Raw genomic sequence first — 144,179 nt, forward strand, 5'->3', positions numbered from 1 at the left:
AAATGGCCACTCCTTCCTCCCCGGAGTCAGTGCCCGCTCCATACTCCCCTCTAGTCAGCCCTCACACAGGGTAATGGCAGCGTTAATGGACCGCGTTATGCCGCGGTGTAACGCACTCCATTAACGCAGCTATTAACCCTGTGTGACCAACTTTTTACTATTGATGCTGTGTATGCAGCATCAATAGTAAAAAAGATCTAATGTTACAAATAATAATAATTAAAAAAGGTTATTCTCACCCTCTGATGTGGCGCCCTGTCCTCGGCAGTACAAGCGGCAGGTTCCGGTGCCAAGGATGCTATGCGAGAAGGACCTTCCATGATGTCACGGTCATGTGACCACGACATCATCACAGGTCCTGCGCTCATACCAACCCTGGGACCGGAAGCTGCCGCGTGCACTGCACAAGGCGCCAGGACTTCAAGGGGCCTACGGAAGGTGAGTATATGTTTATTTTTTATTTTAAGTTTTTTTTAACCACGCATATAGTGCCCACATTGCTATATACTACGTGGGCTATGTTACATACTGCGGATTTATATTGTATCTAACTGTTGTTTAACAGAGCCCATCCACATGGATTTTAAAGCCAAAGAGAGTTCTTGGCAGGCGAAAGCATCTAATATTTTTTTAAAAAGGTGCAGGTCCTGGTTCTACTTCCAGTAACAGTAATGAAATGGTCAAAAAATACAAAAACATACTACATAAAAATACAAAAGTTTGGTGGACTAAAGTCACTCTGGAAAATTATATAGCACAGAAGATCATTCCGAGAGGACTGAGAATTAGTTTGCTTCCCACATTTGATTTGGACGATGAAAATCTGATAAAAAAATGGATCAAGGCAGCTAACACATGCTCCTTTGAATTCATTAACATCATCATAGAAAAAAATGCTTTAACTCTTAGAACCATTGAGACAGAGATTGAATCCATACAGAAATCCTTACAACAGGACCTTAAGGTAGAGACATTTCAAGAGATAATTGCCAGTCTGGACAAGGATATTGAGAAATGGGAAGGAACTATCTGCCAAAATAAACAAAAGAAATATGAAAGGGATATGGCGGATTTCGAAACAAATAAAATCTTCAAATGGCAGACAAGAAATACATCTACACAAAGGAATATGTCCAGAAGTTTCTCAACTGTATCGCTTTCCTTCATGAGTGAAGGAGGGGATTCCAACTATCGGGGCCCTCGAACTAGACAATTCTCGAAAAATAAATCCTTCCAAAGCGATAGAAATTATAGGGGAGATGCTGTAAAGGTAATCAGTTTATCTAAACATACTTTGACAGAGTCCCAAATTAATGTTTTACAAAAAGGGTTAACTTTTTCCCCTCCATCTGCTTTGGACTCATTTGTAGCAGTAAAAGACCTACATTTATTTTCTAGGAAACTAGTGCTGAAAAAACTACATCACAAAGAGGATATGGGAGAAAGCTTAACTGGTAGAGAGGAACAAGAGGCTTTGGAAGCATTAGAGTCTCTTTTGGATGAAAACGATTCTGAAGTACTGTAAGTAAATTCCCAATGCAGCTAATAAATCACGCAAGTTTCCTTCATTGACTTTAGTACCGGTGGTCAGGGCCGTATTAAGAGTTTCTGCTGCCCTAGGCACTTTTCGTTCAGCCTCCCCCATTGGTGAGTATGACTAATGCAGACACTGTCGGCAGTGACTTAGGCTACTTTCACATCAGCAATTTTTGACATTTGCTGCAGATCCGGCAGTTTTTCCGTATCCGTAACGGATCACTTATGGCAACACTGTGTTCGGCCTCATTCATTCCCTATGGGACTTGCGGCACTTGCGGTTTTGCTGCGATCCGGCAAATGCGGTACTTGCAGCAACAAGAAAAAAATGCTGCTAGCAGTGTTTTTTTTGTCTCACCTCAAGTGCTGCACATGTCCGCAAGTCCCATAGGGAATGAATGAGGCCGAACGCAGAGTTGCCGGCCTGTAAGTGATATGTTACACGACAGAGGCGGAAAAACTGCAGTATCTGCCGCGAACGGATTTGAAAGTAGCCTTAGCAAATCTTTCCATTAGTTGTCATGTGATAATCTGGTGGATCTCATACACAGTACATGGTCAGTTGATTCTGCCACGGTTGCAAGGTTTGGCTGACAGGTTTTTAAGGGGAACCTGTCAGTCGATTCATACTACCAAAACCACGGGCAGCATCACTCAGACTGCAAACAGGGAAGTTTATCTCTGCAATGCTGGGACGTTTCAGAGAGAGTAGTTTGAGGAGCTGGATGGGTAATTTGGTGAGAGAACGGACTAATCTGTGGGCTTTTCACTCCATGTCTGTGGGCTTCTCACTCCATGTCTCTAGATCAGGGGTGGGCAATTTATTTTCCCGAGGAGCCAGATGAAAGACCATGACTGTTGTGGAGGCCGAACCAATAGCATGAAAATAATTCTACTCAACATTAATTAATATTAATTGTATCACTTAATATTTAGCAGAATTAAGTATGCTGACACCCCCTATATATCTTTAAACCCCCCCACAGCCCCTTAAATACATCATGAGCCCCACACAGCCTCCCCATATACAGCATGAGACCAGCCTCTCATCTCCTCTCCTTTCCAGCCTCACCTCTCCTTTCTAGCCTCTCCTCTCCTTTCCAGCCTCTCATCTCCTTTCCAGCCTCTCATCTCCTCTCCAGCCTCTCCTCTCCTTTCCAGCCTCTCCTCTCCTTTCCAGCCTCTCCTCTCCTTTCCAGCCTCTCATCTCCTTTCCAACCTCTCCTCTCCAGCCTCTCCTCTCCTTTCCAGCCTCTCCTCTCCTTTCCAGCCTCTCCTCTCCTTTCCAGCCTCTCCTCTCCTTTACAGCCTCTCATCTCCTTTACAGCCTCTCATCTCCTCTCCTTACCAGCCTCTCATCTCCTTTCCAGCCTCTCCTCTCCTGCCTCTCAGCTCCTTACCAGCCTCTCATCTCCTTACCAGCCTCTCCTTTACAGCCTCTCATCTCCTTACCAGCATCTCCTCTCCAGCCTCTCCTCTCCTGCCTCAGCTCCTTTCCAGCCTCTCCTCTCCTGCCTCTCAGCTCCTTTCCAGCCTCTCCTCTCCTGCCTCTCAGCTCCTTTCCAGCCTCTCCTCTCCTGCCTCTCAGCTCCTTACCAGCCTCTCATCTCCTTACCAGCCTTTCCTTTCCAGCCTTTCCTCTCCTTACCAGCCTCTCATCTCCTTACCAGCCTCTCCTCTCCTGCCTTTCAGCTCCTTTCCAGCCTCTCCTCTCCTGCCTCTCATCTCCTTACCAGCCTCTCCTTTCCAGCCTCTCCTCTCCTGCCTTTCAGCTCCTTTCCAGCCTCTCCTCTCCTGCCTCTCATCTCCTTACCAGCCTCTCCTTTCCAGCCTCTCCTCTCCTGCCTCTCAGCTCCTTTCCAGCCTCTCCTCTCCTGCCTCTCATCTCCTTACCAGCCTCTCCTTTCCAGCGCCTCCTCTCCTGCCTCTCAGCTCCTTACCAGCCTCTCCTTTCCAGCCTCTCCTCTCCTGCCTCTCAGCTCCTTTCCAGCCTCTCCTCTCCTGCCTCTCAGCTCCTTTCCAGCCTCTCCTCTCCTGCCTCTCAGCTCCTTTCCAGCCTCTCCTCTCCTGCCTCTCAGCTCCTTTCCAGCCTCTCCTCTCCTGCCTCTCAGCTCCTTTCCAGCCTCTCCTCTCCTGCCTCTCAGCTCCTTTCCAGCCTCTCCTCTCCTGCCTCTCAGCTCCTTTCCAGCCTCTCATCTCCTTACCAGCCTCTCCTTTCCAGCCTCTCATCTCCTTACCAGCCTCTCCTTTCCAGCCTCTCATCTCCTTACCAGCCTCTCCTTTCCAGCCTCTCATCTCCTTACCAGCCTCTCCTTTCCAGCCTCTCATCTCCTTACCAGCCTCTCATCTCCTTACCAGCCTCTCCTTTCCAGCCTCTCCTCTCCTTACCAGCCTCTCCTTTCCAGCCTCTCCTCTCCTGCCTCTCAGCTCCTTTCCAGCCTCTCCTCTCCTGCCTCTCAGCTCCTTTCCAGCCTCTCCTCTCCTGCCTCTCAGCTCCTTTCCAGCCTCTCCTCTCCTGCCTCTCAGCTCCTTTCCAGCCTCTCCTTTCCTGCCTCTCAGCTCCTTTCCAGCCTCTCCTCTCCTGCCTCTCAGCTCCTTTCCAGCCTCTCCTCTCCTGCCTCTCAGCTCCTTTCCAGCCTCTCCTCTCCTTACCAGCCTCTCATCCCCTCCCCTCACTCACTCACTCACATCAGCAGACTCCCGTCTCCTCTCTGCACCTTCCTCTGAGTCCTCACACACTGCCCGCCTCCTCCTCTCCCTGCTCACCGCCGACTTCAGTATCTTCTCCCACAGACATTACCTGCTTCTCTGCAGTCTGCTCCAGTGCTCTTACAAAGAGCGCGCAGCGTGTGACATGACCGGCGTCAGGAGGACCATGATGCACTTGGGCTGCTACTGCTTAAAGGTACAGAACCCATTTCTGCCCCATACAGTAGTCAGGGCAGCAATGCCCTGATGGTGGCCTTATGCTTGAGACCCCCTCTCCCCGCAGCAGCTGGGACTGAGGTAGGTGGGCGGGGAACCCCCGGACTTAAAAAAAAAAAAAAATTTAAACTTGCTCAGGTGCCGCCCCCCTGCATTGTCCCCGCCCTAGGCACGTGCCCTCAAGTGCCTAGTGGCAAATACGGCCCTGCCGGTGGTAGAAACATTCACTAAGATGGTTGCAGCAGACATAGAGAAAATCGGACAGACCAAGAGGCGTTCCAGAAATAATTTAACTATGCAGGAAAGAAAGGCGCTTGAAGAGCTTAAACAGTGGGATGATGTCGCTTTCAAAATGGCCGACAAAGGTGGCAATATAGTAATTTGGCCCAATAATTTATATGAGACCCAGGCCTACAAATTGCTACATAACACTCAGGAATATAAGCCACTAACATATAACCCAACCACAAAATTTAAAATAGAACTAGTGGATATACTAACCTCAGCCTATGAAAACGGCATTATCCCTAAAAAATTCTTGGAGCTGCACCAGAAGATGAACCCTAGGCTGGCTACCTTCTATCTGGTCCCGAAGATTCATAAGAATCAGATAGACCTGCCAGGCAGACCTATTATAGCAGCCAATGAGGGTCTCTGTGAAACTATCAGTAATGTTAATGAATTTTTTCTCAAGCCCCTGGTTACACAACTACCATCTTATATCAAAGATACCACTGCGGCCTTGGGACATCTGGAAAACATGCAGTTAACGGAAAACATGGTCTTAGTGACCGCTGATGTGGAGGCTCTCTATTCATCAATAAGGCATGTTGATGGACTAAGGGCAATTAGGAGATACTTCACATATAGCAACATTACTGGAGTTTGTTCTCACACACAATGCCTTTACCTTCAATGGTAACGATTTTTTTTGCAATTACAGGGCACGTCAATGGGGGCTTCATGTTTCCCCTCCTATGCCAATCTGTTTATGGGGGCCTGGGAATGGTCCATTTTTCAGGGTGAAGATATCCAGGGCTTCGAGCGAATCCATCATTGGGTTCGCTATATCGACGATATTATGTTCATTTGGGAGGGCCCGTCCAGTGATTTGGAACTCTTCATGGCCAAATTGAATAATAACAACCAGAACATCAAATTGTCATATAAATTTGGACATAAAATAGAATTTCTGGATTTATTTATTACAGTTTAACCCAATGGCCGCCTGTCCACAACCATTTTTCTAAAACCCACTGTGACAAATTAATTATTACATGCTTCCTCTTCACATTTAAAATCAACTATTAATGGAATACCGATAGGACAGTTCCTTCGGGTGAAGAGAATATGTTCTGAAGATCATGAGTTTGAGATTCAATCATGAGCTTTGAGAAGACGCTTTCAGGACCGGGGCTACAACAGAAAGATAATAGACAAAGGATATAGTAGAGCCAGGGATACTCCCTAGAGAACAACTACTACATAAAAACCAACCTAGTTTCACTTGTGACATGGGTGACCATGAGGTAAGGTTTATTACAAACTACAGTAATGGATGGTATGATCTAAAAAACATCATTCTAAAACATTGGCAGATCCTACACACAGACATAACTCTCAAAAAGATTTTACCAGAGCGCCCCACTTTTGTGGCAAGAAGGGACCTAAACTTGCGTGATATTCTCACGCACAGTTCCTACGATCCTAAAAGAAAGGAAATTACTAAGAAATATACGGAACGTAGGGGCTTTTTTCCTTGTGGATTGTGCAAAGGATGCGCTAATATGCAAAAAGGCTTTACCTTCTGCAACTTTGACAATACTAGGAAATTTGAGATAAGGGCTCACATTACATGCGCCACGAAGGGAGTAATATACAATGCACAATGCCCGTGTAAGAAAATTTACATTGGCATAACTAGTCGGGAACTTAAAATCAGAGCACGGGAGCATTGCCTTGACATTGAGATAGCTAGAACAATCACTGATGATGGCATATCTTAAAACTCTCCCCAGACACTTTAAAAGATTTCACCAATGTAACTCTACACTGCTTTAGATTAAGGGCATTGACCTTATTGACTTGGGACCTAGAGGAGGGGATCGAAGCAAGAGACTAGTGCTAAGTGCTAATTACCGTATATGAAACATAGGTGAACAGCAATTGTCCTTAAATAAAAATACATATAGGTACAAAAATTAATATACCATGTTTAAACTCAAAAAGAATGCTGTAATAAATGTTATAGAAACCCCAAGGAATCCTAAAAACACAGAGAAAAAAAACTGAAAACGGGGGGTGGGCGGGGGGGGGGGGGGGGAAGAGCCACTAGTCACCAACAAATCGCTTAAAGTTCAACTGGGTGTTATCCTAAAAATAATAGTCCGAAGGGCCATAGACTTCAATATTTCTCAGTTTCGTCCGTTGGTGATTTTTACTGAAGAGATCCTCCTCCTCCAAGTGCCGACAGCCATTGTAACCGTATTCTGCATCAGCCACTGTTTCAGCATGTATAATAAACTTAAATAGAACTTACTAAAATATCAAGAAATAGAAAAAAATAATTGCTAAAAACAGTAAATTATTAGTTATTATGTATCGCAGATTGCACCTTAGTTATGTTTTACAAAGCCTCACTTCAGCGTTTTTACTAATTATTGAGTGACACTTGATATTTATTGTCAATTATCATTATTTCATTTTTTATCTACATACTTATCCCCTTTTTATTCAGTTCACTTCACACACTCACATTAACATTCTTATTTAGTTCAGTCCAGGTAAGTCACCTTCACACATATAGACCCGCTACATCATCTCACTCTTATCGTATAGCTTCTTCTTTGGAGTGGTGCGCATGTGTGGTTTGCGGACACGGCTGGGAGATGGGAGGCGGACTCCAGTGCTGCCACTTACCTATGTCATCATCACTGATGACGGGCATGTTGGGATCACATGACCGCGACCCATCCCCACTTACATCTTCGGTCTACCACCCGCGCATGCGCCGTTACACTCCTTTATTACACACATAGAGATTATCAGCGCATGCGCCACTATATTCCCTCAATATATGTACAGAAGGCGCCCGCACACACGCCGCTATATATAGAGATTTTTTCACCATATACACAGTAAGCGCCATAAATATCTTCTCACTGCCCCTCGATTTGCTTAACATTTACCATTTTATTGCGGGTAACAATTTCTTCTTCATTCCGTATAACCGGAAGTAAAGATACCTAATATCCTCCCACTTTGTTATACATCCAATCAGTGCGGTACCTTGTTATATTTAAACCAGCCTTCCCCCTGCCTAGACACGCCTCCCGAAGAAGCATTTGCGAAACGCGCGTCGAGGCAGAGGGACACCGAGGAACTTCATACAGCTGACCTTAGGTAATGTCATACCACTTCATTGCGGCATAGTATCCACATGCGCTGTGCAGTATCTTAGGGGTTTTTCATGTTCATGCCTCCTTCCATCTATCACTATGGAGCACACTTGTGTTACTTTTCATTGAGTGTAATAACTAGGGGCACTATTGTTTACTTTTTTCCCCATGTGGTGCACTTAGAATCTCTGCATGTGGAGCATGGTCATATCTTGTTATAGGTATATATTTATGCATGACCAAATTGGTTGGAGTTTCCTATGGTAATTTAGTCCCTCTTTTGGATCCAGCACCTTTTTCTTACTGCATGTAATTTTAGCCAGTTGTTAATAAAAATCATTTTATATTAAATTACCACTCGTTTTTGGATTAGTTTCACTTTAATCACCAAAAAATGTGATATATGAACTTATTTAGTGGTATATTTTTCCCTGTCATAGGGATATATCTATCTAAGGGCACTTTTTGTGATTTATAATGCTGCTCCTGTGTACCGACTCCTTGGCTATCCCAGACTATGCTACCTGCCGGTGCTGCCCCTAGTGGTTGCAATATCACTACTCCAACTAGGTCAGTCCATAACAGATCCTGTATATACTAAACCATACAGGAGAGTTGACAGATCCTGTATATACTTTACCACAAAGGAGAACTAACAGAAAAATTAGGTGTAACAACTTAAATGGAATTTACTATATAATTGTCTAAGGGTCACTTCCGTCTGTCTCTCTGTCTTTCTGTCTGTCACGGATATTCATTGGTTGTGGCCTCTGTCTGTTATGGAATTACAAGTCGCTGATTGGTCGTGGCAAAACGCCCACGACCATTGCCACGACCAATCAGCGACGGGCACAGTACGGCGGCAAAATGGCCGCTCCTTCCTCCCCGCAGTCAGTGCCCGCTCCATACTCCCCTCCGGTCATCCCTCACACAGGGTTAATGGCAGCGTTAATGGACCGTGTTATGCCGCGGTGTAACGCACTCCATTAACGCAGCTATTAACCCTGTGTGACTAACTTTTTACTATTGATGCTGTGTATGCAGCTTCAATAGTAAAAAGATCTAATGTTACTAATAATAATAATAATAATAATAAAAAAAAGGTTATTGTCACCCTCCGACGTGGTGCGCTGTTCTCGGCATTGCAAGCGGCAGGTTCCGGTGCCAAGGATGCTATGCGAGAAGAACCTTCCATGACTTCACTGTCATGTGACCGCGACATCACCACAGGTCCTGCGCTTATACCAACCCTGGGACCGGAAGCTGCCGCGTGCACCGCCTATGGAAGGTGAGTATATGTTTAGTTTTTATTTTAAGTCTTTTTTAACCACGTATATAGTGCCCACATTGCTATATACTACGTGGGCTATGTTACATACTGCGTGGGCTGCGTTATATACTACATTGCTGCTATGTACTAAATGGGCAGTGTTATATACTATGTGGGCAATGTTATATACTGCGTGGGCTGCGTTATATACTGCATGGCTGCTATATACTATGTGGGCAGTGTTATATACTATGTGGGCAATATTATATACTGTGTGGGCTGCTTTATATACTACATGGCTTCTATATACTATGTGGGCAGTGTTGTATACTATGTGGGCAGTGTTGTATACTATGTGGGCAGTGTTATATACTGTGTAGGCTGCGTTATATACTGTGTGGGCTGTGTTATATACTGTTTGGGCTGTGTTATATACTGCGTGGCCACTGTTATATACTGCGTGGCCTGTATTAACGCATCGGGTATTCAAGAATATGTTGTGGCCTGTGCTATATACTATGTGGCTGCTATATACATACATATTCTAGAATACCCGATGCGTTCGAATCGGGCCACCATCTAGTTAAAGGAATATGTGTATAAAGATGTAATATATAGTACATAGTAGTGGCATGTACATCCTGAAGGGTTGAATGGCAGGCCATTCGAAATGTGAAAAACCAAAGAAACCACTAGGCATGGACCTAAGAAGAATGGTAATGGGATAAGGGTAGTAGAGTAAAACGCCTTTATTAAACAGTGGGTGTCAAAAATTGGCACTGTGTGCAAAAGAGTGCCCGCACAAGTACAATGACTGAATTAAAAAGCATATTAAGAGCAAGACATACACAGAATTAAAGGGAACCTGTCACCCCCAAAATTGAGGGTGAGGTAAGCCCACCGGCATCAGGGGCTTATCTACAGCATTCTGTAATGCTGTAGATAAGCCCCCGATGTATCCTGAAAGATGAGAAAAAGAGGTTAGATTATACTCACCCAGGGGTGGTCCCGCTGCTGGTCCGGCGCCTCCTATCTTCATCAAATGACGTCCTCTTCTGGTCTTCATGCTGCGGCTCCGGCGCAGGCGTATTTTGTCTGCCCTGTTGAGGGCAGAGCAAAGTACTGCAGTGTACAGGCAACACGAAAGGTCAGAGAGGCCCAGCACCTGTGCACTGCAGTACTTTGCTCTGCCCTCAACTGGGCAGACAAACTACGCCTGCGCCTGAGCCGCAGCCTGAAGACAAGAAGAGGACGTCATCTGATGAAGATAGGAGGTGCCTGACCTGCACCAGCAGCGGGAACGCCCCTGGGTGAGTACAATATAACCTCTTTTTCTCATCTTTTAGGATACATCGGGGGCTTATCTACAGCATTACAGAATGCTGTAGATAAGCCCCTGATGCCGGTGGGCTTACCTCACCCTCAATTTTGGGGGTGACAGGTTCCCTTTAAATTGATTCAGGAAAAAGGGGGAAACACAGGGAAAGTAAGATGGCGGATAGTTAATTAAAGTGCATTGCTAATTAAAGTGCATAGTCATAGTAATCCCTTAAGAATAAGCCTGTAGGTAAGAAGTGTGCAGATAACCGATTCATTTATATAATAATAAGTAGTTCATGCAGTATACCAACTCACCCCAAATATATATAGAAAAGTCACAGAAGGGATTTGAGGGGTTATAAACTGCACAGTATTATATGGGAAAAGGAATGTGGCTAGCAGCAAAGGCATTACCTGATGGTGGTCTGACAGTGGTCCCCGGATCAAGAGTGGCACACATGTAAGGGTGGGTCAGGGCGGTAGTCGTGGCTGAGGACTTCTGCTCCATCACACCCTGGCCTCCTCACATAAATACAGTGTCCATAAGTAAGTGTACCTGTGTCTCCAGGTCCAACTCCTTCAGAGTCTGCTGTCTTCAGCAGGGGACTCTCTCTAGAGGATGCCACACAAACTGAGACACAGTCCATTGCAACTTTTAAATGAACGACTTTACTAGTTGCTTTACACAGCACATCCTTGTACTCCACAGCTCTTATCACAGGTTGCACAATGCACTTTTCATCTTTCCATGTGCTTCTCTCATGGCTACACAGAACGTACCCGGGCCGGGCCGTCCCAGATAGTCTCTCGGCATCCTCCCTGTTTGCCTCTACCACGGTTAGACACTCCTCTGTCTGTTTCGCACCAGACATCAGATCATCTGTACCTGAAGTCAGTTGCTACATGGCGAGTGACCTGCCCTTCTGTACTGCCATAGCTTTTCCTGTGGTACTTCTTATGGCTTACAGTACATTACGGGGACATACCGCCTTTAACAGTAACGCAGCATCCTCTCTGAGTCTCCTGCATCCCTGTACTCTCCTGGCCTTTCCTGCAGCTCCTGCACCACACTGCTGTATCCCACTGTAGGTCTATCTTGCTGCTTTCCTGGTCTGTTGCTGTCCTGGCTGTGGTTATGGATGGCTGGGCTCCTGTCTTAAAGGAAACCTGTCACCCCCAAAATCGAGGGTGAGCTAAGCCCACCGGCATCAGGGGCTTATCTACAGCATTCTGTAATGCTGTAGATAAGCCCCCGATCTATCCTAAAAGATGAGAAAAAGAGGTTAGATTATACTCACCTCAATGATATTGAGGTCAGGAGACTGAGATGGCCACTCCAGAACCTTCACTTTGTTCTGCTGTAGCCAATGACACGTCGACTTGACCTTGTGTTTGCTGTGGTCGCTGGAGACAACTTTTCTTGCACATCCAGGAAATATTGTCCACTCTGGGAGTGGAACCAGCCTTTCATTCTCAGTACCATCCACAAAGCAGTGGTGGAAAGATTGAATGGACGGGACCCTGAAATGGAAAATCCAAAATACCATGCCTGTAATGGGCATATGATTGACAGAATGCTTGCACTCTTCTCAATTGGGTATAATTCCAACTAAAAGACAGGCCTCAGCCCATATGAGGTGTTATTTGGGTCAGCCCCTAGACTAGAGTTCTATTTTCCACAGCAGCTGCAGATGCATCATGATAGGTTGTCTTCTTATGTTATTGCACTCACAAAATGCTCATCTAACATACACTCATGATTTTATTTCTCTCTTCCAGATCGAGAAGGGAGCCACCCCCTTCAGCCCGAAGATCCCTTGAGCCTTGATTTGATGGGCCCTTCCAAGTTCTGCTGACAACTGAGATGGCTATAAAGCTTGAGGGAAAACCAAACTGGATCCACGCCTCACACTACAAGAGGATAGCTCAATCCAAGTAAACCATGGAATGATGTGGACACACACCCTTTGCCTTATCCTTTTTTCCTTAATAAATGAGGGCTCATCAAGAGCTATGTGAAGCTAGTCACCAGTTTTTAGTTTAATACCTCAGACCCTGGAATATAGTCTTCTATGCAAGAGTGGAGCAGCGGCGTGTAGACACCTATAGACTCAATCGAAAGTATACCTGTGTCACAGACGACAGCACTGGCCATTGGTCTGATTGTGAGTCCTGGAGTATGGTGCAGTGGAACACTCTGGAAGACTAGACCTAAAAACTTTCCATAACCTGAGAAAAGACAGACAGCACGGATAGGAGCCTCCTTACTAGAATTACTCTGTTACAACCAAAATGCATGCCCAAACGCTGTACAGTAGGGTCCTGTCTTACCTGTAAGTGGGGCAACTGTCTTCCCCTTTACTTGACTATAGAGAACCCCTCTGTTACAGACACTGGTCTATATGTGATAGGCATAAATATCCCAGGGGACACTCATGGCTTAGGACACTTTTACCTAAAAGATATCAGTGAGCGACCTATTATAAATAGAACTGAGACCCGGCAACCTAATACTTCCAAAAACTCATTCTTAGTGCTCATAACGTATGAGGATAAACTATCAGTGGAGATGAGATACTGAGATCAATTATTGGTTAGAATGGGCAAAATACTCTGCACTCGTCATGAATAAAAGTGACTATATAGTCTGCGCACTAGCTACACCTCATCACAGCGTCCTTCCATATAGGCAACCAGACAAACCTCATTGCTTTCTCCTGCTTAATTTGGCTATTTTATGACACAAAGGGAGAAAATATTTTGGAGTGTGACCTGTTCTGACAGTTGCACCCCTCCATAAACCCTAAACATGTAAAGGCCAATGCAGTTAGCCCTTATCCCAGGACTTAGGCTAAGTTTACATTTGCATTTGGGTGCTCTGCGTAGGGCTGCGTACTTCTTCCCTTCAGATCCGCGGAGATGCGCATGCGTCCTGCGTACCTATCTTTAACATTGGGTACGCATTGACATGCGTTGCATGCGGATGTGTCCGCATGTGTCGTTTTGACGTGCCCGCCGTCCACAAGTCATGTCAAAACGACGCATGCGGACACGTCTGCAACAACGCATGTCCCTGCGTACCCAATGTTAAAGATAGGTACGCAGGACGCACGCAGAAGTAGGCGGCGCGTAGGCAGAGCTTAAGGGAAGAAGTACGCAGCCATACGCAGACCAGCCAAACGCTAATGTGAACCCGGCCTTACACATGTTTGCAGAGTTTTAGGGTTTTCATTGACCTAAAGCATTTGGGTTCCTTACACTGCAGTCCCACCACCACCCCTAACTTGGTACGAGGCCATGACATCTTGAAACAAACGATAGCTAGGGCTGACTTGTGGTGGATGTGTGGAAATGGTGACTTTTATCCAGTACTGCTAGTGGGATGAAACGGTGCATTTGCTAATGTTAAATTCCTGACACAATTCCACATTGACTCCAAATACAGACAAGGTCCACGAATATGCAATGGAAAACTGTTAATTTTAGTAGGGATGCATTTCAGGAGATAGCTGAACAGTTGGGTGCCACCTTGACCTTTCAGAATAGACTCGTCCTTGACATTATCCTGACAGAGAGGGGTTGAGGTCTGTAAGATGATTGGGGAATCATGCTCTACCTTTATTCCCAACAACACTGCTCCAGATGGTAGCATAGGTAAAGTCCTGGGAGGAATCTATGCCCTGTCCAACGAATTAGCTGGAAACTCCGCTATTAGTAACCCCCTCAGTAAGTGGTTAGGAAACACATTTGGTAAATGAAGGTCTTCGGTGATAGTTCTGGTGACTAGGGTTGAGCGAAACGGATCGTTCATTTTTAAAAGTCGCCGACTTTTGGCAAAGTCGGGTTTCATGAAACCCGATCCGACCCTTGTGTGGGGTCGGCCATGCGGTACGCGACTTTCGCGCCAAAGTCGCGTTTCAATGACGTGAAAAGCGCCATTTCTCAGCCAATGAAGGTGGACGCAGAGTGTGGGCAGCGTGATGACATAGGTCCTGGTCCCCACCATCTTAGAGAAGGGCATTGCAGTGATTGGCTTGCTGTCTGCGGCATCACAGGGGCTATAAAGGGGCGTTCCCGCCGACCGCCATCTTACTGCTGCTGATCTGAGCCTAGGGAGAGGTTGCTGCCGCTTCGTCAGAAGCAGGGATACCGTTAGGCAGGGTCCATTAACCACCAAACTGCTTGTGCTGTAGCGATTTCCACTGTCCAACACCACCTTTTGTTTGCAGGGACAGTGGAAGCTACATTTTTTTTTCCTCAGCGCTGTAGCTCATTGGGCTGCCCTAGAAGGCTCCCTGATAGCTGCATTGCTGTGTGTGCCATCTCTCTCACATAGTGGGCCATAGAAAGCCTTTTCATTTTTCTGTTTTTTTTTTGTGGGGTTTATAAATTCTCCCTGATAAAAAAAAAATACAGTGGGAGATTAATATTGGCCTTTGGGCTTCTGTGCCAGTCCTGAGTGTGCCATCTCTCTCTCAAATAGTGGGCCATAGAAAGCCTATTAATTTTTTTTTATTGGGTTTCTAAATACTCCCAGAAAAAAAAAAAAAAAAAAATCAGTGGGAGATTAATATTGCCCTTTCTGCTTGTGTGCCACTCCTGACTCCTGGGTGTGCCATCTCTCTCTCAAATAGTGGGCCATAGAAAGCCTATTTTTTTTTTATTGGGTTTCTAAATTCTCCCTGAAAAAAAAAAAAAAAAAATCAGTGGGAGATTAATATTGCCCTTTCTGCTTGTGTGCCAGTCTTGACTCCTGGGTGTGCCATCTCTCTCTCTCAAATAGTGGGCACTGGGCCATAGAAAGGCTATTTTTTTTTAATTTGGTTTTTAAATTCTCCCTGAAAAAATCATTTTATTTTATTTGGTTTCTAAATACTTCCTGAAAAAATCATTTTATTTTATTTTGTTTCTAAAGTCTCCCTGAAAAAAAAAGAAAAAAAAAAATCAGTGGGAGATTAATATTGCCCTTTCTGCTTGTGTGCCACTCCTGACTCCTGGGTGTGCCATCTCTCTCTCAAATAGTGGGCCATAGAAAGCCTATTTTTTTTTTTATTTGGTTTCTAAATTCTCCCTGAACAATTAAAAAAAAAAAGTGGGAGAACAATATTGACATTTCTGCTTGAGTGACAGTCCTGCGTGTGTGGCATCTCTCTCATTTGGTGCCACCGAAAACAGAGTGTGTAACATTGTGCCTGATTTTCCTTGCGGTCTCACCCACCTGTAAAGGGATATCTAAATCATACTGAAGTTATAGCTCACCGTGTAAGTTGTTTGACAGCAACAAATACCGTTACTTTGGTTACGTTTTTAAAACAATGAGGAAGTCTGGTGGAAGAGGTCGTGGCCGTGGGCGTTCATTGTCAGCTGGTAATGATGGTAGTGGTAGTGGAGCATCAGGTGGTCGTGGGAAAAAAATATTGCACCTAAGCCTGGAGCTATGGAGCCAGGTTCATCGTCTGGCTACAGAAGGCCTCGAACGCTCCCTTTTCTGGGAGTAGGAAAACCGCTTTTAAAGCCGGAGCAGCAAGAGCAAGTTTTGGCTTACCTTGCTGACTCAGCCTCTAGCTCTTTTGCCTCATCTTTTGAAACTGGTAAATGTAAAAGCAGCGCGTCGTTAGTGGATGTTCACGGTCAGGGACAAGTCGCTTCCTTGTCCTCTTCAGCAAAAACAACAACAGAGAAGGATGCAGCAGGCGACACAACGGGTTACTCCATGGAGCTCTTTACACATACCGTCCCTGGCTTAGAAAGTGAAGCAGTTAACAGGCCATGCCCATTACAAGTCGAATCTGACATCGAGTGCACTGATGCACAGCCACAGCCAGACTACTATGCTGGTCCTTTGACTCAGACCACAACATTGCCCTCGCAGGGTACTGATCCAGAATCAGACCCTGATGAGACTATGTTGCCCCGTCACGAACGCTCTACCACCGACTTACACGGTGACACAGACGAAGTTGCGCACGAGCTAGAAGAGGAGGTTATAGATGACCCAGTTGTTGACCCCGATTGGCAGCCATTGGGGGAACAGGGTGCAGGCGGCAGTAGTTCTGAAGCGGAGGACGGGCCGCAGCAGGCATCAACATCGCAACAGGTTCCATCTGCCGGGCCCGTATCTGGCCCAAAACGCGTGGCAAAGCCAAAAACTGTTGGAGGACAGCGTGTCCATCCGGTTAAAGCTCAGTCTGCAATGCCTGAAAAGGTATCCGATGGTAGAAAGAGTGCAGTCTGGCATTTTTTTAAACAACATCCAATTGATCCGCACAAAGTCATCTGTCAAAAATGTTCAACTACCTTAAGCAGAGGTCAGAATCTGAAAAGTCTGAATACAAGTTGCATGCATAGACATTTAACCACCATGCATTTGCAAGCCTGGACTAACTACCAAACGTCCCTTAAGGTTGTAGCACCCTCGGCCAATGAAGCTACTCACTAATGCAACATCCCTGCCGTCACTGTAAGGCCACCATTTTCCGCACCACCTGCAGTATCTGTGCAGGTTTCTTTGCCAGGCCAAAGCAGTCAGGGTCAGGGAATCACCAGTTTCGTAGTAGGAAACACTGCATCTAGGGCACAGGCGGAAACAATACCGTCTCCAACCGTCTCTCAGTCTGCCATGTCCACCAGCACACCCGCTAGTTCCACGATCTCCAGCTCTCCAGTCCAGCTCACCCTACATGAGACTCTGGTTAGAAAAAGGAAGTACTTTTCCTCGCATCCGCGTACACAGGGTTTTAACGCCCACATAGCTAGACTAATCTCGTTAGAGATGATGCCCTACCGGTTAGTTGAAAGTGAAGCTTTCAAAGCCCTGATGGACTACGCTGTACCACGCTACGAGCTACCCAGTCGACACTTCTTTTCGAGAAAAGCCATCCCAGCCCTCCACCAGCATGTTAAAGAGCGCATTGTCCATGCACTCAGGCAATCTGTGAGTACAAAGGTGCACCTGACAACAGATGCATGGACCAGTAGGCATGGCCAGGGACGTTACGTGTCCATCACGGCACACTGGGTGAATGTGGTGGATGCAGGGTCCACAGGAGACAGCAATTTCGGGACAGTTCTGCCTAGCCCACGGTCTAAGAAACAGTTGGCTATAGGCATTCGCACCCCCTCCTCCTCCTCCTGCAGAAGCGAGAGCTCGTCCACAGATCGCAGTCGCCCAATCACGCCATCCGCAGCTGCCACTGTTGCACACCAGTTGTCCCATTATGGGGCAGCTACTGGCAAGCGTCAGCAGGCTGTATTGGCTATGAAGTGTTTGGGCGACAACAGACACACCGCGGAAGTTCTGTCCGAGTTCTTGCAGAAAGAAACCCAGTCGTGGCTGGGCACAGTAGATCTTGAGGCAGGCAAGGTAGTGAGTGATAACGGAAGGAATTTCATGGCTGCCATCTCCCTTTCCCAACTGAAACACATTCCTTGCCTGGCTCACACCTTAAACCTGGTGGTGCAGTGCTTCCTGAAAAGTTATCCGGGGTTATCCTGCTCCTCAAAGTGCGTGGACTTTGCTCACATATCCGCCGTTCGCCCGTACACTTCAGCCATATGCAGACCTATCAGCGGTCTTTGAACCTTCCCCAGCATCGCCTAATCATAGACGTTGCAACAAGGTGGAACTCAACACTGCACATGCTTCTGTGTGCGAACAGAGGCGGGCTGTAATGTTTTTGTGGGAGGATACGCATACACGGGCAGGCAGTAGGATGGCAGACATGGAGTTGTCAGGTGTGCAGTGGTCGAAGATACAAGACATGTGTCAAGTCCTTCAGTGTTTTGAGGAATGCACACGGCTGGTTAGTGCAGACAACGCCATAATAAGCATGAGCATCCCCCTAATGCGTCTGCTGATGCAAAGTTTGACGCACATAAAAAATCAGGCGTCTGCAGCAGAGGAAGAGGAAAGCCTTGATGACAGTAAGCCATTGTCTGGTCAGGGCTGTGTACAGGACGAGGTAGCGGGCGAAGAGGAGGAGGACGAGGAGGATGATGGGGATGAGTATATTTTTAATGAGGAAGCTTTTCCGGGGCCACTGGAAATTGGTGGCGTGGCAAGGCCGGGTTCTGGTTTTTTGAGGGACACAAGTGATGTAGATTTGCCTGAAACTGCCCCTCAACCAAGCACAACCGCTGATTTGACAACTGGAAGTTTGGCCCACATAGCGGATTATGCCTTACGTATCCTCAAAAGGGACACACGCATTACTAAAATGATGAACGATGACGATTACTGGTTGGCCTGCCTCCTTGATCCTCGCTATAAAGGCAAATTGCAAAATATTATGCCACATGAGAACTTGGAACTGATATTAGCAACCAAACAATCAACTCTTGTTGACCGTTTGCTTCAGGCATTCCCAGCACACAGCGCCCGTGATCGTTCTCACACGAGCAGCAGGGGGCAGCAGAACAGAAGTGTTAGAGGTGCAGAAATCCGAAGTGGCGTTGGACAGAGGGGTTTTCTGACCAGGTTGTGGAGTGATTTTGCTATGACCGCAGACAGGACAGGTACTGCTGCATCAATTCAAAGTGACAGGAGACAACATTTGTCCAGTATGGTTACTAACTATTTTTCATCACTTATCGATGTTCTACCTCAACCGTCATTCCCATTTGATTACTGGGCATCCAAATTAGACACCTGGCCAGAATTGGCAGAATATGCATTGCAGGAGCTTGCTTGCCCGGCAGCTAGTGTCCTATCAGAAAGAGTATTCAGTGCTGCAGGTTCAATATTAACCGAAAAAAGGACTCGTCTGGCCACCCAAAATGTTGATGATATAACCTTCATTAAAATGAACCACAACTGGATATCGAATTCTTTTGCCCCACCTTGCCCGGCCGACACCTAGCTTTCCTATGAAAAGGTATTGCCTGTGGACTACTCTGAATGACTTTACCAATCTCGTAATTTGCAGCAGCTGATTGTCCAGCATACGACATGTTTACACCTCCCTAAATGGCCAAACTCCCCACACGGGGCCGTGGTATCGCCACTTGGCGCAAGCACCCGTGAGAGTGCTGTTTGTCTGAAGAGGGGGGTGTGCCCGCTTTTGGTCTACGGCACTGCCACTGGGTCCCTCATAGTACAATAAAGTGTCTCTGGCGGTGGTGGTGCGCACCCAACGTCAGACACACTGTTGTAACATGAGGGGCCCTGGGCATGTACCGCCGGCCACAAGAGAGTTCACCCACCCCCAGCTCAAACATTGCTCTACCACTTGCACAATTATCTCTCACAGTTACACCTATGTTTAGTCTATGCGCTGACATCCGTAAATTACTGCCACTGACAATACCATTGTGTTGACATGTATGATGGTACTTAACATAGTCAGGGGCAGTGTCCTATATTTACCCAAGTAAATATTTTGTGCAAAATTACTAGGTCTGAAACTACGCAGAGGAGCCCAACCCGGTACCTAATGATTGCACCCTTTTGGTTTTTCTTTTTGTTGTAATGCGAGACATTAACATGTATTGATTTTTTGGGACTACTAACTGGCAGACACTCATTACAATCGGCCGCCGCTGACAACACCAATGGTGCCCACTGCCTGTGTACCCCTGCAAGAGAATTCAAAGTGCCTACAGCGCTAATTTAATATGTTAGGCCTTCAAAGCCTGTCTGCGGTCCCTCCTTCCACTAGGCCTCCACTGACCTGTCTACTGCTGCCCGTGTACCCCTGGAACCAATGTTAAAATGCCTACAGCCCTAATTTATTATGTTAGGCCTTCGAAGCCTGTCTGCGGTCCCTCCTTCCACTAGGCCTCCACTGACCTGTCTACTGCTGCCCGTGTTCCCCTGGAACCAATGTTAAAGTGCCTACAGCCCTAATTTATTATGTTAGGCCTTTGAAGCCTGTCTGCGGTCCCTCCTTCCACTAGGCCTCCACTGACCAGTCTACTGCTGCCCGTGTACCCCTGGAACCAATGTTAAAGTGCCTACAGCCCTAATTTATTATGTTAGGCCTTCGAAGCCTGTCTGCGGTCCCTCCTTCCACTAGGCCTCCACTGACCAGTCTACTGCTGCCCGTGTACCCCTGGAACCAATGTTAAAATGCCTACAGCCCTAATTTATTATGTTAGGCCTTCGAAGCCTGTCTGCGGTCCCTCCTTCCACTAGGCCTCCACTGACCTGTCTACTGCTGCCCGTGTACCCCTGGAACCAATGTTAAAATGCCTACAGCCCTAATTTATTATGTTAGGCCTTCAAAGCCTGTCTGCGGTCCCTCCTTCCACTAGGCCTCCACTGACCAGTCTACTGCTGCCCGTGTACCCCTGGAACCAATGTTAAAATGCCTACAGCCCAATTTTATAATGTTAGGCCTTCGAAGTCTGTCTGCGGTCCGTTCTTTCTACTACTCCTCCACTGACCAGACCACTGCTGCCCGTGTACCCCTGGAACCAATTATAAAGTGCCTACAGCCCAATTTTATTATGTTAGGCCTTCGAAGCTCGTCTGCGGTCCGTTCTTTCTACTACTCCTCCACTGACCAGACCACTGCTGCCCGTGTACCCCTGGAACCAATTATAAAGTGCCTACAGCCCAATTTTATTATGTTAGGCCTTTGAAGCCTGTCTGCGGTCCCTTCTTTCTACTACTCCTCCACTGACCAGACCACTGCTGCCCGTGTACCCCTGGAACCTATTTTAAAGTGCCTACAGCCCAATTTTTTTTATGTTAGGCCTTCGAAGCCTGTCTGCGGTCCCTCCTTCCACTAGGCCTCCACTGACCTGTCTACTGCTGCCCGTGTACCCCTGGAACCAATTATAAAGTGCCTACAGCCCAATTTTATTATGTTAGGCCTTCGAAGCCTGTCTGCGGTCCGTGCTTTCTACTACTCCTCCACTGACCAGACCACTGCTGCCCGTGTACCCCTGGAACCTGTTTAAAAGTGCCTACAGCCCAATTTTTTTATGTTAGGCCTTCGAAGCCTGTCTGCGGTCCCTTCTTTCTCTACTCCTCCACTGACCAGACCACTGCTGCCCGTGTACCCCTGGAACCAATTATAAAGTGCCTACAGCCCAATTTTATTATGTTAGGCCTTCGAAGCCTGTCTGCGGTCCGTTATTTCTACTACTCCTCCACTGACCAGACCACTGCTGCCCGTGTACCCCTGGAACCTATTTAAAAGTGCCTACAGATCAATTTTTTTATGTTAGGCCTTCGAAGCCTGTCTGCGGTCCGTTCTTTCTACTACTCCTCCACTGACCAGACCACTGCTGCCCGTGTACCCCTGGAACCAATTATAAAGGGCCTACAGCCCAATTTTATTATGTTAGGCCTTCGAAGCCTGTCTGCGGTTCCTCCTTCCACTAGGCCTCCACTGACCTGTCTACTGCTGCCCGTGTACCCCTGGAACAATTATATAGTGCCTACAGCCCAATTGTATTATGTTAGGCCTTCGAAGCCTGTCAGCGGTCCGTTCTTTCTACTACTCCTCCACTGACCAGACCACTGCTGCCCGTGTACCCCTGGAACCTATTTAAAAGTGCCTACAGCCCAATTTTTTTATGTTAGGCCTTCGAAGCCTGTCAGCAGTCCCTTCTTTCTACTACTCCTCCACTGACCAGACCACTGCTGCCCGTGTACCCCTGGAACCAATTATAAAGTGCCTACAGCCCAATTTTATTATGTTAGGCCTTCGAAGCCTGTCTGCGGTCCGTTCTTTCTACTACTCCTCCACTGACCAGACCACTGCTGCCCGTGTACCCCTGGAACCTATTTAAAAGTGCCTACAGCCCAATTTTTTTATGTTAGGCCTTCGAAGCCTGTCTGCGGTCTTTCCTTCCACTAGGCCTCCACTGACCTGTCTAATGCTGCCCGTGCACCCCTGGAACCAATTCTAAAGTGCCTACAGACATATTTTATTATGTTAGGCCTTCGAAGCCTGTCTGCGGTCCTTCCTTCCAATAGTTCTCCACTGACCAGACCAATGCTGGCCGTGTACCCCTGCAACCCAGCTGAAAGTGCATGGAGCCTCCTTTTTTTCTTTGTTTTATATTTAGAAAGCCCAGATGAACTACGCTGTACCACGGTTCAAGCTACCCAGTCGACATTTCTTTTGCGAGAAAAGCCATCCCAGCCCTCCACCGGCATGAAAAAGTCTGCATTGTCATAGCACTCAGGCAATCAAACAGTAGAAAGGTGCACCTGACAAGAGACGCATGGACCAGTAGGCATGTCCACAAAAAGTTACGTGTCCATTACGGCGCACTGGGTTAATGTGTTGGATGCATGGTCCACAGGGGACAGCCTACAAAGTCTGTCTGCAGTCCCTAATTCAAATTGTCCTCCGCTGACCACACCACTGCTGCACGTTTACCCCTGGAACCAATTTTAAAGTGCCTACAACCTAATTTTGTTATGTTAGGCCTACTATGCCTGTCTGCGGTTCCTCCTTCCAATACTCGTCCACTGACCACACCATTGCTGCCGTGGACCCGTGGAACCTATTTTTAATTGCATAGAGCATCCTTTTTTTAATAGTAGGCATACAAAGTCTGTCTGCGGTCCACTATTGAAATTGTCCTCCACTGCCCAGAGCAATGCTGCCTGTGTACCCCTGTAACCTTTTTTAAACTGCAGTGAGCCACATTTTTGGTTTAAGGCCTACTACCTGTGTCTGTCTGCGCCACTCAATACAGCTGTCCTCCTTTGAAAAAAGCAGAGCGTCAATAGTCTTGTTTTCAGCCTCTAGGAATTTTAAAACTGCATTGGGGCTACTACTTTGGTAGGGCCTGCTAACGGTGTCTGCCGCCCCAAGGTGTGCCCCAGGTTTCCTCTCCATTGCTTCGATCTTCCTACTCTCGTTTAATAGTTGTTGCAAACTACACTGCATTAGGCCTACAAATTGGGTATGGGGTGTAGAGAGACGGTGTGTTACACTCCAAGGTGTTCCCCAGGTTTCGTCCACATTGCTTCGATCTTCCTACTCTCGTTTAGTAGTTGTTGCAAACTACACTGCATTAGGCCTACAAATTGGGTATGGGGTGTAGAGAGACGGTGTGTTACACTCCAAGGTGTTCCCCAGGTTTCGTCCACATTGCTTCGATCTTCCTACTCTCGTTTAGTAGTTGTTGAAAACTACACTGCATTAGGCCTACAAATTAGGTATGGGGTGTAGAGAGAGGGTGTGTTGCACTCCAAGGTGTTCCCCAGGTTTCGTCCACATTGCTTTGATCGTTTTACTCTCGTTTAGTAGTTGTTGCAAACTACACTGCATTAGGCCTACAAATTGGGTATGGGGTGTAGAGAGACGGTGTGTTACACTCCAAGGTGTTCCCCAGGTTTCGTCCACATTGCTTCGATCTTCCTACTCTTGTTTAGTAGTTGTTGCAAACTACACTGCATTAGGCCTACAAATTGGGTATGGGGTGTAGAGAGACGGTGTGTTACACTCCAAGGTGTTCCCCAGGTTTCGTCCACATTGCTTCGATCTTCCTACTCTCGTTTAGTAGTTGTTGAAAACTACACTGCATTAGGCCTACAAGTTGGGTCTGGGTTGTAGAGACGGTGTCCTCCGCTCCAAGGTGTTCTCCAGGTTGCCTCTCCATAGCTTCGATCTTCTAGCTCTCGTTAAGTAGTTGTTGAAACAACACTGCATTAGGCCTACAAGTTGGGTCTGGGTTGTAGAGACTGTGTCTTCCGCTCCAAGGTGTTCTCCAGGTTGCCTTTCCTGAGCTTCTATCTTCAGGCTCTTGTTAAATAGTTGTTAAATGGAACAACTGCATTTGGCGCACTAGTTGGTTTGGGGCCTACTATCGGTGTCTGCCACTCCTTGCTGTTCTCCTGGTTTCCTGTCCTGAAATTCCATTTTCAGGCTCTCGTTAAGTAGTTGTTAATGTTAGACTGCATTTGGCCTACTAGTTGGGTTGGGGCCTACTATCGGTGTCTGCCACTCCTTGCTGTTCTCCTCCACTGAACAAAGCTGTGCCGCCTGTTTACTACTGTTGCCAATTTTGAACTGCATTTCGACTACTTACTGATTTGGGCCTACTCTCTGTGTCAGCCTCTCATTCCAGTTGTCCTCCACTGCAATGCCCCCTGGTTAGTCCTGTGTTACCAATTTTGAACTGCATTTAGCCCACTTTATTCTTTGGGCCTATATCTGTGTTTCCTCCTCATCCTGCCCATTGCCCAGCCAGTGATAGATGAGTCTGCTGGTACATTGACCCATAACGCAACATTCCCCGTGCACGCTACACAGCAAGATTGTGACTCTGCTGAAAGTCAGGTTCCTCTTCCCGCATACCATACCACCTTACACGGGGACAAAGAGGAAGGTGCAGATGAAAGTGCAGGTTCCTTCATCAGGTGGGTGGAGGAATACTAGTTGGCGACGTCACTGGCACAGGGCCTCTCATAGTACGCAAAAGTGTTGCTGCCGGTGGGAGGCGCCCCCGCCGTGCAAACACACCGCTGTACTTTGAGGGGCCCTGTGCCAGTGCCAATGCCAACGAGTGGGCCCCCCCTGCTTGCTCAGGATCACAGCACTTGCAAAGTTGAAATACTTACCTCTCCCTGCTCCACTGCCGTGATGTGGTCCAGATTTACTGGGCCCACTAATTACTTGAACCAGCCCTACCCCCCACAACTTTAGCCAAATGACCCCCAATTTCAAATGCCTTCCAATTATTATAAGCTAAATTACGATTGACAAGCTTCTGTAACAAGAATGGATGTTTTTGCCATTAAAATGGCCAGTGTAGGTGTTTTCCTGGCCTCCACTCACTGCCGACTATGCTCCCCCATTGACTTGCATTGGGTTTCGTGTTTCGGTCGATACCCGACTTTTCGCGATAATCGGCCGATTCCACTCGACTCGACTTTTAAGATAGTCGGGTTTCGCGAAACACGGCTCGACTCTAAAAAGGTCAAGGTCGCTCAACCCTACTGGTGACCTTTGCGATACTTCACTGCTGCCTCCTATCCTGTGATTTGGGTATTGTTTCAAAAGCTAAAGACAAGGCCACAGAGACCAGAATTGTTGCTGGACTGTACCCTGTGATAGTAAAAGATGGTGAGTGCTATGACCAACTGTTGGATGCTAACTCTGGTTAGCACATGAATGTGGCACCCGTATAGAGTGTGTGTGTCCGTCCAAAGGTGTGACAGACAGGCCGATCCGGAGAATATGGTAAAGTGGTGTAGAAAAGCCACTTCTTCTATTAGGCCGGCATCAAGCTGGCTTTTTAAACGGCCGAGTGCAATGCGATAAAAAATCGCATTGCACTCGGATCAATGTTAAGCCATGGGGCAGCTCCCACCAGCTGACTTTTTGTCGGCCGTTTTCCTCGGTCCGAGACAATCGCAGCATGCTGCGATTGTCTCGGACCGAGGAAAACTCTTGGCTCACTCGCACCCATATAAGCCTATGGGTGCGAGTGAGACAGCGCACACCACTCGGATATCATCCGAGTGATGTGCGTTATAAGCGGACCCCAGCAATGGAGGAGATGGAGAAATTAATTTCTCTGCCTCCTCCACAGCTGTGCTCCGATCCTCCCTGTGCGAGAGAATCAGAGCACAAACGCATGACACTCGGCTCCTGCTCTGCTGCGAGCACGAGCTGAGTGTCATTAGCATATCGCATGCGATGCAAAACGTCAGTGTGATGCCGGCCTTAGGGGAGAATGTATTTGGGGGAGTCTGTAGGTGTGCACTTCGGCTGGAACAGCAACCCATTGCCACAAGACATAGGCCGGCGTCACACTTGCGAGTTTTACGGACGTAAGAGCGCAGAAATTACGTCCGTAAAACTTGCAAAACATACGGCACAATTATTCTCTATGCCCCTGCTCCCATCTGCCGTATTAAACTGATTAGTATTATACGGCTTTCTACGGCCGTAGAAAATCGCAGCATGCTGCGTTTGTCACCGTATTACGCAAATAAAACGTCAATGAAAGTCTATGGAAGCCCCAAAAATACGGATTACACACGGACCAGCAGTGTGACTTGCGAGGAATACGCAGCGCTGTTAGAGAGAAAAGCCGGCAATTCAGTGCGGTGTACAGTAAAATCACACTGACAGCTTACAATAGAATAGGTAGAATAAATGTGTACACATAGAATAGGTATATGTATGTGTATATATATATATATATATATATGTCAGTGAGACACATATATGTATATATATTATTATTTCATCCAGCGCGATATAGCAGAAAGCCGGTAATTCAATTACCGACTTTTGCTTTCTCCTTCCTAAACCCGACATGATATGAGACCTGGTTTACATACAGTAAACCATCTCATATCACCATTTTTTTTTTTGCATATTCCACACTACTAATGTCAGTAGTGTGTCTATGCAAAATTTGGTCGTTCTAGCTAGTAAATTAAAGGGTTAAATGGCGGAAAAAATTGGCGTGGGCTTCCGCACAATTTTCTCCGCCAGAGTAGTAAAGCCAGTGACTGAGGGCAGATATTAATAGCCTGGAGAGGGTCCACGGTTATTGGCCCCCCCCCGGCTAAAAACATCTGCCCCCAGCCACCCCAGAAAAGGCACATCTGGAAGATGCGCCTATTCTGGCACTTGGCCACACTCTTCCCATTCCCGTGTAGCGGTGGGATATGGGGTAATGAAGGGTTAATGCCACCTTGCTATTGTAAGGTGACATTAAGCCAGATTAATAATGGAGAGGCGTCAATTATGACACCTATCCATTATTAATCCAATACTAGTAAAGGGTTAAAAAAAACACACACAATTAAAAATTAATTTAATGAAAAAATCACAAAGGTTGTTGCATTAATTTATTCTACTCTCAATCCACTCACTGAAGACCCTCGATCTGTAAATAAAAAAAAATAATAAACCAACAATATACATACCTTCCGAGGATCTGTCACGTCCAACGATGTAAATCCATCTGAAGGGGTTAAAATATTTTGCAGCCACGAGCTTTGCTAATGCAACGTTGCTCATGTCTGCAAAACCCCGGAGAATGTAGGTAAGGTAGGTCATTGACCTATATTTACCTGCATTTGCGGTGAGGCGCCCTCTGCTGGCTGTTCCTAGATCGTGGGAACTTTCCTAGAAAGCTCCCTGGCTCGAGTTCATATGAGGACAACCAGAAGAGGGCGTCTCACCGCAAATGCAGGTAAATATAGGTCATTGATGATGGGTTTAGGAAGTAGAAAGCAAAAGCCGGTAATTGAATTACCGGCTTTCTGCTATATCGCGCTGGATGAAATATTAATATATATACATATGTGTCTACTGACATATATATATATATATATATATATATATATATATACTAGCTATTGAACCCGTTCTACGCCCGGGTGGCGAGCATTTATATTGGTATATTGTCTCCATCATGGTATGTGCTGCTCCATCCTGCGTCCCCATCCTGTCATGTGCTGCTCCATCCTGCGTCCCCATCCTGTCATGCGCTGCTCCATCCTGCGTCCCCATCCTGTCATGTGCTGCTCCATCCTGCGTCCCCATCCTGTCATGCGCTGCTCCATCCTGCGTTCCCTTTCCTGTCATGCGCTGCTCCCATCCTGCGTCCCCATCCTGTCATGCGCTGCTCCCATCCTGCGTCCCCATCCTGTGAGGCGCTGCTCCCATCCTGTGATGCGCTGCTCCCATCCTGCGTCCCCATCCTGTCATGTGCTGCTCCATCCTGCGTCCCCATCCTGTCATGCGCTGCTCCATCCTGCGTCCCCATCCTGTCATGTGCTGCTCCATCCTGCGTCCCCATCCTGTCATGCGCTGCTCCATCATGCGTCCCCATCCTGTCATGCGCTGCTGCATCCTGCGTCCCCATCCTTATGTGCTGCTGCATCCTGCGTCCCCATCCTGTCATGCGCTGCTGCATCCTGCGTCCCCATCCTTATGTGCTGCTGCATCCTGCATCCCCATCCTTATGTGCTGCTGCATCCTGCGTCCCCATCCTTATGTGCTGCTCCATCCTGCGTCCCCATCCTTATGTGCTGCTCCATCCTGCGTCCCCATCCTTATGTGCTGCTCCATCCTGCGTCCCCATCCTTATGTGCTGCTCCATCCTGCGTCCCCATCCTTATGTGCTGCTCCATCCTGCGTCCCCATCCTTATGTGCTGCTCCATCCTGCGTCCCCATACTGTTATGTGCTGCTCCATCCTGCGTCCCCATCCTTATGTGCTGCTCCATCCTGCGTCCCCATCCTTATGTGCTGCTCCATCCTGCGTCCCCATCCTTATGTGCTGCTCCATCCTGCGTCCCCATCCTTATGTGCTGCTCCATCCTGCGTCCCCATCCTTATGTCCTGCTCCATCCTGCGTCCCCATACTGTTATGTGCTGCTCCATCCTGCGTCCCCATCCTTATGTGCTGCTCCATCCTGCGTCCCCATCCTTATGTGCTGCTCCATCCTGCGTCCCCATCCTTATGTGCTGCTCCATCCTGCGTCCCCATCCTTATGTGCTGCTCCATCCTGCGTCCCCATCCTTATGTGCTGCTCCATCCTGCGTCCCCATCCTTATGTCCTGCTCCATCCTGCGTCCCCATCCTTATGTCCTGCTCCATCCTGCGTCCCCATACTGTTATGTGCTGCTCCATCCTGCGTCCCCATCCTTATGTGCTGCTCCATCCTGCGTCCCCATCCTTATGTGCTGCTCCATCCTGCGTCCCCATCCTTATGTCCTGCTCCATCCTGCGTCCCCATCCTTATGTCCTGCTCCATCCTGCGTCCCCATCCCTATGTCCTGCTCCATCCTGCGTCCCCATCCTTATGTCCTGCTCCATCCTGCGTCCCCATCCTTATGTCCTGCTCCATCCTGCGTCCCCATCCTTATGTCCTGCTCCATCCTGCGTCCCCATCCTTATGTCCTGTTCCATCCTGCGTCCCCATCCTTATGTCCTGCTCCATCCTGTGTCCCCATCCTTATGTCCTGCTCCATCCTGCGTCCCCATCCTTATGTCCTGCTCCATCCTGCGTCCCCATACTGTTATGTGCTGCTGCATCCTGCGTCCCCATCCTTATGTGCTGCTCCATCCTGCGTCCCCATCCTTATGTGCTGCTCCATCCTGCGTCCCCATCCTTATGTGCTGCTACATCCTGCGTCCCCATCCTTATGTACTGCTCCATCCTGCGTCCCCATCCTTATGTCCTGCTCCATCCTGCGTCCCCATCCTTATGTCCTGCTCCATCCTGCGTCCCCATCCTTATGTCCTGCTCCATCCTGCGTCCCCATCCTTATGTCCTGCTCCATCCTGCGTCCCCATCCTTATGCGCTGCTCCCATCCTGTGATGCGCTGCTCCCATCCTGCGTCCCCATCCTGTCATGTGCTGCTCCATCCTGCGTCCCCATCCTGTCATGCGCTGCTCCATCATGCGTCCCCATCCTGTCATGCGCTGCTGCATCCTGCGTCCCCATCCTTATGTGCTGCTGCATCCTGCGTCCCCATCCTGTCATGCGCTGCTGCATCCTGCGTCCCCATCCTTATGTGCTGCTGCATCCTGCGTCCCCATCCTTATGTGCTGCTGCATCCTGCATCCCCATCCTTATGTGCTGCTGCATCCTGCGTCCCCATCCTTATGTGCTGCTCCATCCTGCGTCCCCATCCTTATGTGCTGCTCCATCCTGCGTCCCCATCCTTATGTGCTGCTCCATCCTGCGTCCCCATACTGTTATGTGCTGCTCCATCCTGCGTCCCCATCCTTATGTCCTGCTCCATCCTGCGTCCCCATACTGTTATGTGCTGCTCCATCCTGCGTCCCCATCCTTATGTGCTGCTGCATCCTGCGTCTCCATCCTTATGTGCTGCTCCATCCTGCGTCCCCATCCTTATGTGCTGCTCCATCCTGCGTCCCCATCCTTATGTGCTGCTCCATCCTGCGTCCCCATCCTTATGTGCTGCTCCATCCTGCGTCCCCATCCTTATGTCCTGCTCCATCCTGCGTCCCCATCCTTATGTCATGCTCCATCCTGCGTCCCCATACTGTTATGTGCTGCTCCATCCTGCGTCCCCATTCTTATGTGCTGCTCCATCCTGCGTCCCCATCCTTATGTGCTGCTCCATCCTGCGTGCCCATCCTTATGTCCTGCTCCGTCCTGCTCCATCCTGCGTCCCCATCCTTATGTCCTGCTCCATCCTGCGTCCCCATCCTTATGTCCTGCTCCTTCCTGCGTCCCCATCCTTATGTCCTGCTCCATCCTGCGTCCCCATCCTTATGTCCTGCTCCATCCTGCGTCCCCATACTGTTATGTGCTGCTGCATCCTGCGTCCCCATCCTTATGTGCTGCTCCATCCTGCGTCACCATCCTTATGTGCTGCTCCATCCTGCGTCCCCATACTGTTATGTGCTGCTCCATCCTGCGTCCCCATCCTTATGTGCTGCTCTATCCTGCGTCCCCATCCTTATGTCCTGCTCCATCCTGCGTCCCCATCCTTATGTCCTGCTCCATCCTGCGTCCCCATCCTTATGTCCTGCTCCTTCCTGCGTCCCCATCCTTATGTCCTGCTCCATCCTGCGTCCCCATCCTTATGTCCTGCTCCATCCTGCGTCCCCATACTGTTATGTGCTGCTGCATCCTGCGTCCCCATCCTTATGTGCTGCTCCATCCTGCGTCACCATCCTTATGTGCTGCTCCATCCTGCGTCACCATCCTTATGTGCTGCTCCATCCTGCGTCCCCATCCTTATGTGCTGCTCCATCCTGCGTCCCCATCCTTATGTCCTGCTCCATCCTGCGTCCCCATACTGTTATGTGCTGCTCCATCCTGCGTCCCCATCCTTATGTGCTGCTCTATCCTGCGTCCCCATCCTTATGTCCTGCTCCATCCTGCGTCCCCATCCTTATGTCCTGCTCCATCCTGCGTCCCCATCCTTATGTGCTGCTCCATCCTGCGTCCCCATCCTTATGTGCTGCTCCATCCTGCGTCCCCATCCTTATGTGCTGCTCCATCCTGCGTCCCCATCCTTATGTGCTGCTCCATCCTGCATCCCCATACTGCCTCTGACCCGCTCGGCGCCGAGTGCTGGGGGGCCTGAGCAGGCGGGGACACCGGCGCGCTGTGGGGGTCAGGTGCCGGTATCACCGCCAGCTCAGGCCCCCCAGCACTTACTAATACTCACCTGTCCGGCGTTCCATCGCTGAGCGCCGCCATCTTCCCGGTCTCCTGGCTGTGACTGTTCAGTCAGAGGGCGGTGCCGGCGCGCATTAAGCGCGTCATCGCGCCCTCTGAACTGAAGGCCACAGACCGAAGACCGGGAAGATGGGCGGCGCTCAGCGATGGAACGGGGACAGGTGAATATAGGCCGATACTCGCCCTCCTGGCGGTCCCTGCTTCTGCGGTGGAGATCGCGGTGTGTGTTCAGTGTGAATGCACACCGCGATCTCCCGGGAGCGTCGCTCTGTGAGGCCCAGACTGCGCCGGCGCTTGCGCGGTCAATAGAGGCTTCGGACAGAGTGACGCTCCCAGCGTTATATTATAGATATATACAGTATATGTTTTGTTTTTTTTTACACATGGATCCCTTGTATAGCCGTATGTCGGTTTTGCAAGCCTGCGATAAAAACACGTAGTACGGATGCCATACGGATTACATACGGAGGATGCCATGCGCAAAAAATGCTGACACACCCTGCCTACGGAGGAGCTACGGACGACTATTTTCGGGACTTTTCAGCGTATTACGGCCGTAATATACGGACCGTATTTTCATACGCTGTTTGTGACGCCGGCCATAGGCTCTCTATGTGGGGGAAACAGGGCAGAAACTGAGAGCAAGGATTAGGTGTAGTGATGAGCGAATAGCATTGTTGCTCTGGTTTTCCAGCGCACGCTAGGATGATCTCCGAGTATTTGTTAGTGCTCAGAGATTTAGTTTTCATCTCCTCAGCTGCATGATTTACAGCTGCTAGACAGGCTGAATACATGTGAGGAATGCCTGTTTGTTAGGGAATTCCCACATGTATTCAGCCTGTCCAGCAGCTGTAAATCTGTAAATCATGCAGCTAAGGAGAAAAAAACTATATCTCCGAGCACTAACAAATACTCAGGGATCACTCGAGCTATTCGCACATCACTAATTAGGTCCCGTTGCCACACAATTACAGATAAAAAACATTTACCAGTGGCTAGACATTTCGCTGGTCCAGGACACAACATAAACAATATGAACGGTCATATTAAAAGGCAATTTTAAATCACAAAAAACTTTGCAGGGTTTGGGATTACAAACTTATTAGAGTCTTTGATTCCATCCACACAGGACTAGATCTGTCAGAAGGATTTATGATTCACTACAGAATCTGAGGAATCAGCTCCAAGGACTTTTGAGGGTACCAGGCCTCTGATCTTACTTGGATATTGGGACTATAAGGGTATGTGTCCACGTTCAGGATTTGGTCAGGATTTTTCATCAGTATTTGTAAGCCAAAACCAGGAGTGGAACAATTAGAGGAAAAGTATAATAGAAACATATGCACCACTTCTGTATTTATCACCCACTCCTGGTTTTGGCTTACAAATACTGATGAAAAATCCTGATGCAATCCTGAACGTGGACACATACCCTTAAACTTTCACACCACTAACTTAAAGGGAACCTGTCACCCCGAAAATCGCGGGTGAGGTAAGCCCACCGGCATCAGGGGCTTATCTACAGCATTCTGTAATGCTGTAGATAAGCCCCCGATGCTACCTGAAAAAGAAGAAAAAGACGTTATATTATACTCACCCAGGGGCGGTCCCGCTGCTGGTCAGGTCGGATGGGCGTCTCCGGTCCGCTGCGGCGCCTCCCATCTTCTTTCCATGACGTCCTCTTCTGATCTTCAGCCACGGCTCCGGCGCAGGCGTACTTTGCTCTGCCCTGTTGAGGGCAGACAAAGTACTGCAGTGCGCAGGCGCCGGGCCTCTGACCTTTCCGGCGCCTGCGCACTGCAGTACTATCCTCTGCCCTCAAGAGGGCAGAGCAAAGTACGCCTGCGCCGGAGCCGTGGCTGAAGATCAGAAGAGGACGTCATGGAAAGAAGATAGGAGGCGCCGCAGCGGACCGGAGACGCCCATCCGACCTGACCAGCAGCGGGACCGCCCCTGGGTGAGTATAATATAACGTCTTTTTCTCCTCCTTCAGGTAACATCGGGGGCTTATCTACAGCATTACAGAATGCTGTAGATAAGCCCCTGATGCCGGTGGGATTACCTCACCCGCGATTTTCGGGGTGACAGGTTCCCTTTAAATGCAATTAAGGATTCAGTCTCTGAGCTCAGTTTGTTTATTTAAATGTTCATTTATTATACCATGCCCCCCCTTTTTTGGTATGCTTGTGCATATATTTGTTTCTTCAGAAACTTTGTTGTACCTAGCCTGAGGAAGGAACCTAAGAAATAATTCCCGAAAGCTTGCTTTGTAACAGCATTTATTTTTGTTAGCCACTGAAAGGTATCATAACAAGATTATTTTTTTATCTGAGAGCATTATTCTTTGTGGAGAGTGACAAGCCAAGCTGGGCATGTCAGAGTGAGGAGATTTATAAGCCATGCATGCTCCTCTCGGAAATTAAAATCTGCTAATTTCCTCTTCAGAGAAGAAGAGGACTAGAACTCTGTGGCCACCTATTGGAAGTAGCAATCCTAAAAGTCAATATCGATTTATTACCGAGGATTGCAATGTGACTTAGGATAAAAGCCAAACCAGAATCTAGTTTTGCAGACACAGTGTTTCAGGGAATTCCCCACGTCAGTGCAAAGTATGAGATCTGATCTGGCATGGTGAATGCTGCTTCAGATAGGCGGTGCTAGAGTTCTAGTCTTTCTCCTCTATGAAGACACAATTTTCACAGTGTAAGTATAAGGCTGGGATTACACATGCGAGAAACATGTCCGTGTCTCGCATGAGAAATCCAAGCTCTGGCGCCGGCACTCCAGAGCGGAGCGGAGCGTGCAGCTCCATGTGTTGCTATGCGGCCGCACGCTCCGCTCCACAGTGCCGGCGCCAGAGCTTGAATTTCACATGCGAGACACGGACATGTTTCTCGCATGTGTGATCCAGGCCTAAAACGAAGGCTGACTATGGTCTGGCTCATCTCATAGAGGGAGCAGCTCTTCCTCAGAGGTTCACTCCTCCGTCTGGGCCTTATTTATATAATACACAGTCTCTTTTCTGATCACGCACATACAGAAGCAAAGGAGAGATTATGCTGGGAATCTTCCAGTGTCAGGATTAGCACGTGAATGAGACTTTAACCAACCAATTCCAGATACTGTAAAAATACAAAGTGCAATAGGATCTCATGTGGGTAATAAGGTTAACGATTTGTTGTAATCTGCTCCCCCGCAGGGGTTATATAATATCACACCATCACTATCATAGCCTAGTCAGCCGTGGCACCATCCAGATTGGATAAACTAGAGAAAGCCAGAGCGATGGGACTGCAAGTGCGCTGCTGATCCGAGAACGAATCAGAAAACAAATTAAAAGGTGGTTTATTGTCAATGTGTTTCTGAGGCAAATCTGACTGAGGCCACGGTTCACATTTGGTCGTCGTGAGGAAGGAGTCGGGTTTGACTCTGAAATGCATAGACAATAAACCAATTTGCCTTCGGATCGGCAGCGCACTGGCAGTCCACTCGCTCTGGCTAAATTCCCACTAGCCTACAGTGCAGCTTGATGAGGGTCCTATGAATAATGGGCACGGTCCTGTGACGGTGGGCACGGTCCTGTGACGGTGGGCACGGTCCTGTGACGGTGGGCACGGTCCTGTGACGGTGGGCACGGTCCTGTGACGGTGGGCACGGTCCTGTGACGGTGGGCACGGTCCTGTGACGGTGGGCACGGTCCTGTGACGGTGGGCACGGTCCTGTGACGGTGGGCACGGTCCTGTGACGGTGGGCACGGTCCTGTGACGGTGGGCACGGTCCTGTGACGGTGGGCACGGTCCTGTGACGGTGGGCACGGTCCTGTGACGGTGGGCACGGTCCTGTGACGGTGGGCACGGTCCTGTGACGGTGGGCACGGTCTGGCCTCCACCCTGGCAGGGAGTCTTTTCCAAACATGCACAAAAAGGCGGTAAACCGCAGTTTATGTGAAAAGGCTTCTTATTGCCAGGGAGTAGCTGATGCCCCCATTAGCTTCTATCTGCAGGGGTCCTGGATTTGGAAAGGTTACCACAACGCCCTGTATTATATGAACAGAGCCTACACTCCGTGGCTTCCTGGCTCGGCTCAATCCCGTCTCACAGTGAACATCCCCTCAGAGCATGGTCTAGTTGGCCATTTTCTGCTATTTCTCAGCCCTCTCACCATGTACTGACTCTGATGGTACTTGGCCGCACAGACATGCACACGGCACACTGCTGCTGCCGCTCCTCTAGTCACCCACATCCTCAGCCATAGCCGTGCCTCCCTGCTCAGCCCTAACCACTACGGTATGGCTGCTGAGGCGCCATTCTCCCGAGCTCCTGCTTGTCGTCTCCCAAGGCGCAGGCCGAGCCGCCATTATTTCCTAGTCGAGCGCCCTTTCACTTAACCAATGAGTTGGGGCGGCGACGGCGGGGCTTACACTAACTAGTGCGCATGCGCGGCCGATCTCCGCCATGTTGCTTTCCTCTCGTTTTCCTCTTTTTTTCACTGTGTGACGACGGAAGCTGTTGCATTTTCCGCGCTGGGAACGTGCTGGACCGGACACAGATCGTACGACTCATTCCTCTGTTTAGAGCGGAAAGCTCCCAAGGGTAAGCGCTATAGGAAGCGGGAAATAACGCCTAGTACACGTTGGGGAGAGCTGGCTGAGGCTGTAGCGGACACGGCTCCATGGCGGCCTTCCTGCGGCGCCTGCGTGAGGCTGCAGCGCGGCCTAGCCCTGTACTGCGCCGATGTGGAGCCGGCCAGTGTTCCGATCCCTGGCGGCAGGGCCAGGGCGGGAAAGCGTCCATGGCGGGGCTCCTCGGCCACTGACATGCTTTGTCACCCGCGGTCTCCATTGTGGTCCCCATGTCTGCAGTGACTGTGCTGCCGGCATAGTACCGTGATGCCAGGCTCTTAGTGTGGGCTCTTTGTGTCTAGTAGCGAGAACATTCTGGTGTGGGCAAAATAACATTCTAAGGCCCCTAATGGTATGTGCCCACGGTGAGTAACCGCTGCGGGCGTGTGCAATGTCCGACCCCCGTGTTACAGCATAGTGGATGGATTTCCAGAGCTCCCATGCCCGCTATTCATGCATCGTCACCCGTGGAGACAGACATGCGGTGCATCTCTCCAGACTGCAGCATGTCAATTTATCTTCTCCGCTGGGGAAATGTGACCATCCAATGTATTGGCCGCTGTGAATCCACACGGTTCAGTGATCACATGCCGATTCACCTGCGTTCAGTAGCCGGCAACAAACATGCCCCTCTAGTTCTGGCCTTTTGATTCTTTATGGCATTGCTGAAACGAAAACATCTGTCACCAGGCTTTGCTACCTCATCTGAAGTACAAAAAAAAAGACCCTAAATCCAATGATGTTTCACTTAATTACTGGGTGCAGCTGTTCTCAGATATAGCATGCAGCAGAGCGGTCTACAGACAGTGAGCTGCTTATCACAGGGGGTGGAGTCGCATTGCTTGGCAGCCAGTCAGAACACTGATCATGTCCTAGTGATGAAAACAGCACCCAGCCTGGTGAGCAGCACATGTTGGATTCAGTGTTTATCCCCTACAGCATGCTATCAGATTACGTAGCCAAACCTTTTTCCATTTGCTGTCCCTTTGTGTGACTGCATATTATGCGCACACTCACAATTCCCGTGTCCCCAGTACAAGTGTGTGGTCACGCGGCATCAGGTATGCAGTGACACTGTCAGTCACGTGCTGACTATTACCTGGCTTCTTTCAAAAGAAAAGTGTTAAGAGAAATGCAGAACTCTAGTTGGTCTGTGACCCCAAGTATGCAAATCATACTTATCATCACGTGAACATACATTTGCATGGAGGTCACAGTCGATTCGTGACAATGTGAAAGGAATCTGTTCAGTGGCTCTTATTTTACGTTTTCTTCTAATGACGTCTTCTTTGCATCTGTGCTGGAATGGGGGTAGGGTCTTCCGCTAGGACCCTTTTTTCTGCCTAAGTCCTGTGTTTGGACAGGTCACTGATTCTACAGTCACCTGCTTCCGTTTTGAAATTTCTGCTTATGAACCCCATGTCTGTCACTGAGATCCTTCTGTGAAAGCTAGCCTGTGGCTGGCGCTCATGGGAGATGGTGATTTTTGTTATAATATCAGTGCTGAGGATGGCAGCTTCAAGTCTACTGTATTTCAAGTGTCCTAAGGGGACTCGTACAGTAAAACGTGAGGAAAAATGTACAACTCATACTGCTATATGGACGGAAAAATAAGTTATAATAATAATCTCTTTATATAGCGCCAACATATTCCGCAGCGTTTTACGGTTTTACACACATTTTCATCGCTGGGCTGACAATTTAGATTAAGTATGTCTTTGAAATGTGGGAGGTAACCGGAGAACCCGGAGGAAGCCCACGCAAACACGGGGAGAACATACAAACTCCTTGCAGATGTTGCCTTGGTGGGATTTGAACTCGGGAATCCAGCCAGCGTACTGCAAAGCAACAGTGCTAACCACTGAGCCACCGTGCTGCCCAAAGAATTAAAGCTCTTAAAGGAAAGGTATCGCGTTAGTAGATTATTAATAAATCACTGTAATGTAGCATAACATGCTGTTATAACCAAGTTTTGAATGCATTTGAAACATATTTTGTGCGGTATAGGAGTTTAAAGGGACACTGTCACCTGGATTTGGAGGGAACAATCTTCAGCCATGGAGGCGGGGTTTTGGGGTTTTTGATTCACCCTTTCCTTACCCGCTGGCTGCATGCTGGCTGCAATATTGGATTGAAGTTCATTCTCTGTCCTCCATAGTACACGCCTGCGCTGTGCAAGATTGCCTTGTGCAGGCATGTACTACAGAGGAGAGAGAATGAACTTCAATCCAATATTGCAGCCAGCATGCAGCCAGCGGGTAAGGAAAGGGTGAATCAAAAACCCCAAAACCCCGCCTCCATGGCTGAAGATTGTTCCCTCCAAATCCAGGTGACAGTGTCCCTTTAAAGAAGGCACTGGGGGCTGACATCTTGCATTCACAGTAGCAGCACAAGACTAGCAGTGTAATAATACGGCACCCCATGGTCATAGGAGATAAAAGTACTGGACCCTATCTATTGCAATGGAACTGTCACTACTGTGAACTGGGCACGCCTCTGTGGGCTGCACAATTCACAGTAGTGGCAGTGTTCTGCTGCCATATTCATTGAGCCCTCAGATCTGCTAACATAAGCAGTATTGCTTCCAGCAGAACAGATCCTAGATTGACGGCTGAGGGGAGTAACATGCAGGAGAAAAGTACTGGCAGAATAGCAGAGACATCAAGGAGGAACAGTGTACCATTAGCATTTTTGGACCACAGGCTGTCAGTTGCTCAGGAGGAGCTGTGATTTATCCCTTTCTAAATGTACCGTCACATTAAGCGACGCTGCAGTGATATAGGCAATGATGCTGATCGCTGCAGCGTCGCTGTGTGGTCGCTGGAGAGCTGTCACACAGACAGCTCTCCAGCGACCAACGATGCCGAAGTCCCCAGGTAACCAGGGTAAACATCGGGTTACTAAGTGCAGGGCCGCGTTTAGTAACCCGATGTTTACCCTGGTTACCATTGTAAATGTAAAAATAAAAACAGTACATACTTACATTCCAGTGTCTGTCCCGCGCCGTCAGCTTCCCTGTACTGTGTCAGCGCCGGACGGCCGTAAAGCAGAGTGGTGATGTCACCGCTGTGCTTTACAGCTGGCCGGCACTCAGTCAGTGCAGGAAGCTGAGGCCGGGGGACAGACACCGGAATGTAAGTATGTACTGTTTGTTTTTTTTTTACATTTACAATGGTAACCAGGGTAAACATCGGGTTACTAAGCGCGGCCCTGCGCTTAGTAACCCAATGTTTACCCTGGTTACCAGTGAAGACATCGCTGAATCGGTGTCACACACGCCGATCCAGCGATGTCTGCGGGAGATCCAGCGATCAAATAAAGTTCTGGACTTTCCCCAGCGACCAACGATCTCCCAGCAGGGGCCTGATCGTTGGTCGCTGTCACGCATAACGATTTCGTTAACACGTCACAAAAAGCAACGATATCGTTAACGATATCGTTAAGTGTGACGGTACCTTAAGATAAGGAGCTGCAGGTCTGCAGTGAATGGCCAGGCATTGTGGAGGGGGGTGAGAGAGACTGATGGGAGAGAGACAGTAACTGCTTGTTATAGCAGATCACAGGGCAGTCACCCACAAAATGGCGCTGCCCTGTGATGCTACTCTTAATTCTGCCCCAGGGATGCCAGAACACCCAAAAGGGAGGGAAATGGTGATGTCAGCAGTTACTGCCCCTATTTTGCTGCTAACAGTATGGCTGCCGTCACACAGCAGTATTTGGTCAGTATTTTACATCAGCATTTGTAAGCCAAAACCAGGAGTGGGTGATAAATACAGAAGTGGTGCATATGTTTCTATTATACATTGCGAGCATCGGTAACACTGCGCGGGACGCCGGAAGGTAAGAATATAGCACTTTTAAAAAAATTATTTTTAACGTTATATCTTGTTACTATTGATGCTGCATAGGCAGCATCAATAGTAAAAATAGAGCGAGAGAGAATTTCCCTGATGGGAAATTCTTCCACGCATGCTCAGTTTGAAAAGATGGCATCCGTCGCTGGATTCCTGCTTTTCACAGTCAGCGATGGATCCTGTGTCCATAGGCTTCCATTGTAGCCAACGACTGGCATCGCAGGATCCGTCGCTGAGCGATTTTTCCGACATGCAGAGCAAACATTCCTCTTAACGTTTTCTCCGCCCGTCAGACAGCAATTTTCCGACGGATCCAGTGCATGACGGATGAAACGGAATGCCATCCGTCAAATCCGTCGCTAATAAAAGTCTATGGGAAAAAACAGGATCCAGCAGAAAAATTTGCTGGATCCTGTTTTTTAAAAAAAAAAAATCGACAGATTTCTACGGAAGCTCAAAGACGGAAGTGTGAAAGAGGCCTCACTATAGCTGCTTGAGGTCTAAAATGGAAAATGCTCCCCCTAGTAAATATATATTTGTAAGAAAATATATAATTTTCATATAGAAATGTTTGCAAACGTTGCATTAATACATTTTAATTACTATTTTAACCCCTTAGTGATGGAGCCAAATTTTTTAAATCTGATCAATGTCACTTTATGTGGTAATAACTCTGGAACGATTCCACATATTCCAGTGATTTTGAGATTGTTTTTTCATGACACATTATATTTTGTGATAATGGTAAATTTAGGTCAATATGTTTTGTTTATTTATAAAAAAAAATATCAGAAATTTGAGAAAAATGTAAAAAAATTAGCAATTTTCTAACTTTGAATGATTATCCCTTTAATCCAGATAGTCATACCATAGCAAAACATTAATAAATAACATTTCCCACATGTCGGCTTTACATGTGCACCATTTGTAAAGTGTTCTTTTATTTTGTTAGCATTTTAGGAGGTTTAAAAATGTAGCAGTAATTTTTCATTTTTTCAAGGAAATGTACAAAATTTATTTTTTTAGGGACCTATCCATGTTTGAAGTGACTTTAGGGGTCTCATATATTGGAAACACCCAATAGTTATACCATTTTAAAAACAGCACCCCCTGACATATTGAAAACTGGAGTCAGGTAGTTTATTAACCCTTCAGATGCTTTTCAGGAATTAATGCAAAGTGGCATGACAGAAATGAAAATGTGTATTTTTACCACCTAAATGCCTCTAACTTCTGAACAGATAACTACAGCAATCAGACTCTAAGGCCGCTATTTGGTCATGAATTGCCACCGCAAGCATCGGGACCACAAAATCATGATCTGAGGGCACCAATTGGGATAAATAGGAAGCCCCCACACTCTGTTAACCATATAGAATGATGTAGTCACTATTGACAGCAGCATCTAAGGGGTTAAACAGAGTTGGACGGTGCAAACACTGATCATGGCTGATGCAGCAAGTTATCAGCTATAGTGGACAGCCGACAGCTGCTGGATTGTTACCTGTATGGGGAGGCTATTCTCTTATATCTCAGGTCAGTTAAAAGACGTATTGGCTGTCATTAAGGGGTTAAGCTTTATTTCACAAAAAAACAAACTATGAAAACTGGTGGCACCTTCCCTTTAAAAGAAGGGAAGGCAAAAATGGAAAATCACTAGGCTGTGAAGTGGTTAAAGGGCTTTTTCACTACTGGACAGAATTTCAGGGCTCCAATTAAAATAATGGCAATTCAGCTATGCAGACACTACTGTTCGCGGTTCATGTGATGTTAGTCGCATCACCCTCTGGAAACTGGCGTTTACATTATTGGAACGAGGCTGCTACAGGAGGTAGCAATTTTATTGGGGCTTTGAAATTAAGTTTGGGTTGTGTAGTAGTGGACAAACACATTAGTTATTTATTTGGATGTGGCAATTCAAATCTTTTTATTTTTAACACCTTAACCGCTTTCAATACGCCTATTATTGGCAGTCATTAAGGGGCCTTATTCCTCAGCACTTCTTTTTAACAACGCTGAGGAATAAGTGAATAGTGCCACCCCTAGGCTGAAATTCCCCCTGGTGACAGCTGACACCCTGTGGTATCAACCCCGGCCGGTTTTGAAATCGATTGGGCTCATTAACCCCTTAAGTATTTCTGGCAATAGTGACGGCTAGGAGGTTAAAAAGACCCTCTATGGAAGGATAGACCACTCTCCTAACTGATTGTTGCTGAGGTCATGTGATGTTCCCAGGGTACGGTGGCCTGTTAGATCCAGCTATAAGCTGGGTCTTACAGGCTGTGTCCATCAGTCACTGACAGGTCTCGGGCACACTGTATGAGACCAGAGATCAAAGTGAAAAAAATACATGTCCCACAGTGAGACTAAGGATAAGTTCACACTAGGAGTTTTTTCATCGTTTTTTTAATCACAGAGCAAAGTACTGCAGTGCGCAGGCGCCGGGAAAGGTCAGAGAGGCCCAGCGCCTGCGCACTGCAGTACTTTGCTCTGCCCTCAACATGACAAAGTACGCCTGCGCCGGAGCCTGAAGACTAAAAGAGGACATCATCGCAAGAAGATGGGAGGCCCCGGACCGCGACGCCCATCGGATCAGATTGCCCGAGTATAATATAACCTCTTTTTCTCATCTTTCAGGTTACATCGGGGGCTTATCTACAGCATTCCAGAATGCTGTAGCTAAGCCCCTGATGCCGGTGGGCTTAGCTCAACTTCCATTTTGGGGGTGACAGGTTCCCTTTAAACCTGGGGTATATGAATCCTAAAATGATTGTTTTCTTTGGGGTTATGTGCCATAGAAATATGTAATCTGACTACCATTGTACGGATGACCCCTTGGAGTGCATGTATTAAAGCACTCCATATGTTACTGTTAACGCGGGATTTCAATACCTCACTGTGGAAATATGCTACTGGTCTCTTGTTTAATATGTTGTGTTATAGGAGAATGTGAATCCGAGATTTCTGTATCTTGGGATATTTGCAATGATAATATGCAATTTTTTTTTTACATTAACTGCATAAGAAAAACCCTTTGGATGTATACATTGTTAGCACCATTTATATTTTTCATTAATTAATCTGGGATCTCCATATACACTTTATTTGGGAATATGTACTATATCTGCCTATACCCTTGAATCTTTCACTTACAGTTGTGTGTCTGTTTTTTTGGGGGGCTTTATTAGCCTCCCTCTCTGTAGTACACATGCCATATGGTGTATCAGAAGCAGGATACTACATTGACCTGATTACTAACATATGGTACCTTATTATTATTAGACATTTTTATAGCGCCATTTTTTCGATGGGGCTTTACATGTGAAAAGGGGCAACTATAGACAAGTATAATAAGCATGAGCAAAAACAAGGCACACATACACTACCGTTCACAAGTTTAGGGTCATCCAGACAATTTTGTGTTTTCTATGAAAACTCATATTTTTATTAATCAACTGAGTTGCCAAATGAATTTAAAATCTAGTCCAGACATTGACAAAGGTTCGAAAAAAAGGTTTTTATTTGAAGAAGTAATTTTCTCCTTCAAACTTTGCTTTCATCAAAGAATGCTCCCTTTGCAGAAATTACAGCATTGCAGACCTTTGGCATTCTAGTAGTTAATTTGCTGAGGTAATCTGGAGAAATTTCACCCCATGAAGCCCCTCCCACAAGTTGGTTTGGCTTGATGGGCACTTTTTGTGTACCATACGGTCAAGCTGCTCCCACAACAGCTCAATGGGGTTTAGATCTGGTGACTGCACTGGCCACTCCATTACAGAGAGAATACCAGCCACCTGCTTCTTCCCTAAATAGTTCTTGCATAATTTGGAGGTGTGCTTTGGGTCATTGTCCTGTTGTAGGATGAAATTGGCTCCAATCAAGCGCTGTCCACAGGGTATGGCATGACGTTGCAAAATGGAGTGATAGCCTTCCTTATTCAAAATCCCTTTTACCTTGTACAAACCTCCCACTTTACCAGCACCAAAGCAACCCCAGACCATCACATTACCTCCACCATGCTTGACAGTTGGCGTCAGGCACTCTTCCAGCATCTTTTCAGTTGTTCTGCGTCTCACAAATGTTCTGTGTGATCCAAACACCTCAAAATTGGATTAGTCTGTCCATAACACTTTTTTTCCAATCTTCCTCTGTCCAATGTCAGTGTTCTTTTGCCCATATTAATCTTTTCCTTTTTATTAGCCAGTCTGATATGCCTTTTTCTTTGCCACTCTGCCCTGAAGGCCAGCATCCCGGAGTCGCCTCTTCACTGTAGACGTTGACACTGGCATTTTGCTTGTACTATTTAATGAAGCTGCCAGTCGAGGCCCTGTAAGGTGTTGATTTCTCAAACTACAGACTCTAATATACTTGTCTTGTTGCTCAGTTGTGCAGCAGGCCCTCCCATTTCTCTTTCTACTCTGGTTAGAGCCTGTTTGTGTACACACCATTGTAGGAAATCTTCAGTTTCTTGGCAATTTCTCGCATGGAATTGCCTTAATTTCTAAGAACAAGAATAGACTGTTGAGTTTCACATGAACGTTCTTTTTTTTCTGGCCATTTTGAGAGTTTAATGGAACCAACAAATGTAATGCTTCAAATTCTCAACTAGCTCAAAGGAAGGTCAGGTTTATAGGTTCTCTAATCAGCCAAACTGTTTTCAGCTGTGCTAACATACTTGCACAAGGGTTTTCAAGGGTATTCTAACCATCCATTAGCCTTCTTACACAGTTGGCAAACACAAAGTACCATAAGAACACTGGAGTGATGGTTGTTGGAAATGGGCCTCTATACACCTATGAAGATATTGCATTACAAACCAGACATTTGCAGCTAGAATAATCATTTACCACATTAACAAACTAGTGTATTTCTGAATCGTTTAATGTTGGCTTCATTGAAAAAAACTGCTTTTCTTTAAAAAATAAGGAAATTTCTAAGTGACCCTAAACTTTTGAATGGTAGTGTAAGTACATGGGTGAGGATACACTAGGAGAAGGTAGAGCTAGTTGTGCGGTGGTTCAGCAGACTGAGGATCACTGCAGGGTGTAGGCTTGTCGGAAGAGGTGAGTCTTCAGGTTCTTTGTGAAGTTTTCCGTGGTAGGCAAGAGTCTGTTGTGTTGGGATAGAGTTCCAGAGTATGGGGGAAGCAAGGGAGAAGTCTTGCGGTTGTGGGAAGAAGAGATGAGAGGGGGAGTAGAGAAGGAGATCTTGAGAGGATCGAAGGTTGCGTGTAGTTAAGTACCGGGAGACCATGTCACAGATGTATGGAGGAGACAGGTTGTGGATGGCTTTGTACGTCATAGTTAGGGTTTTGAACTAGAACCTCTGGACAATAGGAAGCCAGTTAAGGGCTTGGCATAGGGGAGAGGCTGGGGAATAGCGGGGAGATAGGTGGATTAGTCGGGCAGCAGAGTGTAGGATGGATTGGGGAGGTGCTAGAGGGGAGGCCAGAGAGTAGGATCTAGGGTAGGTCCAAGTCTGTGATGCCAAGAGATGAGAGAATCTAGCAGGAGGGAATGGTGTCGAAGTCAGAAGACCGGTTCAGGAGGAGGACAGAGTAGTGTCGCTTGCTCTTGACAGTTAGCAGGTCGTTGGTGACTTTGGTTAGGGCAGTTTGTTGAATGATGCGGTTGGATGCCAGATTGTAACTGGTCAAAGGGGGAGCAGGAGGATAGGTGGGTGGACAGTTCAAGATGGACATGCTGTTCCAGTCGTTTTGAGGCATAAGGGAGAAGAGATATTGGGTGATAGCTAGACACAGGATGGATCGATGGAGGGCTTTTTGAGGATGGGTGTGATCTAGGCGTGTTTGAAGGTTGAGAGAAAAACACCATTTGTAAGTGAGAGGTTAAAGAGGTGTGTTACAGCTTGGATGAAGACTGTGGTGAAGTTAGGGATGATAACAAAATGTCCTTATCCCCTGCCAGGAAGAGGTCACTACTATGGTGGATTCGGTCAAAAAAAACCTAAAGGTGGGCATCCCATGGATCTCCTCTCCATGCGTAATAATTACTACAGATACCAGCAAGTGGGGATGTGCCGCATACCTGGAAGGGAAGATCCTCCAGGGAGAATGGTCAGGTCCTCAAACTACAGAGAGCTCTATGCAGCATGGGAAGCCCTAAGGCAAAACCGCGGCCTGCTAGAAGGCCGACACTTGAAAATTCTATCAGACAACGTGACAACAGTTTCTTTCCTGCGCCACCAGGGAGGACCGAGACATCGATTGCTCCAGGATCTGGCAGACGTGATATTTTCGTGGGCAGAGAGAACAATCCTTTCAATAATGGTGGTACATCTCGAGGGATCCCGAAATGTCATAGCAAACTACCTGAGCCGACAAAGGATCTATTCAACAGATTTGGAACTAAACTATGAGGTATTCCAGCTTCTGTGCCATTGCTGGGGCAGGCCTCGGATAGATCTGTTCGCGGACAGGTTCTACTCGCTCAACCCGTCAGACAACCCAGAGGGTGTGGATGCGCTAAGTCAGAGATGGGGACGGTCCCTTTCCTATGCTTTTCCCCCGTTAGCACTCATTCCAACTGTCCTCAGAAAAATACAGGAAGATCAAGCAAGAGTACTCCTGATTGTCCCATATTGGCCGAACAGGAGCTGGTTTCCGATTCTGGGGAGGATGGCAGTAGAAGATTTAGTACGGCAGCCACAAAGAAGGGATCTCATCCACCAGGGTCCAATTTTCCATCAGGATTCAGGAAGACTTTACATTTTGGCTTGGAGCCTGAGAGCTCAGGGACTGTCTGACCAGGTCATAACCACAATCCATGCCAGCAGGAAGCCAGTTACTTCCGCTATATGTTATAACATCTGGAAGAAGTTCTGTCTGGAGGGTGACATGTCCGACTTGAGGGCAGGGAAACTAGATATCCTAAGTGTCTTAGACGTTCTCCAAGCGGGCTTCAGTAAGGGTCTTAGGCCCAGTACCCTAAAGGTCCAAATGTTGGCCTTAAGCGCCTTTTTGGTCTACTCCTTGGCCTCACCCTTGGGTAATACGATTTGTTAGGGCAATACAGCATCTACATCCCACAATCAGGCGGTTAGTTCTCCCCCTGGGTCCTTAACTTGGTCCTTGGGTCCCTATGCTCTGAACCCTTCATCCCGAGCGAAAACATATCCATCTCTCTCCAAACCATGAAGACTACATTCTTAATAGCCATTACCACAGCGAAACGTATAGGCGAAATCCAGGCCTTGTACATACGGGATCCTTATCTTCGCTTTTGGGATGGCCGGATAATCCTGAAACTAGACCCCTCTTTCATTCCAAAGGTGGCTTCCTGTCAAAATTTGCACCAGGAAATTATTTTGCCCTCGTTCTGCAAAAACCCCTCAAACGAGAGAGAGCGGGCCCTGCATGCTTTAGATGTCAGACGGGCTGTCATTAATTATATTGAGGCTACTAGTAGTTGGAGGCTGGACCATAACTTACTAGTTTTATTTGGGGGGAAGAATAGAGGCAAAAAAGCCTCTAAATCCACCATCGCGAGATGGCTTACGTCCGTAATTTCCCTAGTCTACCACTCTCAGGGCATCACCCCCCCCCCCTGAGGGCTTAAAAGCTCATTCAAACAGGGCATTTTCAACTGAGGGTGGGGGCATCTGTAAGCCAGATTTGTAAGGCCGCAACTTGGTCAAGAATAGACACGTTTTGTAGACTTTACAAGTTAGACATATTATCTAACCATCAGACTGCCTTCGGGAGGAAGGTCATCCAGGCAGTAATCCCACCCTGAGGAGGTACTTGGGTATTCTCCATGGTGCTGTCAGGAGGGATGTCTTGGAAAATAGGTATTTGACCTACCTGTAATTGTTTCCAGGAGTCCATCCTGACAACACTCTAAGTTCTCTCCCTGATTTGTATTATGCCATATGTTGTAATATATTGTTTAATAAATGTGTTTAAAGTTGCATCATCCATGGTGTGGTACTTGTTGAAACAGAGAAAATTGGAGTGGGGAGGGGCATTTTAACCTCTTGTCTTTCCTGTCCCTGTAAGGAGGAGGAGCACGTCCTTCATGGTGCTGTCAGGATGAACTCCTGGAATTACCGGTAGGTCTAATACCTATTTTCTCATCTTTCAGGTTACATCGTGGGCTTATCTACAACATACAGGTTACATCGTGGGCTTATCTACAGCATACAGGTTACATCGTGGGCTTATCTACAGCATTACAGAATGCTGTAGATAAGCCCCTGTTGGCTGTGGCTGAAGCTTATATACGAAAAAGTAGGTGACAGACTACTTTTAACTTCACCACTCACAAAGTTTGCCTCATCACTGAACATAATGTTCTGTGTAAACTGAGGGTCATGTTCCAATTTTTGTTTTGCCCATTCTGCAAATTCAGCACGCCGATCTGGGTCATCCTCGTTGAGATGCTGCAGCAGCTGGATTTTGTAAGGGTGCTATATGTGAGTAGCTAATATCCGCCGAAGGGATGTTCAACTGATGCCACTCTCCAGTGACATGCGGCGAGTGCTACGCTGTGGGCTCTTGATCAATGAAGCTAGGACAGCCACTGATGTTTCTTCATTAGTGACAGTTTTCTTGTGTCCATATTTTAGCAAATCCAACACTGAACCTGTTTCAAGAAATTTGGCAAGCAGTTTGCGAACTGTAGCATGGGAGATGGGTGGTCTCGTAGGGTGTCTTGCATTGAAATCTGCTGCAATAACCTGGGTACTGTGTTCACCAGACATCAACACAATTTCTATCTGCTCCTCACATGTTAACCCCTTCCCGACCTTTGACGCCACGTAGGCGTCATGAAAGTCGGTGCCAATCCGACCCATGACGCCTATGCGGCGTCATGGAAAGTTCGCGTCCCTGCAGACCGGGTGAAAGGGTTAACTCCCATTTCACCCGATCTGCAGGGACAGGGGGAGTGGTAGTTTAGCCCAGGGGGGGTGGCTTCACCCCCTCGTGGCTACGATCGCTCTGATTGGCTGTTGAAAGTGAAACTGCCAATCAGAGCGATTTGTAATATTTCACCCATTATAACGGGTGAAATATTACAATCCAGCCATGGCCGATGCTGAAATATCATCGGCCATGGCTGGAAATACTAGTGTGCCCCCACCCCACCCCTCCGATCGCCCCCCCACCCCCCCGATCTGGCCGGTACACTGCTCCGGCTCCCCTCCGTCCAGTGCTCCGCTCCCCCCCGTGCTCGTGTCCGCTCCCCCCGTGCTCCAATCACCCCCCGTGCTCCAATCACCCCCCCTGCACTCCGATCCACCCCCCCGTGCTCCGTTCCACCCCCCCGTGCTCCATTCCAGCCCCCCGTGCTCCGTTCCACGCCCCCCGCGCTCCGTTCCACCCCTCCCGCGCTCCGATTCCCCCCCCCGTGCTCCGATCCCCCCCCCCCCCCCGTGGCCCCCCCCCACCCTATCATACTTACCGATCCAGCCGTGGTCCCGTCCGTCTTCTCCCGGGCGCCGCCATCTTCCAAAATGGCGGGCGCATGCGCAGTGCGCCCGCCGAATCTGCCGGCCGGCAGATTCGTTCCAAAGTGCATTTTGATCACTGAGATAGATTATATCTCAGTGATCAAAATAAAAAAAAATAATAAATGACCCCCCCCCCCCCCTTGTCACCCCCATAGGTAGGGACAATAAAAAAATAAAGAAATTTTTTTTTTTCCACTAATGTTAGAATAGGGGTAGGGCTAGGGGTAGGGTTAGGGGTAGGGGTAGGGTTAGGAATGTGCACACGTATTCTGGTCCTCTGCGGATTTTTCCGCTGCGGATTTGATAAATCCGCAGTGCTAAACCGCTGCGGATTTATGGCGGATTTACCGCGTTTTTTTCTGCGCATTTCACTGCGGTTTTACAATTGCGATTTTCTATTGGAGCAGTTGTAAAACCGCTGCGGAATCCGCACAAAGAAGTGACATGCTGCGGAATGTAAACCGCTGCGTTTCCGTGCAGTTTTTCCGCAGCATGTGTACAGCGATTTTTGTTTCCCATAGGTTTACATTGAACTGTACACTCATGGGAAACTGCTGCGGATCCGCAGCGTGTGCACATACCTTTAGGGTATGTTCACACGTTCAGGATTTCCATCCTTTTTTTTTCCTGACTGTTTTTTAAAAAACTGCAGCTCTTGGCAGAAAACGCAGGTCCTTTTTTTGGTCCTTTTTTGGTCCGTTTTTGATGCGTTTTTTGATGCGTTTTTTGATGCGTTTTTTTGATGCAGTTTTCTAGCCAGAGTCTGTGTGTTTTCTAGGAATTTTTTTAGGGTTAAAATGGCTGAAAATACCCTAACCCTACCCCTACCCCTAACCCTACCCCTAACCCTAACCCTACCCCTAACCCTACCCCTAACCCTAACCCTACCCCTACCCCTACCCCTACCCCTAACCCTACCCCTAACCCTAACCCTACCCCTAACCCTACCCCTAACCCTACCCCTAACCCTACCCCTAACCCTACCCCTAACCCTACCCCTAACCCTACCCCTAACCCTACCCCTAACCCTACCCCTACCCCTATTCTAACCTTAGTGAAAAAAAAAAAAAAAAAAAAATTCTTTATTTTTTTTATTGTCCCTACCTATGGGGGTGACAAAGGGGGGGGGGGTGTCATTTACTATTTTTTTATTTTGATCACTGAGATAGGTTATATCTCAGTGATCAAAATGCACTTTGGAACGAATCTGCCGGCCGGCAGATTCGGCGGGCGCACTGCGCATGCGCCCGCCATTTTGCAAGATGGCGGCGCCCAGGGAGAAGACGGCCGGACGGACACCGGGACGCCGGGTGAGTATAAGGGGGGGAGATTAGGGCACGGGGGGGGCATCAGAGCACTGGGGGGGGGGCATCGGAGCACTGGGGGGGGGGCATCGGAGCACGGGGGGGCGGGATCGGAACACGGGGGGGGCAGCCACACTCCGCCCACGCACTTCCGCCCGCTCCCCGCACTTCCTGCTGCAGCGGTTCTGCACATCAAACCGCAGTAAAACCCGCAGATATATTTTTGATCTGCGGGTTTTACTGCGGTTTGGACCTCACAATGGAGGTCTATGGGTGCAGAACCGCTGCGGCTCCGGAAAAAGAATTGACATGCTCCTTCTTTTTTCCGGGAGCTATTCAGCGCGTCTTTTTTTTTACAATTTCCGGACCATGTGCACAGTGTGTCCTGTTTTCCATAGGGTACAGTGTACTGTACCCTGCATGGAAAACAGCTGCGGAACCGCAGCGGCAAAACCGCCGCGGTTCCGCGGTAAAAAACGCACTGTGTGAACATGGCCTTAGAATTAGGCTATGTGCACACGGTGCGGATTTGGCTGCGGATCCGCAGCAGTGTTCCATCAGGTTTACAGTACCATGTAAACATATGAAAAACCAAATCCGCTGTGCCCATGGTGCGGAAAATACCGCGCGGGAACGCTGCGTTGTATTTTCCGCAGCATGTCAATTCTTTGTGCGGATTCCGCAGCGTTTTACACCTGTTCCTCAATAGGAATCCGCAGGTGAAATCCGCACAAAAAACACTGGAAATCCGCGGAAAATCCGCAGGTAAAACACAGTGCCTTTTACCCGCGGTTTTTTCAAAAATGGTGCGGAAATATCTCACACGAATCCGCAACGTGGGCACATAGCCTTAGGGTTAGGGTTGGAATTAGGGTTGTGGTTAGGGTTAGGGGTGTGTTGGGGTTAGTGTTGTGGATAGGGGTGTGTTGGGGTTAGGGTTGTGATTAGGATTATGGCTACAGTTGGGATTAGGGTTAGGGGTGTGTTGGGGTTAGTGTTGGAGTTAGAATTGATGGGTTACCACTGTTTAGGCACATCAGGGGTCTCCAAACGCAATATGGCGCCACCATTGATTCCAGCCAATCTCGTATTCAAAAAGTCAAATGGTGCTCCCTCACTTCCGAGCCCTGACGTGTGCCCAAACAGTGGTTTACCCCCACATATGGGGTACCAGCATACTCAGGACAAACTGCGCAACAATTACTGGGGTCCAATTTCTCCTGTTACCCTTGTGAATCTAAAAAAATGCTTGCTAAAACATAATTTTTGAGGAAAGAAAAATGATTTTTTATTTTCACGGCTCTGTGTTGTAAACGTCTGTGAAGCACTTGGGGGTTCAAAGTGCTCACCACATATCTAGATAAGTTCCTTGGGGGGTCTAGTTTCTAAAATGGGGTCACTTGTGGGGGGTTTCTACGGTTTAGGCACACCAGGGGCTCTGCAAACGCAACGTGACACCCGCAGACCATTCCATCAAAGTCTGCATTTCAAAAGTCACTACTTCCCTTCTGAGCCCCGACGTGTGCCCAAACAGTGGTTTACCCCCACATATGGGGTATCAGCGTACTCAGGAGAAACTGGACAACAACTTTTGGGGTCCAATTTCTCCTGTAACCCTTGGGAAAATAAAAATCTGGGCTAAATAATTATTTTTGAGGAAAGAAAACGTATTTATTATTTTCACGGCTCTGCATTATAAACTTCTATGAAGCACTTGGGGGTTCAAAGTGCTCACCACACATCTAGATAAGTTCCTTTCAGGGTCTAGTTTCCAAAATGGGGTCACTTGTGGGGGGTTTCTACTGTTAAGCCACATCAGGGGCTCTGCAAACGCAACGTGACGCCCACAGAGCATTCCATCAAAGTCTGCATTTCAAAACGTCACTACTTCACGGCATGTGCCCAAACAGTGATTTACCCCCACATATGGGGTATCAGCGTACTCAGGAGAAACTGGACAACAACTTTTGGGGTCAAATTTCTCCTGTTACCCTTGGGAAAATAAAAAATTGCAGGCTAAAAGATCATTTTTGAGAAAATAATTTTTTTTTTATTTTCATGGCTCTGCGTTATAAACTTCTGTGAAGCACTTGGGGGTTCAAAGTCCTCACCACACATCTAGATTAGTTCCTTTGGGGGTCTAGTTTCTAAAATGGTGTCATTTCTGGGGGATCTCCAATGTTTAGGCACACAGGGGCTCTCCAAACGTGACATGGTGTCCGCTAATGATTGGAGCTAATTTTCCATTTAAAAAGCCAAATGGCGTGCCATCCCTTCCGAGCCCTGCCGTGCGCCCAAACAGTGGTTTACCCCCACATATGGGGTATCCGCGTACTCAGGACAAACTGGACAACAATATTTGGGGTCCAATTTCTCCTATTATCCTTGGCAAAATAGGAAATTCCAGGCTAAAAAATCATTTTTGAGGAAAGAAAAATTATTTTTTATTTTCATGGCTCTGCGTTATAAACTTCTGTGAAGCACCTGGGGGTTTAAAGTGCTCAATATGCATCTAGATAAGTTCCTTGGGGGGGTCTAGTTTCCAAAATGGGGTCACTTGTGCGGGAGCTCCAATGTTTAGGCACACAGGGGCTCTCCAAACGCGACATGGTGTCCGCTAACAATTGGAGCTAATTTTCCATTCAAAAAGTCAAATGGCGCGCCTTCTCTTCCGAGCCCTGCCGAGTGCCCAAACAGTGGTTTACCCCCACATATGAGGTATCGGCGTACTCGGGAGAAATTGCCCAACAAATTTTATGATCCATTTTATCCTACTGCCCATGTGAAAATGAAAAAATTGAGGCGAAAAGAATTTTTTTGTGAAAAAAAATTACTTTTTCATTTTTACAGATCAATTTGTGAAGCACCTGAGGGTTTAAAGTGCTCACTAGGCATCTAAATTAGTTCCTTGGGGGGTCTAGTTTCCAAAATGGGGTCACTTGTGGGGGAGCGCCAATGTTTAGGCACACAGGAGCTATCCAAACGCGACATGGTGTCCGCTAACGATGGAAATAATTTTTCATTCAAAAAGTCAAATGGCGCTCCTTCCCTTCCGAGCCTTACCATGTGCCCAAACAGTGGTTTACCTCCACATGTGAGGTATTGGTGTACTCAGGAGAAATTGCCCAACACATTTTAGCATCCATTTTATCCTGTTTCCCATGTGAAAATGAAAAAATTGAGGCTAAAAGAATTTTTTTGTGAAAAAAAAGTACTTTTTCATTTTTACGGATCAATTTGTGAAGCACCTGGGGGTTCAAAGTGCTCACTATGCATCTAGATAAGTTCCTTGGGGCGTCTAGTTTCCAAAATGGGGTCACTTGTGGGGGAGCTCCAATTTTTAGGCACACGGGGGCTCTCCAAACGTGACATGGTGTCCGCTAAAGAGTGGAGCCAATTTTTGATTCAAAAAGTCAAATGGCGCTCCTTCCCTTCCAAGCCCTGCCGTGCGCCAAAACAGTGGTTTACCCCCACATATGAGGTATCAGCGTACTCAGGACAAATTGGACAACAACTTTCGTGGTTCAGTTTCTCCTTTTACCATTGGGAAAATAAAAAAATTGTTGCTAAAAGATAATTTTTGTGACTAAAAAGTTAAATGTTCATTTTTTCCTTCCATGTTGCTTCTGCTGCTGTGAAGCACCTGAAGGGTTAATAAACTTCTTGAATGTGGTTTTGAGTACCTTGAGGGGTGCAGTTTTTAGAATGGTGTCACTTTTGGGTATTTTCAGCCATATAGACCCCTCAAACTGACTTCAAATGTGAGGTGGTCCCTAAAAAAAATGGTTTTGTAAATTTCGTTGTAAAAATGACAAATCGCTGGTCGAATTTTAACCCTTATAACTTCCTAACAAAAAAAAATTTTGTTTCCAAAATTGTGCTGATGTAAAGTAAACATGTGGGAAATGTTATTTATTAACTATTTTGTGTCACATATCTCTCTGGTTTAACAGAATAAAAATTCAAAATGTGAAAATTGCGAAATTTTCAAAATTTTCGCCAAATTTCCGTGTTTATCACAAATAAATGCAGAATTTATTGACCTAAATTTACCACTAACATGAAGCCCAATATGTCACGAAAAAACAATCTCAGAACCGCTAGGATCCGTTGAAGCGTTCCTGAGTTATTACCTCATAAAGGGACACTGGTCAGAATTGCAAAAAACGGCAAGGTCTTTAAGGTCAAAATAGGCTGGGTCTTGAAGGGGTTAAAGGGAAGGTGCCACCAGTTTTCTCGTATTTTGTTTTTTTGTGAAATTAAGCTTAAAATAGTAATTAAAATGTATTAATGCAATGTTTGCACTGTTTGCAAACATTTATATATGAAAAATATTATATATTTTTCTACAAATATACATATTTACCACTAGGGGGAGCATTTTCCGTTTTAGACCTCAAGCAGCTACAGTAAGATTTAGCAGCTCTGCCCCAGGGATATTAGACCACCCAAAAGGGGAGGGAAATGGTGATGTCAGCAGTTACTGCCCCAACAGTAAGAATGAAGAGCAGCATCACAGGGCAGCACCATTTTGTGTGTGACTGCCCTGTGACCTGCTATCACCAGCAGTTACTGCATCAGAGTCAGAGCTCGTTTACAGAGGAGCAGAACACAGTGGGCTCAGCAGCATCTGGACCCAAGAAGAGTGAAGACATGTGGTGTGCATGGAGCAGCATTAGGAGCTGTCTGGGAGCTCCAGCTCTTCAGTGAATAGCCAGGCATTATGGAGGGAGGGGAGAGATGCATTGTATGGCTAAGGCCGGGGTCACACTAGACCGCAATACGGACGAGTGCAATGCGATAAAAAAAATCGCATAGCACTCGTCCCAATGTTAATCTATGGGGCAGCTCCCATCATCCGATATTCTCTCGGCCGTATTCAGGATCCGAGTGAAATCGCAGCATGCTGCAATTCTCAGCGTATCTCGGTCGAGAATCGCCAATGAAAGTCTATGGGGGTGAGAAAAAAAAATCGCACAGCACACGGACCTTCAGTGTGACGTGCGAGAAATTCTCAGGCATTGGGCAGGTGACAGGAAAGGCTCAGCCATTATTTGCTCATTTTGCAAGTGTGTGAGAAAATCTCACCATACGGACGCCATACGGATGTCACACGGATATCACACGGATCATTGGATGCGAGAAAATCGCATCCTCGCACTGCACACGGATCACTGTTTTGGTAACATTTGTGCGATTCTCGTCCATCAAAAATGGACCTTTTTTTATACGTTGTGTGTGTCCCCGGCCTAAGAGTGACTGATGGGAGAGAAAGAGACGTGAAGTATGATGAGTGAAACACATAAGGAGTGTGATGGGGAGATACACATTGAGGCTGTGTGCACACGTTCAGGATTTTTAGCATTTTTTTGCGTTTGTTCGCTATAGAAATGTGATAAAAACAATTTAAAAATGCATACATATGCATCCCATCATTTATAATGCATTCCACAATTTTTGTGCATATGTTGCGTTTTTTCTGGGGGAAAAACGCATCGCAGTAAAAAACGCAACATGTTCTGCGCATGTCGTGTCTCCTCCTTTGATGTGGGCTCCGGCGCTGAGCCCACATCAAAGTCACGACATGTCGGCTGTTTTGTACAGCTGACATGTGCGCGCAATAGCGGCAGGTGAAATCGCAATTCACCCGCCGCTATTAACCTGTTAAATGCCGCTGTCAAATGCTGACAGCGGCATTTAACTACCGCTTCCAGCCGCGCGGCCAGAAATGGGCGTATCGTCCACCCCCGTCACATGATCAGGGGTTGGCGATGCGTCAGGATGGTAACCATAGAGGTCCTTGAGACCTCTATAGCTACTGATGCCGGCCTGCTGTGAGCGCCCCCCTGTGGTCGGCGCTCATAGCAAGCCTGTAATTCAGCTACGGAGCAGCAATATGATCGCTGCTATGTAGCTGAGCCGATCGAGTTGTGCCAGCTTCTAGTTTCCCATGGAGGCTATTGAAGCATGGCAAATGTAAAAAAAATGTTTTTAAAAATATGAAAAAAAAAATAAATTAAAGTTTAAATCACCCCCCTTTTGCCCCATCAAAAATAAAACAATAAAAAAAATCAAACCTACACATATTTAGTATCGCCGCGTTCAGAATCGCCCAATCTGTCAATAGAAAAAAACATGACTGACATGTGCCCGCAATAGCGGCAGGTGAGATCGCGATTCAACCGTTCCTCTGTATGTGTTTTCCGTCCGGCGGAAACAGCTGTTTTGACGGATCCTGCAAAAAACGGATGAAACGTGTGGCCATCCGGCGCTAATACAACTCAATGAGAAAATAACGGATCCGGCGAAAAAAAACTGATCTGGCAGAAAAAAAAGGAAATTGTGGAAAAAAACGTATCCGGCGGGAAGAAACGGAACTGGCAGATAAAAAAAAAAGAACTTGTGGAAAAAAACGGATCCGGCGAGAAAAAACGGATCTGGCGGGAAAAAACGGATCAGGCGGGAAAAAAAGGATCCGATGGAAAATAAACTGATCTGGCAGAAAAAAAAGGAAATTGTGGAAAAAAACGTATCCGGCGGGAAGAAACGGAACTGGCAGATAAAAAAAAAGAACTTGTGGAAAAAAATGGATCCGGCGAGAAAAAACGGATCTGGCGGGAAAAGACGGATCAGGCGGGAAAAAAAGGATCCGATAGAAAAAAACTGATCTGGCAGAGAAAAAAGGAAATTGTGGAAAAAAACAGATCTGGCGGGAAAAAACAGATCAGGCGGGGAAAAAAAGGATCCGATGGAAAAAAAACTGATCTGACAGAAAAAAAAGGAAATTGTGGAAAAAAACGGATCAGGCGGGAAAAAATGGATCCGATGGAAAAAAAACATGATCTGGCAGAAAAAAAAGGAAATTGTGGAAAAAAACGGATCCGGCGGGAAAAAACGGATCCGGCGGGAATTAACGGATCCAGCAGGAAAAAATGGATCCGGTGGGAAAAAACGGATCCGGCGGAAAAAAACGGATCCGGCGGGAAAAAATGGATCCGGTGGAAAAAACGGATCTGGCGGAAAAAAAACGGATTCTGCAAATGTGCTCGCAGGATGCGTTTTTTCCCATCAACTTGTATTAGCGACAGATCGTGACGGATGGCCACACGTCGCGTGGTCGTGTCCGTCGTGCAACAGATCCGTCGTGTTTTGGCGGACCGTCGGCACAAAAAAACGTTCAAGTGAACTTTTTTTGTCCAGCGCGTCCGCCATTTTCTACCGCGCATGCGCTGCCAAAACTCCGCCCCCTCCTTCTAGACTTCAGAATGGGCAGTGGATGTGTTGAAAAACTGCATCCGCTGCCCACGTCGGGCACAAATTTCACAACGTGCGTCGGTACGATGCATAGCGACAGACTCGTACCGACGCAAGTGTGAAAGAGGCCTTTGTGAGGGTTGAATTAAAAAACAAAACAAAAAAAACCGCGTGGGCGCCTGTGCAATTTTCTGCGCCAGAGGGGGAAAGCCGACGGCCGGGGGCCAATATCTGTAGCCTGCTATGAATATCAGCCCGCAGCTGTCTGTATAGCCTTTACTGGCTATTAAAATAAGGGGACCCCAAAAAAAAAATTGCGTGGGGTCCCCCTATATTTTATAGCCAGAAAGGCTACGCAGACAGCTGCAGGCTGATATTCATAGCCTAGAGAGGGGCCATGGATATTGCCCCTCCCCAGGCTACAAATACCAGTCCGCAGCCGCCCCAGAAATGGCGCATCTGTAAGATGCGCCAATTCCGGCACTTAGCCCCTCTCTTCCCACTCCCGTGTAGCGGTGGGATATGGGGTAATGAAGGGTTAATGTCACCTTGCTATTGTAAGGTGACATTAAGCCGGGTTAATAACGGAGAGGCGTCAATAAGACGCCTATCCGTTATTAATCCAATAGTAAGAAAGGGTTAAAAAAACACACACACATTAGGAAAAAAGTATTTTAATATTCTTCATTTCACCATACTTACCATACTTCAGCGCCTGCAAAAAACGTAAAATAATAAACCGTATACTACCTGTCCGCCGTAGTCCAATTAATATCGAGTGTCCCACGACGATCTCCCCTATAGAACAGTGATATCGGGTGATGTCACTGCTCTATAGGACCCTCAGTGACACACTGACAGGAGACAATGGCTCCTGCAGTGCATCACTGAGAGGTTACCTTAAGACAAGGTCTCACTTTATGGCAATTGCTGCCTGGGAAAATTTCTCATACAGCAATGGCATAAAGTGAGACTAGGGACTATTTTTTTTACAGCGGCGGAGGAATACAGTGGTGGAAGGATACCTTCCTGCTGTCATTGTGTTCCTGGAGCCCCTAGAGAGCAGTCGCATTATCTGATGCTGCTGCTCTCCACGGGAGATCGTCGTGGGACACTCGTGGATTTCTGCGGACAGGGAGTATATTGGTTGTTTGTTTTTTTAATATTTTTTTTACAGATGACACTGGCTTCGGGGAACAAAGTGACAAGTAATGGTGAGTATGAAATCTATGTTTAATGTACTGTATGTCTATATGTATGTAATGTATGAATGTATTGTATGTAGCATGTATGTGGCATGTATGTATGGAGTATTTTTTTTTTTCATTCAACACATTAGCCGGATGATGGGACTATTACTGTCCCATAATTGGCTAATGTGTCAATCACTGTCATTGTAGCAGGCATCGTCCGATGGGACTTGTAGTCCCATCGGACGATGCTTGCATACACGCACAGAGACCCCCCCACACCGCACAGAGACCCCCCCACGCCGCACAGAGACCCCCCCACGCCGCACAGAGACCCCCCCACGCCGCACAGAGACCCCCCCACGCCGCACAGAGACCCCCCCACGCCGCACAGAGACCCCCCCCACGCCGCACAGACCCCCCCACGCCGCACAGAGACCCCCCACGCCGCACAGAGACCCCCCCACGCCGCACAGAGACCCCCCCACGCCGCACAGAGACCCCCCCACGCCGCACAGAGACCCCCCCACGCCGCACAGAGACCCCCCCACGCCGCACAGAGACCCCCCCACGCCGCACAGAGACCCCCCCACGCCGCACAGAGACCCCCCCACGCCGCACAGAGACCCCCCACGCCGCACAGAGACCCCCCCACGCCGCACAGAGACCCCCCCACGCCGCACAGACCCCCCCACGCCGCACAGAGACCCCCCCACGCCGCACAGAGACCCCCCCCACGCCGCACAGAGACCCCCCCCACGCCGCACAGAGACCCCCCCACGCCGCACAGAGACCCCCCCCACGCCGCACAGAGACCCCCCCCACGCCGCACAGAGACCCCCCCCACGCCGCACAGAGACCCCCCCCCACGCCGCACAGAGACCCCCCCACGCCGCACAGAGACCCCCCCACGCCGCACAGACCCCCCCACGCCGCACAGAGACCCCCCCACGCCGCACAGAGACCCCCCCCACGCCGCACAGAGACCCCCCCCACGCCGCACAGAGACCCCCCCCACGCCGCACAGAGACCCCCCCCACGCCGCACAGAGACCCCCCCCACGCCGCACAGAGACCCCCCCCACGCCGCACAGAGACCCCCCCCCACGCCGCACAGAGACCCCCCCACGCCGCACAGAGACCCCCCCCACGCCGCACAGAGACCCCCCCCACGCCGCACAGAGACCCCCCCACGCCGCACAGAGACCCCCCCACGCCGCACAGAGACCCCCCCACGCCGCACAGAGACCCCCCCCCACGCCGCACAGAGACCCCCCCACGCCGCACAGAGACCCCCCCCACGCCGCACAGAGACCCCCCCCACGCCGCACAGAGACCCCCCCACGCCGCACAGAGACCCCCCCACGCCGCACAGAGACCCCCCCCCACGCCGCACAGAGAGGGAGAGCGCAGTTTACCGGAGATCACTGGGACTCTGTGCAAGTGGGGAGGCGGAGACAGAGCAGGGGGAAGCACACGGCAGCAGAAGATGTCTGCCCAGAACCTGCAGTGCCTGGAGTACAGAGGAGAAGTGAGGGCTTCTTCTGTCCTGTGATAGAGAGTAAGTGGAGCTCGGCAGATAGCACAGGGCTCTAATAAAATGGCAGCTAGTCACACCTACAGCAGTGAGTTGTGCAGCCCACAGAGGCGTGCCCAGCTCACTGCTAATGCTGCTGCAATGTTACAGATAGGGTCCGAGCCGGTCTATTATCTCCTATGTCCATGGGGTGCCGTAATCTGACACTGATAGTGACGTGCTACTGCTGCAAAACCAAGATGTCAGCCCCCAGTGCCTTCTTTCTACTCATATATCACACGAAATCTGTTTTACATGCATTCAAATCTGGGTTATAACAGCATGTTATGCTACATTACATTGATTAATTAATGATCTACAAACTCGGTACCTTCCCTTTAACCTCTGCGACATGTCAATGGCTGTAAACAAAGAGAAACTTATAAATAACTCATGAAAAAATAAAGTTGCGTTAAAACCAAGCACATCATTGTTTTTCTTGTGAAATTCTCAATAAGTTTGATGTCACATGACCATCTTCCTATTGGGAAAAAAAAGTTGAATCCAAAATGGTCACCATGGTCACCACCCATCTTGAAAAGTTCCCCCCCCCTCACATATACTTATGTGCCACAAACAGGAAGTTGATATCACCAACCAATCCCATTTTATTTAAGTGTATCCATATAAATGGCCCACCCAGTACTTCAAGAATCACCCATAAATGGATGGAAACAAAGCGCTAGAGACGTCTGACTGCAATGATTCTGTATCTAAATTCCAGTGAACACCTTTTGAGATATCATAAATTTGCTGTTCGGAGAAGGCTCCCTTCAAATATGAGACCTGGAGCAGTTTGCAAAAGAGTGTTCCAAAATTTCAGTGGAGAGATGTAAGGAGCTTGTTGATGGTTATAGGAACTGATTGCAGTTAGTTATTCCAAAGGGTGTACAACCAAATATTAAGAGGGTGCCAACAATTGTCTGGCCAATTTTGCGGGTTTTGTGTCAAATGATGTCCAATTTGCCTCTTTATTTATTCTCACAAAAAAGTATACCAAAACATGTGTAAATGCAATAATTTTCTGGAGAAATACTTCATTGTCTAGAAAAATTTCAGGTTGCCAACTCTTTCGGCCATGAATGTATGTCTCCCATAACTCTAGGAACTATGCCTGTAAAAATCCCCACTATTAATAACTGGACTTCGGTGCCAGATTGTCTGATATGATTCCTTTGAAGATCAGAAGGGTTTCCTCCGGAGGTGATAAATGTCGCCTCCCTGCCTCTGTTATGCACGGAGTAAAGACCTTGTGTCTATTCTCCAGCAGATGACCCACTTCAATTACCTGTTCAATTACCAGCAGGGAGGTCTTAGTGGAACAGTGTTCACATGTTTAGACCCCCTTGTCAGATTTTTCACACAGATGGTGCATCCACGTGAAAAACCCGCAGACATGTCAGTTTATCAGCAGCACGGACAAAATGGTGCCACACACTGACACATGGATGTTATCTGTGTATCATCAGCATAACATGTATCTGCACCAGGGAAGAAGCGGTATAGTTCATGCTGTTCCCAGGCATCAGCTGCTAAATGCAGCTTTCATTGTTGCTTAGTCTCCCTGTGATTGGAGCAACAAGGCAACAATGATGGGAGTTGTATTCGGCACACGCTGTGTGCCTCCTGTGTAAAAATAATTAAATAATTAAAAAAATGGCTTGAGTTTCCGCGTAATTTTCATAACCAGCAGAGGGAAAACCTTTGGCTGGGTGGTGATGTTAATAATCTGGGAAAAAAGACAAAATCCCCAAAATCCCATTCTTGATAAAATAAAATTATGCTGCCTTAGGCTTAGTGTTCATAGGAGTCCACATAAACTTCAGGATTTGAAGAGTGTTTGTTGAAGAAATTAGACAAAATCGCACCTGAGCAATGGATGCGACTAGTTTCTCCATACAAGATGTCCGGAAGCTGTTATCACCAACAAAGGGTTTTTGTGTGAAGTATTACATTTCAGCAAGCATGTTCAATACTTTTTTCCTTGTCATTTCTCATTATTGCACCTAACTTAATTTAAGGGCATCTATGGTTTGATTTATTTGCCTCTGTGGATTGGATGGGTTGTTACCAACATATGGTGAGCATTTCATGTCAATAGCATTTTTAGAAATATATTTACTTAGAAAAGTATTGATGTGATCAATACTTTTTTCCACCCACTGTGTATTTACATACACACATATGTATATATCCAAAAACATACTGATAGGGAATTTAGATTGTGAGCCCCAACGGGGACAGCGATAATAATGTGTGCAAACTGTAAAGCGCTGCGGAATATGTTAGCGCTATATAAAAATAAAGATTATTACTATATAAAAATAAAGATTATTATTATTATTATTATTAGGTACATGTGTTTGCAAATAGTGTTTGTGTATCTATTTTGCTGCCTGTCTCACTATTCAATAAAATAAATTGAATTTAACTTTTAATATTGACAGGTAATTTAAGATGTCTAACGGTTATGAAGATCATATGGATGACGTATGCAGGGATGACATGGGCAGGACTAACCTAATTGTGAACTACTTGCCTCAGAACATGACACAGGATGAGCTACGCAGCCTTTTCAGTAGCATCGGTGAGGTGGAATCTGCCAAGCTAATCCGTGACAAAGTTGCAGGTAAAGGTAACTTATCTTTTAAATTTTTACACATATATGCTTTATATATACCATTTTATTTGTAGGTATTTTAACTTGTCAAATGTATATTCTTTTGCAAAATTCAAATAAAACCACAAAGATGGTTTGTCCACCATGGCTCCAAAAGTAAATGTGACAATACATATTCAAATAGCAGCTGTTCAGCTATCTCTTCTGATATCCTGTGTCCTGTATTCTGTATGGGGAGAAGAGTAAAGGTGCTTGTTACCGATTTCTAGAATTGCTAGTTTCCCATTGATCAGACCTTTATGTAGACAGCCGAATGAGCAAGACGCTTATTCATCAAGCGACCAGTGTGTGTCAACGGAATATAAAGGGTTTCCACGTTACTAGCACCATCTCTGGAGAAGCGACATGACATGATGTGCTCCCTTCCTCCCCTACAAATTAATAAAAAAATCTGCTTTCTAGAATTTGTGTCCCGCTCCTTCTGATGTACAGTGTGCCTAGGCCGCAGTTACTGTCCAAATGTTTGACATTCTTGTAGTAAGTAGAACTTCTTTAACCAATTACGGGGTGCTTGCCTCTAGATACATTTTCAGATAGGTGTAAATTCCAAAATGGAATCACTTGAAGTGGGGGTTCGGCAAGTGAGCTCCACAAATGACGTGACCAAACAAAAAGACAGCCCCTGAACATAGGAGACTTCAGTTGATGTCCAACTATATCTCCTGCATTTTGTCTGCCTCCATGTGTGAGGTGGGCATCCTCATAGGCTGTCCAGATCACAGCTGTAGAGGGAGGCAGGCAGGCCTTTTTTTTTTTTTTTCCTGATCTCGCTGCTGTGCTCCAAGTTCCTATTTCTCTGTCTCCGCTTTGTGCATTACCAGGCTGCTGATCAACGCTCTCCGCACTGTTCAGAGCACAGCAGTGTAACTATCACTATGCTGTAGTACTCTGAACATTGACTCCCCAGTGTTATGTCAGTGTAAGCTTCTGAAGGAGGCCCATCTGTGGTACAACCAAGAACCGTGTATCTAATGTCCATCATGTGATTCAGCCCAGAGCCACGATCTTAATCCTACCATGTGTTTTACAGCCTGCAGAAATGTGTATCCAATACCAGTGTATGATGCACTCTCCATATTCAATCCCTGCTAGTTTCACATATCTCTCCACTATTGCCATAGAGGAGGGCGGAGTTGGCCCGCACGTTGCACCACTGTTCCCGTAGAATTGGATGGTTTCCACTTGTCATTTATCTTTTTGTAGTCGCCAACAAAATGGCTCTACACTGTGATCCTAAACTTAATCGTCTCTTATTCTTATGCAAACACCCAGAAGGGGAGTGGAGTAGTGGCCTCATATGTACACGAGCAGACCCCTAATTTTTTCATTGCAATTTTTTATCAGCTGATCACCCTAGTGTTTTAAAAAGTGGAAAATATCAAAACCGTAATTTTTTTTTTACGATTAATAGCATTAAAAAAGTAACATTAATTGTATTAAATTAAAATATTAATTAAAACTCTCAATTTTTTTTCACAATTTTAATTATTTTTTTGTTTGATCGTACATTCCCTTCAATGCCCATTTAGGCCTAAAAAGTAAAATCCCCAATTTATCAAGAAAGGCGTTGATGATGCACATACTGATGATGAGGCATGATAAAGTCGGATGCCTTTTTCATTAAGATCCGATGTCTTTAAAAGTATTGTGTGCCTCGCCACACATCTTATTCCAGTCATTGACTGAAGTAAGATTTGTGTCCTTAGTTACGCCACAACTTGTAATGAGTGGCGGAGCTGACAAAACTAATGTTAAAGATAAATTGTTAATTTTTGACACCAGCTTAAACACTTGGATTAAATGGGGCTTATGTATTTAGTTCTATGACCAACATTCTTACTAGCTGTCAGAAGTATTAGATGTTAACTAATTATAATTGCCGTAGTCTGTAGCACGCATTGTTTTAGCAGTGGTCAGCATATTTTGTTTCGGATTGGGTAGGGGCTGCTTTAAAATATATCAACTTTATCTGAAATGTAGGGTTAATAAAAGGCGAACTGCACAAAAGTGCTTAGGCTGGGTTCACACTGCGTTGTGTGAACCCGTTTAACGGACTATGTTTCACCGCGGCATAACGCGGTGTAACGTAGTCCGTTAATGCCGCCATTACTGGCAATGGCGAACGCATCGCTAGTGCACGCCCACAATGGGTGTGTGCTAGCGATGTGCTGTCATTGAGTGACAGACCCGAGATGCGGGCTGCAGCGTTTCCGTGTCTGTCACTAGTAGCGCACTGCTAGCGCAGATGGAGCTAGCAGATGTTCCATCTGCGCTAGCGCAGTGCCAAAGTTGGCACTTGCATTAGTGCAGTCCGTTTAACGGATTTGTTGAACGGACTGCACAACGCAAGTGTGATCCTAGCCTTAGGGTGAGCAGTTCATCTTCACACTTGTTGCCATGGTAAAAATGCAGTATTTGACACTCTGAGAACAAGTATTCCCTTCTGATTGAAAAGTTTAGTATTCTCTTCCACCTTGGGGTCTTGGAAGGTTCATATTTCACCAGTCCTCTCCTTGCAGCCTGTCAGCCTTTGCTTCACACCACAGACAAGGGTTAGGGGAATGGATCACTTTAACACCTTCCTGTTTTAGCCAAATGTGAAAAATTTGAAAATTTGAAAAACCTTGTGGGTGTTACTTAAAACCAATGTATACAGGCAGTTGCCAAGTTCTGAATATCCGTCTTGCGTATGACTGTTATGAATGTAATGCCAGGGTCACACAACTGTATTTTCTCCATCCGAGAAACAGTCCACTTATGCTAATCAGACAGATCAGAGTTTGATTAGTGGGATCTGTTTTTCTTGGATGTGGCGAAGAATAAGAAATTAATTTCTCCATCTTCTCTATTTTGTCCATCCATGAAAATCAAACCGTACTGTCATCAGAGTGCATTCCAATTTTTTTTCTCCCACTGACCCTTAGGGTAAGTTCACACTGCGTTAGCAGCAGCCCGTTCAGCACATACGCTAACTGGCTGCTGTAACGCAAGTGCCGCCGTTTGCACAGCGCTAGCGCAGATGGAGCATCTGCTAGCTCCAACTGCGCTAGCGGTGACGGACCCGGAAACGCTGCAGCCCGCGTCTCGGGTCCATCACTCAGTGACGGCACATCGCTAGCGCACGCCCATTGTGGGCGTGCACTAGTGATGCGTCTGCCATAGAAAGTAATGGCAGCGTTAATGGACTACATTACACCGCGTTATGCCGAGGTGTAACGTAGTCCGTTTAACGGGTCACACTAACGCAGTGTGAACCCAGCCTTAGACTTGAATGGCTGAGCGTGATTCAATTTACTGAGGCAAATCGTACAAGTTGTGATTTGTTTTCTTTGGAACACTTGGTCTGAAGGAAAAGTCGCACATATGCAATGCCGCATTAATTAACATTAGTCCCTGTGCGATCTGATGTTTTGTCAGATTGCTTTTAAACAAAAACCACGGTTATCTTCAAGATCCCTAAGATGGTATTTTTAAAAATAAAAAAAATCCTTGCTGTCTGGTTCTTTTTTTCTTTTTACTGTTGAGCACGACAATACCGCGGCAATTTTTCAACTCTCTGCTTCGGGAAATACGCATGTGGAATTGGCATGCGTATTCCCGCTAAACACTAGCGTTTTGCAAGTGTAATTAGCTTGCAGAGTGCTAGCGTTTTCCAAGCGATCTGTAGCATCGCTTGGATAAATGATTGACAGGTTGGTCACATTTGTCAAACATGGTGTTTGACAAGTGTGACCAACTTTTGACTTGATGCTGCCTATGCAGCATCAATAGTAAAAAGATACAATGTTAAAAATGATAAAATAAAAAATCGTGATATTCTCACCTTCTGGCGGCCCTCGCAGCCTTCCCGTTCCTCGCGATGCTCCCGGCAACTCCTGTCCCCAGCGATGCCATGCGACAATGACCCCAGATGACGTAGCATCACGCGATCAATGTGTACAAGACCATGTGCCAAGTTGCATAAAATTGAAGGAACTCTCCTTAGTTGTTGCTGTACTATTGTGCTTTTTAGAGACTTTGGCCACATTCACATATTCAGCATTTGATTAGCATTTTACTTCTGCATTTATCACCCACTCCTGCGTTTGGCTTAGAAATACTGAAGTGGTGCACATGTTTCTATTATATTTTCCCCACTTGTTCGACTCCTGAACAAATACTGACTAAATACTGAATGTGTGAACGTGGTGTTCTAGTGACTGTTCTACCGAAGGAGTGGCTCAAAAGTAATGTGCAAATTTCCAAAAAAGTAATTCTACATCGGTAAGCTTAAAGGATATATCTTGGTCTTTATGAAAAACCAAAAATATTTCTAGGCAGGAAGTCAGGTAGTTGCTGTCTGTGACCGCTACTGCCTGTGATTCAGCTGTCTCTGCTGACGTCATGTCGACAGAGCGGTGTATTCTTTTTCACGCTGCTCTGTTAACAGTGCAGGACTTCAGACGGCATTCTGATTAACAGCTGGATTCCCTGCTCAATCGGGGGAGGTGGCAATACCCTTTAACATCCATTGCTGGGAAAAATGTTTGAGAAGCTTGTAAAGACTATATATCCCGGATGTGGCCAGTATGATTTTACAAAGGACTGAAGTTGCCAGACCAACCTTATTTTGGGTTTATGAAGAGTTGAGCAGAACTGTGGATATAGGCCTCGATTCATCATTGCACTTTTTCTATTCGCCACGACAGCACCCACTAGAGAGAGGGGATCCGCCCCTAGGAACAGGAAACCTACAGAGAGATAAAAGGGGCGGCCCCCCCTCGCTCCTCAGTTGGTTTCCTGTTCCCAAGGAGGAAACCCTCAGAGAGAATCTCTGCAGCTAAGAAGAGGAAAAGCTCGCCTGGAACACAGCCTGTACGTCTCTGTTGAGCGACAGGGGCCCCAGAGCGAGCATCAGAGACGGGTGTTCCTGTTGGTTCCCCCCTCATCTGGATACATCAGCAGCATGCCGGGATCACAACAGTCTCCCTGTTGGGAGACCGTTGGTTTTTGCTCCACCGCCTAAAGAATCCCCGTCAGCACATCAAGTAAGTGTCGCTATGGAAAGCGCTTACCCTCCGGCCACAGTGGGGCATGAACGGCCGCGGTAGCAGGAGCTTCTCTTCCTCTGCACCATAGAAGGAAGACGCGCGAGCGCACATGCAGGCGCTGTATGGTCGGCGTACCCGGATGTAAAGAGGAACTTCCGGGTATGCGGGGTCAGCTGAGCGTGCTGGCGTGGACGCCTTGGCGCTCAACAGCGGTGGAGAGGGCCAATAAAGTTGGTCAGGTAAAAAAAAAAAAAAAAAAAAAAGGGGGGAGGAAAGATGGGGGCGTGTATCCCTTGTAAGACCGGCTCTATATAAGGCTGAAGACACATGGCACTGTGCGCACCATGTCGTCTCAGGAAGATATTGAGCGCCCACTGGAGGTTGTAATCCTGCCTAGTGGTGATGCTAATAAGAAAATCAGCGGACACTCAAAAATGAGTGATTCCACGGATAAATCAGGGAAAAAATCGTCCCGTTCCAAACCCCAGGCCGACCAGACAACTCTGCAGCCGGTATATATTTTATTTTCCGGATAAGTGTATATATAGCTTCATATCTCTTACAGTAGTCTCCTCTGCTTGTGTCTTTTTTGTAGGCTAAGCGGACGTCAAAATCTAAACATAAGCAGTGTAAGATATGTAATGAGCCCCTACCTGACTCATATATTAAGGAGCTATGGCAACATTGCATTGATAACACTTTACAGCAGGAGAGTTCGGTCAGGATGAATGACATACGTCTCATGATCCGGGAAGAGCTTCAGTCCTTGAGGGGTAGTCCGGCGGTTAATATGGAAAGGAGAAGTAGAAGGACTCTTTCACCTATAGCCGACACATCAGCAGAAAGTGGAGAGGTGGACTCAGACATCTCTCAGAGATTGGATTCCTCGGAGGAGGAAGATTATGTCTGTTTTCCTACAGACAATGTAAATAATTTGGTTAAAGCTGTAAGAGGAACAATGGGGGTGTCAGAGTCTAAAGATCCCCAGACACCACAGGACATCAAGTTCGCAGGTTTATCGCAGCGAAAGGGCCAAGTATTCCCTGTGAATCAGGCCATTAAAGACCTTGTTAAAAAGGAATGGGCTAAAGGACAGAAGGGCTTTGTACCGGTATCATGTAAGAGGCGGTACCCCTTTGATGATGAGGACTTGGCAGTTTGGTCTAAAATTCCTAAAGTGGATGCGGCTGTAGCATCAACTTCTCGCCGATCCTCCTTACCCGTAGAGGATGCGGGCTCCTTGCCTGACCCCATGGATAGAAAATCAGACGCTCTGCTTAAAAGGTCATGGGAAGCTTGTGTCACGGCATTTAAACCGGCGATCTCAGCCACGTCCACTAGTAGATCTATGCTGGTCTGGCTGGAGCAGTTGGACCAAAATATTAAGAGTGGTGTATCTAGGGAGAAACTACGTGCCTCTATTCCTTTGATTAAGGGGGCGGCAGCCTTCATTTCTGATGCCTCTATAGACTCTCTCCGCCTAGCAGCCAGAACAGCCAGCCTCATTAATACGGCACGGCGCGCTTTATGGTTAAAGAATTGGAAAGGGGATGCCCAGTCCAGGGCTAAATTGTGTACTATACCCTGCCAGGGTGAGTACCTCTTTGGAACGGTCTTAGACGAAATTCTCACTAAGGCAGGTGAAAGGAAGAAGGGGTTCCCTAATCCCTTTATTCCTTCTTACAGAAGGGCGTTCAAGAAGCCACCATTCGGAAGGAAGGGAGGCTTCAGGGACCGATGGAATAACAAAGATTTCAAACAAAGAGGAAATTTGTTCAATAAGCGCCCCTTCAAGCCAGCAGATAAATTCCGCTGATTATATTTCACCGGTGGGAGGAAGACTAAAACAATTTAGTAAGCAGTGGAAAGACATAACGGTTAATCCATGGGCCATTGATTTAATATCTTCAGGCCTCACATTAGACTTTATTAGAAGGCCTCCGGACTCCTTCCTCCTTACCACCTTAAGATCCAGGCCTCAACAAGATGCACTTGAAACCGAAGTTAAATCCCTCTTACTCAAACAAGTCCTGGTAGAGGTTCCATCTTCCCAGATAGGGAGGGGATTTTACTCTCCCTTATTTCTGATTAGTAAGCCTGATGGCTCTTTTCAGAACTATAATTAACTTGAGAAAACTGAACTCCTTTATAAGACCCAAAACATTTAAAATGGAATCCATACGTTCGGCCATAAAAAATCTATTTCCAAACTGTTACATGGTATTATTGGATCTTAAAGATGCTTATTACCATATTCCTATACACCATTTACATCAGCAATTTCTTCGAGTAGCAGTTTGTATAGAAGGGCAAATTCGTCATCTACAATACCGGGCAATGCCCTTCGGTTTATCTATGGCCCCAAGGGTTTTTACTAAATTGCTAGTGGAAGTAATGTCCTTTTTACGGGTAAAAGATACCTTGGTCATTCCGTATTTGGATGACCTATTGATTGTAGGTAAGAACTCCCTACAGTGTGAGCAGAGGTTACAGGAGGTAGTGTCATCCTTACAAAACCTGGGCTGGCTGGTTAATTGGGAAAAATCTAGACTCCAGCCAGTAACGTGTCAGAAATTCCTTGGGCTCCTTCTAGATTCAGTTGACCAGATTTGCAAGCTTCCTGAGGATAAGAAAACTTCCATATTCGATAAAGTGTCCTTAGCGATCAGATAGCGTAGTATGTCATTAAGGAATGTCATGTCACTACTAGGTTCTCTAACATCGTGCATTCCTGCGGTCCAGTGGGCGCATTTTCAGGATCAGTGGGTCCAGGGTCTTTGGTCCAGTTCAGAACTTAATAATTCCTCAAATGTCAAAGAGTTGAGGGCTATATACTACTCCCTACTTCACTTTCTTCCTCAGCTCAGCGGCTCTCACACAAGAGTATTCTCCGACAACACCACTGCGGTGGCGTATCTGAACCATCAAGGAGGTACAAGGTCGGACAAACTCAGAGAAGTGGCTTCAGACATCATGGAGTTGGCCGAAGGTCATCTGCTATCCTTGTCAGCAGTACACATCAGGGGCATAGACAATTTTCATGCCGATTTCCTCAGCCGTCACACTCTTCATCAGGGAGAATGGATGCTGAACAGGAAGATTTTCAGATTAATAACAGCTCGATGGGGTGTTCCTCAAATAGACTTGTTTTCCACAAGAGCCAACCGTCAGGTCAGGAGGTTTGCCTCTCTATGCAGGGAGGACAAGCCGGACATACTCTATGCCCTCCAGGTACCATGGACATTCGACCTGGCCTATGCTTTCCCCCCATGGAATCTATTACCTATAGTAATAAGAAAAATAAGGGAGGAAGGCGCAAGAGTTCTGTTAATAGCCCCATTCTGGCCCAAAAGGCCATGGTTCTCATGGCTGAGGGCGATGTCAGTGTCAGACCCGTGGATTCTGCCTCAGTCCAAGGACTTGCTCTCTCAGGGACCATTCCTCCATCCTCAGGCAAAGGGCATGAACCTGACTGCCTGGAGTTTGAGAGGCAGTTACTAAGTATAAGGGGGTTTTCTAGTGGGTTAATTAACACTCTTATGAAGAGTAGAAAACCTTCAACTACTAGAATTTATGTTAGAATTTGGAGAAAATTTCTTCAATTCCATACTGCACAACTTTCATCTGAAGTTCCTATATTTCCAGTGTTGGAATTTCTACAAAGAGGTTTGGAATTAGGACTCTCCGTAAGCACTCTGAAGGTCCAGGTTTCAGCTTTAGGAGCTCTTTTTAATTATGATGTTGCGGGTAATAGGTGGATATCCCGATTTATATCTGCCTGTGAGCGTTCAAGACCAATTAGCATACCGCAGGTTCCTCAGTGGGATTTATCCATAGTCCTGGAAGCATTGACACAGCCACCGTTTGAGCCTCTCCATACAGCCTCACTAAAAAATATTTCTTTGAAAACGGTATTGTTAGTGGCATTAGTTTCTGCTAGAAGAGTGAGTGATCTCCATGCATTATCTATAGATCCTCCCTTTTTATCTGTAACATCAGATAGGATAATTTTGAAAACAGACCCTTGTTATCTTCCTAAAGTAGCCACTACTTTTCATAGAGCCCAGGAGATCTTGTTACCTACCTTTTATGAGAACCACTCAACTCCAGAAGAAGTAAAACTTCATACTCTAGATGTTAAAAGGATTGTGCTAGCCTATTTAGAGAGAACCAGGGACTGGAGGAAGAGTAGGGCTCTCTTTGTGTCTTTCCAGGGTAAAACCAAAGGTACCAGAGTGACAAAGAACACATTATCTCGCTGGATCAGAGAGGCCATAATCTTGGCGTATAAAGCTGGAGGTAGAGATCCTCCAATGCATATAGGAGCACACTCTACAAGAGCCTTGTCGACTTCCTGGGCAGAAAGGGCGAATGTGCCAATAGACCTTATATGTAAGGCTGCAACTTGATCTTCACCTAATACCTTCTATAAACATTATAGATTAGATCTATCTTCTGCTTCTGATCTGACTTTTGGGGTATCGGTCCTTGACTCAGTAAACCCACCCAGTCTATAGTCTCTGAAATTCTCTCTAGTGGGTGCTGTCGTGGCGAATAGAAAATACCGGATTACTCACCGGTAATGCTCTTTTATAGAGCCCACGACAGCACCCTTTCACATCCCTCCCTTTTCTGTATATAGTCGCACGTGGTGCTTCTTTGGTGAGGTGTAAATATTAGAAGAAAGTAGCATAAGGTTGTAAATATGTATATATATATATATATATATGGATATACCTGAACCTGTTAACTAAAACCTGGCGGCGGTTCCTCCTATTCTCTGTAAAACAACTGAGGAGCGAGGGGGGGCCGCCCCTTTTATCTCTCTGTAGGTTTCCTGTTCCTAGGGGCGGATCCCCTCTCTCTAGTGGGTGCTGTCGTGGGCTCTATAAAAGAGCATTACCGGTGAGTAATCCGGTATTTCTTTTTTCTGTTTCCTCCCAGTCAGGCTACTTTCACACTAGCGCCGACACACATTGTGAAAGAAATGACAACGCAGTTTGTCAACGCATCCGCTGCCCCATTGTAATGTCCGGGGATGAGGGGGCGGAGTTTCAGCCACGCATGCGCGGTCGGAAATGGCGGACACGACGCACAAAAAAAGTTATTTTCATGCTTTTTTTGTGCCGACGGTCCGCCAAAACACGAAGCATCCGTCGCACGACGGATGCGTCGTGTGGGCATATGTCGCAAAGCGTCGGCTAATGCAGGTCTATGGAGAAAAAACGCATCCTGCGGGCAAATTTGCAGGATGCGTTTTTTCTCCAAAACGACGCATTGCGATGTACATCCAACAACGCAAGTGTGAGAGTAGCCTTAGTCTATTTGCGCCTTTTTGTAAACAGTCAGGGGTGTGTGTATATCATATCTCACTAAATACATGAATTGCGTTTGCCATTTTGAGATATTTGGCGCTAAAGAACAGCATTTAATTTCACAAGACAAAAGATGACTGAAAATAAATACAAATGATGAATCTGGGCCAAGGTGCTTTTCCACTGTGTAAAGGCATTAGACACTGTCCAAATATAGCTGCCCAATGGTAAGTTGAAGGGGTTGGCCACTTCCTCTTGGGCTTCATTCAGGCATCTGTTTGGCATTTACATGTGTTTTTTTTTTTTTTTCTTTCTCACAGATACAGCACGTACCCACTATAACCTATTGTGGAATTCTCGTGTCCGTACAAAATACATGGAGACATGTCTGTTTTTTTTTTTCTGGCAGAAAAATTAGCACAGCACACGGATGCTATCCATGTAATGTATGTGGTTAAGGCCAGGGTCACACATGCGATATACGCTCCGGTCTGAGTGCCGACAGCAGTGCCAGGACTTGTTGCGAGAGACTCACTCGAGTTTCTCGCATTGAACTCACAAGTGTGATCCCGGCCTAACATTAAAGGATAGGAGAAGCTCTGTAACTTTGATTCATCCGTGAAAAACACCAATGACACACTGTTGAAAATGGGACACACGGACCGTACCCTGATGGCACCAGTGATCCAGTATAGAGATAAGCGAATTTTTTTTTTTTTTTTGTCCCAGAATGTGATGTTGACACATTCGTGCCATATTCAAACACTGTTCATGCCGAATGTATGTTTGATGATCGGTTTTCGAACATATTTAGAAATTTCAACTCCCATTGACTCTAATGATGTTCGACTGTGTTCGAATATGGCAAAAACAATATTCGATACCGATCGTATTCGGAACCGAATCTGAACAAATTCGCTCATCTCTAATCCATTACCTAGCCATAAACTGGCTGCTGTTGAAGGAGCATGTGACGAGACCAGTCCGTCAGCTTCCACCAATTGAAAAGCAACTTTACAATGTGAGCTCTTTTCCAACAAGAGGTGGCTGATGGACTGGTTTTGTCACATGCTGCTCGTCCATCTGCAGACATATGGACAGAAGTGCTGGTCAGTTTGTGAGGAAAGTGGCACTAACAAAGGAAAGTGGCCAATTCATTTGAGGTCCATAGGCTTGGACTGCGAGGTTAGTAATTGGATGGGAAGCCAGCTCATTGTTGGCACTCTAGTTTGGAATGACTGCCTGTTACTCTGCATGGTGCCTAATTTATAAACCGTGCTGGGGTCTGCTGTTATTTGTCATGTTTATGACAGAGAACCGGTCATCAGTATTATCCATATTAAACTAAAGGTATGGCCATAATGGCGCTGTCATACTAATTCTATAGAGACTTCTAGTGTAGAAATCTGCAGCCTGGATTTCATGAAATCATGAGAAGTTTCAGCTTCTAAGCTCTTTCTGCTTGGGGGGTGGGACTGTGGGGTCTCCGAATCTGCCGTGGACCCACTGTGGCCTCCAGTGTCTTTATATTCATTCTGACTTAAATTTCCTACCTGCGGGTGGGTGGCGCTATCACAGATCTTGTAGCAGGCTTCAGGAAAATGGCGGCACATGCACAGCTTTAGATCTCTGCTCAATGAGGAGCCTAGATCTCATTATGTGCATTTTAAGAGATTTAAATGAATTTTTAACATAAAATGCAGTTTTTATCTTTGTCTAATATTTAAATTTGTTTGGTGATCTGACACATGCAAGTATGACAAACATGCAAAAGAATAGGAAATTTCTGAATAATATTAATTGTAGTTACAGGAACATCAAGTTGCTTGGAGATTCTTATAACTTTTACCTTTAGCATGTTTGTCTATAATTTTCTTTTTAATCTCCTGAGACAACTCTTTCCTTCGCTTCCTCTGGTCCATGTTGAGTGTGATACACACCATGTCACCAAACAGCACAGTGAGTATCTGTAGCCCTATATACAGGCCCACTCACTGATTCCAAAATTGTAGGCACATGGGATGCTAGTTAGTGGACACACCTTGATCTAACATGTCCCTTTTGTCACATTATTTTCATGGGTACCATCATTTCTGTCCAGGCCCATTTCATGAGTTTTTTTTATTTTTTTTTTATTCTGTGGAAGCATGGTTGAAAAGTACCGTAATATATCTTTCATTTGTTCATTTTCATAGATCTTTTATTTATTACTAGATGGTGGCCCGATTCTAACGCATCGGGTATTCTAGAATATGCATGTCCACGTAGCATGTTGCCCAGTCACGTAGCATGTTGCCCAGTCACGTAGAGCATGTTGCCCAGTCACGTAGAGCATGTTGCCCAGTCACGTAGAGCATGTTGCCCAGTCACGTAGAGCATGTTGCCCAGTCACGTAGAGCATGTTGCCCAGTCACGTAGAGCATGTTGCCCAGTCACGTAGAGCATGTTGCCCAGTCACGTAGAGCATGTTGCCCAGTCACGTAGAGCATGTTGCCCAGTCACGTAGAGCATGTTGCCCAGTCACGTAGAGCATGTTGCCCAGTCACGTAGAGCATGTTGCCCAGTCACGTAGAGCATGTTGCCCAGTCACGTAGAGCATGTTGCCCAGTCACGTAGAGCATGTTGCCCAGTCACGTAGAGCATGTTGCCCAGTCACGTAGAGCATGTTGCCCAGTCACGTAGAGCATGTTGCCCAGTCACGTAGCGCATGTTGCCCAGTCACGTAGTATGTAGCAGAGCCACGTAGTATAGAGACTTAAAAATAAATAAACATATACTCACCTTCCGAAGGCCCGTTGGAAGTCCTGCTATACTCACCATCCGCCGCCTTTCCCGCTCCTCGGGACGCTCCCGGGATCGCTCCATTGCAAGCTGCAGCTTCCGGTCCCAGGGCTGGTGTGAGCAGGACCTATGATGACGTCGCGTTCACATGACCATGACGTCACGGCAGGTCCTTGTCGCACACCAGCCCTGGGACCGGAAGCTGCTGCTTGCAATGGAGTGGTCCCGGGAGCGTGGCGAGGAGCTGCGGAGGGTGAGTATAGCAGGTTTTTTTTATTATTATTATTATTATTATTATTATTATCATGACATATTTTTACTGTTGATGCTGAATTAACCCTGTGTGAGCGGTGAGTGGAGGGGATTACGGAGCGGGCGCCGGGCAGTAAGTGCAGGGGAGTAGGGGAGGGACTAATCTGACTGTGGCCGTCGCTGATTGGTCGCGGCATCCATGGCAGGCAGCTGCCGAGACCAATCAGCGAATGAATAACCGTGACAGAAAGACAGACGGAAGTGAGCCTTAGACAATTATATATATATTACTTTTGTCAGATTCAAGTTATTTCTGTGACCATTGTCGGTTTTTCTGTCATTAAACGAGTGGTACCAACAATTTTGAACACGTGTGTGTGTGTGTGTGTGTGTGTGTGTGTGTGTGTGTGTGTGTGTGTGTGTGTGTGTGTGTGGCCGTCCAGATTTGTTTATTACAGTTCTGCATATTCCAGCTTTTCCAGGGATAATGGAAGAGCTTATGAATTGTCAGGGTCTCTTATCGACGTGATTGAACAGCAACAACAACTGATCAAGGTCATGAAAGTAATTACAAAGTGTCACATTTTTGGTGACACTCAATGTTTGATGTATTCAATTGAGTGGCAGGTAGAGGTCTTCTGCATACTGATATGGCTAAAGGACAAGATACGTCCTGATCAAATTGAGTTATTTCATCTAAGCTTCCAAAGCCGGAAGACCCGGGGCCACTTGTTCCAAGAGTTCCATGCATGAAGGAAGGTAAATGCACTAAAAAGTATCTTCGCAACTTGATTGAAGAAACAGACAGGGGATGGCTGTCTTCTTTACAGAAGACAGAAACCTGAACAGGGAGCCTATACTGCAACAGTCAGATTTAAAAGGGTTAATCAGTACACAGATATTGAAATAATCGATGGGTTGTACCTTACAACACTGCCAACAAAATCTACGCATATTTATTATCGCCATAATCAAACTGACTTGGACAATCCTATTGCCAAGTCATTTTTTGAGGTAAAATGCACAATGTGAATATAAAAACCCAAAGAACAGTTAAAATGCTAACAATTAGCCACAAAGGGTTTGCATCAGGTAATTAAGATATATTTAAATAGTATCCATAGATGAGCTCAAATAATTTTAGCTCACCGCATTGGTAATAAGACGTGGCCGTACTAGAGGACAGTACCACCAATTTACATGAAAAGCATAACCACCAAAGCTGGAGACTATTACAAAAAATGTAAATCTTTATTTTTTAATAAGGTAAATAATTCCATGTCTACACTAGGTGGTGACAAACAGCAGGAGGAGACGTACCGTATATACTTGAGTATAAGCTGAGATTTTCAGCCCATTTTTTGGGGCTGAAAGTCCCCTTCTCGGCTTATACTCGAGTCATACCCAGGGGTCGGGAGGGGGTGCGGGGGCTGTCTAATTATACTCACCTGCTCCGAGTGCGGTCCCTGGCTCCCCGGAGCCCCAGCTTCTTCCTGTACTGAGCGGTCACATGGTACCGCTCATTACAGTGATGAATATGCTGCTCCACCTTCCATAGGGGTGGAGCCGCATATTCATTACTGTAATGAGCGGTAACGGTGACCGCTCAGTACAGGAAGAAGCTGGGGCTCCGGGGAAGCAGGGGACAGCACTGCGCCAGGAGCAGGTGAGTATAATGGGGAGCGCTGCCTGAAATTCACCTGCTCCTCGTTCCAGCCGCCACGCCGTCTTCAGCATCTTCTGCAGTGACGCTCAGGTCAGATTGCGCGATGACGTGGTTAGTGCGCGCCCTCTGCCTGAACGTCAGTGCAGAAGACGCTGAAAATGTAGCGGCGCCGGAACGAAGTCAGGTGAATATAGCAAGTGCCGGGGGCCTCAGCGACGAGAGGTATGTGATTTTTTTTTTTTTTTTTTTTTTTTTTTATCGCAGCAACAGCAAATAAGGCAAGTGTCTGTATGGAGCATCTTATGGGGCCATAACGTTTGTGCAGCACTATATGGGGCAAATATCTTTATTGAGCATCTTATGGGGCCATAATTAACGTTTGTGCAGCATTATATGGGGCAATTGTCTGTATGAAGCATCTTATGGGGCCATAATCAACGTTTGTGCAGCACTATATGGCGCAAATATAATTATTTCTCATCGAATTCAATGACTGCTCACTCTCCCCAGTTCTACAAGCTCGCTGCCTCGGGGTATTCCTTGACTCAGATCAATCCTTCAAACCACATATCCAAGCCCTCTGTACTTCCTGCTGACTCCAACTCAAAAATATTTCCAGGAACCGCACATTCCTTAATTAAGAATCTACAAAAACACTTAGTGCATGCCCTCATCATCTCCCGCCTTGGCTACTGCATCCTCCTGCTCTGTGGCCTCCCCTCTAACACTCTAGTACCCCTCCAATCTATCCTAAACTCTGCTGCCTAATACACCCATTCCCCCACCACTGTTCCCCGTACTCTGTCAATCCCTTCACTAACTCCCCATTGCCCAGAGACTCAAGTTCAAAACCCTAACCATGGCATACAAAGGCATCCACAACCGGTCTCCTCCATACATCTCTTACCTCGTCTCCTCTATACATCTGTTACCTCGTCTCCCGGTACTTACCTGCACGCAACTTCCGATCCTCACAAGATCGCCTTCTCCACTCCCCTCTTATCTCCTCTTCCCACAATCGCATACTAGATTTCTCCTGTGCATCCCCCCTACTCTGGAATACTCTACCACAACATATCAGGCTCTCGCCTACCACGGAAACCTTCAAAATGAGCCTGAAGACCTACCTCTTCTGACAAGCCTACAACCTGCAGTAACCCTCGTTACACCATGCAGCTGCACGACCTCTTCTACCCACACCTATTGTCCTCACCCATTGTCCTCACTCATCCCTTGTAGATTGTGAGCCCTCACGGGCAGGGTCCTCTCTCCTCCTGTACCAGTCAGTGACTTTTATTCAACATTATTGTACTTGTTTTTATTTTTTAACCTGTAAAGTGCCATGGAATGAATGGCGCTATAATTAATATATTCAGGCAGAACAAAAAGTACCAAAAATTGTCAAATGACAATCATTATATACACTAACCTGAAGGTATCTCCTCCTATGGGAATGGCGGCAAGTCCCGACGCGCGTTTTGGCGTCTAATTTAGTCAGGGGCATGGTTTTAGACTAGGAAGGAAGTGAATTTGTCACTGGGCTAATCATAAGTTATGTCTCAAAACAAAGGGTTATAGATGGCGCATAGCGTACCTACCAGTGCGGCAGGGCACATCACGCAGCGTAATACCAGGGTAGGTGGCTGACGCAAGCGGATTCCCGATAATGTGGTCATCACATGATCGGGACTTAGTCACGAAACGCGGCACAAGATACGACCATCTGACAGGTAGGACACGTGTACAACCAATGAATCTGGTCATAATGATCATGGTCCAGATTAGATAGTCTCGGGCAATTTAAGAACAAGAGCTGAACAAGGAAAACAATATAAGGGTAAGTTCACACAGGGTGTTTTTGCTGTGTTTTTTTTTTTTTTTTTTCTACAGCAAAACCTGATCTTGTTATCTTGTTGGCAGGAAAGAATCTACGTCAAAAGTGCAAGTTTTGGTGCATTTTTGGTGCGGTTTTTTGTGTGCATATTTTTCTTTCTCCATGCTAATGTCCTTGAATTTTCAGCAGCAGAAACGCAGCAAATGATACCTGCATTTTTGCTGCGTTATTTCAACACTCATTCGTAAGTGGGTGAAAAATGCTGAAAAAACGCAGCAAAAACACTGAAAGAAGTGACATGCGCTATGTCCGAAAAACGCAGCAAAGCACAAAATACTGATCACACAAAAAACCAATGTGTCCATGAGATTTTTGAAATCTCAGGTTTTACTGGTGTTGTAAAAAGCAGTTGAAAATTAGCATAAAAAACAGCAAAAAAAAGGGCTGAAAATCTCGGCTTATACTCGAGTATATACGGTAATTTACTTTAGATTTTTTATTGGACATTCCTGAACGCAACTCATTTTGAATGGAGTGAAAGGGGTGATTTGATGTCGTCAAAACAAACACCGCTAATTTTAAGTGGTGTAGTGTGTAAGTGGCATATATACAGTATTATAGAATGCTGTATATCAGGGCTGAAAAGTTGGTGGTCTTATCACACATCGGACAGACATGGCGACAGGGTCCCTTTAATAGGTGTGGTTGTGGTGCGTGGAGTTATGCTCTAATTATCATCCATAAAGGAATTGTTGGGTTCGATATCCCCCGTCTCCTATCTTTTTCCTTTTGTTTAATCCTCTTTTGAATATTTAAGTCTTTGTTTTCTGGCAAATGACTATAGGGTTTAAGCTGATCAAGAATACTTAAAATCTCTGTTTTTATCAAAACAGTCTCAACATTTACTAATAGTGCCTGTTTAGAAAAACTATTAAACTTTTATATTCCCATTTTTTTTTGGTCACATGGTCACCAAAATCGCCTGCTAGTGTCTTGTAGACTGAGGCCTCTGGCAGTAATGCCAGCTTGTTGATGTTTTTAAAGAAGCTATTCCCTGAGGTCTCATTTCATTCATGAGTAATTTTTCCAAGGATCTAAGTAGGTCTTTGGTTGTGTCTGGGTCACCGAATCAGTATTCATGTTATTAGGGAAATGAAACAACCTTTGTAGACTAAATTAATTGTTTCCCCTATCTTTCTGTAGGGTGCCGGTGGCTATCTGTAGGCTGCTACAGTGTAACACATAGAAGAGAGAACAAAAGCAATATACACAAAGGGTACAGTCACACTGAAACGACACTGCAGCGATACGACAACGATGTCGATCGCTGCAGCGTCGCTGTGTGGTCGCTGGAGAGCCGTCACACAGACCGCTCTCCAGCGACCAACGATCCCGAAGTCCCCTGGTAACCAGGGTAAACATCGAGTTACTAAGCGCAGGGCCGCGCTTAGTAACCTGATGTTTACCCTGGTTACCAGCGTAAACGTAAAAAAAACAAACACTACATACTTACCTTCCGTGTCTGTCCTCCGGCGCTGTGCTTTCCTCTGCACTGTCAGCGCCGGCCAGCCGTAAAGCAGAGCGGTGACGTCACCGCTGTGCTGACCGGCTGGCCGGCGCTCACAGACAGTGCAGAGAAGCACAGTGCCGGAGGACAGACACAGAAGGTAAGTATGTAGTGTTTGTATTTTTTACGTTTACGCTGGTAACCAGGGTAAACATCGGGTTACTAAGCGCGGCCCTGCGCTTAGTAACCCGATGTTTACCCTGGTTACCAGTGAAGACATCGCTGAATCGGCGTCACGCCGATTCAGCGATGTCAGCGGGAGATCCAGCGACGAAAGAAAGTTTCAAACGATCTGCTACGACGTACGATTCTCAGCAGGGTCCCTGATCGCAGTAGCGTGTCAGACAAAGCGAGATCGTAAGGATATCGCTGGAACGTCACGGATCGTGCCGTCCTAGCGATCAAAGTGCCACTGTGTCACGGTACCCAAACACCAGCACCTACTAAATCAGATGTAAATAAAATGCACTTTAAGGGTATGTGCAGGGCCGTATTTATAGTTTGTGCTGCCCTAGGCACTTTTAGTGCTGCCTCCCCCTTTGGTGAGTATGACACTATCGGCAGTGACTTTGGCAAGAATCGCTGATGTAAAAGTAGCCTTTTGCAACAGATCGAGCAGTTTTTCTGCATCTGCCGTGTAACTGATCACTTACGGCAACATTCGGCCTCATTCATTCCCTATGGGATTTGTGGCACTTTGCCGTGATCTGGCAAATGCGGTATCATACCTCCTCTTTCCCTTTAAAAGTTGGGTATAAAGTTTGGGGCGCGCGTAGTGCGCCGCGGCAAATTTTAGGCTACGCCTCTGACCACATCCATTTCACAACTAGTCACACCCGTATCCACATCCCAACCACATCCATTTAGCACTGTTGATCACACTGTTTCTTATACAATAATTATAAACAAAAAAAAATATGGCCACTCAGTGCTCCATACTGTATAATGGCCACTCATGATGCTCAATACTGTATAATGGCCACACATTATGCTCTTACTGTATAACGGCCATACAAGATGCTCCATACTGTATAATGGCCACACATTGTTCTCCATACTGTATAATGATCCCACATGATGTTCAATACTGTATAACGGCCCCACTTGATGCTCAATACTGTATAATGGCTACATAGTTCTCCATACTGTATAATGATCCCACATGATGCTCAATACTGTATAATGGCCACACATGATGCTCCATACTGTATAATGGCCACACATGATGCTCCATACTGTATAATGGCAACACATGATGCTCCATACTGTATAATGGCCACACATGCTCCATACTGTATAATGGCCACACATGATGCTCCATACTGCATAATGGCCACAGTGCTCTATACTGTATAATGGCCACACATGATGTTCCATACTGTATAATGACCCCACATGATGCTCAATACTGTATAATGCCCCCCTCCCATCTTGTATGCATGGCTCATCTCCCCCCATCCTGTATGCATGGCTCATATCCCCCCTCCTGTATGCATGGCTCATATCCCCCCTCCTGTATGCATGGCTCATCTCCCTCCTCCTGTATGCATGGCTCATCTCCCTCCCATCCCATATGCATGGCTCGTATTCCCCCCCACGGCCCCACCTGTATGCATGGCTCATATTGCCCCCCCCTCCTGTATGCATGGCTTATATTGCCCCCCCTCCTGTATGCATGGCTCATATTGCCCCCCCTCCTGTATGCATGGCTCATATTGCCCCCCCTCCTGTATGCATGGCTCATTTCCCCCCCCCTCCTCCTGTGTGCATGGCTCATCTCCCTCCCATCCTATATGCATGGCACATATTCCCCCCCCCTCCTCCTGTATGCATGGCTCATATTCCCCCCCTCCTCCTGTATGCATGGCTCATATTCCCCCCCCCCCCCTGCTGTATGCATGGCTCACATTCTCCCCCCCATCCTGTATGCATGGCCCATATTCCCCCCCCCTGTATCCATGGCTCATATTTCCCCCCCCCCCGTATGCATGGCTCATTTTAACCCCTCCCCGCCCCCCCGTATGCATGGCTCATATTCCCCCCCCCCCCCCCTCATGTATGCATGGCTCATATTACCCCCCTTCCTCCTCCTGCATGCATGGCTCATACCCTGGTTACCAGCGTAAACGTAAAAAAAACAAACACTACATACTTACCTTCCGTGTCTGTCCTCCGGCGCTGTGCTTTCCTCTGCACTGTCAGCGCCGGCCAGCCGTAAAGCAGAGCGGTGACGTCACCGCTGTGCTGACCGGCTGGCCGGCGCTCACAGACAGTGCAGAGAAGCACAGTGCCGGAGGACAGACACAGAAGGTAAGTATGTAGTGTTTGTATTTTTTACGTTTACGCTGGTAACCAGGGTAAACATCGGGTTACTAAGCGCGGCCCTGCGCTTAGTAACCCGATGTTTACCCTGGTTACCAGTGAAGACATCGCTGAATCGGCGTCACACGCCGATTCAGCGATGTCAGCGGGAGATCCAGCGACGAAAGAAAGTTTCAAACGATCTGCTACGACGTACGATTCTCAGCAGGGTCCCTGATCGCAGTAGCGTGTCAGACAAAGCGAGATCGTAAGGATATCGCTGGAACGTCACGGATCGTGCCGTCCTAGCGATCAAAGTGCCATTGTGTCACGGTACCCAAACACCAGCACCTACTAAATCAGATGTAAATAAAATGCACTTTAAGGGTATGTGCAGGGCCGTATTTATAGTTTGTGCTGCCCTAGGCACTTTTAGTGCTGCCTCCCCCTTTGGTGAGTATGACACTATCGGCAGTGACTTTGGCAAGAATCGCTGATGTAAAAGTAGTCTTTTGCAGCAGATCGAGCAGTTTTTCTGCATCTGCCGTGTAACTGATCACTTACGGCAACATTCGGCCTCATTCATTCCCTATGGGATTTGTGGCACTTTGCCGTGATCTGGCAAATGCGGTATCATACCTCCTCTTTCCCTTTAAAAGTTGGGTATAAAGTTTGGGGCGCGCGTAGTGCGCCGCGGCAAATTTTAGGCTACGCCTCTGACCACATCCATTTCACAACTAGTCACACCCGTATCCACATCCCAACCACATCCATTTAGCACTGTTGATCACACTGTTTCTTATACAATAATTATAAACAAAAAAAAATATGGCCACTCAGTGCTCCATACTGTATAATGGCCACTCATGATGCTCAATACTGTATAATGGCCACACATTATGCTCTTACTGTATAACGGCCATACAAGATGCTCCATACTGTATAATGGCCACACATTGTTCTCCATACTGTATAATGATCCCACATGATGTTCAATACTGTATAACGGCCCCACTTGATGCTCAATACTGTATAATGGCTACACAGTTCTCCATACTGTATAATGATCCCACATGATGCTCAATACTGTATAATGGCCACACATGATGCTCCATACTGTATAATGGCCACACATGATGCTCCATACTGTATAATGGCAACACATGATGCTCCATACTGTATAATGGCCACACATGCTCCATACTGTATAATGGCCACACATGATGCTCCATACTGCATAATGGCCACAGTGCTCTATACTGTATAATGGCCACACATGATGTTCCATACTGTATAATGACCCCACATGATGCTCAATACTGTATAATGCCCCCCTCCCATCTTGTATGCATGGCTCATCTCCCCCCATCCTGTATGCATGGCTCATATCCCCCCTCCTGTATGCATGGCTCATATCCCCCCTCCTGTATGCATGGCTCATCTCCCTCCCATCCCATATGCATGGCTCGTATTCCCCCCCACGGCCCCACCTGTATGCATGGCTCATATTGCCCCCCCCTCCTGTATGCATGGCTTATATTGCCCCCCCTCCTGTATGCATGGCTCATATTGCCCCCCCTCCTGTATGCATGGCTCATATTGCCCCCCCTCCTGTATGCATGGCTCATTTTCCCCCCCCCCTCCTCCTGTGTGCATGGCTCATCTCCCTCCCATCCTGTATGCATGGCACATATTCCCCCCCCCCCTCCTCCTGTATGCATGGCTCATATTCCCCCCCTCCTCCTGTATGCATGGCTCATATTCCCCCCCCCCCCCCCTGCTGTATGCATGGCTCACATTCTCCCCCCCATCCTGTATGCATGGCCCATATTCCCCCCCCCCCTGTATCCATGGCTCATATTTCCCCCCCCCCCTGAATGCATGGCTCATTTTAACCCCTCCCCGCCCCCCCGTATGCATGGCTCATATTCCCCCCCCCCCCCTCATGTATGCATGGCTCATATTACCCCCCTTCCTCCTCCTGTATGCATGGCTCATATTCCCCCCCCTTCCTCCTCCTGTATGCATGGCTCATATTCCCCCCCCCTTCCTCCTCCTGTATGCATGGCTCATATTCCCCCCCCTTCCTCCTCCTGTACGCATGGCTCATATTCCCCCCCCTTCCTCCTCCTGTATGCATGGCTCATATTCCCCCCCCTCCTCCTGTATGCATGGCTCATATTCCCTCCCCCCCCCTCCTCCTGTATGCATGGCTCATATTCCCCCCCCCCCTCCTCCTGTATGCATGGCTCATATTCCCCCCCCCCCCCTGCTGTATGCATGGCTCACATTCTCCCCCCCATCCTGTATGCATGGCCCATATTCCCCCCCCCCCCCCGTATCCATGGCTCATATTTCCCCCCCCCCCCCCCCTGTATGCATGGCTCATTTTAACCCCTCCCCGCCCCCCCGTATGCATGGCTCATATTCCCCCCCCCCTCATGTATGCATGGCTCATATTACCCCCCTTCCTCCTCCTGTATGCATGGCTCATATTCCCCCCCCTTCCTCCTCCTGTATGCATGGCTCATATTCCCCCCCCCCCTTCCTCCTCCTGTATGCATGGCTCATATTCCCCCCCCTTCCTCCTCCTGTACGCATGGCTCATATTCCCCCCCCCTTCCTCCTCCTGTATGCATGGCTCATATTCCCCCCCCTCCTCCTGTATGCATGGCTCATATTCCCTCCCCCCCCCTCCTCCTGTATGCATGGCTCATATTCCCCCCCCCCCTCCTCCTGTATGCATGGCTCATATTCCCCCCCTCCTCCTGTATGCATGGCTCATATTCCCCCCCTCCTCCTGTATGCATGGCTCATATTCCCCCCCCCCTCCTCCTGTATGCATGGCTCATATTCCTCCCCCCCCTCCTGTATGCATGGCTCATATTCCTCCCCCCTCCTGTATGCATGGCTCATATCCCCCCCCCTCCTGTATGCATGGCTCATATTCCCCCCCCCCCTCCTGTATGCATGGCTCATATCCCCCCCCCCCTCCTGTATGCATGGCTCATTTCCCCCCCCCTCCTCCTGTGTGCATGGCTCATCTCCCTCCCATCCTGTATGCATGGCACATATTCCCCCCCCCCCTCCTCCTGTATGCATGGCTCATATTCCCCCCCTCCTCCTGTATGCATGGCTCATATTCCCCCCCCCCCCCCCCCCTGCTGTATGCATGGCTCACATTCTCCCCCCCATCCTGTATGCATGGCCCATATTCCCCCCCCCCCCCCTGTATCCATGGCTCATATTTCCCCCCCCCCCTGAATGCATGGCTCATTTTAACCCCTCCCCGCCCCCCCGTATGCATGGCTCATATTCCCCCCCCCCCCTCATGTATGCATGGCTCATATTACCCCCCTTCCTCCTCCTGTATGCATGGCTCATATTCCCCCCCCTTCCTCCTCCTGTATGCATGGCTCATATTCCCCCCCCCTTCCTCCTCCTGTATGCATGGCTCATATTCCCCCCCCTTCCTCCTCCTGTACGCATGGCTCATATTCCCCCCCCTTCCTCCTCCTGTATGCATGGCTCATATTCCCCCCCCTCCTCCTGTATGCATGGCTCATATTCCCTCCCCCCCCCTCCTCCTGTATGCATGGCTCATATTCCCCCCCCCCCTCCTCCTGTATGCATGGCTCATATTCCCCCCCCCCCCTGCTGTATGCATGGCTCACATTCTCCCCCCCATCCTGTATGCATGGCCCATATTCCCCCCCCCCCCCTGTATCCATGGCTCATATTTCCCCCCCCCCCCCTGTATGCATGGCTCATTTTAACCCCTCCCCGCCCCCCCGTATGCATGGCTCATATTCCCCCCCCCCTCATGTATGCATGGCTCATATTACCCCCCTTCCTCCTCCTGTATGCATGGCTCATATTCCCCCCCCTTCCTCCTCCTGTATGCATGGCTCATATTCCCCCCCCCCTTCCTCCTCCTGTATGCATGGCTCATATTCCCCCCCCTTCCTCCTCCTGTACGCATGGCTCATATTCCCCCCCCCTTCCTCCTCCTGTATGCATGGCTCATATTCCCCCCCCTCCTCCTGTATGCATGGCTCATATTCCCTCCCCCCCCCTCCTCCTGTATGCATGGCTCATATTCCCCCCCCCCCCTCCTCCTGTATGCATGGCTCATATTCCCCCCCTCCTCCTGTATGCATGGCTCATATTCCCCCCCTCCTCCTGTATGCATGGCTCATATTCCCCCCCCCCTCCTCCTGTATGCATGGCTCATATTCCTCCCCCCCCTCCTGTATGCATGGCTCATATTCCTCCCCCCTCCTGTATGCATGGCTCATATCCCCCCCCCTCCTGTATGCATGGCTCATATTCCCCCCCCCCTCCTGTATGCATGGCTCATATCCCCCCCCCCTCCTGTATGCATGGCTCATATTCCCCCCCCCCCTCCTGTATGCATGGCTCATATTCCCCCCCTTCCTGTATGCATGGCTCATATTCCCCCCCCCCCTCCTGTATGCGTGGCTCATATTCCCCCCCCCCTCCTGTATGCATGGCTCATATTCCCCCCCCCCCCTCCCTCCTGTATGCATGGCTCATATTCCCCCCCCCCTCCCTCCTGTATGCATGGCTCATATTCCCCCCCCCCCTCCCTCCTGTATGCATGGCTCATATTCCCCCCCCCCCCCTCCCTCCTGTATGCATGGCTCATATTCCTCCCCCCCCCTCACCTTCTTCCTGCGGGAATGGTCAGGTGGTACCGCTCATTAATATATTAATATATTCTATTAATATGCCCATATTCATGACCTTAATGAGCGGTACCACGTGACTGCTCACTCAGGACGAGCTGCAGACGCTGAGACCGGGCATCGCTGGAGCATAGTGAGTATGACGTCTTCAAGGAGGGTGGGTGGTAGGCGGGTGGCCGGGAAGGGGGGGAAGGGATGCGGCTGGGTCGGTCGGGAGGTGACCCAGGACTTCAAAAAAAAAAAAAAAAAAAAAAAACCTTGCTCATGTGCCGCCCCCCCCCCGCATCGTCCCGCTCTAGGCACGTGCCTAGTGGCAAATACGGCCCTGGGTATGTGCACATGTTGCAGACTTGGCTGCGGATCTGCAGCGGATTGGTCGCTGCGGATTCGCAGCAGTTTTCCATGCGGTTTACAGTACCATGTAAACCTATGGAAAACCAAATCCGCAGTGCCCATGGTGCGGAAAATAACACGCGGAAACGCTGTGTTGTATTTTGGCCGCATGTCAATTCTTTGTGCGGATTCTGCAGCGTTTTACACCTGTTCCTCAATAGGAATCCACAGGTATAAAAATGCATGTGAAATCTGTACAAAAAGCGCAGGTAATCCGCAGGTAAAATGCAGTGCGTTTTACCTGCTGATTTTTCTTAAACGGAGCCGAAAAATCCGCAACATAGCCTTATAGCTGTGGTGGGCCTAACAAACCCTGTGTGCTGGCCTGCTAACACTAATTGCAAAATAGGGACCAATAAATGCAGTATGTTACGGTCACGTTATTAGAAGACACTATAGCTGAGATGTTTACTTAAGAGACAAAAGGATTCCACTTACTAGGAATGTTGTTCTGTAAGGGTACCGTCACACAGTGGCACTTTGATCGCTAGGACGGCACGATCCGTGACGTTCCAGCGATATCCTTACGATCTCGCTTTGTCTGACACGCTACTGCGATCAGGGACCCTGCTGAGAATCGTACGTCGTAGCAGATCGTTTGAAACTTTCTTTCGTCGCTGGATTTCCCAGCGACATCGCTGAATCGGCGTGTGTGACGCCGATTCAGCGATCTCTTCACTGGTAACCAGGGTAAACATCGGGTTACTAAGCACAGGGCCGCGTTTAGTAACCCGATGTTTACCCTGGTTACCAGCGTAAACGTGAAAAAAACCAAACACTACATACTTACCTTCCGTGTCTGTCCCCGGCGCTGTGCTTCTCTGCACTGGCTGTGAGCGCCGGCCAGCCGGAAAGCACAGCGGTGACGTCACCGCTCTGCTTTACGGCTGACAGTGCAGAGGAAAGCACAGCGCCGGAGGACAGACACGGAAGGTAAGTATGTAGTGTTTGTTTTTTTTACGTTTACGCTGGTAACCAGGGTAAACATTGGGTTACTAAGCGCGGCCCTGCGCTTAGTAACGCGATGTTTACCCTGGTTACCAGGGGACGTCGGGATCGTTGCCCGCTGGAGAGCGGTCTGTGTGACAGCTCTCCAGCGACCACACAGCGACGCTGCAGCGATCGACATCGTTGTCGTATCGCTGCAGCGCCGTTTCAGTGTGACTGTACCCCAACGTCATCCTCTATTCCAGCCAATTTGCCGTTCACAAAGTCAGAGCTCCTTCCAAGTCCTGCGGTGTGCCCAAACAGTGGTCTTCCCTCACATACAGGTTACTTGCGTACTTAGAAGTTGCATGACGATTTTTGGGGTCCATTTTCTCGTGTAGCCCTTGTGAAAATAAAACACTTGGGTTTAAAAGAACATTTTTGTGATAAAAGAAAGTTAATTCTTTTTCCTTACACTTTGTTTCAGTTCCTGTGACGCACCTTAAGGGTTAATAAACTTCTTGAATATGGTTTTGAGTACCTTGAGGGGTGCAGTTTTTTCTAGAATTGTCACTTTTGGATATTGTCGCAAAGAAAAATTTGTAAATTTTGTTGTAAAAATGAGAGATCGCTGGTCAACTTTCAGGCTAAGTGCACACGTTGCAGAATTGCCGCGGAAATTTCCGCTGCAACTCCTGCCGCGGGTATATCGCATACGGAATTGGCATGCTTTTACCCCGCTAAACACTAGCGTTTTACAAGCGTTTTTAGCTTGCAGAATACTAGCATTTTCCAAGCGATCTGTAGCATCGTTTGGAAAACTGACAGGTTGGTCACACTTGTCTAACATGGTGTTTGACAAGTGTGACCAACTCTTTACTATTGATGCTGCCTATGCCGCATCAATAGTAAAAAGATAGAATGTTAAAAATAATAAAAAATAAATCATGATATTCTCACCTTCCGGTGTCCCCGGCAGCCTTTCCCGCTCCTCGCGATGCTCCGGTCCCAGTAATGCTTTGCAGCATGACCCCAGATGACGTGCGGTCTTGCGAGACCGCTACGTTATCACAGGTCATTGTCGCAAAGCATTACAGGGAGTGTCGCAAGGAGCTGGAAAGCTGCGCGGGTCACTGGAAGGTGAGAATATCACTTTTTTTTTTTTTTTTTTTTTTTTTTTTTTAACAATTATATGGTTCCCAGGGCCTGGAGGAGAGTCTCCTTTCCTCCACCCTGGGTAGCAACCGCACATGATCCGCTTACTTCCTGCATGGTGGGCATAGCCACATGAGGAAAGTAAGTGGATCAATGCATTCCTATGTGTGCGGAATCGCAGCATGTGCACAAAAAATGTTTTTATCGCTTTTTTAGAGCAAAAAAAAAAAAAAAAACGAAAATTCCTAAACATGTGCACACAGCCTTAAACCTCATAGCTTCCTAACCCCCCAAAAATGTCAATAATTGTGCTGATGTAAAGTAGACATGTGGGAAATGTTATTTATTTTGTGTGCCATAACTCTGGTTTGAGTATAAAGATTGAGAATTGCAAAATGTTCAAAATTTACAGCAAATTTCCAATTTTTCTTATTGTTTTCCACAAACATAAGTCATAACAAGCAAATGTTACCACTATTGTGAAGTACAGTATGTCACAATAAAACAATCTCCGAAACACCGGGATACGATGAAGCCTTCCAGAGTGATGACCTCATAAAGTGACAGTTTTCAGAATTGTAAAAGTTGGCCCGGTCAGGAAGGTGAAAACTGTCGTGGGGGTGAAGGGGTTATCGGGCCAGCACACAGAGTCTGTTTGGCCCACCACAACTATTATATTGCATTTTATTTCCATCTGATTTAGTAGGCGCTGGTGTTCCTCTATATTGGTTTAGTGCTCAAATTCAGTCAGGAAAAATAGAAACAAGTGTGTGCATGAGATTTCTGAAATCTCAGCCTTTACTGGAGCCCTGAGGTGATTGACAGGTCTCTCCATATGTATATGTGAAGGAGAGACCTGTCAATCACCTGCAGTGGTGCTGGGGGGAGGTGTCGAGACTAGATTTTTAAAAAGTATTTTCTCTGAAGTGACAATGTTTCCGAGACTCGCATACCTGGCTGCCACCGCGCAGCCTGCTTTTTAGGCAGCATGAATCACTGGACAGGTTCCCTCAGTACAATGTTATGTAAGATTGTAATTAACTGTTAATGTAAAAAAAAAAAAAAAAAAAAATTAACCTTTTTTTTTTTTTTTCCTAGATTCATACTGTGTAAGAGAATAGGTCTTGCAATTTTACTACATGAATGTTTGACATACTTTGAATATTTTGGCATCCAGTTATGTTTACCAGAAAGGGAGATGATTGGATTACTATTTACCAGCAATTCAGACAGGACTATATTTTTTTTTCTTAATTGTGTTTTTTATTTTGTTTTTGTTTTATTTTTTTTCTTTTTGCAGGGCACAGCTTAGGATATGGCTTTGTGAATTACTTAAATGCTAAAGATGCTGAAAGAGCAATAAACACTCTTAATGGATTGAGACTGCAATCAAAAACTATAAAGGTGAATATATATACATCTTCTAAACATTGGAGTGCAGAGTCCTTTTAATGGGAGGTTTTTGGCTGTGCCACCGATTGCATTCAAAGTCTTTTCCAAGCCTCCCATGTTTTAGGGCTTTTGTGCTTTGTTTGAAGGACACAGGTTCTTTGACTTATGTTGGGCTAGCTTGTGAACACAGCCATCTCATTGTTGCAGATCTGTCCCATTTATTAGGTAAAACCTTTTTTTTTTTTTTTTTTACCCCATTACTCAATTTGGTTGCTGTGAATGGTAATTTTAGGATTTTTTTCTGCTGCTTTTGCTTAACCTCTTGTGCAATTTTTTGTTTTTATTTTTTCCTCCCCTCCTTCCCAGAGCCGTAACTTAATTTTTCCATCTCCATAGCTGTATGAGGGTGTTTTTTTTTTTTTTTTTTTTTTTTCGGGACGAGTCGTACTTTTGAATTTTAATCATTTTATTATATAATGCACTGGAAAGCAAGAAAAAAAAATTGAAGTGCTTTCAAATTGCCAAAAAAGTCCAATTTTACAGTTGTTGTAAATATGATTACTCCGTTCAGTACAATTACACAGATACCAAATGTGGTGTTTTTGGTTTTTTTCCCCTAACAGTTTCAATTTTCGGGATATAGTGATGGCTTGCTTATTTTGCCCTTAGCTGACTTTAATTGATATCATTTTGAGGTAGATGTGATGGTTTGATCGACTTTTAATGCAATGTTGCGTCTGACAAAAAAAACCGTAATTGTCGTGTTTTTTTTTTTCTCATTAAGTAGCTTACAGATGAGTTTAGTTTAATATTTTGATTGGATTTCTACGATCGCAGAGGTGCCAAATGTGTGTTAAGTTTCTTTTAATTGTTTTAATTGTTTTTAAATTAAAATGAGATGATTGAACTTTTTTTGTGTTGTGTGCGATCTTCTGATCGTTTGTGCTATACATAGCAGGGCATCAGTACTGCAATGTAAAACCACAATCCTCTATGAACGCCAGCTGCAGGCTGACTTTCACAGGATGATCTTCATGACAAGCATGGTAGTTTTCAGCAGACCTCTGGCCGTCATGGCAACCCATTAGCGCCCCTCGATCACGTCATGGGAGCATCGGTGGGCACGTGGAGTGACTGTCTCCCTGCCAGCGCTTATAAGGTACCACTGTCAAGATTGACAGCGTAATTTAGCTCTTCTCCACTCTCGATTGTTAAAGGCACATGATGACTGATTAAATCAGCCATCATCTGCCGGCAAAGATGCGGCATCTGCTTGCGAGCCCGTCACAAATTAATGAAGACTACATATGACATAAATGTGTCATGAAGGGGTTAGTTAAAATGTTTGTTTTTGAAACCTGTTCAGATTATAATTAAAAACATGTTATTGTTTTAGCCTGAACTTCAATTTTTTCACCTTAAAATAGTATTTTTCAATATCTTGACCAAATACAAACTAATGGTGGGCACCAAAATTGTATACTCTATATGAACTTTACAAGTGCACAAGTCCGTGCAAAAAAGAAGTCCCAAGTGCTGTGATAGTGCTGCCGTCAGTCTTTCTATTTATTTAACAATATTTACATACCATGGTTTATAATTCATACGTAGCTAAAGATGTTAACCCCAGATTTGACTGTAAATTTGCATTCGTTTCATGTAGAGATTGCTGCGTAATTGTAATGCTTTCACCTTTTGTTCTCTTAAGGTACCTTCACACTGAGCAACTTTAGAACGATAACGATAGCGATCCGTGACGTTGCAGCGTCCTGGATAGCGATATCGTTGTGTTTAACACGCAGCAGTGATCAGGATCCTGCTGTGACATCGCTGGTCGGAGCTAGAAGGCCAGAACTTTATTTCGTCGCTGGATCACCCGCTGACATCGCTGAATCGGCGTGTGTGACGCCGATCCAGCGATGTGTTCACTTGTAACCAGGGTAAACATCGGGTTACTAAGCGCAGGGCCGTGCTTAGTATCCCGATATTTACCCTGGTTACCATTGTACATGTAAAAAAAAACCAAAACAATATATACTTACATTCTGGTGTCTGTCGCGTCCCCCGGCGTCAACTTCCCTGCACTGTCAGCGCCGGCCGGCCGTAAAGCAGAGCACAGCGGTGACGTCACCGCTCTGCTTTACGGCCGGCGCTTACACAGTGCAGGGAAGCTGACGCCGGGGGACGCGACAGACACTGACATGTAAGTATGTACTGTTTTTTTTTTTTTTTTACATTTACAATGGTAACCAGGGTGAACATCGGGTTACTAAGCGCGGCCCTGCACTTAGTAACCCGATGTTTACCCTGGTTACCCGGGGACTAAGGCATCGTTGGTCGCGGGAGAGCTGTCTGTGTGACAGCTCTCCAGCGACCACACAACGACTAAACAGTGACGCTGCAGCGATCGGCATCATTGTTTATATCGCTGCAGCGTCGCTTAATGTGACTGTACCTTTATTGAGTCCTAGAGCTTCCAAAAGTAAATGGTACTTGCCTGTTTAAAGCTGTTCTCAGTTTGGAGTGGGTTAAAGACGTTATCCACTACTATTTATCCCCCTTTCGTATGTCCTAACTATTCCGAACAATCCGTTTTCTACTATACGTTTATTACCTGCTCTGCTTCTGTGAGCGCTTCCCTGTGGGTGCTAGATTCCTCTGTTGTCATGCAGCCACTGCCACTTCTGATTTGGTACTGGAATTGGACAAACTGAGCAGCGCATGTCATTGGTGAGGCTAGGTAATAGAAGTATTATTAGAAAACTGATTGTTGGGACATGTGGAAAAACGGCTAAGCAGTAGTAGAAAACCTCTTAAGTACTAGACTTTCTTTCCCCTCCCCACTTCCTCTCGTTTTGTACTATCGCATCCATAAAGCCTTAACATTTTAATTTTTCCCTCTAGAATGGGATGAGTTGTATTTTGGGGCACAAAATTGTTGTTCAAATTTTATTAACTCTTTATGGAAAGATATAAAAAACATTCTTGTAAATCAAGGATGAATAAAAAAAGAAATGTGGGACTTAATGTTTTGTTGTTTTTCGTGTGTTCACTATGTGCTATAATATTCTGTAGACTGCTGCAATTACCTGGATGGCTAATTTATATATTTGCTTCTAATTTTGCAGCACAAAAATCTTTTCACAACATATTGTTTTATTAAAAAGTGTGCATCCACATTTTTTTTTATTTTAACAATTGAAAAAATGTAAACTGTTTTATGCTATTTTCACATTTGCGTAGTTCCTCTGCTAAGCCCCACCCACTGCCGCACCTCTTCCATTCAGCTCCGCCTACATCGGCATGCATCCTGCGTACCTATCTTTAACATTGGGTACGCAGGCCATGCGGATGCCTCCGCATGCGTCTTTTTGACGCTGCGCTGACCGCAACAAAATGCAACATGTGACGTTCAGCGCTGCATCAAAAAGACGCTTGTGGATGCATCCGCATACATTTGCATGGCCTGCGTAGCCAATGTTAAAGATAGGTATGCAGGACGCATGCTGACGTAGGCGGAGATGAATGGAAGAGGTGAGGCAGTGGGCGGGGCTTAACGGAGGAACTATGCAGCCCTCCGCAGCTCGGCCTAACGCAATTTGAAACCAGCCCTAATTTTAAAGTTTTGATGTTTAACCACTAGAGGGAGCACTTGCTGAAATTGGCTATGAAAACCTTGTGTGCAACTAGCTCACATTATGCCTTCAGTAAATGTGGGCAGGTCTGCTGTGTGTGTGATGTCACTTCTCTACTTTTGGGTGTTTGCAAAAGGATATGGGAGAAGGAAGTTTAGGATCACAGTGAGGAGCCGTTTTGTTGACTATAAATTAATATGATATGCTCAAATCGATACTGTCCCTAGATCGACCCATTTGTATCCCCCTTTACTGTCACCAGTCTCTCAGGTGGTGGTTGACATAACCCCTGTTAACTCGGGGTCGCTCTTTCCGTCCCATTCAGTGGCATGTTCTCACCACAAATTCCAGCCTTTCCGTTTGGGGAGCAATATTCTGTCACTTCACAGTCCAAGGAGGCTCGCTCTACTGTCGTTCAACTGCTCAATAGACAACTTGAGAATACCCCTCTAATGGACTGGAGTGACGTGAGTGATATCTCAGGAGTTAACTCATCAGACTAGAATAGAACTACTGCACATATTGACCAGGCATTGGTGGTTGATCTCCTAAGAAACAAGCTTTACTCTATGTAAGATGAAATCAGATAAAAATGCAAGTCAATTGCAAACTTGCTTATTTTCTTGCTACATATTGGGATTGGATCTTGGAGATTGGAATACCTCTCAGTTTCACTCTACACTTAAACTCTAAAATATAAATCTCCTCCTTTTTATATTTGCTGTGCAGATATCTTTTCTTGCAGGGGTTGTCCTTTTTTTTTTTTTTTTTTAAATGTTTTACAATATTTTTAGTTATTTAAAAAAAAACAAGCAAACACTGTAATAGATCTTCCAGTATATAGGCTGGCTTTGTTCTTGGTAGTGAGATTCCTGTTTACGCAGGACTATGCGCTGCCAAGAGCGATTTATTCTTTGCTCTGTGCAAAAGATCATTTCACCCAATGATAAATTATTTGCTTGCTATGGGGTGAACTGGAGCATGTATACACTACAAAATAACAGGAAAGCCAGAGTTCTTTTTTTTTTTTTTTTTTTTTTTTTAAAGAACTTATGTTTACTAGTACTTCTGTGGAAATGCAACTTAACTGTGCCTTGCCTTCCCCAATTTAAATTGTGTCTTGACCTATGCATCGCTGTAGTGGTGACATTACGTCGACAGTTCTGCTGCCAGTCACTGAGTTCAATGGATCTGCTGAAGTAGCCAAACACACACAGCATTGTACCTGGGGAAGGCAAGGGAGCACGAGGATGTGGCTGGTTTATGGTGAAATTGTTCTTTCCACTTCCAGATTGTGGCCCCAACAGTGTTCACTGGAACCTTCAGTAGTTTAGAAATTCTTCTGTAACCAATTACATTAGTGTGTTTGGCAACAATAAGGTTGCACAGGTCTTGAGACCGCTCACTGGTTTTACCCAACATGAGGGGTTTCTTGTGATATTATTTTTACCAAGTGGCATGATTGCCTTATAATTACTGATAGATTTTAGCTGGTGTCATCACTTTCCAAGGATGTTTTCACCTCTTTCTTCATGTGTTCACTTCTTCTTCCCTCCCCCCCCCCCCCCATGTGTCCTTTCTCATTATTACACATAATTTTAATTTATGGACATCTATGGTTTGATTTCTTTGCCTTTGTGGATTGGATGGGTTGTTACAGACATCTGGTGAGAATATCATGTGAAAAAACACCTTTTAGAAATATGTTTACTTCAAAAATAAGTGACGCATTCAATACATGCCTGCTCCGTCCAAAGCGCTGCCGGCTTTTGTACCCATGGTGATTCCACATGTGTTCATTGAACACATGCGGAATCAACGCAACCTATACATAGACTGTGTAATTTCTTTTGCAGAGACTGAGAGTCTCCGCATTATAAATAGACTTGCTGCGGTCTAGAAAGACGTGCCGCATGTGCGTATACGTGGGTCTGCCACCTGCGTTTTTGAACGCATAGTGGAGATGGGATTTCATAAAATCCCCTCCACTGTGCTGTAACATCTGGCCGCTGCGGATTGGATGTTGCGGCTGTACGCAGTGTCCAATCCGCAGCATTTCCTGACTGGAAACATACCCTTAAGGTGCACAACTCCAGTCTTCAAGGGCCACCAACAGCGTGTGTTTTCAGGATTTTCTTTATATTGCTCATGTTTAATCACCCGCACAGATGATTATTCCAACACCTTGTGCAATGCTAAGGAAATCTTGAGAACATACCCTGTTGGTGGCTCTTGAAGACTGGAGTTGTGCACCCCTGCAAGAGGGTTTAAGAGCGTACTGCATAATTTTTGAACATTGAACTTAAAGGGTGGGGACACTTTCTTCCTTGCTCTATAATGTTCTAGTAACGGCGCTTAACATCACATCACTTTCTAATGATATTGAATGATCTGTTCAAAAGCCTTGATTTGTTTAGTGCTGCCCCACTTTTTATCTCTAACCGTACAGTCTTTAGGTGTTTATATGTGCCATGTTGGAAGGGTATTTCACTAGTCTGATCCAGCAGCCTCCATTGCTCATCAAAATGGTAATTAGCAAATGCGTGGGGTGATACCCTAGGCTAGGGATATTAAGGATAATTGGGATATGGTGGAAAAGTCCTTTAAATTGCCTTTAGTCACAATTCTAGCCATCTTGCATGTTGTCTTTTGGATTTGCCGCTGATCAGTAAAGCTGCGCTCTGACTGCTGTTAAGGTAATTTAAAAAAAAAAAACTTGTAATACACTGACAGTGCACCACATTATTTTAAAGAGTTGGTATTCAACTGAAGAAATTTACGATACTTATTAACAAATGTCTTCTCTCAGCAATTCTTTTCAACTTTTTCTTTGTTTTTAAACAATTAAAATAAGCAAGATGAGGCCTGATTCAAAAATAAAGTTTTCACATACTTGTTCGAAAAGTGTTTTTGCTGGTATAGTAAGCAGCTGTCAAGATGTTGAGACGTGACCTTCGGTAAAATTGTTGAATTGCCATTTTATTTTTTTCAGACTGCAGATTTGAACATCATACCATGATGAATATGAGTGAATTACTTTGTCTTCTTGTATACCTGTAGATCAGCCTACCTGCTTCTAAATGAATACTGGAAGTCCATAAAATATATGCATTTACAATCACAAAAATGACATTTGTCCTCTCTTTAATTTTGAGGTCTCATTTGCCCGTCCAAGTTCCGAAAATATTAAGGATGCAAACTTGTACATCAGTGGACTTCCAAGAACAATGACACAGAAAGACGTTGAAGATATGTTTTCAGGCTTTGGCCGTATCATCAATTCTCGTGTTCTTGTTGATCAGGCTACTGGTAAGTTGTGTCTGGGTCTCTCCATGCGTACAAATTGTAGATGTTGAAGACTGCATTAATGAAATGTAGCTTACTGTTTGTCTCCTCTGCTGTGCAGCATTACGGTACTTATGAGCATGATCAAGTATTCCTGAGGGCTGTACATGCATGATCATTGATGGACCATATTCTTCCACCTCCAGTTTATAAGTCTAATAAAGAATAAAACTCCACATCATTGGCATCTTTATCTTTTATATGATGGAGGTTGCTGCTTTTCTAATATTTGCTGTATTTTGCAGGGCTGTCACAATTTAAAAAAAATAATTTTTTTTCCCGAATTTATGCTGAAAAGTTTAAACAAATGAAATGGAATAATATACATTTATTCAATAACTTACCGTATTTTTCAGGCTATAAAACGCACAGGGTCATAAGGCTGTGTGCACACGTTGCGGATTTTGATACGTTTCCGCAGCGTTTTTGGACGCACGGAATCGCATCAAATCCACTCTGCAGTACAGTAACAATGATAGTCAATGGGAATTTTTGCTGTGCACATGGTGCAGAAAAATCCATGCAGATTCACTGCGTTTATTTTCCTGCATCATGTCAGGCAAATCTGCACACCAAAAAACGCATGACAATCCGAAAGAAATGGGCAGCACGGTGGCTCAGTGGTTAGCACTGCAGCCTTGCAGCGCTGGGTCCTGGGCAGGGTGGATAAAAATCAATATTTTTTTTTTTTTTTAAATAAAAAAAAAAAAAATCCGATTTTTTTTTTTTATTTAAATCGGATTTTTTTTTATTTAAATCGGATTTTTTTCAATAAACTGCTTTTTGAGGAAAATATTTTACCATCCAAAGGTTCTTCCATCATGAGATAAAGCTGAGTTGTTTAACTCAGTAGAATAAAGGCTGTATATGTGTAACATTCACAATGCCATGCTCTTCCAGAGGTTTCTGTAGGATTAGTGGGCAGTTTCTCTCCTATATTATCACAGACGCTCGCTTTACTTACGCAGTTCTCAATACTGAATTTGACTCCGCAGAGGTCCCAGCCTCTTCTTCACGGCAAAAATGTTACAACATGAACAGAGTTGAGAAAAAGACCTTAATCCTATTGTTCTACAAACCTATGAATACAGAATCAACCCCTTCAGTGCCAAGTCCAAGAAGTTCGACAATATGTTTCTGATTGTTTGGAGTGGAATAGATCTGCACAACACAAGAAGAATGTGAATCTAAGTGTGAGGAGGAGGAAGGGCAAGCAGACAAGAAAATGAAAGTGAAACTTTGAGCACAATACTGCAGCATAGCCACAGACAGACAAATCTGGATCTGTTTGTGTGTACAATCTGAGGTTTATTACATTCTTTCCTTATAATGGCAGCAGGCCGTAAAAGAGACCCAGTTTGGGAATATTTTAATGAAGCTCCTTCGCCTATCGGTAAGGCAGGCATGCGTGCAAAATGCAAACGATGCAACAAAGAGATGCAAGGCCTGGTGGCGCGAATGAGGCAACATCATGAGAAGTGCGGTGATGAAGATGAGTCTCTTTTACGGCCTGCTGCCATTATAAGGAAAGAATGTAATAAACCTCAGATCGTACACTGCTATGCTGCAGTATTGTGCTAAAAGTTTCACTTTCATTTTCTTGTCTGCTTGCCCTTCCTCCTCCTCACACTTAGCTTCACATTCTTCTTGTGTTGTGCAGATCTATTCCACTCCAAACAATCAGAAACATATTGTCTAACTTCTTGGACTTGGCACTGAAGGGGTTGATTCTGTATTCATAGGTTTGTAGAACAATAGGATTAAGGTCTTTTTCTCAACTCTGTTCATGTTGTAACATTTTTGCCGTGAAGAAGAGGCTGGGACCTCTGCGGAGTCAAATTCAGTTAGTTAGAAACTTTGATTTAAATCACTGATTTAAATCAAGCCTTACTGACTAGTGATTTAAATCGTGATTTAAATCGTGATTTAAATCAGTTAGATTTAAATCAAATCCACCCTGGTCCTGGGTCCTCATTTGTGAGGAAAGTAAACTTCTGTGAAGCACTTGGGGGTTCAAAGTGCTCACCACATAACTAGATAAGTTCCCTGGGGGGTCTAGTTTCCAAAATGGGGTCACTTGTGGGGGGTTTCTACTGTTTAGGCACACCAGGGGCTCTGCAAACGCAACGTGACGCCCGCAGACTATTCCATCAAAGTCTGCATTTCAAAAGTCACTACTTCCCTTCCGAGCCCCGACGTGTGCCCAAACAGTGGTTTACCCCCACATATGGGGTATCAGTGTACTCAAAACAAACTGGGCAACAAATGTTGGGGTTTAATTTCTCCCGTTCCCCTTGTGAAAATAAAAAAAATTGCTTGCTAAAACATCATTTTTGAGGAAAGAAAAATGATTTTTTATTTTCACAGCTCTACGTTATAAACTTCTGTGAAGCACTTGAGGGTTTAAAGTGGTCACCGCACACCTAGATTAGTTCCGTGGGAGGTCTAGTTTCCAAAATGGGGTCACGTGGGGGAGCTCCAATGTTTAGGCACACAGGGGCTCTCCAAACGCGATATGGTGTCCGCTAACGATTGGAGCTAACTTTTCATTCAAAAAGTCACATGGCGCTCCTTCCCTTCCGAGCCCTGCCGTGTGCCCAAACAGTGGTTTACCCCCACATATGAGGTATCAGTGTGCTCAGGAGAAATTGCCCAATAAATTTTATGATCCATTTTATCCTGTTGCCCATGTGGAAATGAACAAATTGAGGCTAAAAGAAATTTTTGGTGAAACAAAAAGAAGTACTTTTCATTTTTACGGATCAATTTGTGAAGCACCTGGGGGTTCAAAGTGCTCACTATGCATCTAGATAAGCTCCTTGGGGGGTCTAGTTTCCAAAATGGGGTCACTTGTGGGGGAGCTCCAATGTTTAGGCACACGGGGGCTCTCCAAACGCGACATGGTGTCCGTTAAAGATTGGAGCCAATTTTTCATTGAAAAAGTCAAATGGCGCTCCTTCCCTTCTGAGCCCTGTCGTGCGCCCAAACAGTGGTTCCCCCCACATATGGGGTATCGGCGTACTCAGGACAAATTGTACAATAACTTTTGGGGTCCAGTTTCTCTTTTTACGCTTGGGAAAATAAAAAAAATTGTTGCTAAAACATCATTTTTGTGACTAAAAAGTTAAATGTTCATTTATTCCTTCCATGTTGCTTCTGCTGCTGTGAAGCACCTGAAGGGTTAATAAACTTTTAGAATGTGGTTTTGAGTACCTTGAGGGGTGCAGTTTTTAGAATGGTGTCACTTTTGGGTATTTTCAGCCATACAGATCCCTCAAAACTGACTTCAAATGTGAGGTGGTCCTTTAAAAAAAAAAAGGTTTTGTAAATTTTGTTGTAAAAATGAGAAATCGCTGGTCAAATTTTAACCCTTATAACTTCCTAGCAAAAAAATATATATATATTGTTTCCAAAATTGTGCTGATGTAAAGTAGAGATGTGGGTAATGTTATTTATTAACTATTTTGTGTCACATAACTCTCTCGTTTAACAGAATAAAAGTTCAAAATTTGAAAATGGCGAAATTTTCAAAATTTTAGCCAAATTTCCATTTTTTTCCCCACAAATAAACGCAAAAATTATCGACCTAAATTTACCACTAACATGAAGCCCAATATGTCATGAAAAAACCATCTCAGAACCGCTAGGATTCGTTAAAGCGTTCCTGAGTTATTACCTTATAAAGGGACACTGGCCAGAATTGCAAAAAACGGCCAGGTCATTAAGGTCAAAATAGGCTGGGTCATGCAGGGGTTAAAGGGAACCTATAAGCAGATTTTGCCGCTAAAAGATGCGGCCACTGCCTTTCAGGGTTTATCTACAACATTCTATAATGCAGGGGTCCCCAACCTGTAGCTCGGGAGCCACATGTGGCTGGTGGTCCCAGGAATTGTGGCTCGCGACTGTCTGCCAGCTTGGTGCATTAGCTCCAGGTCTACCAAACAGGTATGAAGAGCACATCTCAAAATTGTGAATTTTTGAGTAGCCCAGCACAGAAGATCAGATCTGGATGCACATATACTGGTCTTAGGGGGTTTAGAGATGTTTTAGGTATGGTACACTGGAGGATGATGCTACCTATTAGAGGAGGTTCTTGAAGCTGGATGCAACAGCGTGTTAGGAGTCCTTTATTGGGATAATACTGAATTGGGGCATTGTGGGAACCCCTGGATCTGTGTACTGCATTGGAGTAATTTCTGTGGAAAAGCTTCGGTTATCATTATACATGTAATGGTGACTTTGGTTGACACGACTTTGAGGGGAACAGAAGCAGAATGCGGCTCGTGACCACCTCTCGGAGCTGAATGTGGCTCGCGACCCTCTTAGTGCTGAATGTCGCTTTCAAGGTCAAAAAGTTTGGGGACCGCTGCTATAATGCATAAGCCCTGCAAATGAAGAAAAATAAGTTATATTATACTCACACTGGAAGTGGTCCGGTCCGATTGGGTGTCGCAGGCCCGGGTCCGGTGCCTCCTATATTCTTGCGATGTCGCCCTCCTGCTGCTTCATGGCTCCCTGGCATCGCGTTCCTGCGCAGGCGTACTTATCTGTTCTGTTGAGTGCAGAGTAAAGTGCTGCAGTGCACAGGTGGCGGGAAAGGTCAGAGGCCCAGCGGGTGAGTATAATATAACGTATTTTTCTTCACTTGCAGGTCGGACCGGGGGATTATGCATTATTGAATGCTGTATATCAGCCCTGAAAGGCAGTGGCCGCATCTTATAGCGGCAACATCTGCTTACAGGTTCCCTTTAAATGCCATTTTAAGGACTTAACAGTGGCATTCAAATGGTTAATAAGAATTGATCAGAACTTGTCTCTGGCCTCTACATTTAAAATGTCGGCTATATAATGCAGCTGACATTTGCCATGTGTGGGGTTGGCTCAAACGCTGAGCCTGAAGGCCCCATCGTGAATATTTATTTACGTCCTTTTGCACAAGGGAAAATTTTAATTATGTACTGCAAAGGAGAATTTTCATTTTTTGATACACAACATTGCATCTAGAGAATTTAAGCGTTTCTTTTTTTCTTTTTTTTTCCTTTTAGGTTTATCCCGTGGAGTTGCTTTTATACGGTTTGACAAACGATCAGAAGCAGAAGAGGCTATTGCTAGCTTTAATGGTCATAAACCTCCAGGCTCAGCTGAACCGATAACAGTGAAGTTTGCTGCCAATCCAAACCAGAATAAAAATATGGCACTTCTTTCTCAGCTCTGCCATTCTCCTGCACGGAGGTTTGGAGGCCCTGTTCATCACCAGGCTCAGAGATTCAGGTATAGTATTTGCTATTTCCTTTTTAGCAGTAAATAGTCTGTTCTGTTCAGACTGATTTGGCATCACTTACTTTAAATAAGCCCTAGTGATGAGCATAGCTCTTGATGGCTGGTTAAATCAGCCATAAAGTGGGGGGAAAAGATGTGATCTCAGCTTCTGAGCCCGGATCAAAGGCAGGGACACGACTTTTGACATAAATGTCATAGGTCGTGAAGGGGTAAATCAGATTTTTTTTTAATTAATATCGCAATACCAAATGTCAGTATATTTTTTAATGGTGCTCATATTTTTTAAACTTTTTTTCTTCTTTAGTTTTTACTGTATTTGTTAGGCCACCTTGTATCACTTGTGCTACACATACCAGTTCATCAGTGTTTCTTAACACGCTGCCACCACTCATCAAACACACTGGGTGATGAGTCGTCAGACAATCAAAAGGTCACACACTCTCTGAAAGGCCTTTTGGTACTTTTAGGGCATATAAGGATCAAACTTCCTAAAAATTTTGAGCTTTACTATAAAAAATACAGTGCTTTTAATGAATATAAACAACGGTGAAAAAAAAACCGACACAAATATGCAAACAGTTATTAAATGTGAGAAATTACTGCAGACAAATGTTTAGGTATTTTTGTTATTTTCTGTTTTACTTCAGGGAAAGAGAAATGAATTATGGATTGCATCAGCCCCTAGGCAGCCCTCACATGTGAACACATCTGTCACCCAGCTTTTTATAGTCCTGACCATAGGCTGATATTTCCAGGATGACCCAGATTGGCTCAATTAAAAATGCTGTTTGTGAGTGGACGATGGACTAAGCCGTGTCATTTCGATTACCCTGTGTCTCCCTATACAGACAATGGGAAATATTCTGTCCAATCTACAAACCATTTCCTAACCCGCTAAAAGGGAATGCCACCTCAATTTTGCCCTAGAAGCTGCGGCGACCACCATCAGGGGCTTATCTACAGCATTTTATAATACTGTAGATAAGCCCCCCGATGTATCCTGAAAGATAAGAAAACACATTAGATTATACTCACCCAGGGGCGGTTTTGTTCGGGTCCAGTGGGCGTCACGGTCCAGGACTGGCGCCTCCCATCTTCATACGATCACGTCCTCTTCTTTGCTTCCTGCCGCAGCTCCTGCGCAGGCGTACTGATTTGCCCTGTTGAGGGCAGCGTAAAGGCCTCTCTGACCTTTCACTGCAGTACTTTGCTCTGCCTCAACAGGGCAGAGAATTACGATTGCAGGAGCAAGCCCCAATAACCCAAGAAAAAGTAGCTGCCACCACTGAACGTTTATACAGGCTGATTGTTCACCCGTTGCTGGTAGCGTATGGCTTCAGGGGTGTGTTTTATAGTGCAAAAGGAACGAGTGTATGGAATTTTATATACAGCTCTGGCAAAAATTAAGAGACCCCCACATCAAAACCCTGTCATGGGCAGCCCAATCTCCAGACCTGAGCCTAATTGAAAACGTCTGGAATGTACCGTATATACTCGAGTATAAGCCGAGAATTTCAGCCCATTTTTTTAGGCTGAAATTGCCCCTCTCGGCTTATACTCGAATCATACCCAGGGGTCGGCAGTGGAGGTGGAGTGGCAGCGGTCTAAGCATACTCACCTGCTCCTGGCGTGGTCCCTGCTTCCCCAGCACCAGCAGCTTCTTCCTGTAGTGAGCAGTCACATGGTACCGCTCATTACAGTAATGAATATGGACCCCACTCCACTCCCATAGGGGTGGAGCCTCATATTCATTACTGTAATGAGCAGTACCATGTGACCGCTCAGTACAGGAAGACGCTGCCGGCGCGGGGACGCAGGGACCGCGCCAGGAGCAGGTGAGTATAAGCAGTGCGCGACATTCACCTGCTCCCCGTTCCACCATCGCCAGCTGCCGCTGCGTCTTCTGCATGCTCTGCACTGACGCTCAGGTCAGAGGGCGCGGTGACGTGATTAGTGCGTGCCGCCCTCTGCCTGAACAGTCAGTGCAGTGGACTGGGAACGTAGTGGCGGCGGTGGAACGCGGAGCAGGTGAATATAGAAAATGTCAGGGGGCCTGAGCAACGAGAGGCGCGTATGTGATTTTTTTTCTTTTTTTCGCAGTAACGGCATATGGGGCAAATGACTGTATGGAGCATCTTATGGGACCATAATCAGCATTTATGGAGCATTACATGGGGCAAATGACTGTACGGAGCATCTTATGGGGCCATAATCAGCATTTATGGAGCATTACATGGGGCAAATGTCTGTATGGAGCATCTTATGGGGCCATAATCAGCATTTATGGAGCATTACATGGGGCAAATGACTGTACGGAGCATCTTATGGGGCCATAATCAGCATTTATGAAGCATTACATGGGGCAAATGACTGTACGGAGCATCTTATGGGGCCATAATCAGCATTTATGGAGCATTACATGGGGCAAATGTCTGTATGGAGCATCTTATGGAGCCATAATCAGCATTTGTGCAGCATTATATGGGGCGTATTTTGTATGGAGCATCTTATGGGGGCCATCATGAACTGTATGGAGCATTATATGGGGCTCCTGATTCAATATGGATATTCAAAAACACTTAACCTACTGTTGTCTCAATTAATTTTACTTTTATTGGTATCTATTTTTATTTTTGACATTTACCGGTAGCTGCTGCTTTTTCCACCCTAGGCTTATACTCGAGTCATTAATTTTTCCCAGTTTTTTGTGGCAAGATTAGAGGGGTCGGCTTGTACTCGGGTCGGCATATACTCGAGTATATACGGTAATCAAGAAGATGATGGATAGTCGCAAGCCATCAAACAAAGAACTGGTGGAAAGCATGCCAAAACGCATCAAAGCTGTGATAAAAATCACGGGTATTCCACAAAATATTGATTTCTGCACTTTTCCCGAGTAAAAACAATAGTATTGTTGTTTCTAAATTAGTATGAACTGGTTTTCTCTGCATCATTTGAGGTCTAAAAGCACTGTGGTTTTTTTTTTTTTTTCTTTCAAATTTTGACAATTTCTCCTTTTTAGAAAAAATTATTGCTTGGAAATTTGGAGACATGTCAGAAGTTCATAGACTAAATGAAAAAATTACATTTTACTCAAAAACATACCTATAAAGAGAGAAATCTGACAAATTGAACATTTTGCAGTGGTCCCTTAATTTTTGCCAGAGCTGTATTTAATCTCAAAAGTAGGCAGTTGCTATAAAAATATACAAAAGTTTTAAGAGGACAAAACAATACAAGTATATACAATTACATGAATTGTGCTAAACTTGTGTCACAAAAATGCTGCATATCTTCTCGAAGGGAAGCTCTACTTAAAAAACTATACAGAATCACCGCAAGCAGACAGATAATTCAAAATCTGTACTTCAGAAGTCATGCCCACATACCTCCCCTGGGTGACCTCAGATTGGGGCTGGTCAAAAAGATGTAGCTACGGTCCCAAAAAATTGAGATTTCCAAGTGTTATGTTAACAACATCGTCACAGCACTGAAAATGTCTCCCATAACTGTAGGGCCTACGCTTGTCACAAAAACAATGTTATAATAATGGGAATCCAGTGCCAAAGAGTCTCTTACTTTTGAAGACCAAACAAATTTTCTCCGGAGGTGATGGATTTCACGTCTCAGACCTTCTGTCTGTTCTCCAACAGATAACCCATTTCAATTAGCTGTTCATAGCAGGAGGTCTTAAAGCAATCGGGGTTAGATGAAGTGCTAGTTCTTGTTCCTTTCCCAAGTTATAATTCATGCCTCAGTGTTCAATATGAGGGTGACACTTCCCATCTCTAGTGATGGCATTATAGATTATAGATTTTACTGTTACATATATGACAATGATCCAAGACATACTACAAAAGCAACCCAGGAGTTCAAGGCAAAGAAATGAAATATTCTGCAACATCGGAGAGATTCATCGGATCTGAAGCACACTGAGAATAAATATGGCAGGCTTAAGAGAGAACTTAAGGCAGAAAGACAAAGAACAACTAAAGTCAGCTGCAGTAAAGGTGGCAAATCATCACAAAGGAGGAAACCTAGCGTTTGGTGAAGTCCATGGCGTCCAGACTTCAGGAAGGCATTGCCCTGAAAGGACTCTCTACTAAGTATTAAAAATGAACAATTAATTTTTGGTAACATTGTGTCCAATTACTATTGAGCCCAGAAAGCGGGATGTTTAGTAAAATAATTGTTGCAATTGCTAAACTTTTCACAGGATATTTTTGTCAGTGCCCCATTATTTAAACCTGAAAATCTACACTTCAGTTGCATCTCAGTTGTTTCATTTTAAATAAATAAATAAATAAAAAATAGTGGCACAAAGAGCCCAAATCACGAGGATTCTGTCACTGTCCAAATATCTCTGGACCTAACTAATATATAAACTTCTATGCAGTAATTCATAAGAGGACTAAGTGTCATGCACGGACTGCAGTCCAACTTGCCAGAACGTGACAGTGCTTTTGCGTGTCTGAGGTTAAGTTCTGGTTGGGTATTCGTGGCACACAGATGTGTGATTGCAGCGTAAGATAAAGGTTTAAGGTGGCTACCATGGTGGCCTTCAGGAGGGTCCTGTCTGCCATGGTAACCCATTTGTCTTTTAAATTTCCTAGTCAAAATAGATGACAGTGATCAGAGATAGCACTGGTTGTTGCTGTGACACAGCTGACATCTACTGTATACATCGCACACGTGACCTGTGACAAAATGTACATCACGGGTTGAGGATTTAAAATGAGTTATTTTAACAATACAATGTATTTTATAGATACGAGAAATTCACAAGGCACTCGCTGGTTTAATAGAATGAAAGTTATCTTTAAAAAAATATATATATATATTAGCAAGAGGTGCAGCAGGGGAGGAATCTGGAGGCAAAGGCTGTTTCACTTCACATAAACTTGAAGGGAACCTGTCAGCTGAAGCAAGCTGTCCAAACCGTGGGTAGCATGCGTCAGCCACTGGTTATATGATCACAGCCACGTTAGTCTGTGAAATAAAAGTATATTTTCCTCTGAAATATCCCTTTAATAGCTGTCAAGGACCCAGTGTCACAATAGATGAGTAGTATAGCAGGTCCCCAGCAGCTTCTCCCTGCTATCAGTGGAAGGGGAGAGGCCGCATGGACCCACCTGTACGACTAGTTAATTGCGCAGCTGAGCCCCTGGTAGCTATTAAAAGTATGCTTTTCTCTGAGGCTATGTTCACACATTGCGGTTTTTACAGCAGAACAGCGGCGATTTTGCAGCTGCGGGTCCGCAGCAGTTTCCATAGCGTTTACAGTAACATGTAAACCGCAAACCGCTGTGCACATGCTGCGGGAAAAACTGGGCGGGAACGCAGCGGTTTACAACCCGCAGCATGTCACTTCTTTGTGCAGAATCGCAGCGATTCTGCACCCATAGAAATGCATTGATCCGCTTACTTCCCGCATGGGGCTGTGCACACCTTGCGGGAAGTAAGCGGATAATGTGTGGGTGGTACCCGGAGGGGAGGAGAGGAGACTCTCCTCCAGGCCCCGGGAACCATATTTGAGTAAAAAAAAAAAAAAATTAAAATAAAAAATCATGATATACTCACCTCTGAAGTCTCAGCGCTGCACGCGGCCGTCCGGTCTCAGGTTTGCTATGCGACCAGGACCTGCAGTGACGTCGCGGTCACATGACCGTGACGTCACGAAAGTCCTGGTCGCACAGCATCTTTGGAACCGGACCGCCGCCTGCAGCGCCGAGGAGATCGGGACGTCAGAGGGTGAGTATATCATGATTTTTATTATTTTTAACATTACTATTGATGCTGCATATTGCTGCATATGCAGCATCAATAGTAGGGGTAAAATCCCGCAGCGGAACCCGCAGGACAAACCGCGATAAATCTGCAGGGATAACCGCAGCGGGTTTGCCCTGCAGATTTATCAAATCCACTGCGGGAGAACCCGCAGGGACAGGACGCAAAGTGTGAACATGGCCTAAATCTCCAAAGTCTTTCAGAGACTAACATGGCTATAATCGTACAGCCAGTGGCTGATGCATGCTGCCCACAGCTTGAACAGCATGCTTCACCTGGCAGACTCTATTTAACTGCATCTATCTTGATCAAGTATCATGGAATTCCCACCAAACAGGAAAGGAGCTGTATTTGTTGTTACCATAATACTCAGTTTCCCTACGATTAATACACAACAGTATATTTACATTCCCATTAGCGGTACATTCACACTGAAGGCATCAAAACTATGAATTAACATACCGTATGTGGAATTATATACTTAACAAAAAAGTGTGAAACAACTGAAATTGTCTTATATTCTAGGTTCTTCAAAGTAGCCACATTTTGCTTTGATGACTGCTTTGCACACTCTTGGCATTCTCTTGATGAACTTCAAGAAGTAGTCACCGGGAATGGTTTTCATTTTGCAGGTGTGCCCTGTCAGGTTTAATAAGTGGGATTTCTTGCCTTATAAATGGGGTTGGGACCATCAGTTGTGTTGTGCAGAAGTCTGGTGGATATACAGTTGATAGTCCTACTGAATGGACTGGTAGAAACTGTATCATGGCAAGAAAAAAGCAGCTAAGTAAAGAAAAATGAGTGTCCATCATTACTTTAAGAAATGAAGGTCAGTCAGCCTGGAAAATTGGGAAAACTTTGAAAGTGTCCCCAAGTGCACCTCTGCTTTTGAGGACAAGTTTATCCAAGTCACCAGCCTCAGAAATCGCAGGTTAACAGCAGCTCAGATTAGAGACCAGGTCAATACCACACAGAGTTCTAGCAGCAGACACATCTCTACAACAACTGTTAAGAGGAGACTTTGTGCAGCAGGCCTTCATGGTAAAATAGCTGCTAGGAAACCACTGCTAAGGACAGGCAACAAGCAGAAGAGACTTGTTTGGGCTAAAGAACACAAGGAATGGACATTAGACCAGTGGAAATCTGTGCTTTGGTCTGATGAGTCGAAATTTGAGATCTTTGGTTCCAACCTTCATGTCTTTGTGCGACACAAAAAAAATGAACGGATGGACTCTATATGCCTGGTTCCCACCGTGAAGCATGGAGGAGGAGGTGTGTGGGTGCTTTGCTGGTGACACTGTTGGGGATTTATTCAAAATTGAAGGCATACTGAACCAGCATGGCTACCACAGCATCTTGCAGCGGCATGCTATTCCATCTGGTTTGCGTTTAGTTGGACCATCATTTATTTTTCAACAGGACAATGACCCCAAACACACCTCCAGGCTGTGTAAGGGTTATTTGACCAAGAGGGAGAGTGATGGGGTGCTACGCCCGATGACCTGGCCTCCACAGTCACCAGACCTGAACCCAATCGAGATGGTTTGGGGTGAGCTGGACCGCAGAGTGAAGGCAAAAGGCCAACAAGTGCTAAGCATCTCTGTGAACTCCTTCAAGATTGTTGGAAGATCATTCCCGGTGACTACCTCTTGAAGCTCATCAAGAGAATGCCAAGAGTGTACAAAGCAGTCATCAAAGCAAAAGGTGGCTACTTTGAAGAACCTAGAATATAAGACATAATTTCAGTTGTTTCACACTTTTTTAAGTATATAATTCCACATGTGTTAATTCATAGTTTTGATGCCTTCAGTGTGGATGTACAATTTTCATAGTCATGAAAATACAGAATAATCTTTAAGTGAGGTGTGTCCAAACTTTTGGTCAGCACTGTGTGTATGTACACACACACACACACACACACACACACACACACACACACACACACACACACACACACACACACACACACACAATCCCCTGCCAATTTTGCAAGTAACACACACACACACACACACACAATCCCCTGCCAATTTTGCAAGTTTTCTCACCTACAAAGAATGAAGAGGTCTGTAATTTTTATCGCAGGTTTACTTCACTTGTGAAAGACAGAATCTAAAAAAAATCCATAAAATCACACTGATTTTGACCTAATTAATTTGCATTTTATTGCATGAAATATTTGATACAATAGAAAAACAGAACTTAATCTTTGGTACAGAAACCTTTGATTGCAATTAGAGGTCAGATGTTTCCTGTAGTTCAATTTGGCGCACATTGCAGCAGGGATTTTGGCCCACTCCTCCATACAGACCTTCTCCAGATCTTCAGGTTTTGGGGCGATCACACGGCAACATTGAGTTTCAGCTCCCTCCAAAGATTTTCTATTGGGTTAAGGTCTGGAGACTGACTAGGCAACTCCAGGACCTTGAAATACTTCTTAGCGAGCCACTCATTAGTTGGCCTGACAGGTCATTGTCATGCTGAAAGACGCAGCCACGACCCATCTTCAATGCTCTTACCGAGGGAAGGAGGTTGTTTGCTAAAATCTTGTAATATATGACCCCATCCATCCTCACTTCAATAAGGTGCAGTCATCCTGTCCCCTTTGCAGAAAAGCACCCTCAAAGTATGACTTTTCCCATACCATGCTTCACAGTTGGACCTTGTTCTTTGGGTTTTACTCATCCTTCTTTCTCCAAACACAGAGAGTGGAGTTGTTTCTAAAAAGTTCTATTTTGGTGTCATCTCACCACATGACCTTCTCCCATGCCTCCACTGGATCATCTAAATGGTCATTGGCAAACTTCAATCGGCCATAAACGTACTGGCGGGAGCAGCAGAGCCTTGCGCGCCCTGCAGGATTTTAATCCATGACTGCGTAGTGTTACTAATGATGTTTGTAGTATGTAAGCCCGCAAGGGCAGGGTCCTCGCCCCTCTGTATCAGTCTGTCATTGTTAGTTTTGTTTACTGTAAGTGATATTTGTATTTTGATGTAACCGCGTCTAATGTACTGCACCATGGAATTAATGGTGCTATATAAATAAATAATAATAATGTTTGAGACTGTTGTCCCAGCTCCCTTCAGGTCATTGACCAGGTCCTCCTGTGTAGTTCTGGGCTGATTCCTGTCCTTTCTCAGTGACAAGATGTGGAAGCTCACAGATGTATCTAAAGCAACTGGCAGCGGTAATTTCTGCAAAAGGAGGCTCTATAGAGTACTGAATTTAGGGGGGTGAAGTTATGACCTATTTGTTTGCTTCACAATGAAAACCAAATGATCACAGTTGTAGGCATGTCGTTTACATGAACTGATGCAAACCCTCAACAAACTGAAATTCCAGGTTGTGAGGTAGCAAAACAAAAAATTTCAGGAGGGTGGAGTGGTGGTGAATAATTTGCAAGCCACTGCAGTTTTTTTTTTATGATTTGCGTCTTTTGCACAATAAAGTGCTTTATCTTTTTTTTTTTTTTTAACAAACTTCCATCAGACACCGTCAAAAAGACAGAAACAAAATGAGGGATATAAAAAAACGTCTGACTAATCAAAAGAATCTCCGTCAATAAAAGATGACCCTTAACACAATTTAAAGTACTAAATTGAATTTCCCAATTTAATCAAATATATAATGACAAGGGCTTTTTTTTTCTGGGAAAAGATGATGGGTTTACTGATGCCATAGTTTTTGTATGTGATTTTATTTCTCTTTTGTTTTTTGTGGAAAACCTTTGTGGTGCATTTTATTTTATTTTTTTCTGTGTTCAAAAGGGTTAAAGCGAACCTGTCACTAGGTTTGGCCTGTACAAGTTACTACCTCTCAGGGCATATATATTGCATTCTATAATGCTGTATATTTGCCCCCAACCTGACCTGCAAAAGGAGAAAAATAACTTATACTCACCTGTGGGGCGGTCGGGTCCAAGGAGTGTCGCTTTTCTTGGTCTGGTGTTCCATCTTCTTACGATCCTCGTCCTCCTTGCTTCGTGTGGATGACGCGTCCCTACGTCATCCACAGAAGTCTCAGTATCGTGCTCCTGCACAGGTGTTCTGTCCTGTTGAGGGCAGAGCAAAGTACCGCAGTGTGCAGGGAAAGGTCAGTACATCTGCGCAGGAGAATAATGCCAATGAGCCTTCTGTGGATGATGTAGGGACGAGTCATCCAAACAAAGCTAGGTGAACACTTAAGCTATGTGGTCAATATACAAATATATATATACACTATGCGTCAGCACTAACTTTAATCTACTATATAATTGTCTAAGGGTCACTTCCGTCTTTCTGTCTGTCCTTCTTTCTGTCACGGATATTCATTGATCGCGGCCTCTGCCTGTCATGGAATCCAAGTCGCTGATTGGTCTCGCCAGCTGCCTGTCATGGCTGCCGCGACCAATCAGCGACGGCCACAGTCCGATTAGTCCCTCCCTACTCCCCTGCAGTCAGTGCCCGCTCCATACTCCCCGCAGTCACCGCTCATACAGGGTTAATGCCAGCGGTAACGGACCGCGTTATGCCGCGGGTAACTCACTCCGTTACCGCCGCCGCGATTAACCCTGTGTGTCCCCAACTTTTTACTATTGATGCTGCCTATGCAACGTCAATAGTAAAAGGATCTAATGTTAAAAATAAAAAAAAATTAAAAATCATTATATACTCGCCTTTCCCGCTCCTCCCGACGCTCCGGTAACCGCTCCATGCAAGCGGCAAGTTCTGGTGGCAAGGATGGTATGCGACAAGGACCTGCCATGACGTCACGGTCATGTGACCGCGATGTCATCACGGCTTCTGCGCTACCAACCTTGGGACCGGAAGCTGCCGAGTGCACCGCACACAGGCGACATGACTACAAGGGCTCCCTCGGAAGGTGAGTATATGTTTATTTTTTAACCTGTGACATACGTGGCTGGGCATTATACTATGTGGCTCTGTGCTGTATACTACGTCGCTGTGCAATATACCACGTGGCTCTGCTGTATACTACATCACTGGTGGCTGCGTATATTGGATGAGACTTGCCATTGTAAGTCACTAGGTGCGAGAAAGCAAAAATCAGACGGCACACGGACCATGCGTATGCTTTCCAACTTTTTTTTTTTTTTTTTTTTAACCACACATCTCAAGAGGAATTATGAAATTTAATCAGCCACGGGCAGAACGCTCAGATAGAATAGATGTATAATTCCACAAGCTCCTTAAATATAATAAGTTAGCACCCTTTAGTGCTTCTCATGCCGCACTAAAAAGGTGTTTAGCTTTGTTTAACCTAATAAATATTCTGGTCAGCAAAGGTAACGCAGACCGCTGTCGTCTCATATTATCAGCCTGGGAAGGTTCCTGGTTATTGGGCCCTTCCCAGCCTAAAAATACCAGTCTGCAGCCACCCCATATCTGATACACTGCCGATTTTTGCAACTTTCCCCACCTACAAAGAATGGAGGAGAGGTCTGTAATTTTTATCATAGATACACTTCACCTGTGAGAGACAGAATCTCAAAATAAAAACCAGAAAATCACATTGTATGATGCATAATTAAATTGTATATTATTGCTTGAAATAAGTGTTTGATCACCTACCAACCAGCAAAAATTCTGCCTATCGCAAACTTGTTAGTTTTTCTTTAGGAAGCCTCCTACTCTGCACTTATTACCTGTATTGCACCTGTTTGACCTGTCCATACAATCAGTCACACTAACATCTCCACGATGGCCAAGATCAAAGATCTGTCTTATGGTCACCAGGGACAATTTTGTAAACCTGCAGGAGGCTGGGATGGGCTATAGAACACTAGACAAGCAGCTTGGTGAGAGTGCAGCAATTGCTGGCACAATTATTAGAAAATGGAACAAACAAAAGACTGGCAATCTTCCTTGGTCTGGGGTTCCATGCATGATCTTGCCTTGTGGGGTAAGTATGATTCACCCACCGGCTTCCTGCTGCTATTGGTGTTCACGTGTGCCGATACTCAAGAGAAATGACTTTGACCGCCGGTAGCAGCAGGAAGCCGGTGGCTGCACTGTGCACTACTGAAGAGCAATTAATTTTTACTGCTCTCTGCTATGAACAGTCCTGGTGAGTATTCCGGTAGCTGTGCTCTGCTTGTGAGCAGCGCATGATGTTCCTGCCATGCACTGCCTACAAACATAAAGCAATTGCTGGCACCGGAGCAGGACGATGCGAGGGGAGCACTGGGTATGCAAGTGTGTAATATTTTTTTTGTTTGTTTTTTAATCTTTCCTGATGTGGCCATGCATACCAGGACCTAGATGGGGCCAATCATACCAGGATCCCAGAAAGAAATGCATATTAATTGCCCTCTACGCCCATTGGCTTGGAATGCAGTGAATATTAATTTCTTTTTAGCTGCGGGCACAGAAGTTAGCCTCAGCCATCTCTGTGACCCGCTGCTATGCCGAAACCGCTCCCTCACCACAACCAGAGCCGATACATCCGGACTATGAGCCGCACCCCCCATTTTTCTCCACATTTGGGAGGAATAGTGTCTTATAGTCTGAAAAATACAATAGTCTGTGAAGCACCTTGGGTGCTCGCCACATTCCATGAGGGGTCTAGTTTCCAAAATGGGGTTATTTGTGAGGGGGTTTACACTTTTTAGGCATATCAGGGACTCTGACATGACGTACATTCTCATTTCCAGCCATTTTTTACGTTCAAATAATAAAACTCTGTGCTCCTTCTCTTCCAAGCCCTGATATGCACCCAAACAGTGGTTTTCCCCAAGACATGGGGTATATGTGTACTCTGGAGAAATTGCATAACAAAATTTGAGGTTAATTTTCTCCTTTTACCCTTGTGAAAATAAAGAACCTTTTGTCTAAAGTAAGTTTTGTGTAAAATAGTAAAATGTTTGTTGGTTTTTTCTTCCCATATTCCATTCCTGTGAAGCTTCTGAAGGGTTAATTAACTTTTTGAATGTGGTGTTGAGTACTTTGAGGGGTGCAGTTTTTAGAACGAATCCACTGGGCAGCTTTTTAACCCTTATAACTTCCTAACAAAAAATATTGTTTAAAAAATTATGCCGATGTGGGAAATGTTTGTTTTTTTAAAAACTTTTTTGTGTAATAACTCTGGTTTTAAGGGCATCAAAATTAAGTTTGAAAATTGTGGAATGTTCAAACTTTTCAGTTAATTTTTTTGTTTTTCCCATCTGAGAAAAACAGATGAAACTCATGCTGAAACCGTGATAATTTTTCTACGTGAAGAAAATAAAAATCTGAATGAGCCCTTACAGTGATACCAACTGATAGCTGAATATCAGTTGTCAGAACATTCATTTAGTGGCTTTTTGATATTTAAAGTGCACTGTATTCCCCTTTATTTTCCTATTAATACATTACTTTTATTTACATAATGGCTGTTTATAAATGTAAAAAAGTATAATCTTTTTTTTTTTTTTTCTTTTTTTTTTTTCTTTTCCTAAATAGGTTTTCACCTATGGGGGTAGATCATATGAGTAGTATATCTGGTGTGAATGTTACCAGCAGTGCTTCATCTGGATGGTGCATCTTCATCTACAACCTTGGTCAAGATGCAGATGAAGGAATCCTTTGGCAGATGTTTGGTCCATTTGGAGCTGTCACTAATGTGAAGGTTATTCGTGATTTTAACACCAACAAGTGCAAAGGTTTTGGCTTTGTGACCATGACAAACTATGAAGAAGCAGCCATGGCCATTGCGAGTCTGAATGGCTACCGTTTAGGAGACAAGACCTTACAAGTTTCTTTCAAAACCAGCAAGTCCCACAAATAACTTGCTCTTGTCTTTTGTATGGATTAGAGAAAATCAGATTGACAAAGTTGGGGGAAAACTTTTTTTTTTCTTAGTGTAAAACTCATTTGCGCCAATTTTCACAAGTGTTTGTCTTGGTCTAAATGAAAAGTGGGGGGAAAATTTTATACTCTGGGGTCTCGGTTTGCGATCCCAACATGTTAGACCAATTTTAAGTTCCTTAAGTTATTTACTTTAAATATACAAATAAAATATGAATAAATAACTTTAAATATACCCTATGGATAACTTTAAGTTTACGCTAACCTTGAAGACTTTTAAGGTTCGACCTGTGGGTTTCCATTTTCCTGACGCTGGAAATTACTTTTTTAAGCAAGCTGTCAAGATGCCAGCTCAACTATTAATTCGTGTGTGTGTATATACACATACACTCATATATTCTACTCTACTTTTTTTTTCTCACCCTCCTGCTCACTGATTTACACTATATCTAGAGGTATATGATATGTTTGTGCATGTATAATATATATACATATACACACAATATCTCTAGATGGATAAATACAGCTATAATTTCTTTATTGTTGCAAGGGCTTTGATTTAAATTTTAAGTCCAAATGGAGCTCTCTCACTAAACAGGTCTGTATCAGTGTGTGCAGCTCCCTAGATTAGCGTTCCAAATAATAAACCTGTTTAAGATTTTTTTTTTGGGGGGTGGGGTGGGGCAGGGGCGGGGAGTTAGATGTTTTTGTATCACAAAAGTTTTCTATTCCCTATTAAATCATATATGTATTGCCATCTTACAAAAGTAAATCATGCCATCGACTTCTATATTCCCAGAGGCAGGGAAGGACCAAAGAGTTCTCTGTTCAATAACTGAACTCTGAAACCTGTTTTTCATATAAAGGATTTTTTTTCTTGTGACATACTGTGCATAGTGCACTTTGTATTAGTACAGTATAGTTGAGTTCATGTCCATGCTTTTCAAACAAGTTAAATGTATGACATTCAACTAAGATTACTGTTTTAATAACACTTGTAAACATTTGAGCATTGTGCTTTTTTGCGTCCCTTTTTTGTGAATTTCTTTTGTAGGAGTATTGACCATTTGCATATAAAAGTTTAATTTCCTAAAGTTGAAAATATTAACAGAGTATTTGATTCTTATTTGTAGGTTTTCCACAACTAATTGAATCCCCTTTTGTGTGTCCTAACTTTTCCTAACAATGAGTTTTGCTTTATACATTTTATTAGCTGTGCTGCATCTGTGAGCGCATTTGTGTGAGTGCTGTGTTCCTCGGTTGTCACGCAGCCTCCGCTACTTTTGATCTGGAACATGAGTCGGACAAACTGAGTAGAACATGTAATTGGTGAGGCTGGATTACCTCTCGGTGAGCGACAGCAGTCTGAGCACCATGCTCAGCAGATTCATGTTCCTCCTCTGCCTGGATCCTGCGCTGCAATTCGCTGCTGGTCATTAGAAAGCATATCACAGGGCTTGACAACTGAAGGGCCAGCGCTCCAAAGCATCAGAAGGATCCAAGCAGTGGATAGTGTAGCCTCATCTGAGCTGCCAGTGCTTTGGAGCTCCAGCTCGTTTAGCCGACCAAGCTCTGAGATATGCTTCCTAATGATCAGCAGCGCTTGTCAGCTGAAAGGACAGCACTTCAAAGTTTCAGCAGGTTCCGGGCAGAGGAGGAGGGTAAAGACGGATCTGTGCATGCGACATTCAGGTAGCCCAACCCCAGAATCGGTTCATCTGATTCTGGTTCCAGATTGTAAGTGGCTCTATGATAGAGGAACACATGACCCACACACATGCGCTTACAGAAGCAGTGCAGGTGATGGAAGTATATTGGAAAACTAGTTAAGTGTTGGGATTATGAAAGGGGGTTAAATAGTAGTGGAAAACTTCTTTAAAAAAAAAAAAAATTAATCCCCGTAAGCTTTCTACAGACTGCCTTTAATTTTCAGGTTTTTTTTCTCTTTATTTAGTTTTTTGCTTTTTTGTGTTTTCATTTTGTTGTTTTTTTTTTGTTTTACTTTTAAACTTGACTATTAAATTTGATTTTGTATTGCTCAATTTTTGTTTTTGTTTTATTTTATTTTGGTAAGCTGCTTGCAGAAATTATTTAAATAATTCATATTTCTCTTCCTTGCAACTAGTACCGTAACTAAGTTCATGTTTTATCAAACAAAATTGATAGTGTAGTCTTTCTGGTGTATTGAACGACGCAGCTTGTCATGAATAAGACTAGCTGTTGCATTATGCCCCTGTCCCTCTTCAAGGCTCTTGTTTTATTTTTTTTCTTTTCTGTTGCGAATATATTGGAATGCAAACTTTGACGTACCTAACGTGCCAATTTTCCCGTTAACCAAAAAGTTGTAGGCAAAAATGATTTTAACTTTTTCTTGTGTATAATGTTGCCCAATCATAAGAAGGCAACCTTCATAAGAAAAAAAGCAAACGCCCCCCCCCCCCCCCCCCCCCCACCAGAGAAGCTCGGGTCGGAATATTCTTTTTCAGTGTAATGTGGTAAGACTGCTATGCGTAACCTTAATACACTGAGATCTTCTCATTCTTTATGCTTACTGTCATTCTAGCACTCTGGGTCTTTCCCAGGTATCGGGGAAAAATGCTGATACCTGGCAAATCCAGGGCATTGTGTATGGCAAGCGTTGTGTTGTCATTACATTATGATAGTGTTGGCAGAATAACTGCTGCCTGCTGACAAATTCTTCACAAAAAGCTGCCTATTTTTGAGCAGTCCTATGTAAATTGTAATGTTGTCAGTGAAGCAATGCAGACTTATTTTAAATTAATTTAAAAAGGATATCGTTCTAAGAATTAAACATTTTGCAAGTTTTTGGCCGCACCTATTTTCCTACTATTGTTAATTACATATGTTCCTCATGATGGCACCACTGGTTGTCTTCCTTGACCTTTGCTGGGACAGGAACAGTGATGTTAAAATGCCCTTCACATGACCGTCCAGTGTGAGCTGTCTCTACAGAACCTAGTCATGTGAGAAGTGCTCCAAGAGCAAAGCTAACTTACCATATATAAAAATGTAAATTGTCCTGTCTTCTCCTTCCACCTGTGAAAAGGTTTGGGAGTCACCACTTTTAGCAGAGGTTCCTTAGCAATCGGATAGCCAGAGAATAGCAGCTGGCATCTTGGAGAGTTACTGATTTGAACACCACATTCATATGGGTGGGGGAGGGGTGGGATATTTCGGTGTTTGCAAACTTTCCCTATTCCTCTGCAATGTGACTGATCCTCAGCAAATTAAAGTGGAGAAGCTACATAAATGTTTGGGGCAGCACAGGTAAGTGCACTATATAAATGTGACAGCTGGGCCTAGCCTCATGATTTGGTTTCAAGGTTTTTAATTCTTGGCTAATCCTCGTGATTTGACCATATTGTGATGTAGAATTCCACTTAAAGGGAACCTGTCACCCCCAAAATCGCAGATGACCTGCGGCCACCGGCATCAGGGGCTTATCTACAGCATTCTGTAATGCTGTAGATAAGCCCCCGATGTATCCTGAAAGATGAATAAAAGAGGTTAGAATATACTCACCCAGGGGCGGTCCCGCTGCGGTCTGGGTTCGATGGGCGTCGTGGTCCGGTCCGGGGCATCCTATCTAAATAGGATGACGTCCTCTTTGTCTTCACGCTGCGGCTTAGGCGCAAGCTTTCTTTGTCTGCCCTGTTGAGGGCAGAGCAAAGTACTGCAGTGCACAGGTGCCAGGCCGCTCTGACCTTTCCCAGCACCTGCTCACTGCAGTACTTTGCTCTGCCCTCAACAGGGCAGACAAAGTACGCCTGCGCCGGAGCCACAGCGTGAAGACTAGAAGAGGACGTCATCGTAAGAAGATGGGAGGCCTCGTACCGCGACGCCCATCAGATCGGACCGCCTCTGGGTGAGTATAATCTAACCTCTTTTTCTCATCTTTTAGGATACATCGGGGGCTTATCTACAGCATTCCAGAATGCTGTAGATAAGCCCCTGATGCCGGTGAGCTTAGCTCATCTTCGATTTTGGGGGTGACAGGTTCCCTTTAATAAAATACATTTATTTACAATACATTGATCACTGTTAGCATGGTCTGTATTCATGCATCTAATATGTGGGCTTCTCAAATGTTTCAATTGGGGCATATTATATATTTCTGCAGCACATTATATTGTTTAAAGCACCACACCAGTGTTTGTTTTTTTTTAATTATTTTTTTTTATATTGCATCGCTGGAGTGGTGCTTTGAATGTAAATGCTCTAATACTCGCTTGTCGTCCCCTTCAATCTTTTCCTGCGTCGCTCCGGTCTGTCTCAGACGAAAAGTGACCTGGTAGACTGGAGCGTATCGGAGGTCACTTTTCAATACAAGTTTGAGAACCTGGTTCTGGCTCTCAGACTTGTATTGAGAGCTTTTGATGTAACTTCTGACTTCCAGCCGGAGCGGCGTCGTTAAAAAATGAAGCTGCCGGAAGACGAGTAGAAGAACCGGCCAGAGGGGCTTACATTTAAAGAATTTCAGCACTGAGCAAAAAACAACGCTGGAGTGCTTTAAAAAGGAAGAGAAATAGAAATACTACTACAACTACATTTCATTATGAAGGGTAGTATAAATCACTGCTCTAAAAAGCCAAAATTGGGTCAGAAGTAGAAAAACATGAAAAATGAGTAAACTTACTTATTTTGGTCATTGCTGGTAAGTGAATTGAGAGTCCAAGAGGATGGTGACCTGGTATTCAGCTTATATATGTAGCAATGTCCAAAGAATGTTAGGACAGGATACACTGTAGATTGCAATAAGGGTTACTTATTGTCTATCAATTTGCTGTGTATTTGAGAATATACAGATGTGGCCAAAAGTATTGACACCCCTGCAATTCTGTCAGATAACTCAGTTTCTTCCTGAAAATGATTGCAATCCCAAATTATTTGGTATTCATTTAATTTGTCTTAAATGAAAACACACAAAAGAGAATGAATCAAAAAGCAAAACATTGATCATTTCACACACAACTCCAAAAATTTGCCAGACAAAAGTATTGGCACCCTCAGCCTAATACTTGGTTGCACAACCTTTAGCCAAAATAACTGCGACCAACCGCTTCCGGTAACCATCAATGAGTTTCTTACAATGCTCTGCTGGAATTTTAGACCATTCTTCTTTGACAAACTGCTCCAGGTCCCTGATATTTGAAGGGTGCCTTCTCCAAACTGCCATTTTTAGATCTCTCCACAGGCGTTCTATGGGATTCAGGTCTGGACTCATTGCTGGCCACCTTAGAAGTCTCCAGTGCTTTCTCTCAAACCATTTTCTAGTGCTTTTTGAAGTGTGTTTTGGGTCATTGTCCTGCTGGAAGACCCATGACCTCTGAGGGAGACCCAGCGTTCTCACACTGGGCCCTACATTATGCTGCTAAATTTGTTGGTAGTCTTCAGACTTCATAATGCCATGCACACGGTCAAGCAGTCCAGAGGCAGCAAAGCAACCCCAAAACATCAGGGAACTTCCGCCATGTTTGACTGTAGGGACCATGTTCTTTTCTTTGAATGCCTCTTTTTTTTCTCTCCTGTAAACTCTGTTGATGCCTTTGCCCAAAAAGCTCTACTTTTATCTCATCTGACCAAAGAACTATCTTCCAAAACATTTTAGGCTTTTTCATGTAAGTTTTGGCAAACTCCAGCCTGGCTTTTTTATGTCTCGGGGTAAGAAGTGGCGTCGGAATGAAAAGGGACTGTATGGTAGGAGATCCAGGAACACGCCAACGGATAGTGCGGGTTGACACTGTTGTACCCTCGGACTGCAGGGCAGCTTGAACTTGTTTGGATGTTAGTCGAGGTTCTTTATCCAACATCCGCACAATCTTGCGTTGAAATCTCTTGTCAATTTTTCTTTTCCGTCCACATCTATGGAGGTTAGCCACAGTGCCATGGGCTTTAAACTTCTTGATGACACTGCGCACGGTAGACACAGGAACATTCAGGTCTTTGGAGATGGACTTGTAGCCTTGAGATTGCTCATGCTTCCTCACAATTTGGTTTCTCAAATCCTCAGACAGTTCTTTGATCTTCTTTCTTTTCTCCATGCTCAATGTGGTACACCCAAGGACACAGGACAGAGGTTGAGTCAACTTTAATCCATGTCAACTGCCTGCAAGTGTGATTTACTTATTGCCAACACCTGTTAGGTGTCACAGGTAAGTTACAGGTGCTGTTAATTACACAAATTAGAAAAGCATCACATGATTTTTCGAACAGTTCCGATACTTTTGTCCACCCCCTTTTTTATGTTTGTTGTGGAATTATATCCAATTTGGCTTTAGGACAATTATTTGTGTTTTTTCATTTAAGACAAATTAAATGAAGATAATAACAAATAATTTGTGTTTGCAATCATTTTCAGGAAGAAACTGAGTATTATCTGACAGAATTGCAGGGGTGTCAATACTTTTGGCCACAACTGTATGGAAATCCAAGTACCTGCAGCGTGATTATGTTGTACTCACATAATTATCTGGACAGATAGTATGATGAGTGTAGTTCGGTATAGTTGGGGCTGGAACTTGTATGTTTGTAGGGCATTCAAGCCCAGTCATATGTGCCCCATGCAAACCAATGACACTTTAGCTAAATAGAGGAGTAGTTGTAATAGATAAGTATACCAATAGCAGTTTCACAGTGAGTACAGTGACGACCCCAGGATAGATAGAAGTGCACTTACTATTGCTTGTGGTGCAGGGTACAATAGTGGTGCCGGCGTTTAGTGCTTCTCTAGCAGTCTCTATCCAGGGAGTGCCGGGGGAGCAGCTGGTTTTTGTATCCTTGTGGAGCAGATGAACCCCGAGACCTCTCGTGGTTCGGCTGGAAGCAGCGCTGAGACCGCGGCGTGAGGCAGGGGGCGGAGCTATGTGTGACATCACAGGGCTCGGAGATGGGTGTGTGAGACGCAGCTAACCGACTCGTTTCGAGGGAGACAGTCCTTCATCAGGGTTGTGTCTTCATCATACGAGCCCATCCTTTTATACTGAAAAATCCCCCTTTCCCTCCCTGCACACAAAAACGCCTGTGGCACTGAACAAGGGATGTATGTCTAAAGTTAATGAGTGAATGAATGGACGCTCAAATAGTAAAAGACTAGAAAGAAAGATCCTAGTGATATAATGTTCCTGTTAAATGATTTATTCACCAGAAAAACACTGTATAAATACATAAATTTATCTAATTGGTTCCTGGAGAGGATTTGCCCACCTTTAACTGTGCAAACTAAGATAAAAACTGAAGTTTATTAACATTTGAATTAAAATATGTGGGTACTTAGAATAAATAAAGGGATAAAAATTGATTCTAGCATTCGATGAAAATTCTAAATATAAGTTAGATTAAAATGCAAATAAGATTAAAAAATAAAAAAAATTGTAGAGTACAGCATCTACTGAGCCAATACTACATATTGGGGTGATAGAAAATGCGTGGTTAAAACATTTTTAAATGATAAAATAGCACCTACCAAATGGTTTACAAAGTACTAGGAAGATAGCTCAATATGAATATGGCTACATACATGTGATAAGTGTATACCATTAGGTAAAAATATAATCTTTGAAGAGATAGTGGTATTGCATGATGTGTTGGTACCCGAAAGTATGATTTGCAGATTAGCTTTTATGTTATAAAAGAAGGAAACTGCCCCTGGACTAAAAAGCATATAGTTCAATCTCTTGATTTAGTCCTTTGGGTGCCAGAGAGTCCAGGGTGAAAAGCCATCTGGACTCCACCCTAGACATAGCTTTAATAAAATTGCCACCCCTGTGGTTCTTGCTAACTTTTTGGATGCTGTAAAAGGACACACCTGAGCACGACCAGTTTTGCTTTTCCAGGAAGTAGCGGGACAATGGGATGGCTTTAAATCCCTTGGTGATATTGTCCAGGTGTTCCTTGATCCTATTTTTAACCTCTTGGTGCGACCGACGTATATCTTCGCACATGGACATTGAGGATATAGATAACCCCTGTGGTTTGGCATGTGATCAATGATTTAATGGAATATTCAGTAATATTTGCATCCATAGAGGTGGTGTAGATTTTTTTTTTTTTTTGTTTGCCACACCCTATGCGTGCACAGCAAGAGCATTGGCCGCATGATGCAAAGCTAGTTTTTGATGTTTAAAGGTTTGTGGCAGTTGTTGTTATTGGGCATAACCGGTTTTGTAGTGGGCGCTAATAGAAGGCCCAAATTTTTTGCTTTAGTGTACATTAATTGGGGACGATTTGGTAATAGATTTCTAATGACCTTGTCATCTTGTAGAATAGGCCAGTATTTACAGATGATTTTGTTAAATCTTTGATATCCAGAATAGAATTGGGTGATTATGGGCAATTGTGATATTTGCTCATGGAGTGTAGGTACGATAGTATGACCTTTGATTTTTATAGATCAGTGGCGTTCTAGAGATCCTTTAAACTTCAAGTCTAGATTTATTTAAAGCCGACAGTGGGTAGCCTTTTTCCACAAAATCTGCCGTGTGACGTTCTTTTTCAGCACGATAGTCCTTAACATTTGAACAGTTGCGTCTAATGCACATGTACTATAATATTGGTCAGCCAAACCGGTAGGTGACAACTGGTAATATGGATATAGCTGTTTGAATCTACATCTTTGTGAAAACTTTTTGTGATTAGATTATTATTCTCGATGCAAATGGTTAGATCTAAACAGTTGACACTAATATTACTGATAGTTGCTCTAAACTCCAGACCGCAGTTATTTGAGTTCAAACTAGAAATAAATATTTGTAAGGCCTCAGAGGGACCTCCCCAATTGAAAAAGATGTAGTCTATGAAGCGTCGCCATAGCACGAGTCCCTCACATAATGTATTATTTTTGTAAATGCAATCCTGTTCCCACTTTCCTACATATATACTTGTGTAACTGGGCGCGAAGCGCGTGCCTATAGTGGTGCCATTCATTTGGAGATAATAATCTACGGGTGCTTATCACAAAATTCAAATATCATCAAAAAGTTATCTTATGTCGCCTGACCTTAACCCCATAGAGAATCTATGGGGTATTGTCAAGAGGAAGATGAGACACCAGACCCAACAATGCAGACGAGCTGAAGGCTGCTATCAAAGCAACCTGGGCTTCCATAACACCTCAGCAGTGCCACAGGCTGATCGCCTCCATGCCACGCCGCATTGATTCTGTAATCGATGCGAAAGGAGCCCCGGCCAAGTATTGAGTGCATTTACTGAACATACATTTCAGTAGGCCAACATTTCAGATTTTAACCCCTTCATGACTCAGCCCATTTTGACCTTAATGACCTGGCCATTTTTTGCCATTCTGAAAAGTGTCAGAGTGTAATATGAGGTAATAACTCAGGAACGCTTCAACGGATACTAGCGATTCTGAAATTGTGTTTTTGTGACATATTGGGCTTCGTGTGGGTGAATTTGGGTTGATAATTTTTGCGTTTTTGTGAAAAAAAGGAAATTTGGCGAAAAGTTCACAATTTTCAAATTTTTTATTTTTATTTTGTTAAACCAGAGTTATGTGACACAAAATAGTTAATAAATAACACTTCCCACATGTCTACTTTACATCAGCACAATTTTGGAAACAAAATTTTTTTGGGCTAGGACGTTATAAGGGTTAAAATTTGACCAGCGATTTCTCATTTTTACAGCAAAATTAACAAAACCATTTTTTTAGGGACCACCTCACATTTGAAGTCAGTTTGAGGGGTCTATATGGCTGAAAATACCCAAAAGTAACACCATTCTAAAAACTGCACCCCTCAAGGTGCTCAAAACCATTCAAGAAGTATATTAACCCTTCAGGTGCAGCAGAAGCAACATGGAAGGAAAAAATGTACATTTAATTTTAGTCTCAAAAATGATCTTTTAGCAACAATTTTTTTATTTTCCCCAGGGTAAAAGGAGAAACTGGACCCTGAAAGCTGTACAATTTGTCCTGAGTACGCCGATACCCCATATGTGGGGGGAATCACTGTATGGGCGCACGTCAGAGTTCGGAAGGGAAGGAGCGCCATTTGACCTTTTTGAACGAAAAATTGGCTCCAATCTTTAGCGGACACCATGTTGCGTTTGGAGAGCCCCTGTGTGCCTAAAGATTGGAGCTCCCCTACAAGTGACCCCATTTTGGAAACTAGACCCCTCAAAGGAACTTACCTAGATGCATAATGAGCCCTTTGAACCCCCAGGTGCTTAACAACTTGATCAGTAAAAAATGAAAAAGTACTTTTTTTTCACAAAAAATTATTTTAGCCTCAATTTTTTCATTTTCACATGGGCAGCAGGATAAAATGGATCCTAAAATTTGTTGGGCAATTTCTCCTGAGTAGACCAATACCTCACATGTGGGGGTAAACTACTGTTTGGGCACACAGCAAGGCTCGGAAGGGAAGGAGCTCCATTTGACTTTTTGAATGAAAAATTAGCTCCAATCGTTAGCGGACACCATATCGCGTTTGGAGAGCCCCTGTGTGCCTAAACATTGGAGATCCCCCACAAGTGACCCCATTTTGGAAACTAGAACTCCCAAGGAAGTAATCTAGATGTGTAGTGAGCACTTTGAACCCCAAAGTGCTTCACAGAAGTTTATAACGCAAAGCTGTGAGAATAAAAAAATCATTTTTCTTTCCTCAAAAATTATTTTTTAGCCCGCAATTATTTTCACAAGGGTAACAGGAGAAATTGGACCCCAAAAGTTTTATTCCAGTTTGTTCGGAGTACGCTGATACCCCATATGTGGGGGGGTACCTCTGTTTGGGCACACGTCGGGGCTCGGAAGGGAAGTAGTGACGTTTTGGAATGCAGACTTTGATGGAATGGTCTGCGAGCGTCATGTTTAATTTTCAGAGGCCCTTATGTGACTAAACATTAAAAACTCCCCACAAGTGACCCCATTTTGGAAACTAGACCCCCCCAAGGAACTTATCAAGATGTGTCTTGAGCACTTTGAACCCCCAAGTGCTTCACAGAATTTTATAACGCAGAGCCGTGAAAATAAAAAATCACTTTTTTCCCCACAAAAATAATTTAGCCCTTATTTTTTTTATTTTCCCAAGGGTAACAGGAGAAATTACGCCCCAAAAGTTGTTGTGCAGTTTTTCCGGAGTACGCTTATGCCCCATGTGTTTGGGTAAACCACTGTTTGGGCGCACGTCGGGGCTCGGAAGGGAGGGAGCACTACATGACTTTTTGAATGCAAGATTGGCTGGAATCAATGGTGGCGCCATGATGTGCCTAAACAGTGGAAATCCCTCAATTCTAACACTAACCCTAATCACAACCGTATATCTAACGCCATCACACCCCTAATCCCAACCCTAACCACAAGCCTAACCCTAACCCCATCACACCCCTAATCTTAACCCAAATTCCAACCCTAACCATTAAGGCTATGTGCCCATGTTGCAGATTCGTATGCAGATTTTTTTTCACACCGTTTTTGAGAAATCCACAGGTAAAACGCACTGCGTTTTACCTGCGGATTTCCAGTGTTTTATGTGCGGATTTCACCTGCGGATTCCTATTGATGTACAGGTGTAAAACGCTGCGGAATCAGCACAAAGAATTGACATGCTGCGGAAAATACGCAGCGTTTCCGCGCTGTATTTTCCGCACCATGGGCACAGCGGATTTGGTTTTCCATATGTTTACATGGTACTGCAAACGTGATGGTAAACTGCTACGGATCCGCAGCCAAATCCACACCGTGTGCACATAGCCTAATTCTAACCCTAAGGCTAAGTTCAGATTGCGTTAGTGCAATCCGTTTAGCGCCTAGCGCTAGCGGATTGCGCTAACACAATGTTTTGTAAAGGGGTCGCGTTAAACGTCCCCACTCTCGCAGATCTCCGATCTGCAAGAGCGGGGAACGGACCTCGGGCGCGCCTGGAACGCTGCAAGCAGCGTCTGCGGCGCACCACAATACACCGGCAAATCACTAGCTCGTGCCGGAAATGGCACGCGCTAGTGATACGCATCCCCATTGCTGTGAATGGGCACGCTAACGGACGCGTTGCACGGCGTTAACTTCGCCGTGCAACGCTGTCCGTTAGCGCGGTCCCATTAACGCAATGGGAACCTAGCCTAACAGAAAAATAATTATATTTTCTTTATTTCATTATTTTCCCTTCCTATGGATGTGATAAAGGGGGGGAGGGGGTTATTTACTATTTTTTTTTTATTTTTATTTTGACCACTGTGATAGGTTCTATTACAGTGATCAAAATTACCTGGCAGGCCGGCAGATTCGGTGGGCGCACTGCGCATGCGCCCGCCATTTTGGAAGATGGCGGCGCCCATGGAGAAGACAGATGGACAACGGGAGGGACACGGCACTCGGTAGGTATTGGGGGTGAGATCGGACCGCCGGGGGAGCGGAGGGGAGGAAACACTGGCGGCGGCAGATCAAGGTCCCCAGCCGTGGCCGATGATATTGCAGCATCGGCCATGGCTGGATTGTAATATTTCACAAAGTTTCATTGGTGAAATATTACGATTGCTCTGAGTGAAAGTCACTTTCAACAGCCAATCAGAGCGATCGTAGCCACGGAGGGGGCAAAGCCATCCCCCCTGGGCTCAAGTACAACTCCTCCTGTTCCTGCTGGTCGGGCGAAATTTCAGTTAACCCTTTCACCCGACCTTAAGGCGCACGATCATTCTTTGACACCGCATATGCGGATTGGCACCGACTTTCATGACGCATACGCTGTGACAGGTCAGGAAGGGGTTAAAAAATGTTCAAGCTGGTGTTATAAATTATTCTAATTTACTTTTGGGTTTTCATTGGCCGTAAGCCATAATCATCAACATTAACAGAAATAAATACTTGAAATAGATCACTCTGTAATGACTATATAATGAGATTCACTTTTTGTATTGAAGAACTGAAATTAACTTTTTGATGATATTCGAATTTCGTCAGAAGCACCTGTATGAGAAAAGTCTCCCTTTTTTGCGGGGCGTGCTAACGTTTTTGATGCAATGTTTTTATTGCTTCTTATTGCATTTTTCATCTTATCGATGAAGTGGCAGTGCCCTAAAAAGCTCGCAACTCTGGCATTGTTCTGTTTTTTTTTTTTTTTTTTTAATACATGTATCGGTTGAAGTTCTTTTTTTTCTTTTTTTTTTTTTAATATATATGTATGCGTGTGTATATGTATGTATGTGTATGTATATATATATATATATTGAATGTATGTATATGTATTTATTTTATCATGCTTTTACAGACACAGTGATGCCAAATCTGAATCTTTTGTTTTATTATTTTTTATGGGGGTTGAGGAAGGGATTAAGAGATTAAAACTTTTTTATATTTCCTTTTTTCATATATATATTTTTTGTACTATATTCTGAACTCTAGCCACAGGTGGGTTTTAATAGGAGCACGGTCATGGCAGGTTTAGGTCTTCAGCACACCCTCGACTGTCATGGTAACACATTAGCGCTCCACGAATGTGTCACTGGGGAGGAAAGTGGGGGGTGTTTGGTTTGTTGCCATCTTTCTCTAATGCCTCGAGAATGTTGCTTTTAAGTTTGGACGAGTAGTTATGCTTGTGTTTCAGGGGCTAGCCTACACCTTAGGGCTCGCTCACCCGACCGTTTAATACGGCGCAGTGCTAGCCAATGTTTTATCGGACATCCCTCGGCTAATGATATACTATGGGGCATTGCAGATCTGTGATGCTTTATCAGATGGCACTCGGACCGATGTTCTATTATGGGGCAGTACCAACCAGTACTTTTATTCCTCATGCTGATTCAGCATGAGAAAACAATTGCCGGATGCTGCAAGTGCATCCGATAATCGGATTTTGCACACCCATATAAGTTCATGGGTGCGTGTGAAACATTAGACTGCGCTCGGATGTCATCTGAATGCAATCCGATTACTGCGGACATAAAGAATGGAGAAATGAAGTTCTCGATCTTCTCCGCACCTGTGAGAGAATCCGATCCCATGAAGGTGACACTTGGAGCAAACTATGATAGTTTGATCCAAGTGACATTACCATAATGGGAAATCTTAATGCTTCAGCATACCTAGATATTTTAGACAATTGTATGCTTCCATAGTTTCAAAATTGAGACCAACTTCATGTTTAATGGTTACGTATTTCGATTGGAATGACATGTATGTAGGTGTAATGTATGTGTCCACTTTCTAAACCTTAATGGATTGATCTTTTCAGTTTTACATGGCCACAGCTCTACAAGATTCTTTGTGGTCTGATGAGCTAGACTGTACACAAAGGGTTTTGCTCAGTTTGAGCCTACTTTGACCCAGAGAAAAAGCACTACTATTTTGTTAGAGACTAGTAAATGCCAGTGCAATAGATTGTAGACGGGTCTTCCCTTTATGCTGTACTTTATCTTGCTATATATATCTGTATCATTACAGCTGTATACTTCCCGTCCTATGGCTGCTGCACCTGTGTGATCGATCTAACCGGTCCTGCAGTTTCCATTTTGCGTTGTAGGTGCAGTTGATATGGGTTACTTTATCCATTTGCTAAACAACAATGTGTGTAGATCACACTAAACAATTGCTGCTGTATAAATTGACACATTTATATTGGCTAATTTGGCATTCATTCTAGGTATATATTATGCACACGTTCCGGATTGATGTCCAACTCTTGATAGTTGTGCTACTTCTGTGTTTTTGTTTACGCTTTGTAACATTCATATTTTTTAGTCTTTTTTTTTAGCTAGCAATGTTTGTCATTACCCTGATTTATCAGGTGATCCTTGCAAATTTCATTTTGACTATTGTGTTAAAATGTTCGACAGTAGTCAGTATTTTTAAGATGTATTAAATAAAGTCTGGATTTAAACTTCTTCTAAGGCTGGTTGTGCAACCCTTGGATTGTTTACTGGCCTCAAGTTATGACTATTATAAAGGGTTAAAACTAGTACAGTATACATGACTCAATCCTGTGCCCTCGCTTTTCCTGTGTTAAGATTTTGAAACCAGGCAAAATGGTTCCAAAGTAGGAAATCTTCTTTCACTTGATGGGCTCTTTCTAGAGTATTGAGAATTGTATTATGTTTCACCTATGCTGCTCTTACAGACCAGTTATGTCAAGCTTGAAAATGAGCAAATTTACACTTGTATTTTTTTTTACGCAATTTAATAACCTGAGAATACCCTCTTAATCATTTAGTTACGGTATCTAAATACTGTAAGGGTATGTGCACACGATGCAGAATTGGTGCAGAACTGCAGCAGATTTTTCTGATGCAGAAATGCTGCAGAACTGCGCTGTGATTTACAGTACAATGTAAATCAATGTGAAAAAAAAAGCTGTGCACATGGTGCAGAAAAATCTGCGCAGAAACGCTGCAGATTTCAAAGAAGTGCACGTCGCTTCTTTTGTGCAGTTCTGCAGCGTTTCTGTGCAGATTTTTCTGCACCATGTGCACAGCTTTTTTTTTTCACATTGATTTACATTGTACTGCACAGAAACTGCATAGAAACTGCATCAAATCTGTAGATGCAGATTTAGTGCAGAAAATTCTGCACCACATTTCCTACGTGTGCACATAGCCTAAAGGCTCAGACGAAAGAATGTCCTTTTTATCCGGACAAGATTTTCTGAGATTTGTCTTCTAAGGCTGGAGTCACGCTAAACATATGAAAAATCGGTCAGTCGCACAAGTTTCTTTCGAGATCAATCCTGATTATTCATACACCTAGCATCCTATTTGCTTCCGAGTCCAGTGCGATTGCTATCTGATTGCAATGCAGTTTTACCATGAGCTTTTACATAAAGCAATTCTGTCATTTACACATCGTTTTCAAAGGAAATATTTGTCAAAACATTATATATATATATATATATATATATATATATATATATATATATATATATATATATCCGACATACATACTCACCGTATTTTTCAGACTATAAGACGCACCCCAAATTTTCAGACAGAAAATGGACATGTATTTAATAAAAGAAAAAGATTTTTCAGAAAAAAAATGGAGTGGGCTCTCTAGCAATTTTCATAACCAGCAGAGGGAAAGCCGACTGCTGGGGGCAGATGTTTGTAGCCTGGGAAGGGGATAATGCCCATGGAGCTTCCCAGGCTATTATCAGCTCACAGCTTTATAATTAGCCTTTACTGGCTATTAAAATGGGGGACCCTAAAATAAATGTTGAGTACCCCTATAATTAATAATCATAACCAGCAAAGGCTATGCAGACAGCTGCGGACTGATATTAATAGCCTGGGAAAGGGCCATGGATACTGCCCCCTCCCCCCCCCCCCTTCCCCCAGCTACAAACATCAACACTCAGCTGTCCCAGAAAAGGCACATCTCTAAGGCCTCTTTCACACTTTTTTACAATCGGTCACAATACGTCATAATGTTGAAAAGATGGATCCTGTGCAGATTGTAAAAAAACGGATGCACTGGATTCGGTTTTTCGACTGATCCGTAGCGCTTTCCAAGCGATCTGTGGCATCGCTTGGAAAACTGACAGGTTGGTCACATATGTCAAACATAGTGTGGATTCCTTCTTTTGACACACAGCGATGGATCTTGCATCCATAGGCTTCCATTATAGCCAATGACGGACGGTGCAGGATCTGACGCTGCACGATTTTCCGACGTGTACAAAAAACGTTCCTCTGTGCGTTGTCTCTGCCTGACAGACAGCGATTTTACGACGGATCCAGTGCACGATGGATGAAACAGAAGGCCATCCGTCGCTAATACAAGTCTATGAGGAAAAAACGGATCCAGCAGAAACATTTGCTGGATCTGTTTTTTTTCACAAAACGACGCATTGTGACGGAAAAAGAAAGACGGAAGTGTGAAAGAGGTCTAAGATGTGCCAATTCCGGCACTTAGCCTCGCTCTTCCCACTTTCCCTGTAGCAGTGGCAAGTGGTGTGATGGGGGGGGGGGTTGATATCACCTTTGTATGTTCAGGTGACATCAAGCCCAGAGGTTAGTAATAGAGAGGCTTCAATAAGACTCCCACATTACTAATCCCATAGTCATATTGTAAAAAAAACACCCAGAAAAAAGTCCTTTAATTGGAAGAATGACAGACTCCTTTAATCTTAATTAAACCATACTTATGACCTCGCCTATTCCCCCGATGCCCTCATGATCTGCAAAGGAGGTAAAAAAGAAACCGTATTCCTCTCCTTTCCGCAGAGATGCTTTTAACCCATTTGTCCTACGACTGGTCCATATCTGCTACATCTAGATGGCAGTCTACATGATGCGACCCTGCAGCCTGTCATCCAGCAGGACACACTGAGCACTGTGTGCTCAGTATCACTCTGAACTGCTATTCCCTGTCTGTGAAAGTTCTCCTGCTCGCAGTTCACATAGAGATACTGACCACACAGTGTTCAGTGTGTCTGCTGGATGACGACAGTCTGCATGGTCGCATCATGTAGACTGCCATCTAGGTGTAGCAGAGCCTCCAGTTTTGCGGAACGCCATTTTTTTTCCAATACTATTTCCATAGTATTAAAAAAGCGGCGATTCGCAAGTTTTTTGCGGTCCGTTATTGCGGCAGACCGTGAAAATTGCGGCGATCCGGCCCACAAAAATGGCCCGCAATAACAGGCTGCATAAAACCCGGTATGTGTAAAAGAAGCCTTAATTGTAAATTGTTAATTTTTTTAATACTTTGTAGAGAATCCTTTGCATGCAATGACTGAAGTCTGAAAGCCATGGACATCACCAAGTGCTGAGTTTCCACCATTTTGATTTGCCAGGCTTTTACTTCAGATGACTTCAGTTTTTGCTTGTTTGGGCTTTTTGCCTTAAGCTTTGTCTTAAGCATATGAAATGCACGCGCAATGGGTTTGAGTGACTCAGCCATTGCAGAATATTCCACTTTTTTGCCTTAAAAATATCCTGAATTGCTTTTGCGGTATGTTTTGTCATTCTCCACCTGTACTGTGAAGGACCGTCCAATCAACCCTGCTGATTTTGGCTGAAACTGAGCAGAAAATATAGCCCTGAACGCTTCTGAATTCACCTTAAACCTGTTGATTATATAACTGTATCTTGAAAGTGTTTTGGTGTATGGCTAAAAAGCCAAAACTTGTTACTGTTCCTAACTGTATACGTGAGTGTGAATACTACTTTGAAGAGAAATATATATATATATACTAGATGGTGGTCCGATTCTAATGCATTGGGTATTCTAGAATATGTATTTGTATGTATATAGCAGCCATATAGAATATAGCACAGGCCACGTAGTATATAGGAGGCATGTAGTATATAGCAGACAAATACTACGTGGCCTGTGCTATATATTATGTGGCTGCTATATACATAGATATTGTAGAACACCCGATGCGTTAATACAGGCCACGCAATATATAACACAGCCACGTACTATATAACAGCCCACGCAGTATATAGCAGCCACGCATAATATATAACAGGCGACGTAGTATATAACACAGGCCACGCAGTATATAACACTGGCAACGTAATATATAGCACAGCCCACGCAGTATATAGCAGCCACGTAGTATATAACACTGCCCACGCAGTATATAGCAGCCGCATAGTGTATAACACTGCCCACACAGTATATAACAGTGGCCACGCAGTATATCACACAGCCCATGTAGTATATAACACTGCCTATGTAGTATATAGCAGCCACGCGGTATCTAACACAGCCCACATAGTATACAGCAGTGTGGGCACCATATCCCTGTTAAAAAAAAAAAATTTAAATAAAAAAGTTATATACTCGCCCCTGGGATCCAGCGAAGCTCCGTCGATAAGCGCGTGGCTGCCGCCATCTTCCTTTCCCAGGATGCATTGCGAAATTAGCCAGATGACTTAGCGGTCTCGCGAGACCGCGAAGTCTTCTGGGTAATTTCGCAATTCATCGCTGGGAATGGAAGATGGCGGCCAGCGCGTGCGGCTCGGCGGATTACGAAGGGTGAGAATAGCAGGTTTTTTGTTTTTTATTATTTTTATCATTACATTTTTTTCTATTGATGCTGCATAGGCATCCGTTACCGCCGGCATTAACCCTGTGTGAGCGGTGACTGGAGGGGAGTATGTGGGCGCCGGGCACTGACTGCGGGGAGTAAGGAGCGGCTATTTTCTTCCGGACTGTGCCCGTCGCTGATTGGTCGTGGCTGTTTTGCCGCGACCAATCAGCGACTTGAATTTCCATGACAGACAGAGGCAGCAACCAATGAATATCCGTGACAGAAAGAAGGAAAGACGGAAGTGACCCTTAGACAATTATATAGTAGATATACTGGTCAATAGCACTGCTGAAGAAGGAATGGATTAGGTGGCACACCATGTCTTTCTTTATACTAGACTCCACGTGAGGGGCATTAATAGCCGCTTCACCCAGCTTTTCCCCGGGATTCTGGATGCCAATCCGCCCCAGCTCCCTTGACTTCACCCTCACCACTCTCCTCTATGATTCAAGCACTCATCAGGTGGCAGGAGCAGCTGCTTCACACTTGACTGAGCAGCATCCACACAGCTCAGGAGCCAGATCAAGGACAGCTCCAAGACTGCCTGCAGAGTATACCTGAGTGAGGGTTTACTGATAGGAATGAGATTACAATCGGGAGCAGAAAGATGCAGCCATCAGACCACTCCTCCCTCCCTCCAGTCATGAAGATATTTGAACCGGACAAGGGTACATACAGGAACTTATTAAAGGAATGTTCCGTTGTGATTTTTGAGCCTGTTTCACTTTCCTTTGTAACTTATTACACACATTTAGGCTATGTGCCCACATTGTGTTTTTTATGCGTTTTTGCCGCAGCGGAAATGCTTACACACATTCCCATGCAATCCTATGGGATTCCGCAGTTGCTGCACCCATGCTGCAGATTTTCCCACTGCGGAATCGCATAACGGTAAAATCCACAGTATGTTCATTATTTCTTCTGCCATAGGATTGCATTGAAGCGCTCACTTTACGCATGTGGCTATGCCCACCATGCGTAAATTGAGCGCTTCATGTGCGGATGGTACCCAGGGTCTGGAGGAGAGGAGACTCTCCTTTAGGCACTGGGTACAATATTCCTGTAAAAAAAAAAAAAAAAGAATTAAAATAAAAAATAAGGATACACTTACCTTCTGATGGCCCCCGGAGTCCTGCCGCCTCTCGGCGGTGTACGCGATGGCTTCCGTTCCCAGGGATGCATTGCATGAATCACCTGAGAGGACGTCGCGGTTACGCGACCGTGACGTCACAAAGGTCCTTCACACAAAGCATCCCTGGGAGCGGAATGTACCGGGAGCGCCGCTGAGGAGATCGGGGGCCGTCGGAATTTGAGAATAACCATATTTTTTTATTTTTTTTTATCATTCAACATTTTTTTACTATTGATGCTGCATATCCAGCATCAATAGTAAAACGGTTGTCACACTTGTCAAGCACTATGCTACGTGTGACCAACCTGTCTATCACTTTTCCAAGCGATGCTTCAAATTGCTTGTAAAAGCGCAAGCATTCTGCAAGCTAAAAACGCTTGTAAAATGCTTGTGTTTTACCCACGGCAGGGAGTTGCGGAAATGCACATACACAGCCGCATTTGTCCTCTCTTAGTTCTGGCAGCACTGCTGCAGAGCTGATCCTGGTTATAACCAACACAGTAGAGTTTAAACCTTGACATCTGCAGTGAGGTACAGTGGTGAAATAAGTATTTGATACACTGCCAATTTTGCAAGTTTTCCCACCTATAAATAATGGAGAGACAGAATCTAACAATAAAAAAAATCCAGATAATCGCATTGTATGATTTTTACATAATTAATTTGCATTTTATTGCATGAAATAGATACAACAGGAAAATAGAACTTAATATTTGGTACAGAAACCTTTGTTTGCAATTATGGGTCCAAGATTTCCTGTAGTTCTTGACCAAGTTTGCAAACACTGCAACAAGAATTTTGGCCCACTACTTCATACAGATCTTCTACAGATCTTTGAGGTTTTGGGGCTGTTGCTGGGCAACATTGAGTTTCAGCTCCCTCCAAAGATTTATTATTGGGTTCGGTTCTGGAGACTAGATAGGCCGCTCCAGGACCATGAAATGCCTCTTATGGAGCCACTCCTTAGTTGGCCTGGCTGTGTGTTATAGGTTATTGTCATGCTCGAAGACCCAGTCACAACCCATCTTCACTGCTCTTACTGAGGGAAGGAGGTTGTTGGCCAAAATCTTGAGATATGACCCCATCCAATTCTTTCAATACGGTGCAGTCATCCTGTCCCCTTTGCAGAAAAGCACCCTCAAATTATGGCGTTTCCCCCACCATGCATCACCGTTGGCATTTTACTCACTCATCCTAATTCATCCAAACATTGCAAGTGGAGTTGTTTCTAAAAAGTTCTATTTTGATCTCATCTGATCACATGACCTCCCATGCCTCCTCTGGATCATCCAGATGGTCATTGTCAAACTTCAATGGGGCCTGGACATGTGCTGACTTGAGCGGCAGAACCTTGTGAGCCGCCCTGCAGGAATTTCATCCATGATTGCGTAGTGTGTTACTAACCTTAATGTATGCCCTGGTCCCAGCTCTCTTTTAGGTCCTTTTCAGGTCATTGACCAGGTCCTCCTGGGTAGTTCTGGGCTAATTCTTGACCTTTCTCAGAATCATCTTTACCCCCACAAAGCGAGATCTTGCATGGAGCCTCAGACCAAGGAAGATTGACAGTTGGTGGGTATTCCATATGTTGTTAATGTCAGGCTTGACAATCAGTAACCAATATCCAGGCTATACCTCATGCTTTGTTTTCTGGTTCTTACATATACTATATGAACGGCGACTAACAGAAAAAATCATGTATCAATAAGGGATATTTATTACACAGTCTATAGTTACTATACTACTAAATTACCACACTAATTAATTTACCATACCCCGTATGCAATAATAGCACACAAAACTAATATACAATTAACACCACAATAGCAGAATACTTCCCACCCATTTTACCTAAAATAAAAAATCACACAATATACAGTGGGGAAAATAAGTGTTTGATACTCTGCCGATTTTGCAAGTTTTTCCACCTACAAAGAATGGTAGGTACACTTCAACTGTGACAGACAGAATCAAACAATAAAAAAAACAGAAAATCACATTGTATGATTTTTACATGTTGAAATTTAATTTTATTGCGTGACCTATTTGATTATTGAGTATTTGATCACCAACCAACCAGCAAAAATTGTCTCTCACAGACCTGTTGTTTTCCCTTTATCCCCTTTCTGCCATTGGTCGTACTATCCCGTCCATGTGACCTGGGACTTCGTCATAGGCGATCAGGTGATTATCACAGCTGACATCTGGCACTATGTGCCAGGAGTGGTCACGGACCTCTCCCGGCACTTTAACCCCAAAAAACACTAGGATCAAACATGATCGCAGTGTTCCAGTGGCATAGAGAAGCATCGCTCAGGGAGGGGGCTCCCTGCGTGCTTCCCTGAGACCCTCAGAACAACCCGATGTGATCACGTTCCGGGCGTCCTCTTCCTGTCTCCCCCCTGCAGGTGCCCGGATCCAAGATGACCGCGGGGTCCTTCCGGTGCCTGCAGGGAGGCGGCTTGTCAGTGCCTGCTGAGAGCAGGCGCCGGCAATCCTGCACTACCTGTCAGATCGCTGATCTGACACAGTGCTCTGCAAAGTATCAGATGAGCAATCTGACACAATATAGTGATGTCCCACCCTAGGACAATGTAAAAAAAAAAAGTAAAAATATTAAAAAATTCCTAAATAAAGAAAAAATAAATTTTTCCCAAAAAATACATTTCTTTATGTAAATTTAAAAAATACAGAAGTACACATATTTAGTATTGCCGCATCTGTAATGACCCGACCTATAAAACTTTACCACTAGTTAACCCCTTCAGTGAACACTAAAAAAAGGCAAAAAACAATGCTTTATCATACCGCCGAACAGTGGAATAACACGCAATCAAACAGACTGATGTTAATAAACATGGTACCGCTGAAAACGTCATCTCATCTCGCAATAAACGAGCTGCCATACTGTCATCAGCAAAAAAATTAAAGTTATAGCCCTCAGAATAAAGCGATGCAAAAATATTTTTTATATAAAATATTTTTTATTGTGTAAATGCACTAAAACATAAAAAAGATATAAATGAGGTATCGCTGTAATCGTACTAATCCGAGGAATAAAACTGCTTTATCAATTTTACCACACGTGGAATGGTATAAACGCGCCCCTCTCCCCCCCCCCCCCCCCCCAAAAAAAAAAAAATTGGTTTGCTGGTTTTTGTTCATTCTGCCTCCCAAAAATCGTAATAAAAAGTGATCAAAAACTGTCACGTGCCCGAAAATTGTACCAATAAAAACGTCAACTCATCCCGTAAAAAACAAGACCTCACATGACTCTGTGGGCCAAAATATGGAAAAATTATAGCTCTCAAAATGTGGTGATGTAAAAACTATTTTTTGCAATAAAAAGCGTCTTTTAGTGTGACAGCAGCCAATCATAAAAATCCGCTATAAAAACTGGTATAAATAGTAAATCAAACCCTCCTTCATCACTCCCTTAGTTAGTGAAAAATAAAAAAAAATGTATTTTTCTATTTGCCCATTAGGGTTGGGGCTACAGTTAGGGTTTGGATTACATTTACGGTTGGGATTAGGGGTTTGTCAGGGTTAGGGGTGTGTCAGGGTTAGGGTTGGGATTAGGGGTGTGTCAGGGTTAGGGGTGTGATTAGGGTTGGGATTAGGGTTAGGGGCGTGTTTGGGTTAGGGGTGTGTGCGGGTTAGGGTAGGAGATAGAATTGGGGGGTTTCCACTGTTTAGGCACATCAGAGGCTCTCCAAACGCAACATGGCGTCCAATCTCAATTCCAGCCAATTCTGCGTTGAAAAAGTAAAACAGTGCTCCTTCTATTCCCAGTTCTGCCGTGCGCCCAAACAGGGGTTTACCCCAAAATATGGGGTATCGGCGTACTCAGGCCAAATTCAACAACTTTTTGGGTCCAATTTCTCTTGTTACCCTTGGCAAAATAAACATTTGGGGGCTAAAAAATCATTTTGTGGGAAAAATGATTTTTTATTTTCACGTCTCTGCGTTATAAACTGTAGTGAAACACTTGGGGGTTCAAAGTTCTCACAACATATCTAGATAAGTTCCATAGGGTGTTTACTTTCCAAAATGGTGTTACTTGTGGGGGTTTCTACTGTTTAGGTGTATAAGGGGCTCTGCAAATGCAACGTGACACCCGCAGACCACTCCATCTAAGTCAGCATTTTAGATGGCGCTCCTTCCCTTCCGAGCTCTGCCATGCATCCAAACGGTGGTTCCACCTCACATGTGGGGTATCAGCGTACTCAGGACAAATTGGATAACAACTATTTGGGTCCAATTTCTCCTGCTACCCTTGGGAAAATAAAAATTTGGGGGCTAAAATATTTTTTGTGGAAAAAGATTTTTTTTTTTCTCTCTCAGCGTTATAAACTGTAGTGAAACACTTGGGGGTTCAAAAGTTCTGACAACAGATCTAGATAAGTTCCTTAGGGGGTCTACTTTCCAAAATGGGGTCACTTGTGGGGGGGGGGGGGGGGTTCCACTGTTTAGGCACATCAGGGACTCTCCAAACACGACATGGCGTCCCATCTCAATTCCATTCAATTTTGCATTGAAAAGTCAAACGGTGCTCTTTCCTTTCCGAGCTCTGCCATGCGCCCAAACAGTTGTTTACCCCCACATGTGGGGTATCGGCATACTCAGGACAAATTGCACAACAACGTTTGGTGTCCAATTTCTCCTGTTACGCTTGGGAAAATAAAAATTGGGGGAAAAAGATCATTTTTGTGAAAAAAATATTTTTTTTATTTTAGGGGTATGTGCACACGTCTGGATTTCGTGCAGAAATTTTCCTGACAAAAAACGGACATTTCTGCCAGAAATCCGCATGCGTTTTTTCATGCGTTTTTGACGCGTTTTTGGTGCGATTTTTGTGCGTTTTTTCCCAAATGCATAGAATAGCGGGAAAAAAGCAGAAAATCCGCAAAATTAATAAACATGCTGCTTTTTTTTTACCGCGATGAGTTTTTTTCGCGGAAAAAAACGCATGATGTGCACAAAACATGCAGGATGCATAATGTATGCGTTTTCAATTAGTTTTTATCGCGAAAAAACCTGAACGTGTGCACATAGCCTTACGGCTCTACATTATAAACTTCTGTGAACCACTTGGGGGTTCAAAGTGCTCACCACACATCTAGATAAGTTCCTTAGCGGGTCTACTTTCCAAAATTGTGTCACCTGTGGGGGGTTTCCACTCTTTAGGCACATTAAGGGCTCTCCAAACGCGACATGGCGTTCTATATCAATTCCAGCCAATTTTGCATTGGAAAGTCAAACGGCGCTCCTTCACCTCCGCGCTCTGCGGTGCGCCCAAAGAGTGGTTCACCCCACATATGGGGTATCGGGGTACTCAGGACAAATTGTACTACAACTTTTGGGGTCTAATTTCTCCTGTTACCGTTTGTAAAATAA

General features: G+C 45.3%; 1 protein-coding gene across 2 annotated transcripts; it reads left to right on the forward strand.

The window, feature by feature from the left end:
* The first annotated feature begins 35,990 nt into the window (after positions 1-35,990).
* Positions 35,991-120,691, forward strand: ELAVL1 (ELAV like RNA binding protein 1). 2 transcript variants are annotated; one of them, XM_069740251.1, is made up of 6 exons: positions 35,991-36,138; positions 63,263-63,444; positions 92,726-92,829; positions 99,608-99,761; positions 104,843-105,068; positions 118,305-120,691. In XM_069740251.1, exons 2-6 carry the CDS (start codon positions 63,273-63,275, stop codon positions 118,627-118,629), a joined length of 981 nt encoding a protein of 326 aa, XP_069596352.1. In that variant the 5' UTR covers positions 35,991-36,138; positions 63,263-63,272; the 3' UTR covers positions 118,630-120,691. The 2 variants fall into 2 exon arrangements, with proteins under 2 accessions (XP_069596352.1, XP_069596343.1); XM_069740242.1 differs by having other exon boundaries at positions 36,003-36,138; positions 63,263-63,450.
* Positions 120,692-144,179: the final 23,488 nt, after the last annotated feature.

The sequence above is a fragment of the Ranitomeya imitator genome, chromosome 1 (assembly GCF_032444005.1).
Source record: "Ranitomeya imitator isolate aRanImi1 chromosome 1, aRanImi1.pri, whole genome shotgun sequence".
In the NCBI taxonomy this organism is placed as follows: Eukaryota; Metazoa; Chordata; class Amphibia; order Anura; family Dendrobatidae; genus Ranitomeya; species Ranitomeya imitator.

Bases quoted from the DNA above. Each gene is read 5' to 3' on its own strand.
- ELAVL1 (XM_069740242.1), top strand. From the start codon at position 63,273: ATGTCTAACGGTTATGAAGATCATATGGATGACGTATGCAGGGATGAC. The intron at 99,762-104,842 runs GTAAGTTGTGTC...TTTTCCTTTTAG, and splicing joins TCTTGTTGATCAGGCTACTG to GTTTATCCCGTGGAGTTGCT. The intron at 105,069-118,304 runs GTATAGTATTTG...TTTCCTAAATAG, and splicing joins CACCAGGCTCAGAGATTCAG to GTTTTCACCTATGGGGGTAG.